Raw genomic sequence first — 144179 nt, forward strand, 5'->3', positions numbered from 1 at the left:
TATTTTTACCCATTTGCTTTAAAAAAGTTTATAAATAACGATTATGACAATTATCACTTTTCTATGGTACATCTTCACTGAAATTTTAATTTAACATGTTTACAATTTATATTTTTACTAATTTATATCAAAAAAATTTAAAAAAATAACGATGACCCATTAATAAGATTATATAGTGTGTCAGAACATAATAATTAAAAGAAGCATTAAGTAACTTTCCCGCCCATAATATTAATATCTACTATATGTTATTATTATATTTTGAGTCAACCTTAGTCAGCTTGTGGTCGAAAAAAATGATCTAGATATTGGATCAGGTGAAAAAAAGCAACCCAAACCTTAGGTCTTCTTTTTAAAAAAGACCCATATTTTGGGTCGGGTCAAATAAAACGACCACAACTTTGGGTTGAAGTTGTAAAAAACGACCCAAACTTTGAGTCGGAGTCGAAATAAACGACCCAAAATGTAGCTCTGTTCGAACTAGGCTAAGCTACATTAACCGCAACATAAATCCGGATTTTCTTCTTATTTATTTTGGGGGACTGTACGACGCCGCACCATAGTAAAAGTGCGGATAATAAATATATTTTATTTCTTTACCATTTTTTTTAGCTTTCACATTTTCTGCTGGTAATCTCCTTCAATATCTCTCTCTACTTTATAACTCATGCTATTTAAAAATATCTTGATCTCGCACCGAAGTATTAATATCGACAGATATCCCACCGGAATATTCCTCACACCGAAGTATCAAATCGACAGATATCCAACGGAGTATTCTTATCGATCTTGATCTCACACTGGAGTATCAATCCCGATGGATCTCCCAGCGGAGTATCGTTATCAAGTCCATTGTAGCTTGATAGACATTGAGCTTGAACGACCCCCGAGGTCACCATTATCCTAGCGCTGTTCACTAAATCGTTATCATCCTCTAATGACCCACGAGTTCAGCTGGCCGTCCCAGGCGCGTACGCAGCGGGGGGGGAGACAGGGGGACAAATCCCCCCCCCCCCCCCCCCAAGCCAAAAAATGCAGATGCCGGATTATATTTTTCAAAAATATTATTGTTAATATTAATTTATATTTGTTAATATTTATTCTTATCTCATATATACATATATATATATTTTATTTATCACATTCATCTACTAAGTTATTTTATCAATCAATTTCGATTTCAAGTTTTCCTTGGCGTAATTTACCTATTATTTTCAAATTTTAGTGGCGTAATATTTATCTAAATTTCTAATAAAATAATAATTATCTCTGAAACTCCTTGTCCAACATGGAGAAAAAAATTGCAAGCTTGTCCAACGAGATCGAGTCTCCGCCACAGTAACAGCTATTTTGGAGTTAGAAGAGCTGATTATTAATGCTATTACTGAAATATCACAATGGCTTGAAAGAAATATTTCCTCAGAAGCAAGAAAATTATTGGATTCAATACTTATTCCAAATTTTTTTTCTCATTAGAATGTATTATTTAATTATACAACTATTTTATGTAATACTTTTAAAAACATAACATTGACTTGATTAAGAAGATGAGAATAGCGGAGAGCATTTTATTAGAACTCAAGGAAATAGAGCTAGTGTTGTTGAAGAATTTCATATTTTATATGTCATTGTTGAGTCAAAAGCAGAGCTATACGTGTTAAATATTTGTCCCCCTCGACTTGCAGTAAGCAAGCTCATCATCAAAACATTAATATAGGATCAGTAGAAGAGTATTATAAAACAAATGTCCCCTCTCCCAACCTTTTTCATATGGTGATAGAAAAAAAATATAAATATTTGTTATATTTTTATCATGAAGATGTTAAAATATCTTATGATGCCTTATTAGATGAATAACTATGATTAAAAGATTAACTATGGTTGATACAATCCCAAAAAATGCTATGGATGCTTTTTATTTCAAACACATTTTAGATTATACTCCCAATTATTAAAATGGTTATATATATATTAGCAGCTCTTTAGTAAACTAATGAGAGAACATTCACTTTTTTAAGAAGAATAACAGAGCCTTGCAGAGGTACCATTTGCAGGACCAGGCCCAGATTTTATTTTAAAATTTTTTCCGGCCCGGGTTTTTTTTAAAAAAATTTTTAGGCCCGGCCCGGCTGGCTTAGCCCGAATTTTTTAAATTAAATTATATATATTTTTGATATTTATAGCTAATAATGGCGATTTCAAATATTTGGTTTTAAAATATACAACTCGGCTCGGATATTTTTTCTTAAAAAATTTTCAGGCCCAGCCCGGGTGTTTTTAAAAAAAAAATTACGAGCCCGGCCCGGGTATATTTAAAAAAATTAAAATACGGTCCGGCTCAGGGGCCGGGCCTGCAAGTCTGTGAAAAACATACCTATGAAATACAACATCTGAAAGTAGATTGAATGATTTGGATCTTTTGAATATTCATAGACATTTAACGCCAAGCAAGGATTGATAATTGAAAAATTAGCTCAAAACATACAAAATACAATTATTCCTAAGAAACTTTTTGTGTATTAATTTATATTTACAACATTTAAATTTTTTATACTTTATATATTTTAAAAGCTCAAAAAATTCAAATTTCAATTTTGGGTCATTTAGGTGATTCATATCGTGGGTTATATTCACTTTATATTTTATGATTCACATTTAAATGCCGGTTTATATATATAATTTTTTTAATTCACATTAGTTAAAAATTGTGTATTAGAAAAGTTATTAATCCTAATAAATTTATGCTTAGTATTTTTAATTAAAAATATTATTTCTTAAAAAAATTTATTATCCCCCCCCAGACCAAATTCCTGCGTACGCGCCTGGGCCGTCCTATTTGGTTTATTGGACAAGTATCCTAGCACTCGGCTGTCCAAGCCTGTCAGTGAACTGGGTGGCATTTCTCAACTCAAAAATTTATCATATCATATGTCTATACACATCCGCCATCGAAGAAAAAACCGAATATTATTAGTTCCTTGCCAGGATTGAACCTCGGACATTCGCCAAGCTTAGATCATACACCACTGGGACACCCCGGCGATATTATTTTTTCTACATTATTGCTATACCTAAAACGAATTATTTGTTATTCGATATTTGACTCGATTCGATTCAATTCGTATTTTACGAATACGAATAATACAATTATTCGATTCGAAAATTCGAATCGAATTCGAATAAGGAAAATGTATTATTCCTTGAATAATTTTTTATCTATTATTCGATCGAATTATTCGAGAGTATTCGATTAAAATAATAATATTGAAAAATAATCATATATTATTAGTAGGAATTATTTGATATTATTCCTATTTAATAAAATTTCCTAGTGGAATAATGAAGAAACATTTTATATTTCAAAAATTGTTGTTAAAGGCTGTTTTTATTCGAATAACTTCATAATATAAAATTAACTTCCGAAAATTGTTATGGACGAAGAAAGTAATTATTTTTATATGCAATTTATATTTTAATTTAATGGAAGGCAACGGGAGATCTCTTCTTTGATTTTAAAATCTAATTTTATTATATATATCTATATACAAAAATCTTGTCATTATATACATTTTTTTTATAATAGCGAATTTACATGTTAACAAAGTACATATGTCCTTTACAATTTCATTTTGCGTTACCGATTTTTTTTTATCTTTTATTACACTGACCTTTTAAACTAAAAAAAAATAATATTCAATTTTAATCTTAATTTGGTCATATTTAACATTTCCCCTGCTTTTTAAATTTCTCCCTTCGAAAGCTCGAGTGTTCTTTCCTATCATCGAGAGTACATCGTTTAGATCGATCCATTTCCTAGATAACCAATTTTGTGCTTTTGTTGTCAAATCCTTTATATTGGCTTGTTATTTCCTTCGATCTATCGTGTTTTTATTTCGTCTAATGGTTTACCTTTAAAAAAAACTTTATTTATAATTATAAATCTTTTTAGGTCTCAAAAAATATTTTAGCTCTTGATCTTGACTTAGGGCTTGAACTTGACCTTGACCTTTGATCTGATTTTGAACTTGAAACTCATTTTGTATTTTATCTTGAACTTGATTTTCATTTTGTTCTCTATCTCCAACTCTTACCCCTCTAAAATTTGGTGTTTTATATGGCGAGTCGTCTTTTTCGAGTATATATGTTGATCTTTTCTTTATTTGATCTAAATGTCTTCTGATGATTTTATTTCCGTTGTCTATTTTGTATGATAAATTTCCTTCTTTATGTGTTATTATTCCTTTGTCCCAAATGTTTTTCTTAAACGTTTTGTACCAAATTTTATCTCCTTTTTCTATAGTTCTATTTGTTGATAGTTGTTTATGTCTATGTTTGGTTTAACTAAGTATATTTTGTTCTAATATCTCTTGAAAACATTAATTTGTTCGGAGTTATATTGGTTGTAGCGTTAGGTGTGTTTCTATAATTAAACAAAAATTTTTCCAAAGCTATGTCTAAATCTATTTTTTTGTTGGTTTTCATGTTCCTTATCATGTTCATTTTCATTGATCTTATCATTCTTTCACATTGTCCATTTGACTGTTGATGATGTGGAGCTGTAAATATGTGTTTGATACCATGATCTTCACAGAATTTTTTAAACAAATAGCTTGTGAAGTTCGTTCCATTATCGGTTACGATTATGTGTGGTATTTTAAATATGCTAATTATTTTCATTAATTCTATTACTGTCAATTCTGTTGTTATATTTTTTCTATTCTCTTGATTATGAGAAATTTGCTGTAAGCATCGACGATTACCATGTAATTATTGTCTTCAAATTGAGCTATATCTATGTGTATTCTTTCGAAATTTTTCGTAGCTGTTTGCAATGGATTTTGTATGTTGTGTGGATTATCTGCCCATTTGTTGCATGTTTCACAATTTTTTATTTCTTGATCAATTTCGGTATTGATTCCAGGCCACCATACATAATCTCTTGCTAACAATTTGGGTTTGCCAGCTCCTAAATGTCCTTTATGAAGTTCCTCTAATATCTCTTTTCTCATTCTGTGTGGTATGATGATTCGGTTCTCTTTAAAAAGACAATCTTTTATTAAACTTATTTCTACTTCCTTATTTTTATATGTTTTATTCTTTATGTATTCTCCATTCCTGATGTTATTTTTATTACCATTAATTCCTTATCATTATTTGTTTCTTTCGATATACTTTTGAAGTTTATTGGTATATCCCATAAATCATTATTTACATCCTCATTTTCTATATTTTGTACAGTGTCTTCGGAGTTAATTTGTGGTAATCTAGATAAGCAATCTGGTATTATATTGTATTTTCCCGGTCTGTGAATTATTGTAAAATCATGAGCTCCCATTGCTAAGTTCCATTTTTGAAGTCTCATTGATATCGTGTTGTTATCTTTTAGTCCCTTAGTAAATTATATGAGTGGTTTGTGATCGGTGTAGATTTTAAAGTTGGTGCCTATTAAGTATTCCTGAAATTTTTTTATTGCATATATTATTGCTAATGTTTCTCTTTCGATGTTCGTATAATTTATTTCCGCTTTTAATAGAGTTCGTGACGCGAAAGCTATGGGTTTTTCTTTACCATCTTTCTCTATATGAAATAACACGGCTCCTAAGCCTTTTTTCGAAGAATCTGTTGCTATGCCTATTGGTAATTCTGGATTTTAGAAATTTAATGTTGGCAGAGAGCTTATTAATTCTTTTATATCATCGAAACTTTTTTGATGTGTTTCTTCCCATATCCATTTATCTTTGTTGATTATTTTGTACAAGGAATCTGCTTTGTCTGCGAAGTCATGTAAAAATTTTCGGTAATAACTGGCCATGCCCAGAAATGTTGCTAATTCCTCTTTGTTTGTTGGTGTAGGCATGTTTGTAATTGCTTTGATTTTATCTCCGTTTGCATGAATACCTTTATCATCTATATCATGTCCTAAAAAACGTATTTCTTTTTTGAAAAATATACTTTTGTCGAAATTTAGTATTAGCCCATATTAGGAAATTCGGTCAAAAACTTTTTATATGTTTAAATGATCTTGATCGTTATCACCCGTGATTAATAAATCATCAATGTAGAAAATACATTTTTCATATCACCAAATATTTTGTACATTGATTGTTAAAAAATTGCCGATGAAGTTTTTAATCCGAATGGTAGTTCTGTAAATCTGTAATATTCTTTGTGTGTCGATATTGTAAGTAAATCACGCGATGTTTTGTGTATAGGGATCTGAAGGAACGCTTGCTTGAAGTCTATTTTTGAAAACTTCTTCCCTTTAGATAATTTTGCAATCAAGTCGTTGATACGTGGTATAGGATATTTAAAATCTTCCAATGCTGGATTTATCGTATTTTTGAAATCTGCACAGAGTTTCAGCGAACCATCTTTTTTGAAAACTGGTGTGAGTGGACTTGCCCATCGCACATCATCCACCGGTTCTATTATTTTATCGTCGATCCATTTTTGTAATTCCTTTGTAATTAAATCATAACGTTTGTACGGGACACGTCTTGGTGTTATAATTTTTGGTATTGCATTTTGTTTCAAATGTAATTTGACGTAGCTGCGATTTATTGGTTTCATATTTATTTTTGATTTACATTCGTCTATCAGTTTTTGAATGTCGTTGTTATCTTCTTCTACTAAATTCACAAATTGATTAAGTATGTTTTTAAAAACTTTTATCCACGTCCTTCCCAAGAGTGCAATCTTGTCACTCTGTACTACATATGAATTCAAAATTTTGGTTTTATCATCGTATTTGGCTTTTACATTGGCATTGCCCATCACTTTTATTGTTCTTCCGTCATATTCAGTTAATTTATTATCCGATTTATTTAAGATCTTTATCCCAATCTTTCTTGCAATATTTATCGGTAATATTGTAAATCGCGATCCTGTATCTATTTGCATCACAGTTGGTATGTCATTTAAATATAACGTGACTTTATATGCATCATTTTCTTTGTTATTATCATAATTTAAATTGTTGATATCCAAGCTGAATAGATTGTATTCCTTGTTTTTTATTTTCTCAACTTCTTTGTTTTCTGATTTGACGTTATTTTCCTTGTTTATTTCTTCTATGTTCACTGTATTAACTTTATTCATGTATCTTTGTTTATCGTTTTCATAGTTTTGATATCGATTGTTACGTGAATGATCGAAATTCTGATGACGATAATGTTGATATTCATTCTATCTAGGTCTAAACCTGAGCTCATCATAATATTTATTAAAATTGTAATTATTATTATTATAATTATTTTTAAATCTCGAAAATCTATTATACGATCTTGGTGTGTAATATCCTCTGTCGTTGTAAAATCTATTATTAAAATTATCAGAGACCTGCAGGCCCGGCCCTAAACCCGGCCCGGGTAGGGCCGGGCCGTATTTTAAATTTTTTAAATATACCCGGGCCGGGCCTAAAAAATTTTTTTTAAACATATCCGGGCCGGGCCTAAAAAATTTTTTTTAAAATATATCCGGAAGGTCGAAGTAATTGTATTCAGATTTGTATGGGCCTTAATATTTTTTATAAAAATTTTAAATTATGAGTTAATGGTTATAAGATTATATTATATTATAGTTATGATTAATATAATATTGGGTGATGGTTAACACTACCTAACAACCCACAGATCGATCTAATTATTAATTTCCTGCAAATTTATTCAAAGTATTAATATATTTTTTTATAATTCATATCTAAATTTTTACAACCTATTTTACCAAAACAATCAAATAAAGGAATATCTTAAATAAGCCCCAATATTCAAGTATTATTAATATATTTTTTTATAATTCATATCTAAATTTTTAGAATATATTTTACCAAAACAATCAAATAAAGGATTATCACTTCTTAAAGTTTGTAATTGATTTTACTTAATATAAAGCATTTTTTAATTGAAAAATTTGTTTTACACAAGTATCATTTTATTTCTCTTTTTCTCTGTCCCAAATTCAAGCAATTACGTATGTAGTCAAGGACAGATCGCAAAATGACGGAAAACTATATAAAAGATTATATCAAATTACAAGAGGCTCAGGAAGTAAATGAAATACCATCGACCAGTCAAATTACGACTGTTGTTAAACAAACTGAATCGTTTTATGACAAATGGGGCGATGGTAATTCTGGTAATATGTCAATACCCGATGATGAATATTATAATTACATAAATAATAGATAAAACATTTAAGGTGGATAATTTGTTAGAGTGGTGGGCGGCTCATCAAAGCGAATTTCCAATTTTAGCAAAATTGGCAATTCTTGTTTTAAGTGCAAGCTGTGAGCGGAATTTTTCCACTACTGGGAGAATTCTTGAAGAAAGAAGAAGTAATCTTCAACCTGAAAAGGTAAATATGCTTCTCTTTTTTCATGATAATTTGTGAATTTTTAATATCTTTCTTGAGTATAGGGTTTCGTCAATCATGCTGGTTTTTTACTTTGCAAACTGTCAAATATTTATTGCATTTATTATATTTACCTTGAGTCATGAAAGTTTTTAATCCAACATTTTTCATTATTTTTTTTTTACAATATTATATAATACAATTACCTTCTTTTGTTAAAAATTTTTATTATAAAATAAATTATATTAATATTGTGCAATTAGATTATATTTTCAAAATACTATTTATTATACATGCATTTTTTTAAATAGCGATTTATTTTTATTTTATAAATTAAATAGTAAATTAAATACAATATATTATATTCTCAAAATATTTTCCATTATTATAAATTAAATATTAGTTTTATTTTTTTTAAATGTAATATAAAATATAGTATATGACAAATATTATTACCATTTTTATGAATATTAGTTTTATTTTTATAAATGCAATATAAAATATAGTATATGCTCAAAATATCCATTTTTATAAATAACAGTTTTATAATTTTTATAAATTCAATATAATATTCTCAAAATATTAGCTTTTTACATGCATTTTTTAAATAATAAGCGATAATACTCGCTGAAAAATATGGTAAAATACCTCATAGGTAAATTTTTGTATATACCAGGTCGAATATAATTTTAAAAAATTCCGAGCCGGGCCTGAAATTTTTAAATCCGGGCCGGGCCTAAAAAATTTAAAACCGGGCCGGGCCGTGCAAATGGTACCTCTGCAGGTCTCTGAAAATTATCTTGACAATGATACCTTGGTTCATAATTATTCTGATGTCTTGGATAGTAATTACCTTGATATCTGTAATTGTAATTATTTTGCCATTGTTGATGATTGTTGTATCTAGGTGTCCAGGATTGTCCATAACTCCTATTCGTTGGTGTTCGAATTGTATTTTATTATTTGTTTATTTGATTCTCTCTTTTCATCTTTTTCTCCTTGTACTAACTTTATCGACGAAGTTGATGCTGCTTCACCTTCTATTTTTATATTATCCATTTTAATATTTATATTTTCATAATCATCCCCATCATTTATCTCTCTCCCAATTCTTAATATGTCTGTAATAGTTATATTTTCTAATTTCAATATCTGCTCCCGAATTTTTTTATTACTTGACGATATTTTTATCTTCTCAATTATTCTCTCTTGATCCTTAAAATTGCATTTATTATTCAACTTACATAGTCTAGTTACCCATTTACCGAATGTTTCCCCTTTATTTTGAACGGCTGCGTTAAATTCCGTTTTGTACGTGTCTATTGGTTTATCGGGATGTATTAGTCTGTATTTTTCCAGTAAAGTTTTCAAATCGTTGTAATCAGATGGAACGCAAATGGATTCTAGGCCAATTAGTCTTCTTCTGGTAATCTTTGAATGAACGCATTAGCCTTTTCTGCCTCGGGAATCTGCGTGTCCTTTAATAAATTTTCAAACTTTTTAATGTATGTATCTATATTGTTGTTGAATGTAGGATATTCTACATTACTTTTTACATTTGATAACGATTTTGTCATAATAAATTTATAAAATATTTTATTGTTACCTATATTTAATTTATATAATTTACAATAATTGTTCTATAATGATTAAAATTTTTCATATCTTTTAGCATTTATAATAAATTTGTTTCATTCATCATCTACGGCTTGTTGACCATTTATTGAGTCGTAAACCTCTTACATGTCTTCAATATCGTCATAATAAGCAACGTGAACGTAATTTGTATATCTGGCTCTTTGGAACGACGCTGCCACCATTTTTATTTAATGGAAGGCAACGGGAGATATCTTCTTTGATTTTAAAATCTAATTTTATTATATATTCTATATACAAAAATCTTGTCATTATATACATTTTTTTTATAATAGCGAATTTACATGTTAACAAAGTACATATGTCCTTTACAATTTCATTTTGCGTTACCGATTTTTTTTTATCTTTTATTACACTGATCTTTTAAACTAAAAAAAATAATATTCAATTTTAATCTTAATTTGGTCATATTTAACAACACATATACAATTATAATAAACTAGTAGCCATCCCGTCAAGAATGACAGGCGAACCAGATATTTCTCCGTCGTTTGATGATGGAGAAATCATAAATTTTACTTTTTGAAAAAACTTATTGTTTAATTGGTATATTTGTCTTCTACATGATATGAATATTATATTGATTTTACTACATTATATATAAAAATACTATATATATATATATGCTTCTATATTATCTTACTAATAAAATTTGTTTGTCTTTTATCCATAGTTAAGTTTTACAAAATAAATTTAATATTCTATCTTTTTTAATTTATGGTTAAATAAAATTTTCGAATTGAATCGAATATTTGTCGAATCGAATCGAATACTCATTTTACTATTCGTACGAATAATGAATAATGAATTAATCGATTTAAACGAATACGAATAATTCCATTATTCGATTCGTATTTTTGTAGGTCTAATTTATTGCTAAAATAATTTAGCTTCGAAATAATAAAATAAAATAATCGTCCTTAATTTCGTTTTTTGCCTATTTATCTAAAAGAAATCTTATAATCCATCATAAAAAATATAATATTAATTCATTTCAGGCAATAATATCACGAGGTAACCTAAATGAGACTGGCCATATTGATAAAAAAAACATCAAAATAAACTATCTGTGTAGAGGAGACCGGGGAAACAATTGTATTTTACATTTTTGCCATAAAATTTTTAAATATAAACAAAACCGACCAAATTATAGATTTGTAAATAGCCAAATCCTATATCTACAAAATAAAAAAGTGTAGTTTAATTTTGTGAATTGGGCCATTTTACCCCATACTTATGTTAAAGTGGCTAAGCTTCAGGGTAAAGTGGATAAAATAAAATTGAGTAAACTATATTGTTTTTAAATGAACAAAATATTGCAATTTTGATATCTATTCATCAATTTTAAATATAAACTAATCAATGCAATACAGGAATATTTAAAATTATATCAAAAATAGCACATTTTGAGTGTGCCCATTTTAGGCACACGTACATTTTATTCTTCCTCTTTGCGACTATTCATTAAATATTATTCCAAATAACAGAAACTTATTAAAGTCCCTTTTTGTAAAAAATATCTTTTATATGCTTTTTAAATTATTTTTACAATTTTTGGGCAAAAAACGTTTTTTATAAAATATGTCAAGCCAGGAAATCTTTTATTAAAAGATGAACATAGATAAGAAATTAGATATAAAAATACATCCTCTCCAAAAATGTATTTACAGTTAAAAGGGTTAAAATGTTATTCGCGTTAACATTGTTACCTCGATAAAAGGACTAACAGAACACTTAATTATATTTTTACAATTACAAACACAGAGGGGGAAAAGACATTTTGTATTGACAAAAAAACTATATAATTATATAAAAAATATGTGTGGACAGTAAATAGTTCGCCTTCCCCGGGGTCAAATTAGCTGGTGGATAACTATTCACTCAAGAGGGTACTTTTGTAACATAGTTTCAAATAGCTGAGAAAAAATTATCCATAATATGATATTATTTAAATAAGTCGTGGAAAAAAAATGGTGAAATGATTAAAAACATCGGGTGTTCTGTTGAGGTAGCAAGTATTGTATTCCACGGTGTACAATCTATTCATTCTTTCCCCCGCTTAGAATTAGGTACCACGAGATTAAAGGGCTTAATAATCGATGTGTTTGAGTCGGTATGTACTTTGTCCGGGCTTGATGGGGTGTATCTTCGACTGTTAGGTGCCATTTCAGATTGTGGCAAGGCAACGATCTTTAGTTGAGGCGTATTCCTTAACAATTGGGGAGGGGGGCTCCGGAACTGGAATGCTGATATTCGAATCTACGGTTACTATTGGGTGGTCTTTTATCGTGGTGACAAGGGCAACGGCCATTGATCTAAGCTTTTTATTGATTTGAGAGACGGATAGTTGGGATCCTAGTTCACGGCTTTAAGTCGTTGGGGTAGCCGAGCAAAGTTCTTCCGTTTATGCCTCACCTTTAACAATTTGGGAGCTTTGAGATCAGGAAATCTATGTTTTAGGCTTACGTTCATTAGTGATTCATCCATAGGTGTGATCTTTTAGGAATGGCAACAGGCGGTGGAATAATTCATTTTCAAAGCTCTTTTTAGGATATGTTGGATTCATTTTACTGTTATGATTGTTTCAACTTCTATAAGGAAATATCCAAGTGTTTTGGAATATTTCTTGAATGATTTTAGGTAAATTTGCTAGTATATCATTACTTAAAATAGAGGAGTGGTTATCGGTGGTTACTATTAAGTTTCGTATATGATATTCCCCCTCATTTATCCATGTTTTGAAGAATCCCCAAGGTAGAATGGTGTGTTAGGAGAAGGATTTTAGGATGATATTCGTTTCTTGGAGAGGTATTTGTTTGCAGTAAAACTCGTATGTTTTTTTTACTAATTAGTATATTATAAACTTTTAGGGTTACCATAAAGAGCTGATCTTCCTCATTTTTTATGTTGCTACTTAAATTATTTATGGGTTCATATTTCTTTGGGGTATGAATTTGATCTGGTTAATGATATTGCCGGGAAGATAGGTTTTGGTAATATTGGTGGATTTTGATAATATGGGAAGGCATTTTTGTTGCTGTAGATTAAATTTTTCTGAGCAGTTATTCTGATAATGTACAAAGATCCCAGTAATAGCATGTTCGATCATTATTTCTTCATAGTTGTGGTGAGGGAAAGTATGTACTCGTGACGATCTATCTCGGGGGTTATGGATAACTATATGGACACATTTGACTGGTGATTTAGTTAGATACTCATGTATTTTATAAATTTTGTGGTTATTATTTAATGTTTCAGCTAACTCCCAGGTTTGGCTAACCAAATCTTTTATCTAAATGTCACATTATCGGACGTAATTAATTTACTTCATACCTACGATAATTGAATTCCAGCCCCAAATTGTGAAGAAAGTAAGAGGTCCTAGCTCGGGCTTAAATCGCATTGGGTGGCCAAAATTATTAAAGATCCAGCCTTTATGTTTTCGCTTTCTTTGGAAACGATCACGGAGTTTATTTTCACTATGCCTTTATTATTATTGTTGACTGTTGGAATTGTTTTTATGTAACACATGGATAGTTTTGCCATAGGTCTTGGAGCAACCCATATATAGAATATGTCCTCCGCACTATGATAGAAATAAGGATAACAAATTTGTGTCTTCTAATTCCAGTGGATTAGAAGAAAACACTTAGGTAATGATCTGTGTCCTCTTATTGATCATAAGCTATTATTTGCACGTTGAATGCTAGTGATGTGTTCGGGGTCGAGTAAGCAAGCTGTTCGAACGGTAGGGAGAAATCGAATACTGTATATAATCCAGGAATTTTGATATCGGTACGGTGACCTGGTTTTGTCTAAATCTTAGTCATTAATCACGTCTTTAAATTCGGTTACCTTTATTATACAAGTATATCCAATATTATAACCGAGACGGCAGTTTTCCATTTATAATATGAGATAAAGAACGGAGTTCTCCGCACCGCAGTACAAGGCGACTTTCTTTTAATTTATTTTAGGGGATGGTAGAGACCGCACCACAGTAAAGTGCGGATTTATAAGATAGTGTTAAGATAGTGGATTTTGTTTTTATTTAATTCCAATACTAAATTTATCATTCAATTTACAATTTTCGGTAAGTAAAATAATTCATCGTTGAAATAATAAATAAAATAATTTTCCTTAATTTCGTTTTTTGGCTATATATCTGAAGGAAATCGTAAATCAAACATAAAACAAAATAATCCATTTCAAGTGATCGTATTATTACATCACGAGATAACTTATATTGAGATGCCATATTGGTAATAAAAAAAATATTCTATTTGTATATTCCATATTTATACACACTGGACGATAAAAAGACAACACAAAATTTTATTTTTACAAATTTAAGAACACAACAGGAAAAAAAACATATTTTGTATAGGCAAAAAAAACTAAGATACTCTACGAATTATATTAAAAAAAATTGTGGAAAGTAAATATAACAGTTTAGATATACAGTAATAATATGATTTTTTGTAGCATATTTTCATAAAACATTTTTATGTAATTATTCTACCTTTCGTAATTATTGTAAAAAGTTATCTTTTGTTAATCTGATATTCACCTATCCCATCGAATTCTCTTAGATGCTTAGCTGACATTACAAACCTATGTGATAATTATTCAAATTTTGACGAGTGACCTTTATTAGACCCATCAAATTTTGATCTTATTATTCGTTTGTGAAAAAAATGGTAATTGGAACGAAAAAAAAATTGAAATCTAAAATATGGCTGATCAGACTATTTTATGGTCAGTCCAACGTAAAGATAATTTCCCATGATTTACATTTATCTATTGGTTCAGTTAATCATTTCAAATGTAAAACTTCATTAATATTACGATGACCCTTTATCTAATTATATAATTAAAACTTTAATCTAATAATAATGAATTGTTTGGTAATAATAACGACTATACCATAAAAAATATACTTAAACACTTATCGCATCTAAAAGTGAGCGATTCTGCTATATTGAAATATATCAAATCAATAGGATATAGTCGGAAAAAGGTTGGTAAAGAACCCGCTTGAGGAAAGCTGCAGATGTAATTCACATTCGAAGGGAATAAAGAAGTCTATTCTTTCTGGACGGGAAAGGGTTTAATACCCATATTATTTCGCATTATAAAAGGGCGCCCTTAAACTACCTTCTTCCAAGGGAAAAAATATATTAGTACTATGCACAACAGGAATAAGTGGACTGAAAAAATTTACAATTAGATGGGGCTTTCACGGCCATATATCCACAGTTTTACTACTTAATTCATATTGGATAATGCTCCTATTCACCAAGCGTGAATATTAAGTGAAAATATCATATTTCTACCACCCTATTCGCCACAATTGAATCCGATCATAAAAAATTGGGATTCTCAAAACTCAATACCGATCAAATTATCCTTAACCAATTAATAGAATCGAAGTTAATGCTACTATTACGCGTATTTTGAACAGTTATTTATATTTTACATATAATTTTTCAAATTTTTTCTCACAATACAAAATTCATTAAAGATGGAATTCGATATCCTTAAAATGATTTAATTTATAATTGATTTACATTATTTATTATTTTATATAAATAGAATATATAAATGATAAATAGTTTTTTTTTTCCATTTTGGGGTCTCGAATTGATCAAAAATCTAAATAAATGAGAATGAAGGTAAAACCCTAAATTCGAATGTATATTTTTAAAGAAATTATTCTAATTTCAAGGTCCGTGAAGTTGGCCCCTCACTTTTGGATTTTCCATGGTTTATCAGTTGGACTGATTTGTACCGCTTTCAGTTCGATTTGTACCATCACCGTTTTTGAGATATTTAAAGAAGGAACCAACTTCACGATAGCCCTCCAACTTTTGAATTTAAAATAAAAAGTGAATAGGTCGATAGAGAATGATTTATACCGTTTTCAGTTTAATTTGTACCATTACAGTTTTCCAGATTGAAAGACAGAGATTTGTGTTGGGTAAAGGTTTTAGCGCCAAAATTAAAAAACACTCAAATTTTTTTGTTTTTTAAATTTCTTAACTTACACGATAGTGAATCATTTTCTCTTCCTAATGATAGTTCAAATTAATTTTTATCTCGATTATTTATTTCGGAAATCAAATTTTAAACTTATATTATAGCGTTAAGTTAGCCCCCCGTTATAGCAATTCTTTTGGATTTCCAATGGTTTATCAGTTAGACTGATTTGCACCCTTTCAAACTCGATTTGTACCATTACCGTTTACTAGCTATTGACCGTTAAAAATATGGTGCCAAAATACTCAAAATTAATATTTTTAAAAATTTCTTATACATCTTGGTATATATACATTTTTCCCCTATATTTTTATGAGTGAGAAGCCTCAACATCATAAACTCCCAAGGTTGTTACGGCTATTAGGATTAAAAGGATATTTTATAAGCCAGGTATTTGTTCCTTTAAGAGATTTCAACCAAGGAAATGGCCTGGTTATTATCATAGTAATTATTATAATACTTTATTTTTTGCAATTTTTGTTACAATATTTTTTCTTATCACTATATTTTTTGCTTACTTTCTTTATTTTTTTAGTCGTGTCATTTATTTCTTTCTGGACTCTGACTATCAATATTGGTAATTTTGTAATATTAAATTCATTATTCGTATTTGTACAAATAATAATGTTATTATTCGATCATTCCAACGAATTAATAAATTTTGTAAAAATTATTTTTTCCAGAAAAAAAGATGAAGAAATTATATTGACTATAGAAACAAACGTCATCGGTCTAGAATTGGAGTGCTCCACTCGACATTTTAAAAATTTTTGAGTTAGAAGTGGATACTAACTTATTTATACCCAATATACGGTTTGACTAAACTGCAAATACTAAGGTAAACTACAAATGCCAAGGTAAAGGTAAAATTTTTTATATTATCTATTATTTGTTGTGAGATTCATTTTCCTATGATATAAATAACTTATAAAAAATTAAATTATTAGATATATTCAATAATAATAATAATACATTAATAGTTGAATTTTCTTTTATCTCATAATAAATCGTTTAAATCTTTTAATATAATTATATTTAAAATATTTATAATTAAATTTTAAATATATCAGAATTTACTCTTAAAACATTAAAGATTCATTTTAATAAGCTGAATTATCATAATACGCATGGTGGAGGGCTATGTATAATATTTAAAACAAAGTCATGCTGGTAAAGTATATTGTTAATATTACGATATAAAATAATATTTTGTGTCAAATGATATTCAATAATACCAAGTTACTATTTAAATAAAAAAAATTTAAATATTATTTATCTTGATTTATCTAAGTATTATAATTTATATTTTTATAATTAGAATCATATTTATATAAATATTTCACATGATGGCATTCATTCATTTACCTTTTTTTTACCTCATTTTATTAGATACAATTACAACAAGTAAGCTATATCCTTTTCAACAAAATTATATTAATTTTTATAGATTTTTTTCTAATCGTCATATCTAATACACTTAATATATTCAATCAGAAATGGATAATCACGTAAGAAAATATTTATATTACATGGGTAGGTCCTCAGGAATAAGAATCTAGATACAGATGTGAAAAAATTAATCTTAGTGTTGAATATTATGAATTGTATTTTTTAACGTGTATATTCAAAATGTATTTTTATTTTAGTTTTACTTTTATTTAAAAGTTGACTTTTTTTTGTATATATATTCTAATTTTAATTTGTAAAAATGTTATATAAATGATATGAAAAAGAGAAATAAAGTAGATTAAAAAAATAATATTTTTACTTTTCTTCATGGTATCCCGGTTGAGGATGGCAAAAAAAACTCGCCATTATGCGTTATATTTTTTTTTGAAATTTTTCTCTTCCATTTTTTTTAAATGGTGAGTTTTAACACTTTAACATGCAAAAACATTAAATAAATAATAAAAAAAAAATTTTTTTCCCACACAATTCTATATAAAGGTGGATAATTTTCGAAAGGTAAATAATTTTCAATGTTTTATTTTAAATTAATAAACATACCACACGAGGTCTAGGTCTATGATATACTTTGGGAATTCACTTATAATTGTGATGTCCAATATAATTGAGGACCTGTCAGTGGAGATGTCTCCTTTGAATTCTTTAGTTTAAAAGAGATGTTACGTTGCTTTGAGGTATTGGAAGGAAAATTTTTTGCTTACAATGAATCAGAGTTTATACAACTCCAATGCATATTTACAAAAATATAAACGTCGTCATTTTTATTTTTATGTGATATTTTTTAAAAATTATTAATAAATGGACATAAAATTACCTGATTTTACACCTTATAAGTACCCAAAACTTATTGGACCACTCACTGAGATTTACTTAGATAGGGTGTTAAGTTACTTTTCGACTAGCACATTACCGGACTCCGTTAAAATAAATACTTTACTTAATAACTTATCTGATGATGTGTTTGATAATATTAAATCAATTTGTTCAGATACTGAGATTTTAGATCTTAAGATAGTGATTAAGAAATTGGGATACCTTTTACCAATACAGGATAAAAATATTTTAATCAACAAATTCAACTTATCATATCAGAATTCTAGTGAGAACTTTATGCAATGGTACATTAGAGTATCAAAATTATATAAAAAAATGTGATTTTGTAGATGATAACAGAATAAAAGAAAAACTAAGAACGTCTACCTTAAATGATAAAATAAAATATAAATTTAGTAAAAATACTAATTTAACCTTAAACAAAATGATGGAGATAGGAAGTAGATTAGATAGTATTAATGATAAACCAGATATTGATAATATAAGTTATATGAATCACGATAAAAAGTCTGATAAAGATAAAAACTTTAATAATAGAAATGACAATAATAATTATTTTAGACCTGATAATAATTTTAGAAATAATTATGATAATAGAGATAATAATTATAATAGGAATAGAAATAGGAATAGGAATTACGACAATAATAATAATTTTAGATATTATGATAGGAATCACGGTAATAATAATTCGAGATACCACGATAATTATAATAACTATAACTACAACAACTATCGCTACAACAATAATAATCAATCTAATTATGGTAATAACCAAAGAAAACAGATCCAATATAGTAAAAAAAATCGTAATAATTACCAATCCTATAACAACAATTCAAATAATTATAGAGGTAGCGACAACAGTTAGAGAAAGCAAATACAATATAACAACAATGATCATAATATGAATATTGAAGAGAAAGTCGACTCTACAAAGAACAAATATGATAACGATTTTAATATAAACAACTTATCTGGGGACATGCTTAATAATAAAGATAAGGCATTTATGACTACTTTAAAAGTGAACGATATTATTACAACTATGCAAGTTGACACAGGATCCAAACATACAATCATACCTCATGGTTTAGCTGAAAAACTTGGTATTAGAGATGTTAAAAAATCCGAGTTACAACTTACCGCATATGGCGGAAATTTAAATAAGATCATCGGTATTACACAAGTTAAAGTGACTTATGAAGGTATCTCAAAATATCTACAAGCGGTAGACATTGAGTCTAGGAAAAATGCCTTGTTGGGACGTACATGGATCAATATTTTCAAAAATATTTTAAATAAATTTATAGCAAATATTGACACAAATTATAAAGATTAAATAAAAAAATTATTAAAGGGTGCGAATCCAAATTGGCTAACGGGCCAATCAACAAAGCAAGTGTCAAGTTACATTTAAAAAGAGATGCCCAACCTAAAATTATACCACCTAGACGTATTCCTTATTCAAAAATTGATCTTGTGAGCAATGAACTTAAAAAATGGATACATGATAAAATTATTGAGCCGGTGAATGATGTTCGATGGGCAAGTCCTATTACCGCCTTCTACAAAGATAATGGGAGCATTAGGCTTTGTGCTGATTTTAAGGACACCTTAAACCCAGCTCTAGAAGATTTCAGATACCCACTACCACGAATCAATGATCTAATAGCTAAACTTCACTTTATATTTTTAATTCACATTTATTTTTTTTATGTGCCGGTTTATATATATAATTTTTTTATAATTCATATAATTTAAAATTGTGTATTAGAAAGAGTTATTAGTCCTAATAAATTTATGCTTGATATTTTTAAATAACAATAATACTTCTTAAAAAAATTTATTATCCCCCCCCCCCCCCCCCCCCCCCCAGACCAAATTCCTGCGTACGCGCCTGAACTTAAAATATAAAAAATTAAATATTAAAACGCATAAAATAAATTAAATTAAAAGGCATAAAGTAAATTAAATATTAAAACGCTTACACTAAAACGCAAAAAATGAAAACGCTAAAAATATTATATAACAATCTTATTATCATTCTTCACTTATTCTTATATCCAACTTGATGAATTATATTCGTAACTTACTGATAATAATAACAACTGAGCATTACAAGCAAGCTACATGACAAATTTACCATTTATAAGGATAACTTACGATAAGGATATCAAGCTTACGATTTAAACAAACCAACGTGCAAAATCGATTTAAACAAACCAGTGATTGGGACAAGCCAACGATTACGATGACTTATGAAACAACTTGATGACTAAAACGATATACCATTTGTACAACAAACTCCCTATGACAGCAAGAAGAAATATGAGAAGGCTTCTTTTAGATAAAGGAGAATATTGAATAATATGAATTGTATTTTTTAACGTGTATTATCCAAATTGATTTTTATTTGAGTTTTAGTTTTATTTTAAAGTTAACTTTTTTTAAAATATATATATTCTAATTTTAGTTTGTATAAATGTTATATAAATGATATGAAAAAGAGGAATAAAGTAGATTAAAAAATAATATTTTTACTTTTCTTCACTTAGATACAGATACTAGTATCTTTTTCAAAATATCAAAAAGATACTTGTATCTTTTGCTTGATTAGAGTTTCTTATATACAATATACTTTTAAATTATCATTACCAATTAAATTAGAATAGTTTATAAAATACAGTTTTTATTATTTATTTGTGAAGAACATAACATATTCATTTAATAAGAATGAATATTTACAATAATTAAAAAATATTTAATGATGAGTTAATATATCAGGCATTTTAGTAATAGCCCATTCTTAGCATAGATAGGGAAAGGAGACTAGTATTTTAATGGGAGTTGAAATATTAATTTGCAAAAGAGTATTTAAAATAGATTTATTATAAGATAATCAAAATTTTCAAATAATTTAGTATTAGACCTTTGCCATTTTGACATACATAGCATTGTACCAAAACTAAATAACCTTTCAATTGAAGCTGATGAACTTATTGCAGTATTATATTTATAAAAAATCTTCCTTACTGGATAGATAACAATTAAGCATTTATAATGTATTTCAACTATCTCATAATATAATTTAAACCCTCCAATTCAATGTTATTTGTACAATTGAACTCAGCAACACTTGTTTTACCAAAAAAAAAATCATTATTTTCTTTATTAGATATTAAATCTATTGGTGTTATTGTTTGAGCTTGATTATATACTATGATACTACATTTAGGGCTTCTTTTATTAATATATTTTGAAAGTATTCTTTTTTATAATCTGACTCAATTCATATCTTAAAATATTGATGTGATATTGATGTCAAAAAAAGCCTCATTATATTCAAATCATTGGAAAATATTTTCTTAAATTTTGTCCATACCATCTTAAGCTTGAATTTTTAAGAAAACCTATGCTCCTTATAGCCACACATAAATAATATATTTCTAATATGTTTAACAAAATTTGTGTTTAGCCCTTTATCATTTTTATGTTTATACAGATTTTATATCCAGCCTTTTTAACTTTTATTTTAAAAAAATTTCCATTTAAAATTTTAAGATTAGGGTTTGATTCATGGGAACTTATTTATATAACTTAAATTTCACAACCTTCTTCTTCACTACCATCCTGCAAATTAAAATATATTACATAAAATTGGTAATGATATTCTGTCGAGTTACATTTATACAGGGATCCAAACCGAAAAGAATATAGGTTCGGATAAAAATAAAGGTTCAGGTTCAATTAAAAATAACGGTTCAGGCTCAGTTTTGATCCCTGCATTTATATATAAAATATAATCTTTACTAATTTCGTTTGGGTTATTTTATATCCATTTATCTTAATATAAGTTGTAAATTTTTTTCAGTTAATTTTGGTTGTCAATATATTTAAAATATGGTGGAAAAGAATAAGGAAATTAATACAATATTCTTGAAGAAAATAAGATATATGCTGTGATATGTAAAATTTTAAATATGAATATTAAAAAGTATCTGTATCTTTTGTCAAGAAAATTAAAATGAAAAAGATGCAAGATTTTTTTCAGAATAAAGGATCTTAGATACAGATACTACTATCTTCTTAAAAATGTCAAAAGGTACTAAGTACAAGATACAAAAGGATCTTATATCTTGCATTTTAGATACAAGTATTTGTGGTACTGCACAACTCTGATTACAAATCAATATTGAGCAGTATAAAACAAATAATTATAAAGTGTTAACAGTCTAATTTTGTTGACCTTTATCTTTGAATGACCAGAAAGAATAAATATATTTAATTTTAATTATTAATCTTATTTAAAAAAGTCACTGATGGAGAAGATAGATGTGAAGCCATGCTCTTCATTGCTTAGATTACAGATTAATTTTTCAGTTAATTCAGCAGTAAATGAATTGAGTCTTATCAGATTACATTACAATTTATCAACTAAATGTAATGATAATTTTTTAGTTGGGGAGGAAGACCTTATTTCTCAAAGGTTGTTAAAATCATTTCAGGGGCATCTTTTAGAAGACGCCTAGAAAAGTTATTGGGGATGGCAATTGTTTTTATCGTTGCTTGTCTCTAGCAATTTTTGGTCATGAGGAGGAACATCTCTACATGAGACTAATGACAGCAATTGAAATAATAATTAATAGAAAGTATTATGATATAGATGATATATTTTACAGTAGTAATAAAACAATAAGTGATGAAAGAATTTCCACTACTGATTACAATCATATTTTAAATGATGCATTGATGGTAGGAGGCTGGGCACAAATAATGCATCTTTATGCACCAAGTGCAGCTTTGCGAAAAGCATTTCAATCTTATTGTCCACTTTCTAATCGTGGGATGTATAGCGCCTATACCACACCAGTATATGGGTGGGCCGTAAGAAGAACAAGTTCAATTAACTTAGTTTATATGTGGTCGAGTTTAAATTACCCTGATAAATTGGCGAATTTTAAACCAAATCATTTCTGTTACTTACAATCATTACCATCGAGTCCTCCACCAATTATTAGTCATTCATCACCTATAATTGATGTAGCACCTTTTATATTTCCATTAGTTAAGAATAATTCCCAACATATTTTTCCACCTACAATCGAATATCCGCCTATTATTAGCTATTTACTAACTATTTTATCTGATGATGATTTACTATTCGATTCTCCAATTTCTGTTGACAATAATCCTCCACATATCTTTCAACCTCTAATCAATTCCCCATCTAGTATCGCTTGTTTATCACCCGTTTTGATGCCAGCTATCCTTAATGATTCACCATTCATATTTCCATCTTCAGTTAACAATAATTCTCCAACTATTACTAATTTATCGTCAATTGTTAGTAACAGCTTACCTATTTTTTCATTGGCCAAGTTTCTAGACACTAATCAATACCAACGGGTATCAAAAACAATGTTATATTTACAATAAGTAATAAAGACAATATGATTCAGAAAGAAAAGGGTAAAAAATTAGTGAATAGCGATGACTGTGGAGCGTGGACTGGTACATCCATAGTTACAATAAAAAATTACTATAGTATAAATATCAATGATAATACAACTAGCAGTGGTCCTATGGTTAATAAGGATGGCTTATTTGGCAAGTCCACGACAAAATGATATAATCATATATTTAGCAAAATCACAACCAAATCTTGAGGATTTGGTAATTTTAAATCGTTATTATACAAAATTGAAAAATTGTGAAACGTATAAAAGAAGAATATGCCATTTAGATAAATATTTAAACAGCTCAGTTCATCTTATTGAATCTATATTTATAGTTGAATACATAGGAACATATCCAGGGTTGTTTCCACGGGTTTATAGTCGTACCCCAGTATGTATAATGCGACAAATTAAGGAAAAGTTAGTGCATCAGCCTTCAAAAGACGTGTACCAAGATTTAATAGCCAATAAAGAAAATTATTTTACTCCCAGAGATATCAAACAAATTCGTAATATACAATTTAACGAATTGCATAAAAATGATTCTTGTTATTTAAAAAAAATTTCTGACCAGATAAATGAATTACTAAAAAATATTCACAAATATCCAATATTAAAAAAAATGGACATAAGCCCAGACAGAGTTAGTTCACTAATATTATATACTGGTTTAATGTTAGATAATATCAAATATATTTGTTCTCAAGATTTTCCTAGTATTATAGGTGTTGATAAAACTTATAATTTAGGTCCCTTGTTTGTGACGACAACAGTTTTCAAGAATCAAGTGCTCATGTCTAAATATTCACAGGATCATCCTATATTCTTTGGTCCTATATTTTTGCATGGCAGCTCTGATTATGAAACTTTTAACATTTTCTTTTCGCACTTGGAATCTTCAAAAAAAATTAAAATAAATGTTGAAAATCTTATATTCGGCAGCGATGAGGAGCTAGTCTTAATAACTTCGTTAAGAAAGAATTTTAGTAATTCTACACATATATTATGTACCTATCATATGAAAAAGATTCTAAACTTATTTTTACAGGATAAAGAGGGAATGGATTCAAGGACAAGGGAAAATATTGTAACTAAAATTTTTGGCAAAGAAGGACTTGTATTTTCATTAAGTGATAAAATCTTTGGAGAAAAGGTTGAAAAACTGCGAGATTATTGTAGAGATAAACAGTTTATTAAATTATTGAAACATATAGATGCCAGTTTAAAAAATAATTTATTTTTATATGTATATTTACCTTTAAAAAATAAGGTATCTTATTTTTATACAAACAATAACTGCGAATCTTTAAATAATGTGTTAAAAATAAAATTTAACCGAGATTCTACAACACCTGTGCATATGATGGTCAATAAAATTTATGAATTAAGTTTAGCACAAGAAAAAGATTTTGAAAGAGCCCTTCTTGGTATGGGAAATTATTATTTAACTATGACGTGACAAAGATTCGTCATGAATGGGACCAGATAAGTGATGATCAACGTAAAAAAGTAATTTTAAATGTGCTTAAATCACATAGTACAAATAAACGAAAAATAATTACCTCGACATGTGGTGGATTGACATTAATTCAACCAATAGGATCTAAAAAACCGTGTCAATCTAAAAGATCTAGATCAGATAGAACTAGAGCCTAGTTATTATAGTTCCTACATAAAAATTAACCAGTAGGCACTAATTTATTTCAGAATTATTTATCCAAAGGCCCTTTTTAGGGCCATAACACCCAAAGGCCCTTTTTAGGGCCACTCAACCAAAAGTACACTACAAAATCCAAATACCCTTTTCATGGTCAGTTAAACAATAAAATTATATTACTTTAACGATTAATTTAACAAAACAAAATTTTTACAAACATTATATTTTCGATAAAATTTTTCTGTGATATCTTATTTATTAGAATGATATTATTGTGTATGGTAATATTGTAAGGTATCGCGTCATTACAGAGAAACCATTACAGAGAAAACATTTACAGAGAAACTTTTACAGAGAAAACAATTAAAGAGAATGTCGTTTAAAGAGAATTTTTTTATAGAGAATTATTTAATAGAGAATGTATTTTACAGAGAAACTTTTACAGAGAAAACATTTAAAGAGAATGTCGTCTAAAGAGAATTTTTTTATAGAGAATTATTTAATAGAGAATGTATTTTACAGAGAAACTTTTACAGAGAAAACAATTAAAGAGAATGTCGTTTAAAGAGAATTATTTTATAGAGAATTATTTTATAGAGAATGTATTTTACAGAGAAACTTTTACAGAGAAAACAATTAAAGAGAATGTCGTTTAAAGAGAATTTTTTTATAGAGAATTATTTTATAGAGAATGTATTTTACAGAGAAACTTTTACAGAGAAAACAATTAAAGAGAATGTCGTTTAAAGAGAATTATTTTGTAGAGAATTATTTTATAGAGAATTATTTTATAGAGAATTATTTTATAGAGAATTATTTTATAGAGAATTATTTTATAGAGAATGTATTTTACAGAGAAACTTTTACAGAAAAAACAATTAAAGAGAATGTCGTTTAAAGAGAATTTTTTTATAGAGAATTATTTAATAGAGAATGTATTTTACAGAGAAACTTTTACAGAGAAAACAATTAAAGAGAATGTCGTTTAAAGAGAATTATTTTATAGAGAATGTATTTTACAGAGAAACTTTTACAGAGAAAACAATTAAAGAGAATGTCGTTTAAAGAGAATTTTTTTATAGAGAATTATTTTATAGAGAATGTATTTTACAGAGAAAACAATTAAAGAGAATGTCGTTTAAAGAGAATTATTTTATAGAGAAAACTATTATAGAGAAAACTATTATAGAGAATTTTTTATGTTTAAAGAGAATTATTTTATAGAGAAAACTATTATAGAGAATTTTTTATAAAGAATATGATTATTTTATAAAAAATTTATAACGCTCTCAAAAATAATTATTGAGCTTTTGGTGTAATTTATCCGTGATTTAATATCATAAACCTTAGATAATCTTAAAATGATGATAAATAAGAAATAAATGTTATATAGAGCGCTTTCTTATATTTTGTGAATGCCAAATTAGAGAATAGAATACCATTTGTATATGAAGTTATTATAAGATAAACCTAGATAAAATACCAAATAAGAGGTTAGCAATGTTCATTTCGAAATATCAAATAAATTTTTATTCATAATAAATCCAAATAAACATAGTATAAATAATATACTAATATAAAAAAATACAATTATATTATTAAATTAAACATTTAAATTTAAATTGTGGGATAAAGCCCTTAAATAATCCATCATGGTTCTTGAATGGAAATCTTCAACAATTAGAAGAATCCTTTTGGATCTTTCTCGATATTCTTTCTTTGACACTGGAGCTAATAGTCCTAAAGAATATTGTTCCAATTTGTAACTATTAAGGCTATCTTCGTCTTTGAGAGCTATAAATGAAAAAATTTTTAAAATTTAAAATACAATATAATTACTAACTCTTTATAAATTTCCAGATCGTTGGATGATGGGAACTTATATGAGAAGAAAAACTCCGATGCCAGCCCTCTACAGAATTATTTGTATTCGGTTCACTAGCTAGTGTCGATTCATAACAATTCCATAGGGAAATACCAAATATTGGAGACCTACTCTCCATCGCTATCATTTTCCCAATCCATGTCTCTTCAAAATATTCTATCAAGGGGGCGAGAATAGCCCTATTTTCTTGATAGAATATGGAGGCACATAATTCCTCAAATCCGTGAATTACGTCCTCAACTGGGACATATGCCAGTGACATTAGCATCTTTATATACATAGCAAAATTAGTTTCGCTTTTGTATGCATTGCAAATGCGGGGATTTTTCTGGACCGTGCGCCATATGCATTGCGACATATGGAACAGACACCCGCGCATTGCAGTCATTGGAAATGACTGTTTAAAAGCAGATAAGGCTGCTAATTCAAAATCAATTATAATAACTTTTGGATTTAAAAAAATTTGGAAATTTTTAATTTGATTGAAAATATTAAGGTAATCTTGTTGGCGACGTGATGCCATCAGAACATAAATAGCGGGAATAATGGTTTTATGTTTCATCCCGTGGATGGTGTATATTTGCTGGAAGAGAGGGGGGCATGTTTTGAATGTGCCATCTGCATACCATTTATCGCATGTTGATAAAAATTGTAAATTTTTAATGGTAGAAAATATTATGCATCGGTGATCATGATGACCACTATCATAAAGTAAAAATTGTTCATTATTATTGGATAATTGATATTCGATTGGTATGACCAAGTCAATCAGGCTTACAGGAACGGCAGGCGCTCTTCCTACTTGGCGTCTTTTCCTTTGAATTGTCCTTTTAATTAAGGAACAACTGGACATTTTCCCAGTGGCGGCTATGGATATATTGCTAGATATATCGGCTATTATATTATTGGGCAGAGATTGGGAACTAGAAGCCACTTGTTTAATTCTATTTAGCTCTCTTCTTGCTTCAATATCTGCAATGTCTGGTTGTTTATGATTGTGGAATATAGGGATTCCGTTCTTAGTTCTTGCACGTCCACTGCATTCGTCCACATTGAATTGAATACATCTCCAATAGGTTATTTGGTTAGATGTTTTTTCCTTTTGAAATAAGTAAAAATCAAGAAGTAGTAACTGATGATTGTTTCGACTACTTAAAATAAATTCAGCCATAATTTAAAAAAAATTTATCAAAATTTAAAAAGAAAATAATTAAATTATTACTTAATAATTAAATTATTACTTAAAAAAATAATTAAATTATTACTTAAAATATTCTAAAATGGTCTTTAGTGACAAACATTTACAAAATAAACAATTATAGAGAAACTTTTATAGAGAAAACAATTATGGAGAAACTTTTATAGAGAAAACAATGATAGAGAATGTCGTTTATATAGAATAACATAACATAGATTGTTTTCAATTGATAAACACTTTTACTGCCATAAAAATATTTTGATAACCACATAGAGGTGTACGATTAAGGTTTGTCGCTTCTTGACAAATATCTTTTAACTAAAGAATAGATTATCCGTGTGTCACATCTATAATTTAAAATTTGTAACCTTCGAAAATTTTATTTAAACATGATATAAGATTATAAAACTTTCTGAAATTCAAAAATAGAGTTTTGCATTGTGTCAATTTTACTCTATTTTAATGCTACCAAATATAATGATATAAAAAAATTAAATTTTATCTATTGGACCGATTTCTTTCAAAATTAGTATCTCTTTCTAAAAAACTCACTTTATTTCAAATGATGAACAAATTTAAGAAAGTTTAGCAAAAAGATAATTAAGATATTAATGTATTAAATAAATGATGGTAAATTGAGATGTAAGATTGGTCTTTTGTAAGTATTTCATACATATCGAAATATTTAATATTTATAATAAAAGTTAACACATGCCAGTCAATACATACTATGTTTTGACTGGCCAGAAAAACAATATGCACACCCTAAGTAATAATTACACAAATTTATACAAAAATGTTATATATTATATAGATTAACATTTTTTATAATATAATCATATTCTTTAAATAAAATTTTATAAAAAATTCTCTATAAAATCATTCTCTATAAAATCATTCTCTGTAAAAACATTCTCTATAAAATCATTCTCTATAAAATCATTCTCTGTAAAAACATTCTCTATAAAATAATTCTCTATAAAAAAATTCTCTTTAAACGACATTCTCTTTAATTGTTTTCTCTGTAAAAGTTTCTCTGTAAAATATATTCTCTATAAAATAATTCTCTATAAAAAAATTCTCTTTAAACGACATTCTCTTTAATTGTTTTCTCTTTAAACGACATTCTCTTTAAACGACATTCTCTTTAATTGTTTTCTCTGTAAAAGTTTCTCTGTAATTGTTTTCTCTGTAAAAGTTTCTCTGTAATTGTTTTCTCTGTAATGACGTGGAACCATATTGTAATAATGGCAATAAAAACAAATTGGCTATTTAGGAAAAATATTAATAGCAAGTATGCAAAAATTATTTTAAAAAATTAATTTATCTTACTTTAACCATTAAAATGTGATCATATTAATTTATAAAAACCTATATTTGTTCTTGCAATTTTTCGAATCAATTTTTGATAGATAATATATGGAATTTAGCTTACTTTTTAAGTAATATTACAATATGATTTTAGAATATAATAAAACAAAAAATAATTTTAAATTTTTTTTATAAAATAATAATACGACATCCTGCGGATTTAATATTATTGAAATTTAAAATTTAATTATATTTTTGAATACATCTAATAATTTAATTTTTTATAAGTTATTTATATCATAGGAAAATGAATCTCACTACAAATAATAGATAATATAAAAATTTTTACCTAAGCATTTTCAGTTTAGTCAAACCCCCCAATATATATGTTAGCGGCAATGTGAGGTAGTGGTAGGCAAGGTAATTTTGTTATTGTGTGCCGGGTTAAGGCAATGTATTTTTATTTTACAAATTAATAAATTTATTATTTATTTGAGATTAATTTATTATTATTTAATATTAATTTATTATTATAAATTTATTTTATATTTTTTTTAAAATATATTTTAATTTGTTACAATATATTTTTTAATCACTAATTTTTTTTATTTTTGTGTTATATGATTTATTTAATAAATTTTTTTAAATATATTTTTTTGATTGTTTTTTTTTGTATTTTTTTTTTGTATTTTTTTTTATATTTTTTGTGTTATATGATTTTTTCAAATATATTTATTTTTATATTTTATATTTTTTGTGTTTATATGATTTTTTTTAATAAATTTTTAAATAATTTTTTTGATTGATATTTTTTTTTAATTATATATTTTTTTAAAATTTATATTTGATTATATCTTTTGATCGTTAATTTTTTTTTAATTTGTGTTATATGATTTTTTAATAAATTTTTTTGATTTATATTTTTTAATATATTTTTTTAATAAATTTTTTTAATATATTTTTAAAATATTTTTATATATTTATATTTTACGTAATTTTATCTATTATATATCTTTGATAGATAATTTTTTAGGTAATAGTGACAAATGTCATAATCGTTATTTTTGAACTTTTTTGAGTTTTTTTAAAGCAAATAGATATAAAAATATGTTTTGTAAATATGTTATATTAATATTTCAGTGAAAGTGTATAGAAAAGTGACAATTGTCATAATCGTTATTTTTGTTTTTTGAGTTTTTTTAAAGTAAATAGGTAAAAATATGTTTTGTAAACATGTTAAATTAATATTTCAGTGAAAGTGTAGTATTGAAAAGTGACAATTGTCATAATCGTTATTTTTGAACTTTTTTGAGTTAAAGTAAATAGGTAAAAATATGTTTTGTACACATGTAAATTTAATATTTCAGTGAAAGATTTCTATAGAAAAGTGACAATTGTCATAATATTTTTGAACTTTTTTGAGTTTTTTTAAAGTATATAGGTAAAAATATGTTTTGTAAACATGTTAAATTAATATTTCAGTGAAAGTGCAGTATAGAAAAGTGACAATTGTCATAATCGTTATTTTTGAACTTTTTTGAGTTTTTTTAAAGTAAATAGGTAAAAATATGTTTTGTACACATGTTAAATTAATATTTCAGTGTAAGACTTCTATAGAAAAGTGACAATTGTCATAATCGTTATTTTTGAACTATATTGATTTTTTTAAAGTATATAGGTAAAAATATGTTTTGTAAACATGTTAAATTAATATTTCAGTGATGGTGTAGTATAAAAAAGTGACAATTGTCATAATCGTTATTTTTGAACTTTTTTGAGTTTTTTTAAAGTATATAGGTAAAAATATGTTTTGTAAACATGTTAATTTAATATTTCAGTGAAAGTGTACATAAAAAAGTGACAATTGTCATAATCGTAATTTTTGAACTTTTTTGAGTTTTTTTTAGTAAATGGGTAAAAATATGTTTTGTAAACATGTTAAATTAATATTTCAGTGAAAGTGTACTGTAGAAAAGTGACAATTGTCATAATCGTTATTTTTAAACTTTTTTGAGTTTTTTAAATAAATGGGTAAAAATATGTTTTGTGAACATGTTAAATTAATATTTCAGTGAAAGTGTACTATAGAAAAGTGACAATTGTCATAATCGTTATTTTTGAACTTTTTTGAGTTTTTTTAAAGTAAATGGGTAAAAATATGTTTTGTAAACATGTTAAATTAATATTTCAGTGAAAGTGTACTGTAGAAAAGTGACAATTGTCATAATTGTTATTTTTAAACTTTTTCGAGTTATTTTAAAGTATATAGGTAAAAATATGTTTAGTAAACATGTTAAATTAATATTTCAGGGAAAGTGTAGTATAGAAAAGTGACAATTGTCTTTTTATTGTGAAGATACAAAATCTTACAAGATCAGGCTTGCTACGAGATTTCCGTTAATAATATAGCGTAAAAATATTTTTTAATAATATTAAGAAGTATATAAATATGATAGGGGTGGGGGAGAAGAAAAAATTCCCACCCATTTTACCAAATGTGTCTGATTTGGTAAATTTTATTTAAAATAATAAAGAATTTGCCCCTATCAAATAACTAAAAGTGCGTATATGATGTCACAAAAATATAAAAAAATGAATAAAAATAATGACCTTATAAAATTTGTGAGAAATATTAAAAAAAAAGATTATAAACCCGAAGAAAATTTAAAACATAAATTGACCAAAGGCCTTCAAAGAGAGAGCCTAGCATTATTCAATAAAATATAGTAAAAAAAAATTATCCAAAAGCCTTCATTTCTCGCAAAAAACATAGATAAACTTATAATGTTTGATGTATAATCTTAGTAATTATTTAAAATAAATATAAATACCAGGGCTAACTTTGAAAATGCTAAAATTTATTTCGTAAATATATTTATTTTCGAAAAGCTATTTAATACTTTGATAGATTTAAATTTCAATATTAGCTCTAACTTGTAATTTCAGATCGTTCACTAAAGTGAATAAATATTTAAAATGTATATACTCACAGAATTGAAATAAATGAGTCAAAGATATAATAGTGAGTTGATTTACAAATAACTGATGCAGGATTCTATATTTAAATATATTTCGTAGTTAACATTTTAGAAAAAAATAAATTAATCTTACAATTATTTTAATCTTATATCGGCCTACTATTATAAATTATGTTAAAAAACAATTCAGGATGCTATGAAGATTAAAGTTTAATCATAATAGTGGAATTTTTTATCATTTGAAGTGATTAATTTATTCATAATAAAATCTCGAATTTAATTAAATCACATTGACGATTTGCAGGAAAATAACTCATCATTAATTTTAAATATATAAATAAAAGCGAATTTAGGAATTTTATTGTTGATATTACTGTTAGTGACTTTAAAATATAAAACATATCTAAACTGAAATTTTAAGTTTACAAAACATTTTTTTACCTATTTACTTTAAAAAAACTCAAAAAAGTTTAAAAATAACGATTATAACAATTGTCACTTTTCTACAGTATACTTTCACTGAAATATTAATTTAACATGTTAACAAAACATATTTTTACTTATTTACTTCAAAAAAAAACTCAAAAAAGTTTAAAAATAACGATCATGACAATTGTCACTTTTCTACAGTACACTTTGACTGAAATATTAATTTAACATGTTTACAACACCTATTTTTACCTATTTACTTTAAAAAAACTCAAAAAAGTTTAAAATAACGATTATGACTTTTCTACAGTACACTTTCACTGAAATATTAATTTAACATGTTTACAAAACATATTTTTACACATTTACTTTAAAAAAACTCAAAAAAGTTTAAAAATAACGATTATGACAATTGTCACTTTTCTACAGTACACTTTCACTTAAATATTAATTTACATGCTTACAAAACCTATTTTTACCTATTTACTTTAAAAAAACTTAAAAAAGTTCAAAAAAAACGATTATGACAATTCTCATTTTTCTATACTCACTTTCACTAAAATATTAATTTAGCATGTTTACCAAACATATTTTTACCTATTTGCTTGAAAAAAACTCAAAAATGTTTAAAAATAACGATTATGACAATTGTCACTTTTCCATAGTACATCCTAACTGAAATTTTAGTTTAACATGTTTTCAAAACTTACTTTAAAAAAACTCAAAAAAGTTAAAAAATAACGATTATGACATTTGTCACTTTACCTAAAAAATTAACTATCAAAAGATATATAATAGATAAAATTACATAAAATATAAATATATAAAAATCATTTTAAAAATATATATTAAAAAAAAATATCTATCAAAAAAATATATTTAAAAAAATTTATTAAAAAAATCATATAACACAAAAAATAAAAAAAATTCAAAATATATATCAAGAAAAAAAATATATATTTTAAAAAAAATATTAATCAAAAAAATATATCTAAAAAAATTTATTGAAAAAATCATATAACACAAAAAATAAAAAAATTAGCGATCAAAATATATATCAAGAAAAAAAATATCTATCAAAAAAATATTTAAAAGAATCATATAACACAAAAAAAATATATATATTAAAAAAATATATCAATCAAAAAAATATATTTAAAAAAAAATTTATATTAAAAAAAAATATATATTAAAAAAAATATATATTAAAATAAAATATATATTAAAAAGAAATATATATTTAAAAAAAATATCAATCAAAATAATATATTGAAAAAATTTCAAATTAAAATATATTTAAAAAAATATATAAAATAAATGTATAATAATAAATTAATATTAAATAATAATAAATTAATCTCAAATAAATAATAGATTTATTAATTTGTAAAATAGAATACATTGCCTGATTTAACCCGGCAATGTGCACATTGTATGTAACAAAATTACCCTGCCTACCACTATCTCACATTTCCGAATATTTCACATTGCCGTTAACATATATATAAATAAAAACTAGATTAAAATATATTAATTTTTGCCAAAGTTATTGTTAAAATTGATCAATAACTTTTTCCTATATTTTATTTTATTAAACATTCAAAATTTTTGAGGTAGAAGTGGATAATAACTTATTTATACCCAATAAATATCAAACCTTCCTATCATCATTATCATGAAATGAATCTGTCAAACTTGTCACAAACTTATAAATATAAAAAAAGATGACCATCTTTACAAACATGGCCCTACAACCCTCCCTTGCACAGGCTCTAACACACTTTGCACAAAACTTATAGAACCCCCAATCAATACCAAAAACATACAAGTAAATAACAAATCACTAGAAGAATTTATCTTTATTAATAAAACACCAACAATTAAGCACATCCCAACTAGTGTTAACTACCATATCACAGACCATCTCACCAAATTATTTGATAATATTAACTTAGATTTGTCAAACACAAATCATTGGAATAATCTCTTCACCTTACCTTTTAAATGTCTCTTAATCGCAAAAGAAAAAAAAATCTATTTCACTACCTAACCTTATAAAAGACAGACTTAAAAATATGGGTAACTTAACATTTCTAGAACACATCAAATATCCCAATAATCCTAATGAAAGTTTCAATAAAACCTATAACAAAATCTCCAAAAAAATAAATGAAGGCGACGTATGTGGTGCCCAAAAATTAATCTCCTCACAAACAAAACTAGCCCCATCTAATGATGCGACCCTTGAAAACCTAAAATCTTTTCATCCACGAGCTTCTTATACTAACTTACCAACAATATCCCTCCTCTCACAATATCAAACCAAGATATACGCGACACTATAAGCGAATTTAATAAATTTTCAGCAGCAGGTCCTGATGGCTATAGACCTTCCTACTTCCAAACATTCCTAAAATCTCCCAATTCAAATAGCTTTTTTTAACTCACTTACAACCTTCCTCAATAATATAATCACTAGAGATATCCCCACATTAGCTCATCAAATAATATTTGGAGCTAACTTGATTGCATTTGAAAAACCTATTGGAGGTATCCGCCCAATTGCTATCGGTTCTTTCTTCAGACGCCTGATTACTAAAATTATCGCAAAAAAATAAAAACCCATACTCATTCCCTGCTTGGCTATTACCAATTAGGCTGCGGAACAAAAGGAGGCGTAGATATTGCCTCTCACTGTCTTCGAATCTACCTACACATCCACCTATAAACTTCGTTCTCTGCAAAATTGATTTTAAGAACGCCTTCAATACTGTATTCGTTCCTCGGCACTCCATTCCTTTTACGACATTTTCCCCCACATCGTTGACATTTGCTATACCAATAGCACTCCCCTCATTTTCAATGGTTGCGTTATATACCCCGAAGAGGGTGTTCACTAGGGCGGTACCCTTGGCCCTATACTTTTCTGCTTAGCCATCCATAATATGATGAAAGATCTCAAATCTGATTTTGATCTTGACCTTAATCTATGGTACCTAGACAATGGCACACTCTGCGGTAACCAACATCAAATAAGCAAAGCCCTCTACCACCTCGAAAGAGAATGCCCCAAAATAAGCTTAGAATTAAACAAAACCAAAATAGCAATCTGCATACTCAACCCCAAGATTCCCCTAGACTCATTTAAAGATTACAATATTATCGAAATTGAAGATATCCAAATCTTGGGCTCCCCATTACTTAATAATAAAATTTCGGAAAAAACTATCAATAAAACCTGCTCCGAGTTGCAAAACTTGGAAAAGTTCATCAATCATATCCCATCGCACCAAATTTTTAATCTATTAAAAAAGTGCCTATATTTACCTAAAATCTCGCACCTCTTCCACTCATCCTCCTCATTCACCTCCTCAGGATTTTTCACCCAACATAATATTCGCTTAAAGACCTTTATGGAAAGGATCCTTAATCTTCCATTATTAGACTTTAATTGGCACCTTGCTCAATTACCCTCTAAACTTGGTGGTATCGAGATCCCCTTAGAATTACTCTCCCTATCTCTTTTTATCTCTAATCGTCTTTCGCTCAATTCTGCGATCTCATCTTTCATAACCCCCAATGACGATCTCTTAACAGTAGCAATCGAAAGATGGAATCTACTAATCCCAGACGGTCAAACATTTCCAACCGAAATTTCTAATAAATCAATCTTGGAACCCCTTATAAAGAAATTACAAAATAGTCTTAACCCTTCCGATATCAGCAATATACAACTTCTTCAACTAAACTATAAATACGGCTGGGCTCGAAGCACTTCCAAGCCTAACCCTTGATAATCACTTAACCAATGACCAACTGAGAGTTACCATAGGATTTAGACTTGGATGCTCGCTTACACATTCACACACTTGCCACCTTTGCAACCTACCCGTTAAACCAAACGCAAGACACGGCCTAAACTGCTCCCGCAGCCAAGGTCGCCACCTCCGGCATAAAGCTATAAATAAAATCATCCATAACGCTCTTAATAAGGCTAAAATACCTAACATCCTAAAACTAACAAACCTCTCTTTACAAGATGGTCTCAGACCTGACGGTTTAACCTACCCCATGGTCCAATGAGAAATCCCTAATTTGGGACGTAACCTGCGTCTCTTCCTTTCCCTCATCAATTAATTCAAACCCTCTTACTAGCGGGGAAAATAAAAAAATTAATAAATACTCAATACTAAATAACTTTAATTTTCAAGCCATAGTCATTTCAACTAATGGCAATTTCTCACAATCAACATATTTTTTTTTTAATTTTAGCATGTAAAATTTTTAACACGCGAATCAATTTTTCTTAAACAAAAACTCCAATTAGAAATTTTCAAACATAATTATACCTGTTTTTTAGGAACATTTTTACTATAAGCGCTTTTTAGAGCCATCGATATTTTTAAAATATACATTCACTTTTAATATATATATATATTCTTTTTTTTTTATATTTTGTTTACATGATTTTCTTTTTAAAAGATCAAACTTTTTTCTTATATGAGTTATTAATAAAATATATATAAAAATAAAAATAGATTAAAAAATATTAATTTTTGCCAAAGTTATTGTCTGAATTAATCAATAACTTTTTCCTATATTTTATTTTAAACTTTAATGTTGATTTTCTCATTTTAAACATTTGCACAAGTGGAGCACTCCAATTCTAGACCGACGACGTGTATTCATAAATTTATGTAAAAAGATAATCAATATGCTGTTGTAAGATAAAATCAACTTTAAAATATTAATTATACATATAATAAAATAAATTCAAGTTAAACATTAGAATTTTGTTCGCCCATATATCAAAATCCATAAAAAAACAGTTGTTGAAGTATTATTAGTATTACAGGTATTTAGGTTTATCAGGTTTTGCATCAAAATAGTTGAAATAGGAAATATAAGTCAAAGGTTCCTGGCTCCTTCACCAAGAATATATTTAAATTGGGATTGTTTTGAATATTTATTTAATTTTCTAATATACTCTTTATTTACCTATATTTACGAAAAAGGGATACCGGGGCGATTAACAGGATAATGCTGTTAACGCGAATAACTTTTCAAACCATGAGCATAAAGACCTCAAAATTTGATGTGAAGCTGCATTTTCATATAAAATTTATTACTCATGTTCATCTCTTTATTTGCCTCATTTTCCCAAAAAACCGTTTTTCCCAAAAAATTATAAAAAATCACCATTTGGTATATTTTGCTTTAGGGAAAATATATTTATCCTCATGATATAAAGATTCGTACATGTTCCTTAAAGTCTTAGCTAAGGTGAATTTTGAAAAATTAAAGTGTAAACTCTATAAAAGATATTTTTGAGCAAAAAGGAACATTAAAAATAGTTTGCGTGTAATATGAAATAAAATTTTAAAAATAGTCGGCTATTTTTGATAATTTCATTACATTCCTCTATTGTACTGATTAATTTAGATTATACTTAAAAGTAATAAAATAGATATTAAAATTGCAAATATTTGGTTCAATAAAACAATAAAGTTTTTTTAATTTTATTTTAAGAACTTTACACTGGTGCTTAGTAATTTAACCCTGGGAGTGGCATAAATGATACACTTTACATAATTAGTCATAGCTTTTATTATAGGTAGAAAGCTATACATTTTTTCATTTTGTAGATGAAGGATTGGGTTAATCTACAATTTTTTCTGATTTTTTGTTTTAAATTATAAAATGCAATATACTCCAGTCTCCCATATATAAGAAATAATTTTATACCAATAATTTCGAATCATTGGGTTAAATAATTGGGATAAAATGATTCAACGACTCATATATTGTCCATATTCGGAAACAATGTTGTTATTCGTATTAGTAAAATACGAATCGAATAATCCGTTTTAAGTATGACACTCTTTAAAAGATTATGCTAAGTCTAGAGATTAAATATTATGCCTTTTTTGTAACGTTACGACACCTGCCTAGTTTCCTTGTAAACAATTTTTTATCGAGTTAGCTTTAAAGTGTCCTTTACAGATGAATCTGAAGATTTATATAAATAAAAAATCAATGTGTCTATCGTTTATATGTTCGTTACTTCTTACTTTCTAAATAAATGAAAAGTACACCAAATAATAGTTTATAGAGTCATTACTTCTTACTTTTTAAATAAATGAAAAGTACACAAAAATAATTGCATATAAAATTATTTCATATTATTATCTTGAGATGTGTTACTTATAATATTTTATTGGTATTCTGTTTAATGTTATCGGAATTAAATGATTGAGTTACTTAAAATTAATGTTACTCGCTTAAAAATAACTTACAATTATGATTTTTACCCAATCAAATTTTGTCAATATATTATGTTTTTTAACAACAATTATTTCATGTGTTGTTCATTTAAATTAAAATAATTTACGCTATTAAAATGATAAGAAATGATAAAATATTATCGTTATTTTATAAAATAATGAATTCTATAAAATTATTGTGCTCTTGGTTATAATTACAAAGTAATAAATATTGTACAATTTATAAAATTTTAAATGATGATTATCCACAACGGTCAATGCCATTTTTCTTTTTTGGAAGCAAAAACAGTATAACATGAAATACGCCATCTTTAATTAATATCGCCAAAAATCCGCTAAACTCTACCAATGATCAAATCAGATCGCAAGAAAATCTCACCATTGCTGCCTCTAGTATCAATATTTTTAACACAGATGAATGGCATATGAAATTATGGGGAAAATCTGACATACGCTAGAAATTGATAAGAGAAAGCTTTAGAAATTTTGAATTACTAATACTTTTTATGATTTTTTTAAACATGATTGTAAATGGTGCTGAGACCTCGAAATTTGGTTCTAGACGTCTACATGAGCGACAGTGGTTTTTGAAGTAGGTATCTAGTCGTGGGTAAAATAAAAGGACAAAATATTTGTAGATTTTAAGGGTAAAAGGATTCTAAATTATTGTTCGATTGCTGAATTAAGTTTTAAATTATTCATTCATAGGTATTTTTTTTACAAGTTTGACTTATACATGCTCGGAAATGCTTTTTAGTAACAACCAATGTTTTTATTATTCCTATCCTAAATTATGATGCCTGAAATAACTATGATTTTGTATAATGAGTGTTACAAATAGTGGTTCAAATAATTGGGATAATATTAAATCTTAAGGAATTTTGTTTACATCATCAATTTACTAAAGTAAAATGGCGAATCTATTTTAAAGAGGTAGAGTATGTTTGGAAGAGGGTTTGTTTCTAACAAATTTATCATGTAGACGCTTTTTAAAGCGAGGTAAGATTTCAATTTTTGGCTGAGGTTTAATCTTAGCTGGCAGTAAAAAGGGCATTTAATACTTCATGCTCAACTTATATATATATATATAGTTAAATTAATTCGAAATGTATGTATAAAGAAACACACGTTGCCAGAGAATACTATATAAGCCTAATAATAAAAATAGATTTACATCTACGAGCTTATTGTGTTAAATTAATTAGCAGTTAATGTCATTAATATTGTCGAAACTGCAATTCTAGCTATTTAAAAAAAACCAAAAATATTACCTAAACCTGTAGATCTCGCATATAGATTGTAGAAAGATTTGGGCCTCTTGTCCAAATCTTGAAGTTTTTTTGGCTAAAATGTTGATTTTGCCTTTTTTTAAAGCGTCTAAAGGTTTTTGACAACACTAATAGAAGATATTTATTTGTATTATACATAAATTTAATTCAGACGAAATTTTTTGGAAATTAGAAAATTAATTTATAGCAAGCAAGATACCTCCAATTAAGCCAGGAGAAAGTATAATATTATATAAAAAATTATTAATATATTTGTTCTCGAACCTTTTCCACTTTCCTCTTTTTGTGGATAAAATTTTGTTCACGTTCTAGTTTAAATTTTTTGAGGATTTTCTAATTAGGACATGTTTTAAGTTTTTTTTGTTTTTAATTTAAACTTTAAGAAATTTGCATATTATACATATATAATTAATTAGTCTTATGCTAGGATTTATTAACTGCAGAGTATTAGCGTTAAATGTTAATTTCCAAATAATCTATAGAAATGAATCTTGAAATGCTCATAAGCTACAATTAGATCCTAAGTCCTAACATGGCAGGACATAGGTTTGTTATGCCTAAATCTCTTTCATTATAATCCTATCATGAAAATCGAGAAAAGTAAAAAATTGCTATTTTTGATTGAGAGTAGAAAACGAATCCAACTACGAATTGATGTTTTAGTATTTAATAAATAAGTCTCTAAGGTTGTGTTATAATCGAGCGTGTGGGCCTTTCATTTCCAAATCGTTTATAGAAATTTACAGAAACTTTTGTTAAGACGCAGCCTAAAGTTAAACAATTTATAAGATTAAATGTTTTAAAACAATTTTCACTCATGTGCCGACTGTGATATCCTGTCTACTTGAACCAACTCTTTTTCGATAGGAATTAAAATTAGCAATTAAAATAATTAATTTATTATCTTTTTTCATTTTTAATGGAGGAATAAATGAATATTTATTATCTTTTTTCATTTTTAATGAATTAAAAATGAGGAATAAATGAATAATCTGTATCGATTACTAGGGATATGCGCATACTAGGCCGGCTGGATATTTTTTGAACTGGACACATTGTTTATAATATTTTAGCAGTCCGGACCGAAATTTCGAAAAAGTTTTTAAGGCATTAGGGAAATTTAAGTTGTTTTCCTTCATTAAATAAAAATATGATTCCAGGCCAAGCCTAATAACTTCTACAAGTTAGTTCTCTACCGATTACACTCACTGACATATATATTGCCCGTTTAACAATCAGCTAATAAAATTTTCCAGATTATTTATTTTATTTATCCAATTTTTTTTTTTAAATTTAACTAGAAAATTATGAATTTAGAAAACATTTTAAATATTTTCTCCTTAAAAATTTTTACACCAAAATATAAGATTAAAACTTAAAATAAATTACAAAAATTTACAATAGAAAAAATTATTTACTAACTAACTAAAAATAATTATATTTTATAATACGAGATGAATGTAATCCTAATTTTTCGCGAGTGGATTTCTGTGGTTTTAATGGAGAATGTGAAGATTTAACTACAAAGCTTTCCCCCAATTTAACAAAAGGAAATCCCGAAATCTCGTTGTTTAGATGTCAATGTTATTCCGAGTGGGAAAAATTTTGTGAAAAAGGTTTACTAATTAATAAATTTATTAGATGTTAATGAATGTAAAAGTTTAACTTGTGAAAATGGGTATGTTATAACTTGCTTCCTTACGGAAAAATATCGATATACTTGTAAACCATACAATTACGGGAAAAATTGAAAAAGGTTTGATAGAGTTCATATTTAAAATATTACAATAGATTATCCAAGAGGTGACGCTGGGTTTATATGTGATAGTTCAGAAAATAGCAGTTTGATTAGTTGGATTCCTGAAATAAAGTTTAAAATACGGATTATTATACAAAATTTCCATTACTAAAGGGATATCAGATTGCAAGAATTAAAGAAAATTGTTGAGTTAAATCAACTTATTAAACAAGGTCAGACATTGAGATCCGTGACAAATAAGTGGCTCATGAATCGAGCCACCAAATTGTATTTAAATCACGATAAAGAACAGCTATGGAGAATAAATATTAAGACCAGGGCTATAATTTCAATGCAGATAAATTACGAAAATTGCGCATAAAAAGGGAGTTTCCTATTAATAAAGGCGTTTGTTAGCAGGGGTTGATATGAAGAATTGAGCCGTAAGTATATATATTTTTTTAAATGCCCGACATAATTTATATTATATTTACAGAGTGCGTTTCTTAAAAACGATTGTTTTTCATGTTAGAGAGATATGCGGTTGTTTTAGAAATTAAAGGCATGGATCGAAATCTACAATTCAATGAATACTGGTTCACAAATGGTTTAAATTTACGGACAGAAATGGCGATGAATTAGTAAAATTTTAATTATCTAACTTTATTTTAATGTCAAATATTTCAGATCTATAATGATATAGATCCAGGCGAAAGGAAAGGTTAGAAAATTTAGAGGATCTCAAAAATTTGGACGTTCAAAGACCCAGGCTCAGATGTCTACCTGCTCCTTTTACGGCAGATGCTTTGCGTATACATTTTATAGATTAGTGGCAAGAGAAACACGATTACATCTAAGGCCACGAGATAATTTAAATGTTAACCATTTTTACGATGAGAATTACAACAGCAGCGATTATTTCGAAGATGCGTAAAAGGGTGGTGACAAAAATATCAAAATATTGAGGAATAAAAGAGTAAAATCCCAGAATTCAGTACTAAGGTTTGATGTGCGGGGGTGCCATATCTGAATTTATATAATGAGTTTTTATATCAAGTACTCTATACAAAAGGTTCTCATGATTGTAATATATTTTGAATTAGAAATTTAACACTAAAATAAAATTTTAATTTTATATCGAAAATAGTTATAACAATTGAATATAAAGGTGCAATATGCAATAACAAATCATTGTTTTTCAATACATAAAAACTATAAATATATGAAAATGAAATGAGCTACTTTGGGCCATTAAAATAATTTACTAGTAAAAAATTCATTAATTTACTATGTAATAATATTAATCGGAATATAAAAAACTCACCTAATCAATAAAGATAAAAAAAATAATAAAATTCTTAACACTGACAAATTTACAAATCTTAAAAAATGATAATTATTAAATTAAAATCATATATATGCTATGATATGATGCACAAAGATAACAGGAATAAATCCATATCATAGAAGAGTTTAAAAAAATAGTTTAGTATACAGTATAGCGAAGTATAAATCGATGTATTACATGCAATATGGTATTAATAAAAATGATATTATTTGATAAAATCGTAAAAATAATATATATCCTTTTAAGGCTTGCATCTTCCTACGAATCTAGGAAATAATGTAACATCCCTAATATGGTATCGATTAAGTAGCCAGGTCAAAAATCGTTCGAACCCTAAGCCATAGCCACCGTGGGGACAAGTTCCATATTTGCGCTGTAATATAAATTTTGGCCATTTTAAAAAGTGTAAAAATTTGCTTAATATAATAGAATTTTAACCAGCATCGTGCAAGAAAAAACGACATTGATCTAATTCATCAAAATTCTAATATTAAAATATTATAACTCATATATAACAAGCTTTTCATGATTAAATTTAAAAGGAAAGCCATTAGGACATAAATATTCTATCAAAATATAATATTTCTTTTGGAGTAAACTTTGATTATCATAATGTACAAGTGTGGCTCGATTAAAGCTGATTTTTAAAGGCTAACTCAATATTTTATCCAGAAAAATACTAAGCAAGTCTGAAGATTTTACTTATAGATAACACAAAGATGGGCATCTATTAGCGAAATAGCGAGACATAAGCAATATTTTTTTGGCTAAAATATTGAATTAGTCGTTTTTAAAAATCGGTTCAAATCGAGTCATCTAACAACACTATAATTTATTATTAATTTCAAAAATAACTAAGAAATACTAGAAAAGAAAACTATTTTTGTCCAATTAAAAGTCACGATTACTATTAAATTTATAAGTGCAGTATAGTTAACTGTTTTATAAAACCTGATCCGTATACCAATAGTATGGAGTAGGATCTATCCCTTCTCGTTTATAGCCTTCGATCAATTCATCGTAATCCCATATCCTCATGGAGCCACCGACTATTTCTCCTACTCCTGGTATCAAAACATCTACCTAAAAATAATTATTTGAATATTTATTTGAAAGTTGAGATGTTAGTGCTATAAGTTGAAATTTGCTATAATGTAATAATTAAAAAATAATTTGTATAAATTACTTATTATCCATTTAATTTTTTAAAAATGATTTTCATCGTTCAAAATTTTAAACATAACATCATCATAAATCGGTCTATAAGAGAAAAGCATTTAAAATAATTTTTCTCATTTAAAAAAACGTAGAAGTATTTATCATCTATAAGATAAAAAGGTAAATTTTATATCTTATATAAAATAATTAAATTATTCGGAAAAAAAACTGAAAGTATTATCCCAATATAATCTACCCATTATAATTCTCTAGGGAACATAAATTTAAAATATGTTAAAAGAGGGAAATATTTAAAACCGATAAACATAGAAAATTAAAAGATTCGTATTTCGAAACGTCTTTTTACCAGTTAAATATTTCTAAATTTTAATTATTATATATAAATCAAAATAGTAATCGGAAAAAAATATATACCGAATCAGTGAGCTCTGCATTTTCCGGACATTTTTGCATATAAAATGCTTTGATGTTTCTCGGGAAACGACATAATAATATGGGCTTTATGTTTGTATAATTATAAAAAAGATAAATATAACCTTTTTCTTATTACTCAAATATAAGTTATTCATTAAATTATATAAAACCAAAGTTAGGAAAACCAGATTAAAATTTTTGATTTAGATTATATTTTTAATAAAAAATGTTTTAGAACCTGATTAATTTTATCCGTCATTTTTCGTTCCGGCATTTCTGGAATATCCTGAAATCATGTTTTAATGATGATTATAAAATAATAATCAAATAGTTCATAATGAAATCGTGATATTGAAAAGATATTATGTTTATAAAATAACTAGAAATTTAAAGACTAAAGTATATAATAATTTCAATCAATAAAAAAATTACTAACGTCGCCAAATTCATAGAATGAACCATCATCTTTGGTGATGTCATTGGCCTTCAGATATTCTAGGGCATCTGTGTAATCCATCCTCATAAATGGTCTCTTAGGGGCTATAAAGTCCTAAATAAATATTTTAATTTTTTTAAAGTTTTGAAATTTATGATATTAAAATATCCACCTGTAAACCTACACCAAAAATAATAAATAACTCATAAATTTTTAAAAAAAATTAGTCCACATTGTGCGAAAATTGAAACTACAAACTGACAAGAAAATGCTGCTATTTTTTTCCTTTCCTCTTAAAATTTTATTATTAAAAATAAACAAGCATAAAGTAAAGTTATATTATAATTGAAAGACATTTTTATAGCTTAAATTCAAGGATGGACCGATATTGATAATCCAGCTACTAAAAATATATCAGAAAAATTAATGAAGCAAGTAACATTGATAGTTAAGCCTATAACGTTAAAATAATCGTATTGCTGAGATATTAAAGAATGGGTTACTTATTAAGGGGTAATTATGCTGGGCAGTAAAATCATAAATAAAATATTGAACCAGCCAATATTAATTTTAAATATCTCATTCTCCCTTTTATTCTTAAGTTAATATCAAAATTTTAAAAAAGATATGTTAAAAAACTAGGAGTGGAGCCAAATAATTCCTAATTCATGTGGGGCCATGTACCACATGTAAAAATCGATTCGCAGGAATCTAATAAGGTATAGTTCTTAAAAAATGATATGCTCTTATAATTATAAATTTTTCTAGAAGAACTAGAAAATGGATAATAAATTTATAGATTCTAATGTATTTTTTAAGAATCGATTCAGCACCCGAGCACATAGCTAACAACCATGGGCCCAATTTTTTTAATAGGACAAGCAAATCTAATTTTTTTTGCCCCTATAAAAAGAATATATCGTTTCTTCAATCGATAAATTATTATAGCTCCTGGCCATGTGTTATAGTCATCTTAAATAAGGTTCAAATTAATTAATTGAAAAACTTCTTTTTCTCACAACTGAAATATTAGCTATTAAAATTTTCTGCAATGCATACATTAAGATAACCCGAATATACAAAATAAATTCTGAAGGCTTCGCTACTATTATGATTCATTTATTTTTATTTTCCAAATTCAAAAATAAATATATCAGGGCCTATTCGAGACAGGCTAGAGCATTTGTCCGTGTTGGAAAAAAAATTGTCATTACTTACTGGATTTAATTCGTAAAACAATTCAGCAATGGGGGATTTGAGGACTCTATCGACTACATCACATACCAAATCCTCCAGTCTGTTCAAAAGATCGTCGAATGTGATGAAAGCACATTCGGCCTCTATATGAGTGTATCTAATTTTAAGTAGGATTATTTTTTTTAAATATACAAAACAAAATTTTAAAAATTAACATAATAATCATAGGAAGAATACATTATTTTGCAATCCTAAGCATTAATTTTTATATACGTATATTTTAAACAAAAAAGTTATATGAGAAATATTCACTCTATGATAATAATAAACCAAGTTTAAAATGTAGATAATTTATAATATAGTTGAGTAAAAAATATTGTTTTATAAACAAATGATTTTATTAAATAACATGTCACGGAGAATTATATAAAATCATAAAAATGTATATAGTGCATACTTATTCTAAGATAAATAAGAAAAAAAAATTGCAATAGGTATAATGGGATAAAGAATTGTGATTCCCTCTTAGAATCTCGGTTTTTTGATTTAGGAAAAGGGACACATTTTTTACCAGTCCTTATCGATTTTCTTGCCCACTCGATTTTAAAATTAGGGATTTGGGAGCGCGATTCCTCAAAAACTAAAGATAAAATTAAAAGAATTTAATTTAAACCTGTTTGATTTTTTGGATTCCAAGAGGTCAAAGTTCCAATTAGAAGTGGATGAAGGGACGCATGACCAACTCAGCCAAGATACGCCCGTGCTAAGATATGCCATCAGGGCGTTTGGCATCTTATAAAAGGTTCCAAACCATTAAGAAAACGATGGAAATTAAATATATGCCGATCAACACTAAGATTGTGGTGCCATAAAATGCGGCAGTTGACTTTTAAACAAGAAAAAACAATGCCTATCAATAAGGTCTACCTGTTTGCTAGAGGCAGCACATGTGTCAAAAAAAGGAAAAAAATAACCTAGCCTATGGTTAATGGCGATTGGGACATGTCATACGTGAGTAATAACTCCTTTTCCGCTTCGTATTTTTTGGGTTCTAAGTAGTCGAAGTATAATAAATCAGGAAGAACAAAGTTTTCTGAAAAATGGGAACTAGGAGGCTCTTTAAACGACTGAGAATGGGGTTGTTGGAACCTTGGAAACTAGAGGAGCCAAAATTGATTCGCCGAATCGAAAAGTAGATCATTTATTCGATAAGCAAGGAAATAGAATCAGGGTAGAGAAGTAACGCGAATACTTGTATTTATAATGACCTTTTTAATTTTATAAGAATACAAATACTAGTTTTGTTAAATTGATTTGTTGGTTCGAATTAACATAATTCATGGGTAGGTTTTTGGGCGAAAAAATGAGCCAGACCCAACCAAACCAAATCTATCTGAGCACCAACCCAAAATCAGCTTAATATAATATTTTCTTGTGTATTCTTTGCTCAATCATATTTTTATGCATTGAGGACGAGTAGTTCAATATTAACATAGAAATAATTATCTTGTATAATTACAATTCTTTTCTTAATCTGGAAATATAATTTTTATTTTATTCTAGCAACTCGAGTTCGTGAACCCAAATTATAAATTCAAGGACGAGTAGGTCAATATTACATAGAAATAATTATCTTGTATTATACTTTGTAACTCTCCCAAAATCCTACCTTCAGCCTCATCTTGGCGGAAAGTGGCAACATCTTTTGGCGGCAAATGGAGGTCTAAAAGTTTCCCTGTGATCTGGGTCTAGAACAGGGTTGCCATGTCTCCACCCATCAGTGGGAGTCTCCCACAATTTTTTAGTTTACCCACATACATCTCACTCCCACAAAACTCCCACAATTAGAAATCTCCCACAATTTTTTAATTTCTCCCACAATTTTTTTTTTAGCATTTTAATGTTTTTAATATATAAATAATAATTTTGAGAGACAGTATTTGATTATTTTTATATTTTTAAAATAAATTTTAAATATTTATTCGAAAAATATGTCTAGTTCTTTTATTTTATTTTTCCGCTCTAAAATATATTTTTTATAAAATTCTCCAATTCTCCACTCGACATTTTCAAAATTTTTGTGTTAGAAAGAATAGAAGTTAGAACAGTATGTATAATTATTATAAATATATTTTAAATTACTTAATATATTTTATATCGTTACCTAGAATTGCAGTGCTCCACTCGACATTTTCAAAATTTTTGTGTTAGAAGAATATAACTTTTAGATGTGGATATTATTCTAATCAAATCAAAGTGTATTTACCGAATTGAGGCAGCACAATAATCAATTAATACCAATTGGCTGTATATACCATATACTGCATAATTCTTGCAAGAAGGCAATGAATGTACTATCTGTAGATGTCGAAGTAATTGTGATGAAATGTTTTAACGAATTTGTTCAACTAAAAGAGTCACTGAATTAAAAGAATTGGTGGAGTGGTCTGATTTGGAATGGTGTGAGTTGTTGCGATATGTACCTATCAGGTGGTTATCATTAATACCTGCCATCGAGAGAATTTTAAAATTTTACGAACCCTTAAAGAAATACTTCTTAAATAAAGATTTTAAAAGCTGTCCTAAAATTTTGAAAAATTCTTTCGAGGTTGAAATGTCAGAAGCATATTTGGGATTAGTTTCGCATGTAGGAAATCTACTTCATGTAGTTAATATTCAGTTGCAATCAGAAGATTCTTTATTGATAAAGATTCACAAAATCATGCTACAGCTCTGTTCATCTCTACAGTTAAAAATAGATAATAAATTTTATGGCGCTATTGCTAAAAATATCATATTAAAATGTTCAAATATTATTATAATTAACGTATTTTTAAATGAAGCAAATATTTTTATTAAGACAATTTTGGAATATTTACAATCCAGATTTGATTTTAATAACTCTATTTACAAGTGTATAAATATTATGACCTTGGAACAGAAACCATCATTTGATGGTTTTTGTAATTTAATAAATATATTTAAATTACCGATAGACATTGAAGCCTTGTTTGAAGAGATTGTAATTTTTTCCATTTTTTATGATTCGCCAGAATACTTAAAGTTAGATGGTCTAAAAGCAGAGGATAAATGAGTGGAATTTTTTCGTAATAACGATAAATCCCCATGCTTGGAAAAAATTTGAGAGTATGTTTTCTCCTTACCTCATTCTAATGCTCCATCGGAGCGCATTTTTAGCCTGATGAGGACTGCCTGGAGATAGGAGAGAAATCGAATTGCTTTAACAACATTAGAGGCCGAGGGAATTTTATAAATATCTTAATAACGACGGTAAACGTTTAGTTCCATTTTTAAATCTCAAATAAAATATAATTAACTATAACTATTTGACTTTCTATATTTTATAAAATCTTATTTATACATTTGCATAAAATCAAATAAATTTATTTTTTACATTGTAAAATTAATATTTTGAATATTTTGGCAAATCATAAAAATAAAGAAGCATTACAATCTCCTCAAACATGACATCATATTAAATCTTATTAATAATTATCCGATAATAGTAATAATATTCTTACTTTGGTATTTCTGCAGCATAATTTAGTGAACCTTTATTAAATTATATTCTTCTGATTGCAACTGCATATTAACAGCATATAGTAGATTTCCTATATGTAAAATTCCTAAATATACTTCTGCCATTTATTTTTGAAAATTTTTTCAAAATATTAAGACAGCTTTTATAATCTATTTATTTTTTAAAGGTTTGTAAAATTTTAAAATTCTACGATGGCGCGTATTAGGAGGAACCTGTCAACCAATATTATGCTGACTCAATTCTGTAAATACACTCTGGTTTTTGCCAAATTCACTGAGGAATTATCAGATCAGAAAGCTGCCATGCAATTCATTGGTAATGCCAAATCTGCCATATTTACCATTATATATGGTTAGCTATGTCTTTGGATATTTCATATCTGGAGAAATTTTTTTAAATAGTTTTATTGAAATGACATTAATTTTGTTGAAATAAGGGAGGATCAAGGGAAATGTTTTGATATCTCCTTATTAGATGCATATGTTAGAATTGCATATGTTTGCACATCTTTCAAATCGTCAAGGACCTTCTGGATATATATCCTAAAACATTGATGATAGCCTTGCTCATTTGTGTTCTACAAAGTATACTTTTCATTTATATTAGTCGTTAAATATTATGGGGAAAGATTCTATCAACATTGTGATGTTAAGTAGCTCTCTGAATGTTGTACTGCATGATAGGTATTTACCATTTCCGCAACTGTAGTTGCATCTGTATTATTTCTTATTTTTGAAGAATATTTTTGTTTTGCAATAGATGTTGATAGACTGCCCTGTACTGATTTATTCTTTGAGGATTTTTAATGCCTCAAAATATCATATTCCCTTCCCCCATTGTATTAACTAAATACTGTAGAACAACTTCCCCGCACTGATTATAATTATTTTTTACATTGTAAAATTGTTTGTTTTTTTATAAAATCTTATTTATACATTAGCATAAAATATATTTTTTTACATTGTAAAATTACTATTTTTTAATAAAATTTTATCTTGTTTACATTCTTTTGTATTTAAAAAAGATCGTTGGTTATTATTTTTAAACAAAATTAATATATTATAATAAATAAATATGTTATTTTAATAATAAAGATAGTATTTAAGAAATTTTGTGTCGTACTATAATTACCTATTTTTAAAATAGTTGCGTATTTTATTTTGGAAAATAGTTACCTATTTTATTTTGAAAAAGAGTTGGATATTTTATTTTGAAAAATAGTTGGCTATTTTATTTTGAAAAATAGTTGGCTATTTTATTTTGAAAAATAATTACCTATTTTATTTTGGAATAGATTCGATTTTATATTTATAAAAAATAATAAGCGGATAACTAAAGGCCCGCAAAATTTTTTTTTTTAGCAATTTTCATATTTCTCCCACAAAATACCGAATTTCTCCCACAATTTTGACCTGGCAACCCTGGTCTAGAATAGGATCACCGTCTCCTCAACGAGATGTAAAAACCATTTAAAGGGGTTGATGTCGAAGGGGATCCGATTGTAAAAACCTTGCTATAAAATTTCCCTATGGTTATAACAGAGCATTGGCAGAGTACAGCCCAAAGTACCACGTGGGGCTCCTCATCCGCCTAAGACAAAAAGAAGGATGGGAAACCTGGTGAAACCATGATTCATGAAAATGAAACTTATGAGGGCCATAAACGACCCGATAAGTGGAGAAATCAGTTTACGGGGGATAGAGTAAGGGTCGCCACATGGAAGACGGGAAGAGCGGGAGAAGTGGTCGATGTATTGCATAGAAGGCATATAGATGTGTGATGCATACAGGAGACCAGATGAAAAGGTAATGGCGCAAGAATGATTGGCAAGACTAATAAAAAGTTTAAATTCTTCTGGCAAGGAAGTAATGATGGTAATGGTAAGGCTGGAGTTGGGGTATTAGTTGCGGAGAAATTGGTGGACAAAGTAGAAGCTATATAATATTATCTCGGCATATGTTCCTCAGGTTGGAAGAAGTGAAGATATATTTTGGGACAGTGTATAGGGGGCGACATCGAGACTGGCAAATGAAGATGGGATTATCCTCGCTGGTGATCTGAATGGACATGTGGGAGCGAGTGGTGAGGGTTATGAAGGAGTACATGAAGGATTCAGTTACGGCATGAGAAATCTGGAAGGGGAGAGGATTTTAGATTTTAGTGATGAATCAGAGAAGCTGGTGGCTTATAAGTCGGGTAGTACCAAAAGTACAGTGGATTATTTGTTAAATGTTATAGATGTATAGTAAAAAAATGTGAAAGTGATACCGGGAGAGGAATGTATTAATCAGCACAAACTAGTTATAGGAGATCTCACTTTTAAACAGAGACCTGCAGGCCCGGCCCTAATTTTAAATTTTTTAAATATACCCGGGCCGGGCCTAAAAAATTTTTTTTTCAACATATCCGGGCCGGGCCTAAAAAATTTAAAACCGGGCCGGGCCGTGCAAATGGTACCTCTGCAGGCCTCTGCTTTTAAAGGCGCCAGGATCACTAATAGAAAGTTTGTGCCAAGGCTGAAGGATGGAAATTGAAGGAGAGTGCTAAATGTCAATTCAATATGACATAGGCGACAAGGAAGGCAGAGGTGGCACAAGCATCTAGGGTAAATGACAAGTGGGAAGCCATGAAGAAAGCCTGGGTGATGACAACTGAGGAGGTATGTGGATGGACAAAAGGACCGCCTTGACATAAGGAGACTTGGTGGTGGAACCCGGAAGTAGCGAAAGCTGTGGATGAGAAACGGAGGTGCTTCAAAGAATGGTATAGAAAATAGTGATAATGATATTTACAAGATGGCGAAAAGAAATGCTACTAAGAAATTAATAGTGAAAGTGCAAGAAGAAAAAGGCAAGAGTTTGTTAAAGAAATGGAATGCGCTTAAGGAATGAGAAATGTGGTTCGAATGGCAAAGCAGATGGCAAAAAAGAGGTAGGATGTGGTAGGTGTTAAATGTTTGAATAATATGGAAGGAAAGGTGATTGGTAGTGGTATTAAGAACACCTGAAAGATCTACATGGAAGGACTTTTGAACGAAGAAAATGAATGGGATAGTAATTTTAATTGTGAAAAGGTAGAAGGACCAATGTGTAAATTTGGCAAGGACGAAACAGTGAAAAAGATGAAAAGAGGGAAGGCATCAGGTTTAAGGGTGGTATCAGAGATGTTTAAAGGTTCAGATGACTTAGGGATTGAATGGTCAATGAATTTAGCCAATTGTCACAGAAGCAGAGTTGTTAAAGTAGCGAGCTACTTGTAGCGCACTATCTTTATTGGTAGCTATAGCTAATAACGGCTACGTTTTTTGAAAGTATAAACATGAAAATTTAAATATAATATCATAATTAATTATTTTTATTATTTAATAATTTTGAAATTGAAATATATTTTCAATTTGTAATTTATATTTTCCTTTGTATTATAAACCTATAAAATATCCAAATCGTTGAAAGTGATTCAGACAATGATATTAATGAAATGGAAGATTCCAGGGAAGAAAATGTTCTTAATAGCTATAATACAAATTTCCCATTCACTAGATTTGAAATTTTTTCTAAAATAAATATAAAAACCAAAATTGGCTTAAAATTTATTTGTTTAAAATGTAAAAAAAATATTTCCTCAAATCAATCCAGTTATAACCTCAAGAAACACCAAAAGGTAAATTGTCATTTTTACATTCTAATAATATTGATTTTATAAGACTGTTCATGCCAATAGTTATAAGGAAATGGAGAAACATCTAAATAATTTTGGTATAGGAGACTCTACATCCAAAAAAGACTAATTCAATTCAAACCAAATTAATTAATAATACAAATGCCAATATTTCTCAGAAATTGGCTGATAAAGTTATTGTTGATTTTATAATTGATACAGTTCAGCCAATGTCCTTGGTTGATAATCCATCATTTACCATGATGATTAAAACTCTATCCCCTGGTACAACAATCTTATGTCGCCAGACACTAATGAAAAAAATAGCAGATAATTTTAAAGTGATGAAAGATGCTCTAATAGTAGAGTTATCAGAGATATCATATATATGTACCACGGCAGATAGTTGGACACTTAACACTAGGTAAAAACTTATAAAATGCAACAAATTATCATAAATATTTATTTTTATTACATAAATTTTTTTATAATCAAAACTAACTATATTTTAATATATTTACTATACAACATTATAAGCTAAAGATAAAACAAATTTGTTTCTAAAAGCGCGATACTTTTAAAAGTAGCGAATAACAACTCTGCACAGAAGGAACTATTCCCATGGACTGGGGAAGAAGTATAATTATCCCACTATACAAGGGGAAAGGTGATCCTTTAGATTGCGAGTCTTACAGAGCTATTATACTCTTAGAACATGCAATGAAGGTTTTTGAGAGGGTGTTAGAGAAGAGGATAAGAGAACAAACTAAAATTGATGAAATGCAGTTTGGTTTTACATTGGGGAAAGACACGACAGATGCAATTTTTGTGGTGAGACATATACAGAAGTATCTTGCGAAGGAAAAGAAACTGTATTATGCCTTTGTTGATTTGGAGAAAGCATTTGACAAGGTGCCGTGTGAGGTTACTAGATGGGCCTTGAGAAAATCAGGTGTGGAGGATTGGTTGGTTAGGCAGTGATGGCAATGTATGTGGTAGCACAAACTGCGTACGGATGGATGATGGAGATAGTGAAAGCTTTGAAGTAAAGGTAGGACTTCATCAAGGATCCGTGTTGAATCAATATTATATATCTTAGTAATGGATGTGGTGGCTAGAGAAATGCGTGAAGGACTTCCCTGGGAGCTATTATATGCAGAAAACCTTGTATTAATGGCAAACAGTTAGGAAAAATTGAGGGATAAAATTAGCAAACGGAAGATGGCTGTGGAAGCAAAGTGGCTGAAAATGAATGTAGCAAAGACAAAGGTGATGATTGGTGGGGAAAATCTAAAGATGGAGGAATCCAGTAAGTGGCCTTGTGGTATATGTGGGAAAGGAGTCGCTAGAAATTCAATCCAATGCACCAGATGCCAGAAATGGGTACATAATAAATGTAGTGGGAAAAAAGGAAGATTGATGTTAGCAAGAATGACCGTTATTTGTAGAACATGCATAAAAGGGGTCCATAATAATGATAACGTAGAAAATGGTGGTCAGGATGTTGGCAATAGATTAACCCTAGAAAAAGTTGATAAGTTTTATTATTTGGGTGATATGCTAAACGCAGATGGTGGTGTAGATTCTACCGTTGTTGCAAGGGTCAGACAAGCATGGAAGAAGTTCAGAGAGATGTCGTCTATTCTAACCAATAAAAAAGTATCTCTGAAGTTAAAGGGGAAAGGTAACGTAAGCTGTGTGAGATTTTTAGTTTATGGCGGCGAAACATGGGCAATGAAAGCGACTCATGATGACAATTTAGAAAGAACAGAGATAAGGATGATTAGATGAATGTGTGGAGTATCTTTTAGAGAAAACTAGCAAGGAATTGCGAGCAAGATTGGGTATAGAAATGATTGGAGTGGTAATGCGACGAAAAAGACTAATATGGTTTGGGCATGTGGAACGTATGACAAAAGACGACTGGGTAAAGAGATGCACCTTGATGGAAGTAGAAGGATCAAGACCTAGAGTAAGGCCCAAAATGACGTGGAGAAATGTGAGACCGGCGGATATGAGAAGCAAATCTTCAAATATTGATACTCAGGACCGTCAAAAATTGAAAAGAAAAATAAGAGGGAAAACTGGTCAAACTGGGTAAACCTGGAAAACGGAGAAAAATATATTACTTTGTGAAAATTAAATTTTTTCAAAAAGATAAAAATTAAAGTCAATACTATCGATCAATCAATAAAAATGTTAAGAATTGATAAGTAGTTTTCCTAGAATTTTAGTGATTAGATAGTACTAAGTGTTTTTTATCGATTATAATATTGTATTCTTCTAATAAAATATAAAAATTAATCATGTGATAATAATTTAACCAATTAGACTGTTATAACAGTTTAGGCAGGCGCATACGCAGGAATTTGGTCTGGGGGGGGGGGGATAATTAAATTTTTTTAAGAAATATTATCGTTATTTAAAAATATCAAGCATAAATTTATTAGGACTAATAACTATTTCTAATACACAATTTTAAATTATATGAATTATAAAAAAATTATATATATAAACCGGCGAATAAAAAACTATAAAATAAATGTGAATTAAAAAATATAAAGTGAATATAACCACCATATATATCACTTAAATAACCCAAAATAGAAATGTGAATTTTTTGAGCCTTTAAAATTTATATATAAAGTATAACAAATTTAATAAAATTTATGTATAAAAGTATAAAAAATTTAAATGTTGGAAATATAAATATTAATACACAAAATGTTTCTTAGGAATAATTTTATTTTCTATGTTATATATTTACAATGTAAAATCCAATCTTCGTTGGGATTGAGCTAAATTTTCAATTACTCATCGTTGCTTGGCGTCAAATGCCTGTGAATATTTAAAATATCTAAACCATTCAATCCACTTTCAGGAGTTGTACTTCTTAGGTATGTTTTTCAGAGAACTGTAGGCCCGGTTTCCGGGCCGGACCATATTTAATTTTTTAATACCCGGGCCTCACAGTATTTTAATATTTTTAATATACCCGAGCCCAAAATTTTTTTCAAAATACACCAGGGCCGGGCCTGAATTTTTTTAGAAAAAACACCCAGGCCTGGCCTGAATTTTTTTAGAAAATACACCCAGGCCTGGCCTAAATTTTTTTAGGAAAAACACCCAGGCCTGGCCTGAATTTTTTTTAAAAATTATCCAGGCCTGGCCTAAATTTTTTTAGGAAAAACACCCAGGCCTGGCCTAAATTTTTTTTAAAAAATTATCCAGGCCTGGCTGTATATTTAAAACCAAATATGAAATTAGCTATAAAAATCAAAAATAAATACAATTTATTTAAAAAAATCCTAACCGGGCCTGAAAATTTTATTTTTAGTTAATCTTTTAAACATAGTTATTCAGCTAATAAGGCATCAAATATTATTTTTTTCTATCACCATTTGAAAAAAATTGGGAAGGCTTTTAAGGAAGTAATATCTGCAGATTGGTAAGTGCTGCATGATGAATTAAAAACCATTCATTTATTTGGATTATAGTTTTATAATACTTTTCTACTGATTTGATTGACGAAGAGTTTGTCTTGCTGCAAGTCACAGGAGATAAATATTAAACACGTATAGCTCTGCTTTTGACTCAACAATAACATATATGAAATTCTTTATCAACATTAGCCCTAATTTCCTTGAGCTCTAATAAAATGCTCTCCGCTATTCTCATCTTCTTAATCAAGTCAGTGTCATGTTAGAAAAGTATTACATAAAATAGTTGTATTGTATAATTAAATAATACATTCTAATGAGAAAAAAATTTGGATTAAGTATTGAATCCAATAAATCTTATGCTTCTGAGGAAATATTTCTTTCAGGCCATTGTGATATTTCAGTTAGGCATTAATAATATACTCTTCTAACTCCATAAAAGCTGTCACTGCTTGATGGAGGAGACTCCATCTTTTGGACAAGCTAGCAATTTCTTTCTCCCTGTTGGACAAGGAGTTTCAGAAAATTATTTGACTAGAAATATGAAAATGGTAGATAAATATTACGCCACTAGAAATTTGAAAATATGAGATAAATATTACGCCAATGAAAACTTGAAATCGAAATTAATTTATAAAATAACTTAGTAGATGAATGTGATAAATAAATTTAATTAAATATATATTTAATATGAGATAGGAAAAAATATTATCAAATATAAATTAATATAAACAAAAATATTTTTGTAAAAAAATATATCCGGCATCTGCATTTTTTGGCTTTGGATGGGAAGGGGGTGGATTTGTCCCCTGCACCCCCCCCCCCCGCTGCGTACGCGCCTGAGTTTAGGAATACATTAATTTATATCTAAGAAATATGAAAAATTGTAAAAATATTATATCTCCCATGTTTTATTCTTTATGCGTATCAAAATAACATTATAATTATTTTTTTAAATTTAGTGGAAAATGAAGAGATATCCGATATTAAATATCGGATCGTACCGATATTTAACGTTTTCCAAAAATATTGGATCGGACCGATACCTGTAAAAACCCGATCCGATCTTTTTACTTTTCTTTTTTTTGTTACTTTATGTGTATTTATTTTACATTAATAATATTTTCTAAATAATTTTTTTTTAAAAAAATGCAAATGCACAACACCCCTTAAATTTTATTTATTTTTTAAAATAGATTTATAGTATTTTAAAAGTTTTTTTTATAAAAATAGTAAGATACACCTTAAGTTTTATTTATTTAAATAATAACACCAATTTTATTATTTATACTTTAAATAAAAAAAATTTTTTAAATATGGTATCTGAATTATGGAAATATTTTACAAAAAACTAAGATAATTTTGCAAAATGCGTTATCTGCGGAATTCTAATTTCACGAGGAGGAATAATGAAAAATTCATTTAATACTACCAATATCTGTAAACTTTTTTTAAATTATTGTAGAAATAAAAATTTAATTAAATGCATAATTCGATTTTTGCATAAAAAATATTGATTTCTTAATTACATTTGGTTCAAATGGGGGTGGTGAAAAATCAATAAAAATATAGGATCGGTGAAAAATGTGTAGATAGGCATAGCCCTAATTAATATAGTTTTATTATTCATGAGTATATTAAATATAATATACTATATATGGTCGCCTGAGAATTATACTAATCTACCTCCATATTTTGCAACTTTACAGGAGTGTTTTTGAAAAATTCCTATTTTCAAAATGGTAAAGGCTAGAAATTTGGTTTTTTTTAATTATAAAAATCATACTCAAAATAATATAAAGTAGCCTGAGGATTATACTATTCTATGTCTACTATTTTTTCGCTATGTAACCTTTAAAAAGGTCAGAACCAGTGTTGTTAAATGGCTCGGTTTTAAAAATGGCTAATCCAATATTTTGGCCAAAAAATATTAGGCAAGTCTGGAGATTTTGCTCATAGATAGCAGAAAGGTTTGGGCATCTATTAACAAAATCTTGAGGTGTGCGTAATATTTTTTTATAAAAAATCGAGCCGTTTTAACAATATTAGTCAGAACTATCGATTCCAACAATAAAAATGCTAAAAATGAAATCTAGATTTTCAGGATTAAATTGTACTATGTTTTTAGTGTTTTATTAGGGTTTGTATTTGCACCACCTCCAAAAAAACATATATTAAAAAAAAATTAAAGTCTTGAATAACCAACATGGTACAAAAAATGGGGAAGGAAAGAAATCGTTTGGCATGCGGGAGGTAACTCTTATAATGTTAAATGAGTGATAGGGTTAATATTTAATGTTACAATAATGGTTTAATTATTAAAATAATACCCAATACTTACATTAAGATTAACAAGGAATTATATAAAAAATAATATATATGGGAATAGTAGGAACTACATTGGGGAGGGGAATTACTGTCATTATTTCCTTATTTTGGAATATAATAAACAATTTCATTTGGGAGGGAATTATTGTCATTATTTCCTAATATTGGAATATAATAAACAATTACAATTGGAAAGGGGAATTATTGTCATTGGAATATAATAAACAATTACATTTGGGAGGGGAATTATTGTTATTATTTCCTTATTTTGGAATATAATAAACAATTACAATTGGAAAGGGGGAATTATTATCATTATTAACAATGTAACTTATTAATCATAATAATCATAACTAGGAAAGATAGAATATGTATGATGCTTTAATATTTGTAACCAACAATATAAAAGTAAAAAAATATAATGCAATATATTCCTATTAATAATTTCTAATGTGATCAATATGAACAAAGAGAAACTTATCATCTACCTGAATTTCCCAAATGACGTTACTAATTCTCCCAACGACAATCCCCACACGCCATTCTTGATTGGAGCTCACTTTAATAAAGACAGGGTTGCCTAATGTTAATTCTCTGAAATTTATTCTTTTTACAATGGGTCTACTATCACAGTCATCGTCTTTTAAAAAACTCCATTTTCATCTTAACTCCCTTCAGAATAATCTAAAAGCAGTTGATGACTTAGTAACCGCATGCTTCGTGTTGCGATAATTTAACAACACATCTTCCAAAATGTCATCCCAGCCTCCTAATTTATATATCATATTTTTTGCTGATCGTACAGTTCTTTCAGCCATACCATTTGACGCAGGATGGGCAGGAGTATATATATGTAGAATTCCCTTATCTTTTAAAAAGTTATTAAAATCAACAGACCTAAAATCTGGTCCATTATCTGATACCAATTCTACTGGATACCCAAATCTGGAAAAAAGATTAATTAATACCATAATGGTGGTAGTCGCATTAATGTTTTTCACCTTAATAATCTAACCAGCGAGAGTACCCATCAATAATTACTAATACATAAAAATTTTTAATAGGTCCAAAAAAATCAATATAGATTCGGTACCAGGGTTTGTTAGGTTGTACCCAATAATTTTGTTTAACTTTTGGGAGTTTAGGCGCATTGATCATGCACATATTACATCTAAAAATCATTTCTTTAATATCTTTATTGACTCCTGGCCACCAAAAATACCTTTCCATAGTATCTAACATCCTATACAACCCAATATGTCCCTCATGTAACACACTAAGATACTTTTTTCTTAGCCTTTGAGGAATAATAACTTGTTCGCCCTTAAAAATACAATCTTTCTTAATATTCAACAAATTACCGAATGCCTTGTAACCTTTAATCAGCGTATCATTTTCACCTTTTCCAACTCAATTTTTTTAACTTGGATTAATTTTGAATCTAAAAAGGTTTCTCCTTTAATCAATTCTAAATTGTTAATTATTCTTACATCCTTCATATCATTATTAACATTAACAAAATAAATGATATCTTCCTTAATTAACCTTGATAATCCATCAGGAATGATTTGATCCTTACCCCTCCTATAATTAATGTCAAAATCAAAACCGGCTAAACAAAAAGCCCATTTTTGTAATCTTGGAGACATATTGTAAAGCTTAAGGATCTACTCCAAACAAATTCACCAGTGGTTTATGGTCCGAAAAAATTTATATCTCCTACCTACTACATATTCTTTCCATTTTTTTACTGCCAAAACAACAGACAATCCTTCTTTTTCAATAATTGAATATCTTTTTTCAGCTCCAGCCCATGCCTTAGACATAAACTCAATTGGCCTTTCTAAACCATCTTCTTCTACTTGAAATAAGACTGCACCCATGCCTTTATTGGACGCATCCGTTGAAATAAACAATTCCTTATTTCTATCATAATGTGCAAGAATTGGTGCACTACACAATTTTTCTCTAATTTCGTAAAAACTAGTTCTTTCATTGATTCCCCAATAAAATTTATTGCCCCTTTTAAGTAAATCATATAAATTAGCTGCTAATTTAGAAAAATCTCTTATAAATCTAGAATAATAATTCATAAGACCCAACCAAGAATGTAATTCATCCTTATTCTTAGGTTCGGTCATTGTACTTATAGGATCAATTTTTTCTTTGATTGGTAGTTTGCCTTTGTCACTTATTAAATAACCTAATATTTTATACTCTCTTTGTAAAACTCACTTTTTTTTTATATTTCTAATCAGCCCAAATTCCAACATTCTTTCAAACACTCTTTTCAATTTATAAAAATGGTCTAACTTATCCTTACCAAAAATTAACAAATCAACTAAATAATAAATGACCCCCTTAATATCAGCAAATATTTCGTCCATAGTCTTCTGGAAATACGCAGTTGATACTGTAAGCCCAAAAGGTAGTCTATTAAATTGAAAAAGACCCTTGTGTGTGGAGACGGTCAAAAATTTGGAAGTTTCTTTAGATACAGGAATCTGCAGATACGCCGATGAGAAATCTATTTTTGAAAAAAACTTTCCATTACCTACTTTAGCAATTATGTCATTAATCCTTGGAAGCGGATATTCGAACCTTTCTAATTGGGGGTTTACAGTAACTCTAAAGTCAGCACCAACTCTCAACGTATTATCTTTTTTTTAACTAACACTAATGGAGTGGCCCATTGTGAAAATCTGACAGGCTTAATTACGCCCTGCTGGCGCCATTGCTCTATAGTGTTTTCTAATTCTTCTTCTAACTCGAAGGGCACTCTCCTGGCCTTCACAAATTTTGGCTTAAAGTCATTTTTTAATAAAATGTCTATTTCCAAATTTTTGACTTTTCCAATTCTATCATTAAAAACACAATCAAATTTCTTAATTAGTTTGTTGATGTCACAACTCTCTTCAAAATACCCTTTTTTAGTAAATAACGATTGAATGACATAATTTTTTTTATAAAATTTATCAGTATCTTTGAAGGGATTGTTAAAAGTTAAAAAATTTACCCTATCCTCCACCATAATGAATAGGTATAAATATATAGAATAACTTGAATGTGATTTCTGCCCAGTGCTCTAAATGTCAAAGTGAGCGGGTAAACGGCGGGAGTATAAGAATAAATATATAGAATAACTTGAATGTGATTTCTGCCCAGTGCTCTAAATGTCAAAGTGAGCGGGTAAACGGCGGGAGTATAAGAATAAATATATAGAATAACTTGAATGTGATGTGGTCTTTTTATTTAATAATAATATGGTTAAACAAGTGATCTTTTTATTGAATAATATGGTTATACAAAAGAAAATAAAATGAATGGTTTTTTTATCTGTGTGTATATCAAAAATAATCATTCTTTATATATCTCGAAAATCAATTGTTTCCAATCACATTATATAATTAACAACCTTTAATATATTATTACAATCTAAATATATCTTCTTTTCGCCTTAAGTGAAACATTTGTCAAAAAGTAATAGTAATTGAAAACACTACTTTAAATACATAATATAAGTTGTATCATACAACAGTATTATTCTATATCCATCCAACTAATAGGATTGATAAATGATCATTTTATCACAAATTAAATTGGCTTAATATATAGGAATTCTTATCATTTACATGCTTGTTATATTTAGATAAAAATTCAATTACAAAGTGTTTAATTTTAAATTCCCCACATATATCAATAATTAAATATTGATCTATAAGCATCTATAAGCATGTTCTAAAACCGGTTGGATATTTTTTACTCTATATTTGCCTTGATATAAATTAAACATCATAATTGATCTTTATTTGTATCATTTCTTCTATAGTGTGATTTGATTATAGGAAATGATTTATATGGGCACTTCCTTTTTTCCTACATTTCTTCTTTCATAATTTTTTTCTAGTGCTTGCTTTTTCTATAAGACAAAGGTATTTGAAAGGTTATTTCTTTTTTTATCAAAAAATATGAGATCACTTACTGTATGATATTTATAGTTGAGAGAAAACATTGTTTACATACTCTTACCTTTGATTTATTAATTTTTATTTTTGGTCCTTTCTAGTCTGTAAATATTTCGATTATAGAAATCAATTTTTGTCAGGAGTTAATGCCTGAAAATCATTGTGAATTAATTGAACATTTATACCGACAGATATTGCATTTCTTAACATTTATCTCCTTGAACATTGCTATATGGCCAGATTTTCATTTGTACATTTATTTTCCAGTTTGGTGGATTTCTTTTACTTTTACTGCACAATCTTTTGTCATTTATATTGTCTTTATCTTCTGGACAAAAATATTTGGTATATTAGTAGCTTGTGCAAATTGATCAATTCATATTTCGAAAAATGAAGATTAAGTAATTTTATAACCTTGAGTATAATATTTAAAATTTAAAAAAAAATTATGAATAGTTATATATTTTTAAAAATTCTAAAACAAATCTCATATTAATAACTTTAAAATAACAAAATTTTGTTCATGACAAGTTTTTAATCTTAGTCAAAAATATAATAAATATAAAATTAAGTTTATTTTTCGAAATTCTTTGAAATATTCATATCAATATAATATGGAAATTATTATAAATTTCATAATTGTTTAAGAGGAATGTATCTGCTAGTGTGTCCAAAACTATAATGAAAGCTATAATAAAATAAAACTCTCACATAAATTTTAATATAATATAATACCTTTCATCGTTATTTAATACTGGTGATATTGGTTGTTGATCGAAATTCCTAAAAACATCCATAACACTAAACAAAATTTTAATAAAACCTTCACATTATCATTATACCTTTCTTCGTTGTTTAATACTAGAGATATATAATTATAGAGCATATCTATCTTTTCTTCAATTATTTGGACCATTTTTTTCCGGTTATAGGTTACTTTATTTATTTACTGATATGATTTTAAATGAAAAATTATTATAAAAATTATTTAAAATGGATATAATACAATATAATCCTCAAAAAAAATAAATCAAAAAACATACTTTTATTAGATATAGCACAATATAAACCTCAAAAAGAATAAAAAATACCATAAAACATTATTTTTAAAGGATACAGCACAATATAATCCTCAAAAAAATAAAACGTTGGTGATAAAATAATTTGACAATTTCTCCTTTTTTAGATATAAAATAATAAATCCTAAACATATTAAGCCAATTTAATTAGTGATAAAATGATAATATGGTTATGCTCTATCAATCCTATTAGTTAAATGGATATAGATTAATATAACCCTAAACATATTAAACCAATTACTTTGGTGATAAATGATCATAAGTTATGTTTTATCAATCCTATTAGTTAAATGGATATAGAATAATATAATCCTTAATAAAACAATAAAAAAAGCACATAATACAATCTAATCTTGGGGATCCTTGAAATTCATTTTTACCATTTTTATTGTTGGGATCGATAGTGCTGACCTTAAAATATACATTTTGCGAAATAAATTAATTTTTCAAAAAGTGGATATAGAATAGTATAATTCTCAGGCGACGATATATATCCATTTATTTTTAAAAAATAAATAAATAAGGAAAAATGTGTAAATATTGGTTTCTTGCTGAAATTCTTATTAAATTCTTAATTTAATAAATATTTTTTTAATAAAACTTTTATATATTCGATATGTTCAAGTTTTGCACTGTATTATTGGAGAAAATACCGTTGAAATCAATTTTTTTTGCACAATTTATATGGACATAAGAATATAAAATAATGAACTTCCGATTAGTAACCAGTTTTTTTATATAGCACGTATATAGAATGCAATTTCAATTTTTATGCAATTTAAAACTCGGATTTTTGTTCTATTTTCACAACTAGAAAATTTGAATAAGTTATTTGGGAAATCATAATTCGGTTTTGTATGAAAATTTTTCTGCTTATTTTCGTTGAGGTTAGAATCAATTTTAAAAATCAAGAAAATAAAATCACCATTTTTTAAAAATCGCTCTTTTAATTGAAAAATGAGGAGATAAAATATTGTAATCCCATACCAACGAAAAATAAAATGAAATCATTTATATTTAAAAAGCTAAAAAAGTTTTATTACTACGGAAAAAAATAAGAAATATTAATTATATTGTATCAATTGCGTAATATTTACTCAGCCAAATGACGCCTAGTTTTTGAATTTTCTGCCCGGTAAGATGATATAATGCAAAAAACGTCCCCCATACCAGGAAGGCAAGTCTCAAGGTATAATTGGGAAGATTGAGTCAGATATGCCTTAAGGGTGTAGACATGATATTAATAATAGTTTACACAAATTTATTGAGAGACAAAAAAATTTAAGTGTTTCTAATCTTGTCTGAAAACAATTTTGACAAACAGTCTAAAGTGTTTACCCTTAAGGGCTTCTAGTTATATCTAAAAAAACATAGGAACTTTGAAGGTAAAGTCCATTGGTTTTTCTAAAATAATAGTGGATTGGAATTGTTTCTAATCCGAATTCGGAGCGATGAGCCTAGTCTAGGGCTGAAAAATTAATTTTGCAAAACCCTAATAGAAAGTATTAGATAATATATATCGTCACTTGAGTGTTGAATTGTATTATCAGCCTCACTCTTTATACTGAGATTAAAGTTTAAACAATTTAAGAAAAACTAATCATTAAAATTTAATTTTTATGAAAATGTATTTAACATTTTATTCCCGTTCAATTATTTCTTAAAGTTATTTATTGCATAAAAATGAATGTTGGTGTGAACTATCTACTTTATTTAAAAAAATTTTTTTAAACTTTATTATCTTTTCCGTTTAATGACGATTTCCAGGTAGTTTCCCCTCTGATTTTCCTTATCCATTTTTGACAGCCCTGAGCATCAATATTTGTAAGATTCATTTTCACATATCCCACCACAATCATCTTAAGCTTTCCTCGAGGTCCTAATCCTCCTACTTCCATTAAGGTACCTCTCTTTACCTAGTCATCTTTTGTCTTGTTCTACATACCCAACCCATCTTAGTCTATTTATTCTCATTACCACTCCAATCACTTATATTCCCCTCCTTGCTTGCAATTCCTTGATACTTTTTCTTTCTCAGAGATACCCCACACATCCATCTATCATCCTCATCTTCGTTCTTTCCAATTTAACTTCGTGAGTCATTTTCATTGCTCTAGTTTCAACGCATAAACTAAACAACTACTCGCACAGCTTACTTAAACTTTTCCATTTAACTTCAGAGAAGTTATTTGTTAGAAAATAGACGACATTTCTCTGAACTTCTTCCATGCTTGTCTAAGACTTGACAATACCCACCTGTGTTTAGTATGCAACCCGAATAACAAAACTTTTCAATTTTCCACAGGGTTGATCCATTCTAATATCCAAGCCACCATTTTCTATGTTATCATTATTATGTACACCTTTTACACATGTTCTACAATATCATTAGGCTTCCTTTTTTCCACTACATCTCTTATGCACCCATTTCTGGCATTAGGTGCAGGGGTCGAATTTCTAGCAACTCCTTTTACACTTATAGCACAAGGCAAGTTGTCAGACTCCTCCATCGCATATTATTCGCAACAATCATCACCTTTGTCTTTATTGCATTCATTTTCAGACCATCTGCTTATGTGCAATAATTTCATCTCTCAATTCTTCCTCGCACCACTCAATTTTTTTTAATACTTTATGGAATGGTAATAGTAACTTTTATCTAAAGTTTTATAAAAATAGGTCCTACCAAATTTTCGTTATTAGGATTTTAAATTTTATTCTGGGAATAAGAGGTTTATAAATTTTTAAAAATAGTTTTTTAATTTTATTTTATAAAGATAAAGTGTATATTATTTACTGAGACTAGATTCATTATATATAATTGCGTGTTTTTTAATCAAATTATTAAATTAATGAATATAGGCACTTGCAAAAGAGGCAATTTTTCATGCTTTTACCTTAGATATCTCCAAAAGTAAATAGCTAGTAGGCTAAAACTTTGCCAAAATATAATAGAAAAATCTTAGTTTACATATTTTCATCAAAATTGAAAGGGGTCAATGATTGATTTGGCATAGAAAGCCCCAGAGGTAATTGATGCTGGAGACAAATATAAAATTTTATTGACATAAAAATATAAATATTAACCAATTTTTTTCAAAAATGTCAGATAGTATAATCATCACTCAAGTGACGATATTATGAGTTTACAACATTATTCTTATTAAAATAACATTACCCATACACTCCATTGTTTATTTTATAATATATGTCTAAAACATTATGAAACTAAAAATTATAGTGTAAATTAAATTTTATAAAGACTTATTTTAAAAATCAAGTCAAGTTGGTTTTATGATATTAACCAATCTAATTTTTTCTTCAAAATGTCAATGATAATGGCATTAATCCGATCCCGATTATTGCTATCTGTGTGGACCTATTTATTAGTTAGTCAAAGTTATTACGATACTGTATCCGATGTTTTAATATCGTTTTTTTAAGTCGATTTATTTTGGAAACTTTTCATACTTTTTAATATAAACTTAGCAATTAAGAAAATATTTAATTTAATATCAGGTTTCGCAAATTGAAACTATTGAAAAAAAGAAACATTGCCCATTTTATAATTAGATTTTAATTTAAGTGTAAAACAAAACCTTAATAATTATTTTGCACATAGATTAGAGATTTTACTATTTTTTGTAATTTTCCAAATATTAAATAATTATTTATAAAATATAACATAATTATTTAATTTGACGTTCGAAAAAAAGCTTTTATTAGTAGGGTGGGATATCTCCTTGATAAAAAATTAAAATGTTACATTGTTAAAAGGAAAAAATATCTAGTATTAATGTTATTATGATACCCTAAATAAGATGTCTTTTACAAAAAGAGAAAATGTGCCAATCACATAGGTAATTTGTTAGATTGCATTATTGCATATATTATTAATGGTGTTTTTTATAATAATTGAATATGCCTCATCTATTTAGTTATATAGATTAAACAATTTGTAATGTAAAAATTATGGTAATAAATAATTAAACAAACTTCTTCGTCAAAATAATTAAATCTAAAAAGCGTTGAGCCTCCTTCAACTTGAGTCTGTACCAAAGTGGGAGGTGTTATCTAATTGGATTTTGTGATATATTGTACTTAATTTAAATAAATTTTTTTTAAAAATCAAATAAAATGGTGAAGCTGATTTTATAAATCAAGATTTCAGTCCAGGTCAGATTATGATTATACTATTAAAAAGAATTATTTCTAAGAATATGGTAAACTGGAAAAATAAATAAATTATAAAAATAATCAAACTTCAAAATATCCACGTGAGAAGTAATGATCCCTAAAACATTGCATAACAACAGATCTGATTTTCATGATTTTGGAAAACTTAAAAATTATATAAAAATTAAAACTACCAGAGTACAATTATATATTTTGTAAAAGGTGGAATCCTATTTTTACCCATTGGCGTCAAAATGAAGAGACAAAGGAGTGATAGACACCCCCTCCTTAAATAAAAAATTGTGCCCATATTCCCTTCCTTCCCATGTTTATTTTAAAAAAATTCATCGAAAGATGCTCAAACATTGCACTTATTAAACATAACAAAAAATATCAATTTAACATTTCTATATCCCTTCTATAAGCACCATTTAATTTATAAAAACTTAGCCTTTATGCACACCAATAAAAAAGTGACACCTTAGGGAAAAATATTAATTACAATTTACAAACTAAAGCAAAAATAATAATGCAATTGTACTATTAATCTATATAAACTTATTACAATTTAAAAATTTAAAAAATCATTACATTTTCACCCCTTAACATCATATGCCGATTGTCTAATTGGACATCTACATGGGATTCCTGATTTTAAAGGGAATATTAATAATTAATATTAGATAATTATTAGGAAAAAAATAAGATAAGTATAAAATTATTCCCAGAATAAAATAATAAATTATTTTAAAACCTGTTTAATTTGGGGACCAAAATTTTTGCCCAATTTATCAAACTTTTAACTTTAAAAAACATTTTATCATCTGTTAGATTCATAGTTTAGCAGAAATTGAGATTATATTCAACCATTATCAAATAATTTTTTTATTTTTATTAATTCATCAAAATCATGAGTAAAATTATGTTTGTACAAATAAACTTATACAAAATAAGAATGTACTATATATCTACAGAGGTACCATTTGCATGGCCCAGCCCAGATTTTTTTTTAAAAAAATTTAAGGCGCTGCCCAATTTTTTTTTTAAATATATGGTCCAGTCCAGCCTGAATATTTTTTTTAAAAATTTTTTAGACCTGGCTTGGCCCAGGTATTAAAAAAAAATTTAGGATGGGCTTAAATATATTTTAAAAAATTAAAATACTACCAGGCCCGTGTACCCAGGAGGGGGTTAAGGCCGAGCCTGAGGTCTCTGATATATATTAAATTATAATAAAATGGTTGTATACAAAATATAAATTAATTTATGAAGTAAAATAAGATGTTATCTTTATTAGTTATTTTGGTATAATATGTTTTATTTGAATGTTAATTTCTTCTTTATATATATAAATATTGTGAACAATACCTTTAGAAATACTAAATCTTTCAGCACATCTCGAGTATGACAATTTATAAATTTAATAACCTAAACATTTCTAATTAATGATGACTCGTTACTTGTTTACTTTAAAAATTTTGTTTTTGAAATGAATAGTTTTAAAAAGATGATAAAATTTTATAATGTAAATGAATGACACAATAAATGCCCCATTTATAGAGGTCTAATCAAATGAAAAAATTAAAAATCTGCCCACTTTTCAACGTAGACAGTTTTCCAAATCAATACATTTCCTAATAATACTTAATAAGAATTTTATTTGGATCCCAAATTTTGGTCAAATTAGGGAGTTGCCCGAATTAAACAGGTTTGGCTAATAGTGTTGTTATGACCCGATTAAAATGTCAAAATAATATTACATAAGAGTGGAGATTTCCCTCATAGGTGGCAGAAAGGTTTTGACCTCTATGCTTACAAAATATTTTTGCCTAAAATTTTAATCATGACATTTTTAAAAATCGACTTAAATCAGGCTTTTTAACAACACTACAGGTAGACATCTTATATTAAATGTCATTTTTAAAAATATTACTTCATTAATAAGACTTTCAGCTCCTCCAGGAGGAGAATGACCTATAACCTCCCAATAATCCACTATTAACTCATGGCCATTTGGAGCCTTGTGTTATCAAACAAAGTATTAAAATGTATCCTTGTAAATTATATTTATGTTGACTAAAAATGTATATATGTCATATATAAAAGGTATAGATTTAAGGGCTGCACTGATTTTTTGCAAATATTAAAGTGGCTTGGTTATATATAGTGCTGTTAAAAAGTAAAGTTTTTACGACTCTGAACTTAAGATGGAGTCGCGAAACTAATTTCAAATTGAGCAATTCAATGAGCCGCATGAGTTGGCTCGATTAGTGAATCAATTTTGGCTAGATGAGTCGGCTTATTTTGAATCGGTTTACTATTATTATTTACTCTATGATAAAAATATTAAAAAAATTTACCCACTTTGGTTTGGGTAAAACATTTTCAAATTCGAAATTTTAGGACTATGTGTTTTATTGTAATATGACCATGCTATTATTAATATTATCTAATCCTCATTTCGCTTGATAGGTGTCAAAATTTTTGTGCCATCTATGACCACAATCTTAATATTAAGTTAGCTGTTTTTAAAAATCGGCTCAAATCGAGCCGTTTAACAATACGACCTATCCAATTATTTGGAATATTATATATAAAAAAAATAGTCGTCTTTATAATCTTAAGTTTACAGAATTCTACATTATGATTATTATAGCTACTTAACCCCATCGATATCTGGACAGGGTTAAATTTATTATCTTACTATGCAATAACTCTTCACTGTAGAGATAATAAATTGGCCATGATAAGTTTTCTATTGGACCTGATCGAATTCCCTCACACACATACTGGTGAGAATCTTAGTGATATTTTAAAAACCTCTATTAAAGAAATCGAAACTAAAAAAACAAGCCATAGCTCATGATAACGTCACTAACATAAAACATAATAATAGCCACCGAATTTATGAAAGAACATTTTATTACAAAATATAATAAAAAATTTTATTGCTTAGCATATATAATTAATTTGATTGTGAGGGAAGCTTTATAGAAAAGATATACTTATAGAAAAAGCTACATAGAAGCCATAAACTTATGCAAGAATACATGCATATAAGTGGTGGAACTAGAATTTCAATGGACATCGCAACGAGATGGAATAGTAAATATTTAATATCTATTATTAACAAAGTAATATTAAAACATATTCTTTTGTTAATTTCATAATTTATTTTATTATTTCTAATATATAAAGGCTATAAACATATTGTGTAGAAAATGTTTAGTTGAATTTGTTATAAACAACGAAGATTCTAAAATCTTAAAGGAACTAGGGGTGTTCTTTTCCTTTTACACTGTGAGATTAGCTCGGAATCTCTTAAAGTTTTAGGATTAGCTGTATTATGTTATATTTGAATGTTTATATATATATTTTAAAAGGTTACGCTATTTGAATTATATGTTATAACTTTCTTACATTTAATATTATCTTATGGAGGTCAATGTAATTGCATATTAGTAGAAGTTAAATGACATAATTATAAAAGACTATATATAGGAAACAATTTTATAATAAAGAATCGATTGTTTTGACTATAAAAAATGGCGACGAGGTTAAAAAAAATCTATGTTGCGCTGTCGGTCTTCGGTCAAGTTTAATAATATATAGAATTATAAAAAAAAATTCTGTTTATAAAATTTTTTTTATATATATTTAGAAATTATGGATAAAATTATTCTCCAGGACTTTAAAAAGGAAGATTGTTCTATCGAGGACTACGTTGATCATATCAAATATATACTAAATGTGAAAAATATTTTTCAAACTGACGCCACTTTAAAAAAATTATTTATAGCTTAAGGAGGAATAAACATTATAACTGATATCAAAAAATTACTCTATCCTAAGAATATAGAGGAGGTAGGATGGATTGACATATATAAAATAGCAAAACAACTATATAAAGATGCAATTAGTGTTGTTAAACGGCTCGTTTTGAGCCGATTTCTAAAAACGGCCAACTCAATATTTTAGCCAGAAAAATATAGCCTAAGCCTTGAGATTTCGACAATATATGTATGTGCCTTTGTTCCTTCTAAGAGCAAAATCTTCAGGCTTGTATAATATTTTTCTAGGTGAATTATTGAGTTAGCCGTTTTTAAAAATCGGCTCAAAACGAGTCGTTTAACAACACTAGACGCAATTGATTTCATTAGATTAAGTCGCGGGGCTACTGAATCCGTAATGAGCTATTTAAAAAATATAAAGGAGCTAGCCCGAAGATGCGAATTTGAAGACAATGTAGAATTGAGAATTCGAGATCAATTAATCGCCGGACTAAAGATGTCACAACTGGATAAAGAACTACGATTAAGATATCCAGATACTAAAGACGAAGACCAACCGTTAAGCTTAAACAAAGTGGTAGAATTGGCTTTAGCGATGAAACGAGCTGACTAAAATAAATACTGCTAAAATGGTATATAAAATCAAAGAGCCGAATAAACATGATAATAATAATCGGATAAATCAACATGATAAAAATAATCGGCAGTATAATAATAATGATAAACGGCACTATCAAAAGGATAATAAAGCATATATAAAAAGAGAACTAGTGCCCGAGTATAATAACTACCATACAAATAATAATGGTAATTGGAGAAAACCATGCTATTTCTGTAATATGCTATTAGAAATTGTCCCGCCTACGGAAAATTGTGCAGCAAATGTAGGAAACCAAACCACTTCGCCGTATGTTGTAAAGCTAAAGAAAGGATTTACGGAACAAATTACAATAATAAAGAAGACGATTCGGATGTCTCAATAAGAAAAATATACAAATATGGGCAACATCCAACAATTTAGGTATTAATAAACAACCAAAAAATTAAAATGGAATATGATACTGGCTCGGCAGTAACCATTATTAATGAAATAATATGGAATAAAATCGGAAGGCCAAAATTTAGAAGAGCTAAAGCACCAACAACATATGGAAATAATAGAATAAGAATTATGGGTGAAGCTGATGTAGTACAATTAAATAATAACATAAAATGGCTTCCATTATTAGTCACACAAACAAATGATGCAGCTCTATTTGGATTTCCATGGATTATCGAATTTGACTTATCGTTACCAAAAAATGTAAAAATCAATATGATCAACAATAGATATAAATACAATGATAATGGTAACGTAAATATTGACAAACTATATAAAGAATTTGCTAAGGTGTTTGATAATAAATTAGGATTAATAAAAAATGTCGAACCAGTAAGCAAAATAAATTTTATGAAAGAAAAAGTATATTACTTAAGTTAATACTAGAAACAGATGCATCAAACCAAGGATTTGGAGCTATATCTTGCAAAAATATGATAATGGTAACGAATACCCTATAGCTTACACCTCGAGAACTTTACAAGATGCTGAAAAGAATTATTCAACAATCGACAAAGAAGCCAAAGCCGTAGTAAACGGCGTAGAAAAATTTCATAACTATTAGTATGGACGAAAATTTAAAATACGAACGGACCATAAACCTTTAATAAAAATATATGGGGATAACAGAGATTTAAACGCCTTAACAAACCAAATATTGTTACGTTGGGCTTATAAATTATCTGCATATGATTATGAAATAATGAATAAGAATAGCGCAAGTAAGATGCTTTATCGCGAAACCCAATAGAGAAAAATGATAATAAAATAACAAGTGAAAATAAAACAGTAAAATATATATGAAATCTTACTTATGACACATGAACTCTATCAAGAAAAGAACTTAGAGATGAAACTGCTAAAGATCCAATTTTAAGAAGAGTAAAAATATTATTAAATGGTACAAATATACAAAATCAAGCACCAGAATTACAAGCTTTTAGAACAAGAATAGATGAAATAGAAAATGAAGACGGTATCCTATTTTGGAATGGTCGTTTAATAATTCCATATTCACTACAAAAACGAGTTTTACAGATATTACATACAGGTCATCCCGGTATTACATCGATGAAATCCATTACGAGACATTATATATGGTGGGAAAAATTAGATAAAGATGTCGAAAAATTAGTCAACCGCTGTATTGGGTGTCAAAAACATCGCAGAGATATATCAGAAGTTGCCGTATACCCATGGAATCCGCCAGCACAACCCTGGGAAAGGGTACATTTAGATTTTGCCGGACCACACGGATTTTATTGGCTGGTAGGAATCGATGCAATAGTTAATGTGTATGTACATGAACATATAAAATATGATTATTTAATGCCTAACACTTTTTAATATCTAATTTATCGTTTACTTTTTATATTCTTCCGTTTCATTCAATTAAATTCAATCGCCTTCAAGTATTTTAATTTAGTAGGGTAGGTAGTATTATATTTTATTTTTAGAAATGGATATTGAAATCATAGAAGTTGATACTACTAGTACTATTGAAATGCCACACTCTTCAAGGGGTGAAAGAATGACTATTGATGAAAATCAAAAAAATCCATCAAATTCTTTAAAAGATGTTTATACAATTATTTTAAAAAAGAGACTGGTCATAAGATTTGTAAAATCTGTTTACAATCATTTTCAAATACATCAAGCACAAGTAAATTAAGCATATATACTATTAGCTGGGAACCAATATTAAAAACCCAATATAAACAAAATAATGTATTGGTATTGGGTCTAAAATATTGATATTGGTTTAAACAATATTTTCTATTTGTATTGCTATTGGTTTATATTGTATTGGTTTAAATTCAAAAAACTAATTAAAAGAATAGAAATAAATAGTCATTATAAAACACTTAATTTCTAGTTTTAAATAAACATGGAAAAAAAATCATGAACCATTACCATATACAAAAAAAATCAATTTCAAATTTTACTTTTAATACAGAATTATAAATATTAATAGTGCTGATTTAAAAGGAATAAAATCTAATAAATGATTATTTAATTTAAATTCATTATCAATATAATGAATTGTTATTATGCCCATAAAGGGTATTTTATTTGGAGAGGACCAAATGTCCATTGTTAAGAAAAATTTAGATGTAATGTTAGAACGTACAGATTTTAAATTGATAAAAGAACAATGTTAATGTTTCATAATTTCTATTTTTAATCTTTTTCTAAAAAGTAATTTTAGTGAGGGGTTAGAATATGCTATTAAATTTTTAAAAGTGATATTCTCAACCATTGAAAAGCTGTTATTTTGAATAAAAAAGAATTAAATGTTTTAAATTAGCTTTATTATTTATATTATTAACTAAAAATGATTTTATTGTGTTAATTTTTTTACTGCCTATTTATTTGTTCACTTTTCCTATATAATGTTGGGCTTGAGTAAATGGATTTAAGATGCGTCCATAACCCCGAGGTTCTAAAATTGGGAAGAGATATTTTTTTTACATTTATTGCAAATAGCCCTTTTTTGTTATCACAAACTAGTATAAAATTCCCAGATTTTTGCTGTATTTCATCTTTTATTAGATATTGATGATTCTTCTTGTTCATTATCGCTATTATTATTAGTATCAACAGCATTATCTATATTTATTAACTCTACTTGGTCTTCATTCATTATAATATCCTAAATGAAATGGATTAATAAGTTTATGTTTATGTAATGAAATTAAAAAAAATATACCACGATAAAAAACCAAATAATTATATGTATTCATATATTTTTAATATTGGTATTGGTTAAAATTGTATTTAAACAATATATCAAAACCAATATATTTATGTAATTGGTATTGGTTGTAAAAACAATACCAATATTTAATTATATATTTGTTTATATTGGTATTGGTCCCACCCCTATATACTATGATTCACATATGTTATGAATAATTTTATCTTATTTTAGCTACTTTGAGACAACATATGTTTCTTAAACATAAAAATGTATCACAGGGAGAAGAAAAATTATTAGTTCAGAAAGAAATAAATTTTTCTTCAGATCATATATATAATAGCAGAATTACAACTGCTCAAAACAAAAAAATTAATAAATACATTGCAGAAATTATTATAACATCTACTATCCCCCTACATGCCCTTATAAATAATATTAAATTTTTGGAAATGATTGGATATATAAATCCTAATATTAAAATACTTTTAAAAAGAATATTCTAAACAATTATCTAAATAAAAAAATTCATGTTATATTCATGATAGCAAAATTGCCAGGAAAACTGGCTATCACTACAGATTTATGGACATCTGTTCAAAAACTTCCATATATATCTGTAAGTGCACTATATAGATAAATCATGTAAAATGAAAGAAATCATATTGGATATTAATTATGTGCCTTATCCGCACAAAGCTGAAAATATATATAAATGTCTTTCAGATTTAATTATTGAATATAATTCAAAGGAAAAAATTATCAGTTTAACAACTGATAATGCTGCAAATATGGTGAAAACTCAGAGACTCATGAAGACTTACATGAGTCCAAACCCATTTGCAGCATATGGCTGTATGGCACACGTATTAAACATAATTTGCCAAAATATTCTAAAAAACATTGATGAAGTTATCATTAAAGTGAAATTGATTACTACGAATATATCTGAAAGTCCATCATTGCTTCAAAAATATAGGTCATTACTTAGAGGTAATGACATAGGACAGAAAATTCCCACTGATGTTGAAACTTGCTGGAATTTAACATATTTGATGTTGGTGAAGGTCCTTACAGTAAATTATCTATCTTTTTCTTTTTTTAATAGGATTATATATTTAGAATTTTGACACAATAAGAACTTTGTGTTATTCAGAGTATGAAACCCTTGGCAGCATTGCCCTCACAAATAATGATAAAAATAAAATAGAGGAAGTAATTCCTTTATTAAAACCATTTTATTAAACCACCTTGGATTTATCTGGATCCTCCTATCCTACCATTGGTTGAATATCTTTTATCTAATATTTTTAAATGGTTTTTCTCTTATTTAGGCATATGTCTTATGCTAATGGAAAATATACAAATACATATTGCAAATATTTTTAATTCTAATTCCTCGCCCTCATTTATTGATGCAACTTTTGCAACGAAAGTCACTCAGAAAGCTAATCACTACATTCACAAATTTTTAAACATGGAGTCGTATATTGGTAGTCTATTAGACCCTAGAATCAAAAAAGTTATTCATAATTCTTTATAATATTACAAAATTTTTTTTTATTTAGGTTCACATGTATAATCTATTAAATACTCCTGAAAATTTTATCCAATTTAAGGAAGTATATGAAAAATATGCGACCACTTTATCAAGTGGCATAAGGACAAACAAAGTATATAAAAATATTTATTTATTTATTGATAATTATTATTTAAGGAAATATCCCTGAGGGAGAGAATAGCCAGGGATAGGCTCATGGAAACTGGGTCATCAGAAGAGATAGCTCAGATAGAGGATATAACTGAAATTCAATGTTATTTATCTGATATTTTATGTCCTGTTAATTCCAATATACTAGATTGGTGGGAAGGGAATCAATATCGATTTCCAGTTCTATCAAAAATAGCAATGGACTATCTCCCCCAGCAGACTACATCAATAGCATGTGAAAGGATATTTTCTAAAGCTAATGATAAAATAACTAAAAAACGCAATAGAATGAATCCAAAGATGGTTCAATCTATGATGGCACTTGATTCATTGATAAAAAATGGAATCATTTTTGATTTTTTAGAAGATAATTAAATTATTTATATACAATTTATTTTATAACCAAATATATATATCAAAAAAATTAATTAAATATGTAAATCATATATTGATATAATTTATATTAAATAAATTTATATTTTAATATTCTTTTGATTAGGCATTTGTGTATAATATAAATGAATTGATGATATAATTGAAATATTAATAGGGTAGTTTAACTATTCATTTTTAATAAATTTAAATGCAGAATAAAACTTTTGTAGATTTATAAAAAAAATTTTTTTAGGTGGGACCGGACCGGACAGCCTGGACCGGTCTCATTTGACTTAACGGTCCATCGGTCCGGTCCCATTTTAGAAAAAAAGACCGGACCGTTGCAAACACTATATACAACACATAAAAACTACACCATACCATCCGAGAAGTAACGGATTAGTTGAAAGATGCATACAAACTATAAAAAATCGGTATTATGCTAATAGAGAACAAACAAATGATGGAGTAAAATGCCTTAATGAAGTATTAGTTACATATAGAAATTCCGAACATTCCTCAACGGGCCGAATACCTGCCAAACTATTTATGGGGAGAAGACTAAATACTTTATTAGACTGGGTGAAACCATCAATTACTGAAAAATTAGAAACCTCTGTAGTAAATCACGACCAGTTAAACAAAGGCATACATATAGATTTTGGAAAAACGAATTAGTTTGGATAAAAAATCCACTTGAAAAAGGATGGCATGAAGGAAAAATAATAAATCAACAAGCGAAATTCTCGTATAACGAAGAAGAAAATGATAAAATAGTACGAAAACACGCAGATCAACTACGAATAAGGGAAGAACCAGACGAAACCAAATCAATAATACCAATTGAACCAAGTCAAAAAGGAAGGCAACCGCGTTATCCAACAAGGGAACGAAAGCCAACAAAAAGATTAATAAATGTAGTGTTTGCAACGGTCCGGTCTTTTTTTCTAAAATGGGACCGGACCGATGGACCGTTAAGTCAAATGAGACCGGTCCAGGCTGTCCGGTCCGGTCGCACCTAAAAAAATTTTTTTTATAAATCTACAAAAGTTTTATTCTGCATTTAAATTTATTAAAAATGAATAGTTAAACTACCCTATTAATATTTCAATTATATCATCAATTCATTTATATTATACACAAATGCCTAATCAAAAGAATATTAAAATATAAATTTATTTAATATAAATTATATCAATATATGATTTACATATTTAATTAATTTTTTTGGTATATATATTTGGTTATAAAATAAATTGTATATAAATAATTTAATTATCTTCTAAAAAATCAAAAATGATTCCATTTTTTATCAATGAATCAAGTGCCATCATAGATTGAACCATCTTTGGATTCATTTTATTTTATCATTAGCTTTAGAAAATATCCTTTCACATGCTATTGATGTAGCCTGCTGGGGGAGATAGTCCATTGTTATTTTTGATAGAACTGGAAATCGATATTGATTCCCTTCCCACCAATCTAGTATATTGGAATTAACAGGACATAAAATATCAGATAAATAACATTGAATTTCAGTTATATCCTCTATCTAAGCTATCTCTTCTGATGACCCAGTTTCCATGAGCCTATCCCTGGCTATTCTCTCCCTCAGGGATATTTCCTTAAATAATAATTATCAATAAATAAATAAATATTTTTATATACTTTGTTTGTCCTTATGTCACTTGATAAAGTGGTCGCATATTTTTCATATACTTCCTTAAATTGGATAAAATTTTCAGGAGTATTTAATAGATTATACATGTGAACCTAAATAAAAAAAAATTTTGTAATATTATAAAGAATTATGAATAACTTTTTTGATTCTAGGGTCTAATAGACTACCAATATACGACTCCATGTTTAAAAATTTGTGAATGTAGTGATTAGCTTTCTGAGTGACTTTCGTTGCAAAAGTTGCATCAATAAATGAGGGCGAGGAATTAGAATTAAAAATATTTGCAATATGTATTTGTATATTTTCCATTAGCATAAGACATATGCCTAAATAAGAGAAAAACCATTTAAAAATATTAGATAAAAGATATTCAACCAATGGTAGGATAGGAGGATCCAGATAAATCCAAGGTGGTTTAATAAAATGGTTTTAATAAAGGAATTACTTCCTCTATTTTATTTTTATCATTATTTGTGAGGGCAATGCTGCCAAGGGTTTCATACTCTGAATAACACAAAGTTCTTATTGTCTCAAAATTCTAAATATATAATCCTATTAAAAAAAGAAAAAGATAGATAATTTACTGTAAGGACCTTCACCAACATCAAATATGTTAAATTCCAGCAAGTTTCAACATCAGTGGGAATTTTCTGTCCTATGTCATTACCTCTAAGTAATGACCTATATTTTTGAAGCAATGATGGACTTTGAGATATATTCGTAGTAATCAATTTCACTTTAATGATAACTTCATCAATGTTTTTTAGAATATTTTGGCAAATTATGTTTAATACGTGTGCCATACAGCCATATGCTGCAAATGGGTTTGGACTCATGTAAGTCTTCATGAGTCTCTGAGTTTTCACCATATTTGCAGCATTATCAGTTGTTAAACTGATAATTTTTTCCTTTGAATTATATTCAATAATTAAATCTGAAAGACATTTATATATATTTTCAGCTTTGTGCGGATAAGGCACATAATTAATATCCAATATGATTTCTTTCATTTTACATGATTTATCTATATAGTGCACTTACAGATATATATGGAAGTTTTTGAACAGATGTCCATAAATCTGTAGTGATAGCCAGTTTTCCTGGCAATTTTGCTATCATGAATATAACATGAATTTTTTTATTTAGATAATTGTTTAGAATATTCTTTTTAAAAGTATTTTAATATTAGGATTTATATATCCAATCATTTCCAAAAATTTAATATTATTTATAAGGGCATGTAGGGGGATAGTAGATGTTATAATAATTTCTGCAATGTATTTATTAATTTTTTTGTTTTGAGCAGTTGTAATTCTGCTATTATATATATGATCTGAAGAAAAATTTATTTCTTTCTGAACTAATAATTTTTCTTCTCCCTGTGATACATTTTTATGTTTAAGAAACATATGTTGTCTCAAAGTAGCTAAAATAAGATAAAATTATTCATAACATATGTGAATCATAGTATATAGGGGTGGGACCAATACCAATATAATATTGGTTTACAATACCAATATAAACAAATATATAATTAAATATTGGTATTGTTTTTACAACCAATACCAATTACATAAATATATTGGTTTTGATATATTGTTTAAATACAATTTTTACCTATACCAATATTAAAAATAGATGAATACATATAATTATTTGGTTTTATCGTGGTATATTTTTTTTAATTTCATTACATAAACATAAACTTATTAATCCATTTCATTTAGGATATTATAATGAATGAAGACCAAGTAGAGTTAATAAATATAGATAATGCTGTTGATACTAATAATAATAGCGATAATGAACAAGAAGAATCATCAATATCTAATAAAAGATGAAATACAGCAAAAATCTGGGAATTTTATACTAGTTGTGATAACAAAAAAGGGCTATTTGCAATAAATGTAAAAAAAATATCTCTTCCCAATTTTAGAACCTCGGGGTTATGGACGCATCTTAAATCCATTTACTCAAGCCCAACATTATATAGGAAAAGTGAACAAATAAATAGGCAGTAAAAAAATTAACACAATAAAATCATTTTTAGTTAATAATATAAATAATAAAGCTAATTTAAAACATTTAATTCTTTTTTATTCAAAATAACAGCCTTTTCAATGGTTGAGAATATCACTTTTAAAAATTTAATAGCATATTCTAACCCCTCACTAAAATTACTTTTTAGAAAAAGATTAAAAATAGAAATTATGAAACATTAACATAGTTCTTTTATCAATTTAAAATCTGTACGTTCTAACATTACATCTAAATTTTTCTTAACAATGGACATTTGGTCCTCTCCAAATAAAATACCCTTTATGGGCATAATAACAATTCATTATATTGATAATGAATTTAAATTAAATAATCATTTATTAGATTTTATTCCTTTTAAATCAGCACTATTAATATTTATAATTCTGTATTAAAAGTAAAATTTGAAATTGATATTTTTTGTATTATATTAGACAATGCAAGTAATAATTTAGCATTTCTAAAAATCCTGTTTTTATGGTAATGCTTCATGATTTTTTTTTTCCATGTTTATTTAAAACTAGAAATTAAGGGTTTTATAATGACCATTTATTTCTATTCTTTTAATTAGTTATTTGAATTTAAACCAATACAATATAAACCAATAGCAATACAAGAAATAGAAAATATTGTTTAAACCAATATCAATATTTTAGACCCAATACCAATACAATATTTTGTTTATATTGGGTTTTTAATATTGGTTCCCAGCTAATAGTATATATGCTTAATTTACTTGTGCTTGATGTATTTGAAAATGATTGTAAACAGATTTTACAAATCTTATGACCAGTCTCTTTTTTAAAATAATTGTATAAACATCTTTTAAAGAATTTGATGGATTTTTTTGATTTTCATCAATAGTCATTCTTTCACCCCTTGAAGAGTGTGGCATTTCAATAGTACTAGTAGTATCAACTTCTATGATTTCAATATCCATTTCTAAAAATAAAATATAATACTACCTACCCTACTAAATTAAAATATTTGAAGGCGATTGAATTTAAATGAATGAAACGGAAGAATATAAAAAGTAAACAATGAATATTGAATTTAATGAAACGGAAGAATATAAAAAGTAAACGATGAATTAGATATTATAAAGTGTTAGGCATTAAATAATCATATTTTATATGTTCATGTATAAGTAAACTTTTATATTCTTTAATCGGTCTTCGGTCGGACCGGACCGTGTTGTTGGACGGGACCGTCCCATAGGACCGAAAAGTCTGATAAGACCGGACCGTTGCAAGCACTAAAAAATGAACTTGAACTTGGTAATAAAAAGATTGAAAGACGATTTTAACTTGGTGGGAACTTACATTTAATATTATCTTATGGAGGTCAATGTAATTGCATATTGACTATAAAATATTATACATTTAAAGTATTTCCAAAACTTTAGAGTATACTTTGATATCCACTGTAAGTGATAACATTAAACTAGCATTGAGTGACATGTTCAACAAATGTAAAATATATGCAATTTTAAATTTTTATTCTGCTTTTTGAATTTTTAGAGGCAAACAATTTCATTAATTTTTTATTTGTATATTATATTACATAGATCATATGAATACATTCTCAAACTATATATGTAGTTTTTTAGACCCACGTATCAAAAATTGTTAATCTATGGACATATTATGATAGTACTATTGATAAAACATGAATATTTGGTTTGGAGGAAAATCAATCTCAACCTATATCCGACTCTATTTTAAATGAACTAAGGCAGAAACGATAACTTTATTATATATTTAATATAATAATTTAAATCTATTTTCAGGGACGCATCCGATACTCCTAAACTCGCGACTGGTTGCTATATCCACAGCAAAAGTCTTAGTTTGGTGGAGTGGCAATGCAAATCGTTTCCCGATTTTGGCAACGATAGCATTTCTTGTCCCAACAACGTCAGTGGCAAATGAAAGAGTTTTTTTTTACATACTGTCGATACCATGGCAAAAAAAAAGAAATCACACATCTTAAAAGGGATTAAGGGAATGTCTTCCCTTAATTCTTGGGACATCAATTGTTGTTTGGCCAATTTTCTTTTATATGTACATTTAAGTTATCCCCAAAACATGTTGTTTTGTCTTTTCCATCATTTTTATAAATTTGTAAAACATGTTTTTTATCTTTCCCATCAATTTTTATATAAGTGTTCTTTTTTTTATTGTACTAATTTTATCGAATGTTTTAAATTATGTTATTTAACAAAAGGGACATTCCCGTCTAGATTACCTAACAATTAATAATACAATAGGTTGTTATGTTAACATAATATTATTACTATGTATAAACAACTAGGGAAAAAACGAAATTGGAAGGTTTTAATTTTTATCTAATTTTACGTCGTTTAATTCATTTAATTGTGTTGCGAATTCAAATTGTGAATTCAAATCTAACCTTTTATTTTTAATTTAACTTATATTACATTTTATGAATTCAAATTTTTCTTTTCAATTTAATTTTTTATTTTTGTAATTTTGCGTAACCTTAATTTTATGTACGGCGTAACCTTTTTATATTTTATAATATTTTTACTTTTTTTGTTTTTCGTTTGTATTCTAATTTAGATTTATAAAAATGTATATAAACGATGTATGAAATGGAATAGATAGTAATAATAAAGTTAAATATAAATAAACACGTTTTTTACTTTTATGCACATTTTCATGTTATTTTGCAAATTGAAAAAAATAAATAATTGTGAAATAACTATTTTGTTTTGATTTTACTTTAAAATTAATTGATAACGAATTTTTTAGATTATGACCGGAGATAGGTCTATACCGTCCTCCTAAAATAAATATAAATGAAAGCAGCACTAAGATTGTGGCGCAGAGAAATCCGTTCATTCGTTTTCAAATTAATTTTGGATTAAAATCCGCACTAATACTGTAGCGCGGTGAATGCTGTTCCTTCGTTTACCCATTTAATTTAGAGTTAAAATCTGTACTAATACAACGGTGGGGAGAAATCCGATCTTACATTTTCAACTTTATTTAGTCAAAATCCGCACTAATACTGTGAGGCAGAGAAATCGATTCCTTCTTTATCAATTTAAATTATGATTAAAATCAGCATTAATAAAGTGGTGTGGAAAAATCCGTTCAGCTGTTTTCAATTTAAATTAGAATGAAATCCACACTGAAACTGCGGAGCGGCGTTGCCGTCTCTGTTATAAAATATTGAACTTAGTTGCCGTTTAAATAAAAGCGGTTTAATTAGGAATTTGATTGGTTACGAACGCAATCCTTTGTTTTATTTATTTATTTATACACGCTGATACCGGTGTGCGACTATTGTCGTCTTTATTTACACGTTCCTTATAGATTATGGGGAAAGCACTGCCACTCAAGTCGAGTCCCCAAGTCCTCGCCCTGGAAAATCCCGATATAGATCGTGATCGAACCCTCTACCACTTCCATCGTTCGGAGAGCCAGCTAGATCGACCCCGAACCATTAACGGATAATTTTTGAATATAATTTTATTAGCTTTTATAGAATATTCTTTATTGTTATTAATTCATATACTTTTATATTACGCTTATAATGTTGAAATAAATAAAAATTTATAATCTTGTCTATGTTACAAATATATATTACATGTATACCCCATTAAACAGTAACTAATTTCTAATATAATATAAAATAACTCTAAATTTAGTTTAAAAATTCTATATTATAAAGCTACATCTATTTACTGTTGTGAATTTTTATTTAAAATAAAATATAATTAATTTTGTCTAATTTCTTTTAAAATACTTTTTTATAGTACAATTAATGACCTTTTCCTTTATGTTTATACAAAAGAATTAACTACAGATTTTCCAAGATTTTTAAAGGCATTATAATTGTATTCTCCAAATAAAACCAATCTTGGCAAATAGATGCTTTGGAATGGCTTCCTTAAATTATGACTTAAAAATATAAATAATTTCCTATATAACAATTTTAAAATAAAAAAATCTAAAAATGAGTCCTTCATTTTGTGATACCAACAACAAATAAGAGCTTGCCATAAAGAATATTTAAATTATTATTTACATTTTTTAAATAAACTTTATCTCTCCTAACTAAGCATGAGCCAATGTCAAAAATATTACCACAACCTAAACAAGGAAAGGGGGAGACTTAAATCATTTTAAAACAATGTTTATAGTAGACTGTTGAATATTCATTCGACATTTTTCTGTTAGCGAAAAAATTACCTAATTGCAGAGTTGTTAACGCTCCTTTTTAAAAGTAGCTAGCTCCTGCTCCAAGTAATGGAGTGCCACTCCATAACCGCTCCTTTGATTTTCATTTTTTTAGAAGTTAAATGATCTATTAAAATATTTATAATCTTTTATTAGCCTTTAAAAGTAATATTTTCTAAATTAGAATCTAACAAACATCCAGGCCTCTCTCCTAAGACCTGTTTGCAATACTATATAAGCGCTACACAGGAGCACTAGAAGGAAGCGGGGTATTTTATTTTATAAAGATATTTTTTAATTCAGCCTGTATCTAGATATAAAAATGTGGTATCTGTATCTAGATAGATTTTTGATTAAATAATCTGTATCTAGATATTATTTTAGACGTTGTATCTGTATCTAGATCCCTTTAATAAGTATCTTTTAACAACTCTGTGAACAAGTAATGAGAAAATTAAAATAAATATTAAAATAACCATCATTATCAACCCAGGCTCAACTATAATGATTTGCCCAAAAATAATTATAACCATTTAAAAAAAAATTATTCCAAAATAAAAAAAACATAGTTATCATTTTGTATTTAAAAGAAAGGTTTTTTACTTTTAGATGTTTTTTTTGATTGAAGCTGCTCATTTTGGAAATGAAATACTTTTACTTAAACGCAAAAGGCATTTTGCCCTTAAATTTGTTTGATCATTTGGATCAACATCTTTTAGAAGTTTAAAATATTTTTTGTATGATGGTAATAGAAATTAGATTTCTTCTTTTAGATCTCTAAATCCATAATATCTATAACTATTTTTTATTATATATCTATAAAATGAATATTAATATGACAGATTATCCAAAAAAATTTCAATATAAAAATAAACTTGATGTTTAATATTTAAAATTATTAGATGAAAAACCAATATAAAACTTGGCTCAACATTTATTAATGGATAAATTTAAATAAATTCATTTTTATTGAATTTTAATTAACAAATATTATTAATATTTAAAAAATAATTTAATTTATACCTTAAATTTAAAGAAGCAGCGCTCCTCCATTCCAGCCCTAAAAGAGCTCCCGCTCCTCATTTTTAAAAAGGAGAGGCGTTCCAGGTGTTTTTGAAAAAATGAAGTGGCGTCCTGGAGCTCCGTTTCTTAACAACTCTGCCTAATTGAATATATAATATTTTTTGTATATGTTAGCGGCAGTGTTATTTTTTCAACTTTTAATCATTTTTTGGGCGCCTTTTTTTAAATTTAAAAATCTGTTACTGGAAATTATGTTTGGAATACCTATCCTATGAATTTCAAACAATTTTGCTATGAACTTATGAACTCATAAATTATAAATGACTAGAAGGTTAACGGTAAAATTATCTACAATTCCTATAGATATTCTATACATCCTGGAATACATTTTCGGTAAAATTATATTTTTAAATTTTAATAAACGCGCTTAAAATGATTTAAAGTTGAAAAAATAACACATTGCCAGAAAAAACACATTGCCGCTAACATATATATATCCTTAAACTTTACGCCATATTTATAAAAATAAATTGGAACTTAATGGTACCATTATCATTTATAATAATAAATATGATTATGAAGGGAATGAATGATTAGTGGTTAAGTAGTCATAATAATTATAATGTAAAATCTAGTATTGCTAAAGGTTACTTTTGAAAGGTAACTAGTTATTTAACTAAATATATTTTAGATCTAACAAGTTAATAGTTACAGTTATAAGTAACTTTATAGTTTAACAATTAAAAATAATTAAGATTCACAAATTTTAATGAAAGGTAAAATACAATTTATTATATAAAAATATAACTTCACTGAAAAAAAAATACTGGAAAATAGAATATTTTTACATCAAATTAAAATATGAATATATATATATTTATATTGATTATTTTTTATTCAAAATTCGTGCTTAATAAATTTTTTACCTATAATAATAAACAATTTTCAAAATTTTGGCTGGATATGCTCCATTCTGTCGAAAAATAAGATTCTCTAAACTGAACAAACATTCTACATAAGCACTTGGTGTGAGGACATTATATTTAATAAAAAAGAATAATTTAATCTCTTTTTAGTTAGTTTCTGATGCTGGCCTAAGAATTATTTTGTAAATTGTACAAATGTTAGCTCTATGATATGGCAATGTTAGATGCTTTCTTATAATGGTAATCTGTTAAAAGATATTGTTGGCATCTTGCATTGGTGCTAAGTTTTATCTATGATTAAAACATATCAGTGACTGGGAAGACAGTCAATTTTAATTATTAAGCTGGATTAATTAAACTAATAAATTTATATAATATTTAGCTAAATAAGAGTTACATGTACATAAACTAAAATTTAGTGCAATTATTTAGACAAATTATATGAAAATAATCTTGCAGATATATGTTTCCATAAATTTGCTGTGGATTAGATGCTGAATATAACTTTTTGGAAGGCATAGGAAACACTTAACACTAATATTGTCTCTACTGCCCACCTTCTCTATGCAAAATCTAAAAAATTTTTAAGCTTGGCTGAGATATTTTAACATTTAAGTCTGTTGTTATATGCCATCTTAAATGACAAGTCAGAGTTAAATCCTGTAAGGTGGCATAGCTGGAGGAGAGGGGCAATTCTCCCTTCAAAATATGGCAGTTCTTGTAAATATCATTTTAAGCTAATAAGAATTTCCCTCCTACATACCCCCACTACCCTCTTCTCCCAAAATATATTCAATATTTTACAAGAATTTGGAAAATATAAGTAAAAATTAATCATTTTTCTAAATAATGACTATAATTCAAAATTTTAGAAAAAAAGTAAATTTAATCTTTGGATATGGGTTAGGGCTGGTTGTGTTTTTGAAGCATTATGGGCTTGGGATTTTTTAAAAATTAGATAAGGGCTAGGGAAAGTCTGGGCCTAAAATTTTATTCTGCAGGTCTGGGCCAGGTTAGATAAAAATATCAGATCCGTGAAGGTAACTCTTAAGTTGACTCATGCGGCTCACTGAGCCTCTCAATTTGAAACGAGTTTTGTGATTCAAGACTTGACTTGAATTTAAGTTAAGTTGACTGGGATTAGTCGTTTAACAACACTAGTTATATATGTGTATATTTCAAAACTTGCACAAGATTGATATTTTTTTTAATACTCTACATTTTGGAATGTTAAAAACACTTAAAAATATGTTATCAAACAAAAATATTTTAAGAAGGGGTTGTTAGCAGCAAATAAAATCAGTCTTGGTTTTGAATTAGCAAAACTGATTCAATTTTGAACAAATTTTAAATCATTTGATTCTAAATGATTTCTTAAATAATTTTATTTTATAACAAGTTTTATATCAATATCCCAAGATGTTTATGCATAAAAAATTAACTACCAATCTTGTACCAATTCTGAGATATATGCATTTATAATAAGGTCATTTTAATATCGTAAAAATACAGACTTAAAAAATTTTATAGTATTATAAATAAAGCTTATTCACATTTTTCCCTTCTGGAACCTTTTCTATTTTACCATTAACAACTATAGAGGCTTCTGAGTTGAGTAACAATGCATCGTATGTTTGACACTAAAAATGTTTGTGATTGTATAATATCCTTATTTATTTTTTTACCAATTTATCAGAAAATATACATTGCAAGTATCCAGTACCATCTCTCAGTGTTATAAACATAAGTGATTTCCCTTTTAAATATTTAATTTGTGTTATTATTAATAAATGATAAATTTAAATAAAACATATCAAAAAAGCCTTATGAAAATAAATTTAAATTTTTAAGTTTTATAAAAAAATGAATCTAAAACCTTGTCTTCTTAATCGATGAATCCAACCATATATTTTAACCCTAGCATTGCAATATTTAATTGCTTCTTTTATCTTAATCTATATTATTTTATTTATAATATAAGTAAATCATAAATACAATTGATGGTTTGAGCAAAGATGGATTTTGATAAATAACAATTTTCTTTGCCTCTTCTAAATTCTTTTCCCTCTTTTCAACATCTTCTGACTGTAAATATATGTGAATTAAGGATAAAATTAAATAATAGACCTCTTTTTCTTTTTTCTTAGCTAATTTTTTAACTTCATTTTGCCAAATTTTTTTCATTTTTTTGAGTTGTGAGATAGATACAAGTTCATATGACTAATAAATATGTATATTATTATTTAATAAAAAATATACAGATGAGTTATTTTCTTTTGCATCAACATATATTGAAGGAAATGGTTCTTCGCCAACAACTAACATTGCCTAAAGATTATTTTAAAGTTAGTTTCTATTAATTACACACTTGTAATATAGTTCTAAACGGATTGATATGACTCCCATCACCTCTTTCGTCGTCACCATTTTTTTCAGAAGTATATAGTTCTTCTATCATTATATTGATTGTAATATTATTTATATAATTATACTTAATGAAATATTTGTTATTAACTCATTAAATTCAGTCATCGTGTGCGTGAATTTTAAGTTAACGTACCTACAATAAAATATAAGATGATCTGTGACAGCTTGAATCATTTGACGTATACGATTGATAAATCTAAAACATCTAGTTTTGTTAGGTTCTATTTACATATTTCAAAATTCAAAGGAAATTACTAATGTTAATCATTTATCACAATTTTTTATGCTAGTGTCTTAAATTCTATATATAAATCAGGGATGGACAGTATCGCGGATATTTGTAACTTTCAGTAGCGTCCTAGGGGGTCTCGTAGGAGCTATAGCCCCCTGAAAGATTTTGAAAGCCCCCTGAAGCGAAAAAAATATTTTTAATGGCTCCCTAATATCCCCCTGAACTAAAAATAAATTTTTTAATAGCCCTCTGAACGATTTTTTTTAACCATACCCCCTAACTTGCGATTATTCTTTTTTAAAATTTTCTCACTCTGAACCATTATTCTGAATTTCATATTTTGTCATTTATTATATTTTGCATACAAAATAAACTAGCATATAAATAATTAAAACAATACAAGACATTTCTAAAAATAATATTTTTTAATACAAAATCTATTTATTACAGTATAAAGCAAATATAGAATAATTGCGCTAAAAAGAATCGGTAGTAGAATAAAAATATGTAAGTCTGGTTGCGCTAAAACGAATAGTAATAGGATAAGAATATGTAAGTCTGGTTTCGTTTGCTTTAGAATAAATAATAACGATATCTCCAAATAATAATAAAAATGCGATTAAATTTATTCTTTTATTAATGTTTAAATAAAACGCAAATATATATATATCAAGTCGTTAAAAAGGTAATTTTTATTAACAAGTAAAATTATCGCGTGCTTACAAAGTCAAAAACTTATATATATATCTAGTAAATCAATTTAAGGTAAATCAATTGATGGTTTGAGGCTTCGTATGTATAAATAAAATAATATATTATTTAGTGAATGTTTTTGTATATGTAAATAGTCATAGTTTAAAGCTTCAATTAACTTTGTATATGTTGTATTAGGAAAATTATCTAAATTTAAATTAACTTTGAAATTGTAACTTTTAAAATTGTATAAATTATCACTGTGGGATATTAAAGATAAAAGGTTATAATTTGAACATTAACTTTAAAGTATATTGTGATTATGACTTTAGGTTGTTAAAGTTTAATTTGTTTTTATAGATATATATAGTCGTGTTTTTTTGTTAATTTTAGAGTTAGTTGTAATATTATGTAATAAAATAAATATTGAATAAAATACGTTACTAGTTTTCAAATTGTAAATTTATCGAAACAAATGTCTTAAAATATATAAAAATTTACTTAAATAATAATTGCCTTCCGTATAATTTATTAGTATATTATGATATTAAACTATATTATGCAACATGCACCTCCTCGAAAAAAACAAAAAAAAAATATAAACTAAAATTTATAATATAGGGAATAGGAGCTCGCTTGGCATGCGGGAGGTAATTTAGATTTACTTATAAGAAGAAAATAATAACAATAATGTAAAAGGGGCTATAACAAACTTTGACCTTAAAATACAAATTGGTTAATCAAGTGGGAAAACATAGGGTAATAATGAGGGGACGGATTATGTATTATATTGATTTGAAAATATATGTATAATGGGGAAATGGCACCATAATTGTACATGATAGTTTTTTATGTAATTACCCTTAACAAAAGGTATAGATTACACTATCTATAGGTACAATTAACACTATAGGTGTCCAATAATCAATCAATATATGTGGAATAAAATTCATATAATGAAGAAAATTACTAATGGGGAAATGGCACTATAGTTGTACATGATAGTTTTTTATGTAATTACCCTTAACAAAGGTATAGATTACACTATCCATAGATACAATTAACACTATCGGTGACAAATCATCACTAAATATATTTGGAATAAAAATTAATATAAAGAATTGGTTAATTAAATGGGACAACATAGAATAATAATGAGGGGACGGGTTAGGTATTATGTTGATTTGAAAATATATGTATAATGGGGAAATGATACTGTTATTGTGTAATAAAGAGCTGAGAATAGGGAAAGACTGGAAAGGGGTTAACATATCATATATGTATAATGGAGAAATGGTACTGTTATTGTATATAACAGCGGATAATAGGGGAAAGACTGGGAAGGGGTTAACATATCATATATGTATTTACAATTTATTGTAATGTTTTTATATTAAAACTATAAGTGACAGTCACAAATTTCTGATTTTATCAATGTGCGCTAGCACCACCTTATTATCTATTTTTATTTCCCAAATAACATTACTGATTCTCCCAATAACAATCCCTACACGCCATTCTTGACTGACGCCTACTTTGACAAAAACAGAGTGGCCAAATGTTAATTCTCTGAACTTTATTCTTTTAATTTTAGGTCGTATATCACAGTCACTGTCCTTCAAAACACTCCATTTCCATCTTAGTTCCCTGACGAATAATCTAAAAGCAGGTGAAGCTTTGGTTTCAGAATGTATGGTATTGAGAATTTAATAACATCTCTTCCAATAACCTATCATCCCAACCACCTAATTTATAAATCATATCCTTAGCTGAGCGTACCGCTCTTTCAGCCATACCATTTGAAGACGGATGGTATGCAGGAGTAAATATATGTGTTATACCTTTTTTTAATAGAAAATTCTTAAAATCATACGACCTAAAAGCTGGTCCATTATCAAAAACCAACTCTACCGGGTAACCAAATCTATAAAATATATTATTTAATACCAATGGTATGCAGGAGTAAATATATGTGTTATACCTTTTTTTAATAGAAAATTCTTAAAATCATACGACCTAAAACCTGGTCCATTATCAGAAACCAACTCAACCGGGTAACCAAATCTAGAAAATATATTATTTAATACCATAATCGTGGTATTCGTAGTAATATTTTTAACCTTGATAATCTCAAGCCATCGAGAGTACCCATCAATTATTACTAATCCATAATAATTCTTAATGGGTCCAAAAAAATCAATAAAAATACGATACCAGGGTCTGCTCGGATCTACCCAATGATTATTTCTAACCCTTGGTAATTTTGGAAACAAGCAGTCGACACTGTAAGTCCAAAAGGTAATCTATTAAATTGAAAAAGACCTTTATGGGTTGAAACGGTTAAAAATTTGGAAGTTTCTTTAGAAATAGGTATTTGCAAATAAGCCGAGGAAAAGTCTATTTTTGAAAATAATCTGCCTTTTCCGACCTTAGCAATAATGTCACTTATCCTTGGCAGCGGATATTCAAACCTTTCTAACTGTGGATTAACAGTGACCCTAAAGTCAGCACAAACTCTCAAAGCATTTTCCTTCTTTTTAACCAAAACTAATGGTGTCGCCCATTGGGAAAATATAACAGGGGTTATTATGCCCTGTTGACACCATTGTTCTAGAATGTTACCTAACTCTTCTTCTAATTCAAACGGTACTCTCCTGGCCTTCAAAAATCTTGGTTTAAAATCATCTTTTAACAAAATATTTATTTTTAAATGTTTTACTTTGCCTATTTTATTATTAAAAACACAATCAAACCTTTTAACTAAATTATTAATATCATAATTAAAATCATAACAATTTTTTTTAATAAACATTGACTGAATAACCAAATTCCCTCTATCAAATCTGCCATTATTTTTACAAGGATTGTTAAAAGTTACAAAATTTGCCCTATCTCCCAGGGACGAAGCGTCCATAGAAGCAAGGGACTTCCCTTGAAATTTTTTTTACAAAATTCTTAGATAAACTTAATATAATCTTTATACTATGCTAAAAAAAAATAAAATTACTTCATTAAAATAATTAATATATTTTTTATAACGTTAAAAAGATTTATAATATTTTACTACTATAAAAAATTTACGTTAAAAAATTTACTATTATATTTACTATGTTAAAAAATGATGGAAGCAAATTTAATATTGCTTATTTTCCTATAATAAATATACTAATAAATCATGATTCATACGATATTTTTTTGATGTAATTTTTTTATTACGTTAAAAAAAATATACAAGAGGGAAGCAAATCTAATATTGTTTATTTTTTCAATAAATAAATAGAAAATCATGTTATGATATTGTTTAATTTTACGATTAAAAAATAAGCATTGGGGAAGCAAATAAAAATTGCTTATTTTTTTTTTATAAAAGAAAAAAAAATTTCTATATTAAATTTTTTTTCTTACTTTTTTAAAAAAAAAATTTTTTTCTTTAAATTAATGTTTAATAATTGTAATTGTATTATTGAAAATTTATTAATATTATCATTTAGCTCAAGAAATTTTGATACCAAAAAATTAATTATTGAAAAAGGAAAACCAAAGCCAATTTTAAGAAATTTAAAAAAAGAAATAAAATCTTGCATTCGTAATTTTTCTATCGATAAATATGAATGGCTCACTGGATGTGAATTTTCTAATTCTCTATATTGTTGGTCATAAGGAAAAATATGTTTGGAATGATAGAAGATTTTCGGATATGAATAATTTTTCAAAGGCAGTTAAACGACATTAAGAATCAACAGCTCATTTGCAGTCGATGATTCAATTAAAAACATTTGGCGAAATTCGTATTGAAAATATGATGGACTCGATGCGCAAAATATCAATCGAACAGCATAATTCGAAAGTTAAATCAAATAGAGAAATATTGAAAATTTTAATCAATTCTATATGTTTTCTTGGAGTTCAGCAGCTCGCATTCCGTGGTGATGATGAATCACCTAATTCAGTAAATAAAGGAAATTATATTGAATTAATTTATTTGCTCGCGGAAGAAAATTTTACTATTAAAACATCATTTAGAAAATAGTACAACTTTTATTGGACTATCAAGTGATATCCAAAATGATTTAATTAATTCCATTTCATTTGTCTTACACCAAAAAATATTAGATGAATTGGAAGAAACGGAATTTATAACAATAATATTAGATGAAACAATTGATATAAATAATAAATCCCAACTGGCTGTAGTTCTTCGATATGTTTTAAATGACGGGACATTATATGAAAGATTTATTGAATTCTTTGATGTTACAATGCATCGTGATGCTAATTCTTTATCAAAATTTGTCATCAAATTTTTGAATGATAAGAAAATTATGAAAAAATTGATAGGTCAAAGTTACGATGGCGCAGCTGTTATGTCAGGTGATTCACATGGACTGCAAGCAAAAATTAGAGATGTCAATCCTTCTGCACTTTATATTCATTGTTTTGCCCACAAGTTAAATCTTATATTATCAAAATCTTGCAGAAAAATTAAAGAATGTAAGGGTTTTTTTGCAACTTTTTAGCCAGTTTTTTTAGTACATCATCTAAGCGTAAAGCAGAATTTAATAAATATATTAAAAAAAGATTACCACGAGTAGCCCCAACAAGATGGGAATACAATGGTCGGCTGGTTCAAACAGTTTTCAATTATTTGAAGGATCTAGTCGTTTTTTTTGAAAGTATAATTGATGAAGAATCTGATATTGTTTGGGATAATGATGTTCTAATAACATCTCGTGGCTATTTAAATATATTAAATGATGCACATTTTCTAATTTTGTTATATTTTTTTCAAGAAGTTTTTCATATTAAATTTGCTTCCATCATTTTTTAACATAGTAAATATAATAGTAAATTTTTTTACGTAGTAAAAATAATAGTAAATTTTTGAACGTAGTAAAAATAATAGTAAATTTTTTAACATAAATTTTTTATGGTAGTAAAATATTATAAATCTTTTTAACGTTATAAAAAATATATTAATTATTTTAAGGAAGTAATTTTATTTTTTTTAGCATAGTATCAAGATTTTATTAAGTTTATCTAAGAATTTTGTAAAAAAAATTAAAAGGGAAGCAATGCTTCCCTTGCTTCTATGGACGCTTCGTCCCTGCTTCAAACTAAAATTAACGATGTATCATATTGTCTTAAAAGTATTAACGATTTAGAAATTCAGTTAAATCTAACATAGAAAACTTTGATGTTTTTTGGATAAATTTAAATGTAATGGAAAATATTGAAGACAATTTAGATATAAAACGTAATAGATCCGGATTGCCTAATACAAGAGAATTTTATAAAAATTTGATAATTAAAATAATAGATACTATAATCAATGAAATTGATTTTCGGTTTGATACATAAAATATCAAATTCAACGAATTGTTAGATACTAGTAAATTTCAAATATTTAATCAAAATTTCCCAAAATATTTATTAGACAATTTAAATGACACTTTTTCTCAATTTTTCGACTTACACAAGCTGGAAACCGAATTAAAGGTAGTGTTTCGTGACGATGAATTTAGAAAGAAAAAAAATGTTTATGAAATACTTGAATTTTTAATTAATACCGATTTGATGAAAAGTTTTAAAGAGTTTTTTAAATTATGCAAATTCATTTTAACTTTGGCTGCAACAAACAGCAAGTGCAGAACGTGGGTTTTCATCTTTAAAAATAATCAAATCTTATTGTAGAAACAGAATGAGTCAAAATCGATTATCGAATCTAGCTTTGATTTCTATTGAAAAATTTAAAATCTAGTAATAACTTTTATAATTCAGTACTTGATCATTTTACTCAAAAACAAAGACGAATTCCGCTTATTTATAAATCTTAATTTTTTATGGTTTGACTAATAAATAAAATAAAAATTTTTTTTGATTGCTTCCCTAGTAGTAAACTTGACGCCTCGTCACTGCTATCTCCTAACCCTTTAGTATTAAAATCAAAATTGAATCTAATCAAATCAAATTCTTTGATCCAATCTAGACCACATAAAGGTGGTACCTCCCCTTCCAAAACATAAAAATCTAAATATTTAATCGTATTTAGAAATTTGATCTTACAATTAATAACTATACCAATGACTGTGATAGGCGACTTTTCATACGAGAATAATTTCTTCGAACAACTTTCAACTCCACATCTTCATCCTTCGCAAGCTTTTCAAACTCTTTCATGGGCAAGGATGACACCGGAGAACCAGTATCTATAATCAAAGAAAAATCATAATTATTAATTTGAAGGTCAATCATAATATCATTAATAAAATTAATTTTATTTCTTGGCCTTAAATTATAAGGTGTTTGTATCATATCCGTCTTTTTAAAATTGTTGTAATTGCTGTTGTTGTTGTTGTTGCTGCTGTTGTTGTTGTAGATCCTACCATTATGCTTGTTTTCATTCCATGTCGTATAGCATTGTGCACCATATCTGTCATCTTTTCTCCATGTATCTTTTTCAATGAAGGACTTTTTATTATTAATCTCCAATGATTGACATTTGACAACAATCTCCTCAATGATAATCAAGTCTGTCGTGTTTTCTTCTATTCTTGTTTTTAATCTCTCATTGTGACAATTAATAATGAATTGAACCGCTATCAATTCTGAATTAAGACCAGATCCGCACACCTTCAGCCTATCCAGATATACTCTGGAAGACTCTAATCTATCTGGTTTAGCACTAAAAACTTCCATTATACGCTTCAACTTTTTTTTGTATTAAATCCTTCATTTGCTCATAAGATAAATTATCAATCGAATCCATTATACTCACCGCCAAATCTTTATTTATTGTCTCAAAAAGTTTATATTTCTTAGTGAGTTCATTAGTTATGTTTTCGGCAATAAATGATCAAGGGTTTTGAGTAAGACTTTTATGTTATTATGCCCCTATCCTCCACCATGACGCAAATAAAGAATAATTGCGCTAAAAAGAATCGGTAGTAGAATAAGAATATGTAAGTCTGGTTGCGCTAAAACTGATAAGTAATAGGATAAGAATATGTAAGTCTGGTTTCGTTTGCTTTAGAATAAATAATAACGATATCTCCAAATAATAATAAAAATGCGATTAAATTTATTCTTTTATTAGTGTTTAAATAAAACGCAAATATATATATATATCAAGTCGTTAAAAAAGTAATTTTTATTAACAAGTAAAATTATCGCGTGCTTACAAAGTCAAAAACTTCAAATATATATATATCTAGTGAATCAATTTAAGGTAAATCAATTGATGGTTTGAGGCTTCGTATATATAAATAAAATAATATATTATTTAGTGAATGTTTTTGTATATGTAAATAGTCATAGTTTAAAGCTTCGATTAACTTTGTATATTTAGATATTTTCTCTTAAAGAGTACGAATGTTTATATAATAAGCATAATCATTTGTATAAAAGTATTATATACAAGAATAAAATCTGGGAATTATTAGCCAAGCAGTATAATATGCCTGGTAATAATTTTGCATACATATTATATTTATAAATTTTTTTTAGGTTCATCTCTCTGGAAAAATCTGAGAGATTGTTTTATAAAAGAGAGGCAAACGCTAAAAAGATTGAAAAGTGGGTCAGAGGTCACATCTCATGGCCATATGCTATTCCTGGTAGAAACCTTAACACCTAAATCACAGAAATCCTCTTTAGATATAGAGGAATGTACTACTAAAGATACAAATGATATATTTAATGAAATAACATGGGGTATGCATGAGTGTAAAATATCGCATTTTAATTGATAAAATATATTTATTATTTAGATGATCTCATTGATAGTGAGAATATATGAGATGATATATTTATTCCCAAAGATTCTGCAGCATTAAATCTTAGTAATGATTCTGGTAATTAATAATATCTAAAAATTTATATTATCTTTTATATAGATATGTCCTGTGTTGGGTCACCTAGTTTTTATTATAAATGTCCTAAGAAAAAGAACAATGATATGGGCAATTTATATTTTTTGATTGATTGATAAATTTTAAATAGATGACTAAATTAATGAAAATAGAAGCAGATAAAGCATTAATAACCTTGGAAATGCTTAAAAATAAATCAACAGAACATGCAATATGTTTAATGTTATAAGAAAAATTAGATGATTCTACCAAAGAGGAAAAATAAGAAATAACAAATAAAATACTTAATATTATAAAAGATTATTGATTAAAATTATTTTGTATATATTTTTGTTATTTGAAATATATATTTTGTATGCATTTATATTATTTGAAAAAAACATTTTGTGAAATACATTGAATGATATAATTATTCCCAAAAGTCCTGCATTAATTAAGCTTTGTACTGAGTTTGGTTATTAATAATGTCTAAATATATATTATTTATAATGAATAATCTTTTTCTTAGAGAAAGTTTAATGATATTGGTAATTTATGTTAACTTGCTTTATAAAAATATTTTCAATAGATGAATTTAGAACAACTATATAGCTTTTTTAGTGACATTCCTACATATATATTTTATGAGTTTAGACTATATTAATTATAACTTTATTTTTATTATAATATATATAAAATACAAAACAAGATATTTATAAAAATTAGATGATTGTACCAATCAGGAAAAAAAGAAATAACAACTAGAATACTTGATATTATAAAAGATTATTGATTAAAATTATTTTGAATATATTTTTGTTATTTGAAACTATATTAATAATAACTTTATTTTTATTATAATATATATAAAATATAAAACAAGATATTTATATAACATACAAAATAAGATATGATTAAATTTATAAAAATCTATAATATAGGATTTTTATATAAATATAAGCATAATCATGGAATGAATCAGAATAGCAGTGTTGATTTAATACTATATGAACCTTATGTTCAGTGGCGTAGCTAGCAGGGGCGTCGCTAGCCTTTACAATCTCAGGGGGCTCAACTAAAAAAATTTTATACGTACAAAATAAACTAGAATATAAATAATTAAGACTAGAATATTGATCATTGACTAGAATATAAATATCATTAAGACTAGAATATAAATAATTAAGACTAGAATATAAATAATTAAAACTAGAATATAAATAATTAAAAAAATACATTTCTACAAATTTTTCAATACAAAATCGATTTACTACAGTATAAAGTATTTTAAATTGCTGATATAAAAAATTTCGCGTCTAAAGAATTACAAGTGATAAAACCGATTATTCATACATATGTCTCAATTGTTAATCTTTTCAAAAACCCCATAAGGCAATATAATTCTAAGCAACTAACATTAACAAAAGGTCATGAAACTAATATAACTCTAAGCAACTAACATTAACAAAAGGTCATGAAACTAATATAACTCTCTCTTACCATTTTAGACAAAGTTTTATAGAATGGACTAATAAGGAAAAATTTAGAGGCCTAACCAAATCAACAATTCTTGAAGAAGAGAATATAAACGACCAATCCAAATCATAAAACTATATGGTGGTTAGAGCTTCCTCTAAGATGACATGATGGAAGCTAGATAAGTAATCGAGAAAATTATTGTGAGATATTAAATTTCTAAAAGATTATCTTCCATTTTTAATCTCATATAAACTACTGGACAGTTGATCATTGTTGCTCATCTTAATTATGCAATCATATGCTCTCAGCAGCTGTAGTAATAATCTTAAATTACATAGCCACACAAATAATAGATGCTGGTTAATTTGCAGTCATAGCCATGACATACACGATGTTAACTCATATCAAAATCTAGTATGTTAGATATATTGATAAAGCAAAAACACCTAAAATCTTGGAAGAAATTATGTTTGGAAGAAATTATGCAAATATATTGAAGCCTTGAGTTATTTACAATTTAAGTGTGCCAAATTAGAAATAAATAATTTGGGAGCTAGAAAATAAGTACCATAGTGATATGATGAAAGCAATTAAGATCTTATATATAATTGTATTGTCAATGTAATGTATTCAAATATTTTTAATTAAATTTTTCAGAAACTTTGGTCATATCAAAAGAAAGCATTTACTGTTTTTTTCTGATTTTTCCTATCTCAAAAAGAATTTTTTTATAAGCACCATGTCTTTTAGCTAATTTTGGATATGAAAAAAAAATTTATAAAATAAATATTAAACGATATATTTACTCGCAGATACTAACGCCTAAAATTGCGTTTCAAAAATTATAAGGTTAAATTATTTATAAAATAAATTCTCTACGCCGGCTAGTCATTATTGCATATTCATCTATAATGTGATCTATAGGAATGGTATTAATAATATTTTTTTCTATGCTCAATAGAGCCAACGAATTTAATCGTTCCTGACCATTGTCGATCGAAGATATGTTTTCACCCGTTTTAATGCTGAAAACGATCTTTCACATGAGCAGGAAATAAAAGGTATAGTTAACGCAATTTTAAGGCAATTAAATACACGAGGGAATATATCTATGGGCAAGATTTTTATCAAATCTATTATTGATTTACATGTAGATTCGTGTTTTTTATTATAGGTTAAAATATAAGCCTTTAATATTATGTATTCTTCCATTGGATCAGGAAGATTATAATGTAAGATAAATGGTTTAATGATATCTTTATTTAAAAAAAGAGGGGAGGAGGGATGTAAAGCATTTATAGCTATTAAAATATCTGTGTTTTCTTGGCAAAATCTCTTTTTTAATTCATTTATCATAATATCCAAAATTGGATAAAAGACATGACACTTATAAAAAGTTTCTGTTTGATCGAATGATTAGAAGAAACAATATCATCTATTTGAATATAATTATTCAAAATGGTAGAAGGTATATTTGCTCTTTTATTTGTTATTTTTTAATTATATAAATTGCAAAATTTATTTACTTCGGTAAATAATGAAGAAAAATACGAATTATTTCTTAAATTTGACAAAGAACTGATAAGAGACTCAATAAGAGCCAATGCTGTTGATATGCCCGAATCTGATTTTTGCAAAAAATAGAAATATTGGAACACATAGATAATCATTTTTGGAATATAAACATACACATAATTGTATCATATTGTAAAAGAATATATAAAATTCCCTTCGCTTTCACCACATCACCATGGTCTATATTTTCTAGATAAGAAATAATTGCAGGGAAAGTCATTTTTACTGCCTCTATAGTTCTAATATGGGATCCCCAACGTGTAGAACTCAAGGCATCAATATTTATGGATTTTAACCCTAATCTTAATTGCAAATCAAGAAATTTATTGTGATGGATAACAGTTATTGAGAAAAAAACATGAATACCTTCTAATATATTAAAAAACTTTCTAGATTGAGGTACTGATTTGCAGGCAGAGATCAGTACAAGGTTGAGTTTATGCGCATAGCAGTGCACATATATAGCCATTTTGTGATTTTGGCGATATCTTTCCTGGACTCCTGAAAGATGCCCTTTCATAACACTTGCACCATCATATGCTTGAGCAACGCAAATTGCATTTATGGAATTGTTGTTTAAGGTTGTTATTAATGTCTTCGTTAATGACTCTGCATCTAAGTCTTCAACTTTTTAAAGATATAAAAGATTCCTTTGGTGTTTTTGTTTTATCAACATATCTAACACATATACTAAATTGCTCATATGAGCTAACATCACGAGTGTCATCAGCCATGACAAAAAAATAGCCTGCCTTATTTCTGATGCTATGTACTTTACGATTAAGTTTCCAGCTGCAGATAGCATTTGATTTTGTGATTGAGGTGAGCAATAATGAGCATTGCCTGGTGGTTTATATGCTATTAAAAATGGATCATACTCTTTCAAACAGTTTAATATTTCACAATAATTTCCTTGATTATTGCTTGTCTTACTTTCATAATGACCTCTAAGGGGAAGTTCCAACTTAGCACATAGTATTATAATTTTGAATAATCGTTTCAAATATTCTCTTCTTTCAAGTATTGTTGATTTAGTTAGAGTTATAAATTTTTCTTTAATGGTGCCTTCTATCAAAGATTGTTTAAAATGGTTCCAGAGAATTACATTCGTTGCATGACCATTTGTTGCTACGTGAGTAAGTATTCTTTTACCTTACGAAATTTTTGATCCTTGATTTATCCTTTTTGAGGTTGAGTGGGAAAATTACGACAAGGAAAACAAAAAATAGAGTTTCTGGTTATGCTATATTCAATCCAGGGAAACGATTTGTACCACTGAGTTTGAAAGCATCGTTTATCTTTACCCATTCCAATATATGGATAGGCACCTAATATAGGTTGCATAGGACCAGTTGTTTTAGTACCCAGATCTAATTCTTCTGAAAAAAAGTGATAAAAATTAATAAATGAATTAAAATATTATTGGTTTTAGAAAATTATGACAAATATAATATATTTGAAGAAAAACATTGTTAAAATAAAAATAATTGTATAAGCTCTTCTAAAAAATGACAAATATTAATATAAAAATTAAAATATTATTGCTTTTATGAAAATTATGACAAATATTATATATTTGAAGAAAAATATTGTTAAGATGAAAAAAATACTTGAATAGTTGTTATTTTTAGATTGGGCCAAACGTATAGCTTCTATTATTTTATAAATAAATATAAAATATCTTATAAACAAATTAATTTACTTATTTTCTTTCCTTCTGTATCTACATTATTTATAATCATGTCATTCACAATATTTTCTTCATTATTTAATAAATCTAAATAAGGTTAATTTTAAAATGTATTTCATCAAATGTAATTTGTTGTAATAAAACTTCTTTATCCAATATACCTTTATATTTACTGCTATCAAGAATCTGGCTTGTTGTAATATCCTCTTCAGAATCCATGCCTAAAATTTTATATTTAAAAAATTAATACCTTCAGAGATATCTATACATCGGATCTCACATATATCTTCAGATTGAGCCACACATATTGCTTCAATTATTTTATAAATAAAATATCTTATATATAAATTAATATACCCATTTTCTTTCCTTCTGTACCTACATTATTTACAATCATGTCATTCACAATACTTTCTTCATTATTTAATAAATCTAAATAAGATTAATTTAAAAATGTATTTCATAAATGTAATTTGTTGCAATAAAACTTCTTTATCCAATATATCTTTATAATTTAATTATATTTAAAAAATTAATACATTCAGAGATATCTGTACATTGGATCTCACATATATCTTCAGATTGAGCCACACATAGTGCTTCCTTTATTTTATAAATAAAATATCTTATATATAAATTAATTTTTTACCTATTTTCTTTCCTTCTGTACTTACATTATTTACAATCATGTCATTCACAATACTTTCTTCATTATTTAATGAATCTAAATAAGATTAATTTTAAAATGTATTTCTTTTCAGTGTATTTATTTTTGTAAATATAATATATAAAAAGTAATATTCCATATTATAGTGTCCATTTTTCAAAAATATATATAAATAAGCAAACTATTCTAAATTTATTTAGCATTTTTATTAAAATATAGTTTATTATTAAGTTAGGATAAACAAATAAATATATAATTATCAAATTATGAATGAATGATTGATTAAACAATTTAGCCAATATTATCTTTATTAATGTAAAAAGAATAATAGTGTATGATTTTTTAAGATATTGACTATTTATATAGAAAATATTTACTATGTTTTATTTAGCTAATATTTTGACATCACCTTATGTGATTATAATAGAAAAATTTAAAAAAAATTTTCCATTTCTAGTGTCCTGCTTCTGAAAGGTGAAAATATATTGCAAAGCAATTTTTGCTTAACTTGAAAACTAAAGAAATCAATATTGTTTAATACTCTGGTTAAAAATGACTTAAATATAGGCAAATTTGGGAGGAAATAGGAAAAACATATAACTTCAATTATGATCAAGTGAAAAAGAAACCTTCCATTAAAATAGATAATTAACTAATAAATTTTTATTTTTTAAAACTTAAATGTCCAAAGTGTTTTGTTATTAATTTGTGAAAATTTTAAGGATTTTTTCAAAACATTTTGGACACAGACTTATATATAAATTTATTTACCTATTTTCTTTCTTTTAAAATTTTTGTTTTCAATATTTATACCTTTTAAAACTACAATTAATCGTCTTTTAACTAAATCAAAGTTTGAATTTTAAAAACTGTATAAAATATACTTTGTTCATCACCAGCTTTATTATTGAATCCTCTTCTTTGATCTTCAAGATTATTGCTACTTTTATCTTTAGTTTTTTTCATAAAGTCTTTAATGCTTAAATTTTTAAATCGCAAAGTCATTTTATTTAAATAGTGATTTTAAACTCGGCTTACAATATTAAATTTGTTAATTTTCAATTAATAAATCTTTATTTTTATTTAAATAGTGATTTTAAACTCGGCTTACAATATTAAATTTGTTAATTTTCAATTAATAAATCTTTATATTTATTTAATTAGGGTTATATAATAATTTAATTAATAAAAATCAATTAAACTTCAACTGTTAATGCTAAATTGATATTTAAACATTATGCATGGTATTGATATTTTATTTTTAACAAAGAATTTGATTGCAAGCTGACATAGTGAAAATATAATTTATATGTATTAATCTAATCTAATAATTTAGATAGTCTTATTAATTTTTAAATAATAAAATTAAATCTATATATTACTTAATAGAATTATAATAAACAGGGGACAATTAAAAATAGTTCTTTTTAGTTTAAGGGGATATTAAGGAACCATTAAAAAAAAAATTTTTTTTGCTTCAGGGGGATATTCAAATTTTTCTGGGGGCTTGAGCCCCTGCGCCCCCTTCTAGTGACGCCACTGTTAGCTAGGAATTTTACTTAGAGGGGGTCCATACATATAAAAGCCTGGGGGGCTTCGCCCCCAAACCCCCTTTAACGGGCCTTCGGCCCTTTTGCTCGGCCTTTTGCCCGGCCTTCGGCAGTGTTTATCTTACAAATCATAACCATATCTTCGATACAGTGGCGTAGCTACGGGGGTGGTTTTCGGGTTTGGACCCCTCCCAGAGCAAATTTTTTTTTTAGATTATACGTTCAAAAGACTTATAAGTGACTTTACCATTAATATTTTTATTTTTCTTGTTTTGATGTTTATGGGAGGATATTATATTACTATTGAAACTATTCTGGGTAGTATTATTAAAGTCATTGAGAAAAATCTACTAAATTATAATAACATATTATTCATGCATTTATTTATTATATATTGTTGAAGATGTGATTATGATTTTTAAAATAAACCCGGCCGAAGGCCGGGCAAAAGAGCCGAAGACCCGTTAAAGGGGGTCTGGGGGAGAAGTCCCCAGGATTTATATGTATGGACCCCCTCTAAGAAAAATTCCTAGCTACGCCACTGCTTCGATAATATATAATAAATATATTTTTTAAATGCATAAATAATTTGTTTTATAATTTAGTAGATTATTCTCAATGACTTTATAATAATACTATCCAGATAATTTCAATAGTAATAAAATATCCTTCCACAACATCAAAACCAGAAAAATATAAATATTATTGGTATTTATTTGATATAAAGTCACCTCTTATAAGTCTTTTGAACGTATAATCTAAAAATAAATTTTTGTTCTGGGATGGGTCCAAACCCGAAAACCACCTCCGTAGCTACGCCACTGCTTATGTTGCTAAATACCTAAATAAAAAATATATTTAAATAATAAATTTCTTTATTTTTACCTTAAATAAACCATAAGCTTTTCTTCAACACTTATAGGATGTTTTATAAAATTGGTACATTTGGTATGTAATTTTTACATGTTTGAGTATATAATAAAAGGTTTCCTAAATTAAAATGAATTATAGATAAAATAGAATAAAATTACTTTAGTCATTCTCATATAGTTGAAAAATTTAGGCTCATTTTTAAATAGTTTAGGAAAGATGACATAAAATTCGCCCTCTTTTGTTTTATTAATATTAAAATGGTTTAATCTTCTCCTCTTCAAGATCATTCTGTAAAAAATAATAATTTGAGGATGGATACCATTTTGAATTAATAACGCTTTGCACTGCCCTATAATGAAAATCGCTGAGAAATCGCAATCGCTCTTCACTATGAATATGCGATTTGCATTTAGATATATAATCTGTCATAAAATTATATATCTCATGACATAATGTTAGTTTTTGATTTATGCAAAAACTAGTATATAATTTTAATCAAAACATAAACCATGACTAAAATTATTCCTAAATCTTATAAAAAACAGTCCCTTAAGGACGATGATATAACTCCCGAGGAATTAATAGAAAGAGTTTTGTCTAATAAATCCTCAACATATATGCCACCTTTTAAACTAAAACTGTTACAAAGTCAAATTACTAATAAATCTTCGTACACTATTTGATTTTAATTTTTAAACTCTTTTTTTTTAAATATTAGCTTGGCTTATCAGAGAATGTATTGGATGAATTTAAAGAAAAAAAATTAATGGAATGATTAACAAAGTAAATGTCTTAAATGTTGAAGATATTGCCTTGAATCTTGAATATAATCTAATCCGTGGACGTGGTATTATGGTACAATCTCTAATGAGATCACAGGTACTCTCAACAGTGTTTACAAACGTGTATGCATGCCTTTTAGCCATAATTAATTAGAATGTATAAATTTTATTTTTATGCCAATAATATCCATTTATCAATTATTATCTAGCTTCCCATTTTATATTTAAGTAACTATTTTGAATGTAGTAATTAAAATTAATTGGATTTTTCTATCTTTGAATTTGAGGTTATTATTTAGTGTTATATTAATTTAATAATGCCTCTTTTCTGCCCATATATAAATATCCTTATTTATAATGATAAATTTATAATTTTTTAAATATATAATCTAGTATGAGATAGATAATGTTAATTTAATGTTTTTTTAAACAAATTAAAAAAATATATTAAATAATTATCCCATATAAAGTTTCCAGATTTGTGAATTACTTGTCAAAAGATTAGTTATTCTCTTTCAAAAAGCTTTCAAACGAAATGATAAAGATGTATCTCTTTCCTCAATTAAGTTTATAGCCCATTTGATTAATCAGAGAGGGGTAATTTTTAGACTATTTTATAATTTTAATAAATAAGAAAAAAATATAGTCTTTTTATGATAAATCACCCCAAAACAAGATTTTTGAAACATTCTTATTTGGAAATATATTTAAAATGATATCTCAAATAGATTTAAAAATATTGCCTTTTTAAGTCCAAAAATATACTATCTTAATTATTAAATCACAAATTATTTTATAAATATTTATGCTAATCATAATATCAATTTGTAGTAAAAATTCTTTAAATGTAATTTCCTTTAAAACAAAACAAAATTTTCTTAAAAGGTTATATTTGTTGACAATTTAAAAATTTATTCAGTGTATTGAACCTATTATATATGGGTAATTCCATGACAAATCGACCAATGATTCGGCCGACCATCTCAAAAATGAATGAAACTTTGCATGTTAGGTATTTATGTTGTAAATGTTAAGAAAATTAAAATTTTAGAGTGCTAGTTCAACCAGATACAAAGATATAGGCCTTCAAAGTCGAAAATCGCAAAGTGCATGATTTTGGGTGATTTCTTTAAATCGTGTTTTTTTTTAAAATGCTTAAGATAGAGTTACAAATTATATATCATTTTATAGCCCTTTACGTTGGAAAATATAAAAAAAAATTAAAAAATTTCAAGTGTTTTCTTATTTCCGGTATAAATAAAAAATTAACATTGTTTGGAAGGGATTTTTTTTGGGTGTTAATATTCATTAAAAATGTTTATTACCTTTATATTAAACGATTTAATAAAAAATCTCGATAGCCATTTTTGTTTTTTTAATTTTATTTGAATTTTTATTATTTTTATAAATAAAAGAATGCAATATAGATGGCGTTATATTAAATTTTTATATAATATATAATTTTTAATAAAAATATGAATAGTATTGTGATTAAAATTAAAAAATTAATTGAGTATAACCAAGAATGATGTCCTGGGGCGATATGTAAGCAGGCAGCCCATACAGATATTATTTTATTGACGCTATATTGTAAAATAAACATATTTTAAAATTTTATATTCAAACTATTATAATTTCGCGCTTATTAATAGAAATTCCTAAGGCCATAATTTGTAGATATATCCTTACATTGTTGTGGATCTACTATCGTTATTATTTGAAAATTTATCAGATTATTTAATTTTTTATTCCTATCATCGCTACCAATCAATCATCATATATTTCAAAACTTAAACAATTTATACAACCAAATTAATTTATGATAATTTTTTATTTCTCTGAAAATTATTCATTTATAATCCAAGACACTGTTCAATAATGTTATTGCAGTACATTTATACCAGACAAAAATGATAAAATTTTTGACTAATCAATTCAGCAAAAAGCCAAACAAAATATATTACTGCTCTGATGCATCAGCTGCGCAATATAAAAAAGAAAATTTTTTATAAATCTGTGTTATCATGAATCAGATTTTGGTGTAGCAGCTGAATGGCATTTTTCGGCTACATCCCATGGAAAAGGTTCATGTGACGGTGTTGTGATGTACAAATTGATCTATTGATTTATTGCGATCTATTAAATAAATTATAGATTTTTTTTATTCTTTATATTATATTAACTTTAACCTCGCGGACTCGTTTTATAAAATTAACTCAATAATTCGACATAAATTACTTGATAGATTTTGTAAACTATATAAACTTAGAAAATTATTATACTTATCAGTTTTAAATATATTTTAAAATAAAATTATTAAATAAAATTAAGTATTTGTTTTTCTCATTTTTTGCCAACCTTAATATGGTGGCAGTAGCTATCTTTGTAAATTTCTTTGTAAATTAAAATTTTATTAAAATATAATTTCATATTTCTAAAAATAAAATAATTAAATTATATAAAAAAAAACAAGCATAAAATTTTTTTTCAATTAATTAAATATGATGGAAGATAAAAAAATTAATGTTTCTAATGATACTATATCATATAAATATGAATTTCCTAAATATATAGGAAACATCGATATATATTTAACAATAATTGAACTTATTTTTTAAAAAAATAACAGCACAGATGAGGATAACGCCACGACCTAACTTCATAATTTACCTGATGATGTATTTTCAAAATTACAATCGATATGCACTGAGTCAGATCTCAAGAAATCGTCGGTACTCATCAACAAACTTAGATTATTACAGCCTTCCAAAATTCGAAACAAAAAAATTAGCGAATTCAATGCAGCGGTTCAAAAAGAGAGAGTAAGTTTTTTTAGATTGGGTTACCCGTATTTGTCAACTCAATATGGACTGCAACTTTATCGGCTACGACAGGGTTTTAGAAAAAATAAAGGAATCAAGCTCTTCTAAAGAAATTAAATACAGAATTAAAGATTTACTCATTTTAGAAGACAATATAAAGGTAGGCAAAGAATTAGACGAAACAGACATCGTAACATCTATACATAAGATTGACATAAAAGAAAATACACACTCCGATCTAAAACATTTGGAGAGAACAAGACAAGGTAAGAAAGTTTATGAACTAAAACCAACTAATATTAGATATGATAACACCCAAATGATGCCATATGTTGAGAGCAACAGATATCGTGATAATAATTACAGCCATCAATTTAGACAACCATGGCAGACTCGACCATATTATGGCAACATAAAATTCAACAACCAAAATAACTATCATTTTCCAAGACGAAATTATGATAGATTTTGTGATCAAAATAAATGGGAAACTTCTTATATTCCTTTCAATAATCACGACACAAGATATAACAAAAATAATAGATTTAATATTAACAACAAAGGATATAATAATAATTACAAGCCTTTTAATGATTTCAAAAACTACAACTGATTTGACAACACCAGACAACCATTTCAAAATTTTAGAGATTATAATAGATCTAATGTGCATTAACAATTTTGAGAATAAAAATTACTATCATAATCCTAGACACCAAGTACCTTATTCAAATAAAATTAATACAGTTGATATAGAAAAGATCGAAGACGACAAAATCATATCAATCGATAAGAAAGATTATAATTTGTTAAATATTGATATAAATAACGTAGAAAACGAAGTACTAATGTTAAAGATGACACATACATGGTGAACATCAAAATTAATAACATCTTGACTTCACTACAATTACGGGCATGAAATTCACAATTCTACCAAAATATATGATTGAGAAAGAGGGCATAAAAATTACGAAGTCCAACATTCAGTTATCTGGTTACGACGACAAGACCATACAAGTGATAGGCTCAACACGACTGAATGTAGAATACGAAGGAAGTTCTCAAATTTTAGATGCATTGATAGTAAACAGTAACAAGATGCCTTTATTAGGAAGATCTTGGTTGAAACATTTTAAAAACATACTTGAAAGATTTATTGGCTTAATTGACACGGATTAGAAAAACGATTTGGCGGAATAAATATCCAATTGTAAGTCTAAATTAAATAATAAACCTGTTATAAAAACGCAAGTCAGGTTACGACTAAAGTTAAATGCTAAGCCAAAAATTATACCACCGAGAAGGGTACCTTATTCTAGAGTAGATATTATAACTAAAGAATTAAATACCTGGCTGGAAGACAAAATCATCGAGCCGGTAAAAGACGTTAGATGGGCGAGTCCACTCACACCAGTTTTTAAAAACAATGGGAGTCTCAGATTGTGCGCCGACTTTAAAGACACAGTTTTCCCAGCGCTTGAAGATTTCAAATATCCCACCTAAAATTAACGATATGATTGCCATCTTAGCTGGAGGAAATTTTTTTAGTAAAATTGATTTCAAATAAGCCTTCCTGCAATATCCTATTCACAAAGACTCTAGAGATCTGCCAACTATATCCACGCATAAAGGATACTTCAGATTTACGAGACTTCCGTTCGGCTGAAAACATCTTCAGCCATATTCCAACAGACTATGGAACAGGTTTTCGGAGATTTAAAAGATGTTATATTCTACATTGACGACTTGTTAATTACAGGTGATAACGATGAGATACATTTGGAGAACATTAAAAAAGTATTCGAAAAGATCATCAAGTATGGATTAACCCCAATTTTGACAAGAGTCTATTCATGCAAGATAAAATACGCTTTTTGGGACATGATATAGACAAACATGATATACATCCCAACGATGATAAAATAAAAGCAATTATTGATATGCCGGAACCAAAAAATTCAGAAGAATTATCTACTTTCTTAGGCATGGCGAGCTATTACCGTAAATTTTTAAACAGTTTTGCGGATCTGGCAGATCCACTATACAAAATAATCAACAAAGATAAATGGTCTTGGGATACCGAACATCAAGAATGTTATAAAAATTAAAAACTTTAATCAGTCAACCTCCCACATTGAACTTTTTCAATCCTAATTTACCCATAGGTATAGCCGCGGATGCATCTAAACGCGGTATGGGAGCCATTTTATTTCACTTAGAAGGGGACGGCAAAGAAAAGCCGATAGCTTTTGCCTCAAGATCCTTACTTAAATCCGAAAGAAATTTCACTAACATTAAACGCGAAGCGTTGGCGATTATTTTTGCGATGAAAGGATTTCAAGAATATCTTATCGGAACTAAATTTACAATCATCACCGATCACAAGCCGTTGATTTATATATTTTCCAAAGGTTTAAAAGAAAATTCATCCATCTCGATGAGGTTGCAGAAGTGGAATATTGCAATGGGAGCTTACGATTTCGAAATACGACATAGAGCGGGTAAACACAACACGGTGTCAGATTGTTTGTCCAGATTGCCATTAATACCTTCAGAATAAGAAATACACATTATGGATGATATAAAAGAAAATAATGATTTATGGGACGTACCAATTAACTTTAAAATGATCGAAAAAGAAACTTCTAACGACAGAAAATTAATGGAAATAATGAACGACATTAGAAACGGTGACACGATAAAAAATAAAACATATAACAATATGGTGACGGAATTATGTATTATGGGAAATTGTCTATTTAAAGAAAATAAAATCATCGTATGGGTGCTGGCAAAACCAAACATTTAGCTATAGAATACCTTTGGTGGCCTGGAATTAACAATGATATTGATAACTAAGTAAAAGAATGCAAATCATGTAACATTTGGGCCGATAATCCCATTAATACACAGCGTCCTTGTATGTTAACGACGAAGCCAATCGAAATAATACACATTGATTACGCTGGGTCATTTTTTAACAAGTACTGGTTGCTTATAGTAGATGCGTACAGCAAGTTTCCTACAATCACCCCGGTGAAATCAATAACCTCGGAATTTACAATAAAAGAATTGATGAAAACAATTAGCTTATTTGGTATTCCAGAACAAATAGTTTCTGATAATGGCTCAAATTTTACAAGTCAACTGTTCAAAAAATTCTGTAGAGACCATGATATACATCACTTTTAGACTTCAGCTCACCATCAACAGTCAAACGGGCAAGTTGAAAGGATGGTAAACTTTTAAATCACATATGAAGAAGTGCATGGAACAAAATAACATGGACATAGATATCGCTTTGGATAAATTTTTGTTCAACTACAGAAACACGCCAAACAGTTCGACTGTCATCCCACCAAGAAAACTCATGTTCAATCATGATATGAGAACAAATTGGGATTTATTAAAATATAAGAAAGACGACGACAACACTTCGTTCATAGCTTTACCAAAAAATAGAACGATAAATATTGGAGAAAAAATTTGGTATAGAAATTTTGGAGTAAACAAGTGGGATGAAGGCGTTATAATAAAAAAAGAAAGTAACATGTTATTTCAAATTCAAACGAAAAATGGTATATTAAGGAGGCACTTAGACCAACTTAAGAAAAGATTTACCACTGACGAAGTATTAATTCATGGCCCAAATACTTTACCAACGATTACATTTTACAAGGAGAGAAATGTTACTCAACAAGATAAAGATTATACAGCTGACATTACGAGGCCTAGTCGGAATAGAACATTACCTGCACGATATCAAGATTTTATTTTGAACATAAAATATTCACATACAAGAAGAATTTGAGCGGAGTTTGTTTCTTAAGGGGTGAAATGTTGTGATGTACAAATTGATCTATTAATTTACCGCGATCTATTAAATATATTATTGATTTTTTTTATTCTTTATATTATATTAACTTTAACCTCGCGGACTCGTTTTATAAAATTAACTCAATAATTGGACTTAAATTACTTGATAGATTTTGTAAACTATATAAACTTAGAAAATTATTATACTTATCAGTTTTTAAATATATTTTAAAATAAAATTATTAAATAAAATTAAATATCTGTTTTTCTCATTTTCCAACCTTAATAGACGGCCTTGGCGGAACATTAAAAAGATGAGCAGCACGTTCAAGCCTTCGGCGCATCAGTTCTGGATACATTTTAACGTTGATTTATATCAATTTGCAAAAACAAAACATGCCATCGGTAAATTGTACATATATAACCAACGAACAATACAATTTATAAGAGATTAAACTACGAGAAAGATTCAATTTAGTTCGTCCCATTCCAGGAACTCGGGAAATACATGCTGAATTTCCTTTGAGTTTAAGTAAACTTAAATCAAAAATATATTCATATGCATAGGACTTTCAAATTAACAAAATCTCAAATGCCGATAATTTGTCTTTTGCAATTTTTTTTTTGCCGATATTAAAGGACTTGTAACATTGTTTATGACGATTTTAGGTGGTTAGCCACAGTACTAAAAAGGAATGAAATTACTGAGGAGATATATATTTCCCTTTTTCCCCATCCTTCTTTTTCTCCACAATTGCGGAAAAGATATAGTTACCCATTAATCAAATAATAACAGTAGTAGATCTTATTACAGTGTCAGGCAGCGTCTACATGACAGGATTTTCACTGGATGCAAACCCCCTTCAAAAACCTTTGTCTACCCCCCTAAAAAATTCTCGTCCCCTTTGGCGGCGGTGTCTCTTTATCATTATTTTCACCTATTTATTTATTGATACTCTTTTCAAAGAATTTATAAAGGATTACTTAAATTAATCTATCTCTACTACCAACTATCGATATTTTGTGAATATAAAGAATTTATTTTTTAGATAATTAATTCAATTAAAACCTCCATTATTTACAATGAATTAATTACTATGCCATTATGAGCTTGCTGAAATATCGAAACCTTTTAAATTACATTTAAAAGGATAGTTTATTTGGAAAACAATGTGTATGATTGTTTGCAATATTTAGATTTGGTCGACGAATTGTATTATAATAATACTATAATAAAAGTATTAGTTTTTACAGCAATAAATTTTGTCCTATTTCATCTCAAAATTTAATAGATAACCCCAAAAAATTTATCCTACCCCCATTAAAGCAGCTTACCCCCTACCCCCTCAAAAAATAGGATACAAACTGTTCCAAACCCTCCCCCTCATGTAGACGCTGGTGACAGGACGTACCTACAAATTATCGTCTCAAGAAATTCTATTAATAAGCACAAAATGGGATAAGATTAAAACAAGAGGTATTTATTTTTATATTGCTTGTGTATAAAATTTTAAAATATGTTTATTTTACAATATAGCGTCCTAATAAAATCATATCTGTATAGGCTGCCTGCTTACATATCGCCCCAGGACATCATTCTTGGTTATACTCAATTGATTTTTTAAATTTAATCACAATGCTATTCATATTCATATTTTTATTAAAAATTATATATTATAAAAAATTTCTAATATAACGCCATCTATATTACATTTTTTATTTATAAAAATAATAAAAATTCAAATAAAATTAAAAAAACAAAGATGGCTATCGAGATTTTTTATTAAATCGTTTAATATAAAGGTAATAAACATTTTTAGTGAATATTAACACCCAAAAAAATTCCTTCCTAACAATGTTAATTTTTTATTTTTACCGGAAATAAGATAACACTTAAAATTTTTTAATTTTTTTAAATATTTTCCAACGTAAAATTTTAAGGGCTATAAAATGATATATAATTTGTAACTCTATCTTAAGTATTTTTTTAAAAAACACGATTTAAAGAAATCACGCAAAATTACGCACTTCGCGATTTTCGACTTTGAAGGTGTATATCTTTGGATCTGGTTGAGCTAGCAGTTTAAATTTTGATTTTTAACATTTACAACATAAATAACTAACATGCCAAGTTTCATTCATTTTTGAGATGGTCGGCCGAAAATCTCGTTTTTTGGCGATTTGACGTGGAATCACCCATATAGGATTAGATCAGTAAAGCTTCTAAGAGGAAAAATTATAAATCTTAAGTTCGGTTCAGGTTAGGAACCAAAATTTTATAAAAGTTCAGGTTTAAAAACCTCTAATGAAAGTTTATTAATTATTTGAAAAATAGTTTTATAAATAATTTGTCTTCTATAATAATAGGATATTTATCTTTATCTTGATAATTCTCTTTCTATTGAAATCTGTATAGATGTGATAGACATTGCTATTGCTGTTAATAGGTATAAGTGAAGTTATTCTTTTTTTTTATCTCAAAATGTAAAAAAAATATCTTTATTAATTCATTTGATGCCTTTAGAATTTTTTTTATTGTTCTATCTCTTATAAATAGTATGTAATATAGTATATATTTTTCCTTAATCCAAATTTTACATTAGTAAAAAATAGAGTGAATACAAAGGCATCTGGTTTAAATTTGCTTGAGATGAAGGAGTGACCAGGTCAAATTATATATGCAGCATATGCATGCTATCCATGCCTTTATTCTGTGTTAATAATTTTCATTTTTAACATTTTCGTCATTTGTGATGAAAAGCCCCCCACATCATAATTATTTTAACTTGAACATAAGGAAGTAATTGTCTCAATTACATCCTAAATTTATAGAAGATGATTTAAGTTGTTAATTTTTTCATCTGATGAAAGTACAAATAAATAACTAGTTTTTCTAAGTATGCTTTTTTATTATTTGCTATATATTTTATAATTAAGTTAAATAATTAGTAAAATTCAGGTTGAGTTTAATATGCTAAATAGGAGATGACAACAAAATAAATGAAACAAATGTATTTTTTAAATTTATATTATTTAATAAATAGTTAAAATTTATAGAACATTTAAAAGACATTTATAAAACCTATCTTTAAAGGTGCTTTTAATTTTTTGAATAAAAGTAGTTCAGGTTCAAAAATTAATAATTGTTTTTTTCAAGATTTGGCTTGGTTTGACTCACTGTGATCAGAGTTGGGCAGGTCCTCCGGAAAAAGAATCTAGATACAGATACAGATTCTTTATAAAAAAATGAATCTTAGATACAGATACTAGTATCTTGTTCAAAATATCAAAAAGATACAAGATAAAAGATACTTGTATCTTTTACTAAATTAGAGTATCTTAAATACAAGATACTTTTAAATTATCATTACCAATTAAATTAGAATAGTTTATAAAATACAATTTTATTATTTATATGTGAAGAAAATAGTATTACACATATAATAATGATTATTTGCAATAATTAATAAAATATTTATTGATGAATTAATTATAATAACTAGGGATTTTAATATTAATTTTTGTCCATTAATAGCTTAAACAGGTAAGGGAGAGTAGTATATTTAATGGGAGTTGAAAATGTGCAAATAAGAAAAAAAATTAAATCAAATGATTTATTAGAATTTGCAGGTTATTTTTTGTGTTGTTTTAAGTATAGCTTATATTCGGAGTATATGGCTAAATGAAATCTCTAAAAAAAATTATAATAGTTTTATTTTATTCATTATATTTAATAAGTATTTATCATTACTTGTTTGTGATATTTATGTATTTTTTAAATTAGTTTTATTTTCTAGTATGACTTATTAAATCTTGCATTTGTAATATCATATATATATAAATATCATTTAAATCTCTTTTCAAATTTTTTTAATATATTTCTTGCAAAATCATTAATTATATATAAAAAATATAAAAATAATGTACAACATTATATTATTTAATTATTAAATATATAACAATTTTCTTTAATGCATTTTAAATTGATTAAATTTTGTAGATAAATACTGTAATATAATTTTACTTATATCATAAATAAATAAAAGTAACTAATAAAGTTAAATTCTACCTTATTATAATTATTTTATTAAGAGTCTTTTAAAATTATCTAATATTATATATCAATTGTAGCTTAAATATTTACTCTAATAAGATGCTAAAATAATTAAATATATAATATATTAGGGATGTGCCGATATTTTTTATCAAACCAATATTTCACCCATTTTAAAATATCAATTATAGGTCAATATTATAAAATTTGATCCAATATAAAAATGGCTTCTTTAACAAAATTAAAATGTTATAAAATTTAAAAAAATAGTTATATCTAAAATCATTTATTTTTATAAATAAAATCGAAATCCATTTTTATGTATATTTTTTTAATAATAATATTTAATTAATAAACATTCTACCATATTGTTATTTATTTGCGCATTCTGTAAGTGTGCGATAATCTCTTCAGAATCTGTTTTTAGTGAAGCTGGTGATATTGACAGTTATTATAGCCGCAAGCTGACCTCTGATAAATTGGAAATATTGGTATTACTAAAAAGAAATCTTCGCTATATTAATGTTAAATATTATTTTAAATATTTATTTCAAATTTCATATTATAATTGTTTATTAATTAATATGTATATAGATTAATGTTATTACTTGTTATATAAAAGTGTTTTAACAATAAAAATATTTTATATACTTTTAGAATTGCAATTGAATTGAATATAAACTATAACTGATCATTATAATATATTTAAATGACATTATGGTATAGTTAAATTATAGATGTTATACTAATAAAAAGTATATTAAAAATTAAAACCATTGGTATCTTTACAGAATACAAAATTAGATATGATATCGGATCGGTACGGCCGATATCAATTGAATATCGGATCTTGATCTCCAAAAAGTGGTATCGGTACACCTCTAAAATTATATATACAAAATGATTTTAATTTGATAACCAACCATCTTCTATAAAAATTTTAATAACAATTATCTAAGAGGGAGTATAGGTATTATTATGTTAATAATTATAAAATAAAAATGTATAATATACTTTAATATGTTTAACAAAGTTTGTAGAGGAGTTTGTTCAACCTTTAATAACTTTATTTGTGCAATTTTGACATTCGGCTTGTACCTTGTCCTTTTTCACATGAATTAATTTATAAAATTTTCCATCTAGAATTCTAAGATTCGGATTTGATTCAGGAGAACCTATCTCCATAATTTCATCTTCACTACTATAAATGTTAAACATTCTACAGATTAAAAAATATTTCATATAAAATATAACCTTTACTTATTTAGTTTTGGTGTTGTTATTTTTAATCTTTCTATCTTTGTGATCTGTAAAATTTCCAACTAATTTTGGTTATCAATATATTGAAAATATAGCAGGAAAAAATAAAGAAAATAATACAAGATTTCACGAAGAAAATAAAGTTACATTGTGTGATATGTAAATGTTTTAAATATGAATATTAAAAAGAATCTGTATCTGTATCTTTTTAAAGAAAATGAAAAAGATACAAGATTCTTTTCAAAATAAAGGATCTTAGATACAGATATTAGCATCTTATTAAAAATGTCAATAAGATACTGAGTACAAGATACAAAAGGATCTTGTATCTTGTATCTTAGATACAAGTATTCGCGGTACTGCCAAACTCTGACTGTGATAAATCAAAATTTAATTTTATGGGGTTGTTTCTACTTATTCTCCTTTAGGCGCTTAAGTAAGGGGCTCCAACCTTTGCACACAGAGGTAACTGCAGTCTGCCCAAAATTTGTGCGACTTTGAAGGCGTATATCTTTGGATCTGGTTGAGTTAGCAATCTAAAATTTTGATTTTTAACATTTAAAACATAAATAACTAACATGCCAAGTTTCATTCATTTTTGAGATGGTCGGCCGAAAATCTCGTTTTTTTGGTCGATTTGACTTGGAATCACCCATATAGGATTAGATCAGTAAAGCTTCTAAGAGGAAAAATCTAGGTTACCACCAATTTCTTATCCCTATTAGATAGGATATGAGAGAATCCAAGCGTAGCTTTGCTATTTCATTTAGCGAAAAGGGTTAAAAGCTAATTTAAATATCTTTAGATTGAAAGTATTCACTTTTTGACATGATGGGTATGACTTGGTCTGGAGGGTGGAAGGAGGAGAGTGGGGGAGTGGGTGTAAAAAATAATTTTTTTTGATATGGGTATCAAATAAAAGGTAATTAAAATATTATTTTATTGTAATAATAAAATCACTCATAGAGGGCGAAGGGGGGGTGTAAAAATAATTTTTTATGGGTATCAAATAAAAGACAATTAAAAAATATTTTTATTGTAATAATAATAATCACTCATAGAGAGCGGGTCTAGGTCAGGAATATTTTTATCAACACAAAATATCGATGCTTACAATTGTGTTACCTTTATATTTAAAGTTAAAAAAAAGAATGGAGACTACATGTTTTTTAATTTTTTTAAAATTAATTTTTTTAATAAAAATATGAATTTTATAAATAATTACTAATATTTATATAAAATATGCTATCTATTTATTTGTGAGTAAATTTAAAACAAATAAAATTAAAACTTATATAATAATGAACACTTGTAAGTTTCATTGACTATTTCCTTCTCTAAAATTTGATTGTTTTATTTTATTGGAAATCATTTTTGAGAAAAATCAAGATATTTTCCTTTTGTACTTTAAAAGCCTGTATCTGGTTAAACTATTGTTTTATTATTTTATAAAACACTGGTGATTTTTTCATTTGCATTATAATATTGAACAGTAAAGGTGAAAGTACGTATCCTTGTTTTACGCCTTTCTTTATCTTAAAAGGGGGGGGGGGTATCTTATTGTTAATTTTTATACAGCCGGTGAGATTCGTATAATGGTTTTTTATTATGTGGATTATGTTTGATTCAATCTCGCATTCCGACAATGTCTTACAAAGAGCATCATGATTTACATTGTCAAACGATCTGCTGAAGTCAACAAAGGTGAAGTAGGCAGGAATTTTGTATTTCCAACATTTTTTATTATTATTTTTAGTGCTAAAATTGGTTCTAGCATATTTTTCTTTGGCCTGTAGGAACAAATATATTTCGGAAGTAAGGTTGGCCGAGATGACATAATTATGTTCTTCATCAGAACCATGAATATTTTAGATACAGTAGATGTTAGGGCAATAGCCCGAAATCTTTGAAGCTTTTTGGGTCTTTAATCTTGGGGAAATTACATAATAGAGAGAGATTCCATTCTATAGGAGTTTCGCCACTATCCCAGATTTTGTTTAAGAGGGGTAATAGATAAGAGGATATAGTGTTTGATGCACTTTTTAGATGTTCGGCAGTTATTCCGTCAAGCCCAGGAGCTATTATTACGTAGTTTAGTGATAGCTTTCTTTATTTCATCGGTGGAAAAACCAGACGGAGGCGGGATTGAGCGTACGCTTGTGCTTGTTTGGCAGAAGGCAATTCTTGAGTCAAAGACCCTCATATAGTAATCTACCCATAAAGCTAATTGTTCATCTTGATCTACAATTTGTTTTCCGTTTTTAGAACTAGAGATGGGAGTTTTTTAAAACTGTAGGGTTTACAAAAATAGTACAGTTTGTTATATGCATCATATATTCTATTGTCCTTAATATCTTTATCTATTTCAAAAGCTTTCTTGGCAATGTATGTCCTTCTATCACTCCTCAAACGTTTTTGTATGTCCTTCCATAAGTCTTTGTTTAAAATATTTCCTTCTCTAAGTTGATTTATTTTGATTACTGTCTCGTTTGTTAGCCATTCCTTCCTTGAAAGATATTCACATTTGGTAGTGTATTGTATGACTCTATGATGTTTCTTTTAAAAAGATTCCAAACAGCATTTACATTTCTATTTTCGGTCGTATTTAAAAAAATGTCTCTTTTCTTGGTTAACGCTTGGTCTAGTATTTGTAGATTTTCGTGTGATTGTGCCTTTATTTGTTTTCTTGGAAGTATGGGTTTAGAGAGTTTACTCTGTAGCCTGGTGTATTTGGGCTATTTTTGTGATGATATTTCCATATATGTTTTACAAACATCTTTGCGACTACCAATCTATGATCTGATAATTTGATGTTCGTGGAACATCCTCAAACCATTCATGGATATTTGATATGAAAAAATCTATTTGAGATTTTTGATTTGCTCTCACGAAAGTAAACGTGTTCATCTCGTTATGGTTGAAAAAGGTGTTATCTATTTTCAGATTTTTGGTTCTGCGAAAATCAAGAAATCTGATGCTATCCTCCTTATTGATTTGCTGCATGCTGGCACTTTCAATAATATTATTATCATATTCCTCGTTTTTGCCAATTCTCAAGTTGAGGTCTCCTAAGATTATAATATTAATAATTTAATTTAATTTGTTCATTTAGCATATGAATTAATGAGAATGTTGATAAATATATTTTAATATTCAAAGGCAGAGAATTTATTAGAGTAATTATTTCGTTAATGTAGTCGAGTCTCTCTTTCCTCTTTGGTGGGGCATACAAATTTACTAAAATCGTGGGTCTGAATTTTGTATTCAGATACAGGAGACCACATCTTTCTGATGTAGGTACAAATTTAATTATTGATTTTTGTATTCGTCTGCTTGCTAGGAAAGCTATTCCTGACCAGCTATTAAGGGTGATACCAGAACAAAACAACTTATATTCGTTAAAGTCAGCCGTAGTATTTCCTGGACTATGAGTTAGAGGTCTGCATTGGGCGGTTTTTTGGATATATGCCCGCCCAATCAATTTAAAAAAATTTTAACCCGCCCGCCCAGCCCGCCCATAGTTTTCAAAAAAAATATACCCGCCCGCCCGCCCATTAGTCTAAAATTTCTTGCCCGCCCGCCCATTAGTCAGAAATTTTTTACCCGCCCGCCCATTATTTATAAAAATTTTTTACCCAAGTCCGCTATTTTAAGCATCTAATGAAAATAGTTTCAACATTAGATCTCTATAAGTTTTATAATTTAGGAAATTACTATATTAAGCTTACAAAATATTCAATTTAAATTATGGATAATTTATTTTATCAAATAAAATATTTATAAAATATAAATATAAAATAAAATATTTATAAAATATAAATATAAAATAAATATTATAAGTAATTATAATGCAAAAATAATGCAAAAATAATAATGAATCCACATTTTCGGGATTCAAACACGTTCTTCTTTGTTCTAAAAACCTTCCGGCAATGCTAAATCCTCTTTCAGAAGTAGCATTAGTTGCAGGAATTGCTAATATTTTTTTTGCTAATCTTGATAGCTTTGGCAAATTTCTTTCTTGTCGTTTCCACCAAAGTAGGACATCCTTTTGAAGTATATCCTCTTCCTCAATTGAAATCTTTAAATAAAAGTGAAACAATAATAATAAATTTATAAAAGTAATTTTAATTTATATTAATTGTAATATATGCATCTTAAAATTATGCTAAATTATACTTATTAAAAATGGTTACTTTAAGATTTAAATATTTTGTTATGTCATTATGTACGGTACTATCCTCAGTAACAACCTCATCCTCCCATCTGTTGGGGTTTAATTTTGATGTGGATGCTATTTATTTCAAATATTACATTTGATAAGTAGCTAAACGAATTTATAATTTATTTACCTTTTAATTGGATTCTCTTTGCTTTTGGGGAAATGGGTAAAATCAAATCTTCATCTACGTCGATGTTACATTATTCTATGCAAATCAAATCTAACAAGTTTTCAATATGTTTTTTTACTTCATTAATTTCTTCCGACGACAACATCCTCATTTGTCGGAACTTTGGTATTAAAAATGTTGAAACTTTATGGAGCATATGAATTTTAAATTTTTAGCTCTTTTCTTTATTATATCTATTTCTTTTTCGCATTTTGTTTTTCTCTCCATTATATTCATATTTATTTCATTATGCTCATGTAGAAGATTATACCTAATTTTTTTATAAATAAAGAAAAAATGGGCATAAATCCCAAAATATTAATTTTCATACCATATAAGAACTTTCTGTAGTGTAGGCCTGCAATCACCCTTAAGAGCATTAGTTGCATCTTTATATGGTTCCAAATACTCTATCAGTGTTTTTAAATCTTCCTTTCCCATAGATCCCATTTTTTCAGTCATATCACGAGATTGTAAGAATAAAAAAGTCTCATCATACATTATATAAATGCTTTGTAGCATATTATGCTTTGTAGCATATTATGCTTTGTATTCCATCTTATATCAATATTTTGTAGTAACGTCTTGCTTAGATATTTTACGTTGCCACTTTGTTTGAAATAAGTCGTCAATGATTTTGCAGTTACCAAAATATTATTAATCTCGGGAGCATTTTCTAAAATAAAAGTTGACTGGAAGGTATTACGAAGTATTGTGTTCAGCATATGTGCTGAACAGTTTAGTCTATTAAAGCTAATATTTGAAAAAATAAAAGGAAAATATAGTTCTTTAAATATGAATGTTTTTTCTTTAGGTGTATACAAAATCTCTCAGAAATTATTATAATATCTACCTAATAATTAAATTTTATTTAATAAAAAATTTACTCTTCCAAAGCTTTTTTAATATTTGCTCCTTGATCCGTAACAAAGATGAGCTTGGAAAAATATTCTCGGGGAACACCAATTTTTAAATTTTTTTTAATAATTCTTTAAGAATATTTTCTCCCGTCTTTTTTTCATCTTGAAATTTTAAAAAGAAATTTTTTTTCTAATTTCCAATTTTGTATATAATGGATTGATAGAGATATGTAATCGGTTTTGGTAAATTCTTCACACCACATATCAGTAGTACATGAGCAAATGGAATTTTTTATCATTTCTACAATTTTAGGAAATAATATTTCCTTAAGATCCTCAGTAACTTTGAATACGTTGCGGCTAACTGTTGTAGCACAAGGGATGATCTTATTAACATCCAATTTACCATATGTTGCCCCTAAGTCGGCAAATCTTTTTAAAATATTTATAAATCCAGGTCTTTGAACTGCTTGGAATGGCCTAAAAAAGATAAAAGAATAATTTATTAAATTAAAATACCTAATGTCTCTAGCGCAATATTCTACAAAATTCGCTATTAGACCAGATTTTATCGTTTTGTTTAATTGAGAATTGTCTTTTTCAAAATATCCAGTTATTTTTTTATTATCTATCAAATCTTCATAATTTGTAGATGAACATTGATGCCGAAGGAAGAAGGAGGTGCCACTTTTGCTATTATATTTAAAGATGGACTCGCAATCATTGCAGCGAATCCAATCTAGCTTTTTGTCATTTTCATCAAAAATAATTTTAAATTGTTTCCATATAGACGATTTAAGTTTATTATTATTATCTTCTTTGTTTTTTAATTTATAAAAATTATTTTTTATTTTCTTAGCAATCAATTCTTTATTCATATTTTAAAATTAAATTAAAAAATATTATTTTGTTAAAATTATGTTATAAAAAATAAAATTTATATATTATATAAGAAAATAAGAAAATAAAAATGAAAATAAAAAGGGCAATATAAAGATAAACAATCATTACTAAAATAAAATAACACAATGGAGTAATTTCATTATTCCCAAAAAATTAAATTTTAATTTTCAATATCTAAAAAATTATATATTTTAAGAAAAAAGTTTTATTTCATTACCATAAAAGGAGATTTTAATTTGTTTATAGAAAAAAGTTTGTTTTTATTTGTAGAAAAAGTTTTTTTAATTGAAGAAAAAAGTTGATTTGTTTTATAAAAAGTACCAGAAAAAGGCTTTTTATTTTTTAAGTTCGTAAGAACAATTTTTTATTAATTAAAATTAAAATTTTTAATTTTTTTAACCCGCCAGCCCATTGTTTGCCCGCCTGCCCATTCTTAAAAAAATTTTACGGGCAGGAAACCCGACCAATGCAGACCTCTACTATGAGTCTCCGGAATGCCAATGATGTCTAATTTCATTGACGCAAAATCTCTTAGTAGCACTACTAATTTATTATTCAAACCATTAATATTAAGGGACCCAATAAGTAATTTACCGTACACTGTGTTCTCCATATCAGTTAACGCTTAAAACTAAAAGAGATTTAAAATTTGACGAACAAAATTTAAAAAAAAAAAAATTTTTAAAGCAGAAATATGCGTATGTTATAAATCAAAAGTATACACTCTAATATATTAGCTATTTGACAATGAAAATCACATTCCAACTATACAAAAGGTATGATTATCCCCTTAAAATTATTCTTACGATAAATGACTTTATTACGTTTTCCTATTTTTTTTGACTCTTAAAGTCTATAAATTAAGAAAAATAAAAATTTGTTACCTCAGTTTCAGTATATTTCGGTTTACACTAAGGTGAGAGTTGGTAAAACAAAGAACTTGTTTAACGTGATTGTAGTTAAATTAAATATTGAAAATAATTGTAAAATTGAAAAATAATTGGAAAAATAATAGAGTGTTATATTGGGTTTGTGTTTTATAAAGTAGGACTAAAATAATAATATGGGAGAAAAAGTGGGTGGGATTTCTTTATTTCTATATATTTTTGTAATATAGTTAATAATAAATCATGTTTAAAAGAAAAGATTTTTCCTTTCAATCCAATACGCTAAAATTTAAATAAATGAAATAAAGACATGTAAAAATAAATAATATAAGCTATCAACAAAGTATTTGAGAGAAATTGAAATAATAGTAGTGAAAATTTTATCAGGGACAAGTAGTGTTGTTAATTAGTCGAGTTCTTTCGAGTACGACTAATAGTCGTAGTCATGGAAATCGACTAAAAACTTTAGCTACTAAATTAGTTTATTAGTCGACTAAAACGACTAATTAGTCGACTAAAACGACTAATTAGTCGACTAAAACGACTAATTAGTCGACTAAAACGACTAATTTAGTCGACTAAAACGACTAATTTAGTCGACTAAAACGACTAATATAGTCGACTAAAACGACTAATATAGTCGACTAACATAGTCGACTAAAACGACTAATATAGTCGACTAAAACAACTGATTTAGTCGACTAAAACTACTAATTTAGTCGACTAAGTTGATTTTTTTAGTTAGCAGCATATATAAGTAAAGGTAAAATCGTAAACATATTAAGTTAAAATTTCAGTGAAGATGTACCATACAAATAATTGTCATAATCGTTATTTTTGAACTTTTTTGAAATTTTTCAAAGCATAGGTAAAAATATATATTGTAAAGATGTTAAAATAAAATTTCAGTGAAGATGTACCATAGAACAGTGACAATTGTTATAATCGTTATTTTTGAACTTTTTTGAATTTTTCAAACAGGTAAAAATATATATTGTAAACATGTTAAGTTAAAATTTTAGTGAAGATACCACAGAAAAGTGACAATTGTCATAATCGTTATTTTTGAACTATAATTTTTTTAAAGTAAATAGGTAAGAATATATATTGTAAAGATGTTAAAATAAAATTTCAGTGAAGATGTACCATAGAAAAGTGACAATTGTCATAATCGTTATTTGTGAATTTCAGTGAAGATGTACCATAGAAAGGTGACAATTGTCATAATCGTTATTTTTGAACTTTTTTGAATTTTTTTAAAGTAAATAGGTAAAAATATATATTGTAAAGATGTTAAAATAAAATTTCAGTGAAGATGTACCATAGATAGGTGATAATTATCATAATCGTTATTTGTGAACTTTTTTGAATTTTTTTAAAACAAATAGGTAAAAATATATATTGTAAAGATGTTAAAATAAAATTTCAATGAAGATGTACCATAGAAAGGTGACAATTGTCATAATCGGTATTTTTGCAATTTTTTCAAAGCAAATAGGTAAGAATATATATTGTAATGATGTTAAAATAAAACTTAAATGAATATGTACCATAGAAGAATGATAATTGTCATAATCGTTATTTAAAATATTTTCGAATTTTTAAAAGTGCTAACGGATCTTTGAAAAATTTTAACAATAGGAAGGCTAACAAACTTTTAACTTTTATTTTTCATTTAAAATTTATTAGATAAACATTAAAAAATATATGCTTAAAAAAAATTTTTAAATACCAGATTATCGATAACTGTTACGGATGTTATCGTCGGAAAAATTAATGAGTTAATAAAAATACTTGTAGGATTTGATGCAATTATCGGGTCGAAGCATTTCGTCCTATAATTGATAAAATTATAAACATCAGAACTGTTTTTTTCGGCGAATTAAGCAAAAAAAAAGTATTATAAAAATTGGGGAAACTATAGGGGGAATTTCCCATATTTCCCGGGAAATTTCCCCCATTCGCTATAATATCTTATATAGAAACCTTCAATTGACGGTTTTGGTTTTTTAGGTGGGACAAAATTATGGTGCTTCTATTAAATCAAAAATATTGGTTTCTCTATAAAAAGACTTGGAACCCCAAATAGAGGTCAGCACTTTTCGTCACTAAAATTTATATTAAAGCCATCGCATACATCTAAATGTGTATCATTAGAGATTAATGAATTCTTAGTTATCTATATTAAAAAGATTTATGAATAAAATTTGTATAATAAAATTGAAAATTATATAATTTTTAGAAACGTGTTCCGAAACGTAGAACGAACGGGAATGTAGCATATTTTTTACCCAAACAACTGGTTAAAACCTTTTCTTAATTAAAATTAGAATAAAGATTCTCGTCCGTCATATTATATCCATAAGGGTAAAGTTACAAACCCTTCTATAAATTTAGGTAGCTGACATATATATGCAATATATAAAAATTTAAAAATGGTTGGTTCAGTTTCTATAAAATCATTCTTTATAAATTAATTCTCTATAAAAATTATTCTCTATATAAAACATTCTGTATAAACTACATTCTCTATAAAACAATTCTCTATAATTGTTTTCTCTATAAATGTTTCTCTATAAAATATATTCTCTATAATGGTTTCTCTTAGTGTTGTTAATCGACTGAGTCGAGTCGACGGAGTCGAAAACTGAGTCAAGTTTTGGGTCAAAAAAATCGACCCAAACTGACTTGAGTTATAAACTCAGGTCACTAGAGGACGAATATTTTATGAACTTGAGTCGTCGACTAGAGGACGAATATTTATAAACTTGAGTCGTCGACTAGAGGACAAATATTTTATGAACTTGAGTCGTCGACTAGAGGACGAATATTTCTGATCTATTATTATTTATTATTAATTAAGATAGTTTTTGTATTTTACTATTTTCGACTTCCAACTTGAGTCGTGACTCGTGAATATAATTATATAGTTGAGTCGACTAGAGGACGAATATTTCTATGAACTTGAGTCGTCGACTAGAGGACGAATATTTCAAATTTGGTATTATTAATTAAGATATTTTTTGTATTTTACATTTCCTACTTTAGACCTTCATGACTCGTTAAGTTATTATAAATTTTATAGTTGTGTCGACTAGAGGACCAATAGTTCTATGAACTTGAGTCGACTAGAGGACGAATATTTCAAATTAGTTATTATTATTTAAGATATTTTTTGTTTTTTACATTTTTTACTTTAGACTTTCATGAGTCGTTAATATAAATTATATAGTTGTGTCGAGAGGATCAATAGTTCTATGAACTTGAGTCGACTAGAGGACGAATATTTGAAATTTGGTATTATTAATGAAGATATTTTTTGTTTTTTACATTTTTTACTTTAGACTTTCATGAGTCGTTAATACAAACTATATAGTTGTGTCGATTAATCAATAGTTCTATGAACTTGAGTTGACTAGAGGACGAATATTTTAAAATAGATATTATTATTTAATCTATTTGTTCTGTTATTTACATTTTACTTAAGACTTCCAACCTGTGTCGTGAATACAAAATATATAGTTGTCGACTAGAGGACGAATAGTTCTTTGAAATTTTGAGTCGTCAATTTGAGTCGACTAGAGGATGAACTTCTAATTAATTATTATTTAAGATATTTGTTCTGTTATTTACATTTTTTTACTTTAGACATCCAACTTGATTTAGGAATACAAATTATATAGTTGAGTCGACTTGAGGACGAATTTTTCAATGAACTAGAATCGTCAATTTAAGTTGACTAGAGGACGAATATTTCAAATTAATTATTATTATTTAAGATATTTGTTCTGTTATTTATATTTTATTACTTAAGACTTCCAACTTGAATCGTGAATACCAGTTATTTACATAATTATCTTATTCCTCATTTTATTTTATCAAATAAATTCTTATTAACATTTTTTGATTGAATACTCAAAAAAATTCTTATTTACCTTTTTTTGATTGAATAATAATCTGAAATAATAAAATATTTTGCAGGTATCTGAATATTTTGAAATTATATCTCAACCGTATTTTGAATTTTATATAAGACAGACGTGTGATAATAATCAAACTATGAGATGACGGGTGAATCTTCTTTAGCACTCCTCCTCATCTGTATTTAATTTATTTTTAGTATTTCTAGTTCTTCTTTTAGGTAATTATTATTTTTTATTTCAAATTTATTATTATTTAAGATTCATATACTTCATTATCTTATTCCTCTATTTATTTGATCAAATAAATTCTTATAAACATTTTTTGATTGAATACTCAATTAAATCCTTATTTACATTTTTTGAATGAATTATATTCTTAAAAATTATTTTGCAGGTATCTGAATATTTTGATTATATCTCACCATTATTTAAATTTTATATAAGAAAACCATACGTGTAATAATAATCAAAATTACGAGATGATGGGTGAATTTTCTTTAGAACTCTTCCTTAGCTGTATATAATATATATTTAGTATTTTTATAGTCCCTCTTTAGTCATTCTTTTAGATAATTATTTTATTTTATAATTAATGGTTAATAGCTTTTAAAATATTTAAAAAATCACCTCTTTAGTAAAAAATTATCTTATCTTAATCTAATCAAACAACAATTACATAATTTACTTTATTTTTCTGTTTCTAAATAAGATATAATAATATAAATATAACATAAGAAAAAAATATTATATGGTATAACATAAGAAAAAAATATAGATATTATTGCCATATATCGATATCCCAGTTATTTAAGGATAAACAATGCTTTAAGGTGGATGGTGACATCCTATTTCTTTTTTTCGTCAGGAAATCCACTGTCTTGCTAAAGGCTCTCTCACTCGGCACACTTGATGATTGCTGGGCAAGAAAATCTTTTGCAATCAGCGACAATGTAGGATAGATAAGGCTATTTTTTTCCCACCAATCTAGTATATTCGTTGTAGGGGACGCTACTTTATCATCGAGATAATCCTTGATCTCATCTTTTATAAGATCAGGGAATTCATATGCCTCCCTAAAAATTATAATATAATATAATATATTTTAATTACTTTCTCAATTCGTGATGCATGCAAACAGAATACGGCTGAGTATCCATGTCATCTCGTAAACAATAGATCTGTTAGATGGAAATTCAAAACCTTTATATAATATTTTAAATTTTTCCATATAGTCCGCCTTAACTAATATTTTAGGCATATATTTAATTTTATTTTAGGATCAAGTAATGTAGCCACATAATTACTAAATGTGCTCACATACGATGCGCCGAATTAACGCCGCGCCGAATTTCCGCGCCGAATTGACGTGGAACTTATAATTTTACCTCCGAATAAGGGTCTATATCATCAGGCATTATGTTAATGTCGTCCACGTCCTCATTTTTGTCATAGTTACTAACATTTTCTGAGTCATTCACAGAGTCGAATAAGAAAATAATATACGCCGCAGTCATATAAAAATAAATCTTCAAGCTATCAATACAAAATATGGAATTTTAAAATACTTTTAATTTTATTTTATAAGTTAGAATTTTAATAAAATAAATATTTAAAATTTAATTATTATTGTTTATTTTTTTTATATCAGTATTTATTCGAATAAGAAATTAAAATTAATATATGCCGCAGTCATATAAATAATAAATCTAAAACAAAATATTAATACAAAATATCGTATTTTAAAATACTTTTAATTTTATTTTATATCTTAGAATTTTATTAAATTAATTATTAGATTAAATATATTTAATTAAAAAGATTCAATACCATACTGTATGGTATTGTATAATTTATATACAACACATGTATGCATTTTTGTTTTTTTTATATTTAAAATTTTATTTAAAAAAATGTCATAAAATTGACTCAACTTCAACACATGAGGATCGATTGAATCAATAAAAACACACAATTCCATCCCAGATAAAAATATTTTGTTTAAAAATAAAATATATTTTCAATCTAATCTAGTAAATAATCATAATAGAATTTTTTTTCTTATTTTTTATATTTATAAATTTAAATATAATAAATCTTCTATTTTTTGAGTTTTAAAATAATTTCCGGTATTAGAAAAAGAGGATTCAAAACAACAGACCGGTCATGACACCTTCATTAAATGTGTCAATATGTCTAGATTTAATAGTATCGCTATCTTCTATCATAGTTCAGAATTAAGTACGAACTTTCTGGCCATATTTGTTTAATTTTATCGCTATTTTTTAAACACGTATATTTATTTTTTTCTTCTAATTTTATATATGTATCTTGGACAAGTACATTTGATATTATTAAAATATTTTAATAGTTATTAACCATTAATGACTAAATAAAATAATTACCTAAAAGAGGGACTATAAATATACTTAATATATATTAAATACAGATGAGGAGGAATGCTAAAGAAGATTCACCCGTCATCTCATAGTTTTGATTATTATCACATGTCTGTCTTATATAAAATTCAAAATATAGTTGAGATATAATTTCAAAATATTCAGATACCTGCAAAATATTTTATTATTTGAGAATATTATTCAATCGTAAATAAGAATTTTTTTGAGTATTCAATCAAAAAATGTTAATAAGAATTTATTTGATCAAGTAAAATGAGGAATAAGTTAATGAAGTAAATAATTGGTATTCATAATTCAAGTTGGAAGTCTTAAGTAATAAAATATAAATAACAGATCAAATATCTTAATAATTAATTTAAAATATTCGTCCTCTAGTAGACACAAATTGACGACTCAAGTTGAAATTTTTAAGTACAAAAATGTAAATAATAGAATCTTAAATAATAACAATTAATTTTAACTATTCGTCCTCTAATCTACTCAACTATAAATGTATTCACGACTCAACTGGAAGTCTAAAGTAAAAAATGTAAAAACAAAAAATATCTTAATTAATAATATTAAAAATATTCGTCCTCTAGTCGACTCATGTTCATAGAACTTTTCTTCCTCTAGTCGACTCAACTTTAAATATATAATTCTTATTCACGTCAAGACTCAAGTTGGAAGTCTAAAGTAAAAAAATATAAAAAACAAAAAATATTTTCATAATAACTAATTTGGAATATTCATCATATAGTCGACTCATTTATATAATTCTTTTCAGTTTTCACAATTCAAATTAGAAGTCTAAAGTAAAAAAATGTAAAAAGCAGAAAAAATATTTAATAAATAATAATTAATTTGAAATATTCGTCCTCTAATCGACTTAAATTGAGACTCAAGTTCAGAGAACTATTCGTCCTCTATTCGATAACTATATATTCACAACTCAAGTTGGAGGTCTAAAGTAAAAAGTAAATAACAACAAATATCTTAAATAATAACTAATTTGAAATATTCGTCCTCTAGTCGACTTAAGTTCATAAAACTATTGGTCCTCTAGTCGACTCAATTATTTAATTATATTCACGAGTCACGACTCAAGTTGGAAGTCGAAAGTAGTAAAATACAAAAACTATCTTAATTAATAATTATATCTGAAATATTCGTCCTCTAGTCGACTCAAGTTCATAAAATATTCGCCCTCTAGTCGACTAGAGGACGAATATTTTAAGAACTTAAGCTCACGACTTGAGTTCACAACTTGGGTCGACTTGAGTTCACGACTCGAGTCGACTTGAGTTTGAGTTAGTCGACATATTCGACTAACGACTCGAGACTCTGAGTCGGAGTCGGGTGAACTCGACTTTTTAACAACACTAGTTTCTCTATAAAGACGTGGAACCCCATTAATTATATAAAAAAAATAATATATATAATTCTTTTTATAATAAAAATAAAAACTTCACCCTTCGCCTTCTATTTTATTTGAAATGCACACACGATTTTGAAATTTATTTTATTTATATATTATTTCTTTTCTACCTCCCTCTCCCTGCTTTGTTGAAAGAAAAAAACAAAAAAATATTATTTACTTTTCGTTTTATTTAACTTTTTTTTCCTTTCAAAAAAATAAACACATTATAAATTTAGTACTTATTTATTTATATAGGCATTACATCATACATAAAAATTGCACAAAACAAAATACTTAATTTTTGGTATTTTTTTATTATTTTTAAAAATAGTACTCATTTTCGGGTAGGTCTATAAGTCGAAAGGCTTGGTAATACGAAAGGCTGAAAAATAATATTGAAAATAAAAATAACAAAGAAAATGTTTAATGAGATATTTGATTGATTTATTGCTTTTTTTAGAGAAAAAATATTATAATAACATTACATTATAATATATTAAAAATATGGAAATTTTAAGATCTTTTCAATTTTTTTATTAATTCTTTGAAATAATTTGCGGTTTTTAAAAATTAATTTTATTATATTAATTTTTAAATTAATATTTTTAATTAAATTAATAATTGGTTATGAATTTATATATTGAGTAAGTATAAATATATTGTAATTACTTGATAAAGAAGTAAATGAGAAACATAAATTTTTTAAGGTATTTTTAATTTGAGAAAGCATTTAAGAAGGGAAAGGCTAACATCTTAAACGTAATTTTGAATATAATAATATCATTAAACTCAGAATTTAACCTCTTAGATGTATTTTTTTACGTTTCCGGTTCACAAAATAAATTTTTTGTAGCGAAAAACATTTACAGGGGAAAGGCTAACATTTTAAAAGTAATTTTTATAGTATTTATATCATTGAACTCAGAATTTAATTCTCTATCCAAAATTGCTTAGATGTATTTTTTTACGTTTCCGGTTCACATAATAAATTATTTGTCGCGAAAGACATTTATAAGGGAAAGGCTAACATTTTAAAAGTAATTTTTATAATATTTATATCATTGAACTCAGAATTAAATTATCTATCCTAAACCGCTTAGATGTATTTTTTTACGTTTCCGGTTCACAAAATCAATTTTTTGTCGTGAAAGACATTTATAGAGGAAAGTCTAACATTTTAAAAGTAATTTTTATAATATTTATATCATTAAACTCAGAATTTAATTCTCTATCCAAAACCCCTTAGAAAATCCTCAGAATTTTTTTTTAGTATATATTTACAAATACTTTGAATTGAACCCAATAATAATTATATTTATAAATCAAAAAAATCCTGAATCATTTAGTACAGTATAACTGAATTAATGACATTTTCTAAATAAAATATTTGGAATATCATTTTTATCTCATTATTATTAAATTTTCACAAATGTATAATATTCAATTTTATATATTTTCATTAAAAAATATTGGAGAATTTCAAATGACGAATTTGACAATTGTCACCCATATAAATTTATATTATTAGGGGAGATCAGGGCTAGTCGGCGCAATTTTTGTCAAAATTATCATAGCTCCGAAAATAATTATCAAATAGAATCTTACAAAATACCTTAAACATCTATCTATAAATATATGCTGTTATATTTTTTAAATATCTAATATTTTTTTCTCTAAAAAAGTTTTAGTAAAAGTCATTTTTTGAACCTAGTAACCCCAAACCCGTGGTTAGTAGTTCATCGATGGGGCTAGTCGAATCAAGTGGTTTATTAGGCTTCCTATGAAAAAAAATTTTTTTTTTTCAGATTTTAATATATAACTATAATTCTTTATTTATATAATGTTCTATTTACAATTATAACAAATAAAATAACAATCTTTTTTGGCACAGGATCCATGCGCCAAACCTTTACATACTCTACATTGAACCCAATCTTCAAAATTATGGAAATTCCCTAAGGCATTAACAGCAAGCGCCATTGTCACTAGAGTGCCTTGCTCTGCAGAAGTGATGGCTACGACTTGTTTTTGACCCTTCTGCGCAACAATTTTTGATGGATTTTGCACTGTTGTTAAGCCTGTTTCATTCATATTATAAATTGACATAGGTCTTAATTCATGTTGATCTAGTATTCTCTTGTATAGATTAAAAAAATATAGAACAGCCTCTTGATTAAAACCAGCAGCTCGAGCTAAACTAGTAGCCTCAGGAGATCTTAGAGATAATCTTGGATTTCTTCTCATAAATGAAGAAAATTATTCTTCACCAGCCATTTTATTAATTCCATGATTTGGGTATTTTTTTGTTTAATTGAATTGCATGATAATAAGCTTGAATCTTTATCTAATGTATAAATATTTAAATAATAATATATTATTTTGGCCTATCTTGGGCATAGTTCCAGAAATTTTATATTTTTTATAGTATCTTAAAAAATTTGTTGTGGGTATACCTAATAAAATAAATAATAAATTTATTCAAAATTTATCTAATTTTATATTTAAATATATAATATCATATGACCTTATTATCAGGTCAAAATTATATCATGATAACAAAAATTTTCATATCCAATGTATTAATTTGAATCATATTATATATTGCCATTTATAATATATTTATATAAAAAATATTAGTTTACTATATATATATATATAAATTTTAAGCCTGATATCAGGCTAAAATTTATATATACTAAATTCATATTCAATAAAATGTATTAATTTAAATCATATTTATTGTCAATTATAATAGATATGTATAAAAATATGTGTTTGATAGATATAATTCATTTTAAATAATTGATCTTATTATCAGACTATAATTTATATACTAAAAATGTATGTTATATCTATGACAATATATAATAACAATATATATTATAATATCACAATATATTATATTATCACATAAGATATTTATTTAGGTCTGATATCATATTAAAATTGAAATGTATATTATGAAAAATTATATTAATGAATTTATATAATAATTATTATTATATATACACTACATATTATATTATATTTTAACCTGTAATAGATGATACTTTTCTTGATGAGTTATTATTTTCATATAGTTAAATAGCTTCTTCGTAATCAGATTTATTAAAAATCTTTCGATTTTGAATTTTGCGGATATATTTACGTACCATTATATTATAAATATTAATTGATTGATTGCGCCGACAAGCCACGATTCAACTAACCTCAATGGTGGTAATATTACTAATATGATCTTAACATATATTTAAGCATTAGATATCAATCTGAAACTTTCCCAAATATTAAAATAGATATATAACTTTCATATAATGTCCATTTTGTCATGTTTAAACTTTTAATTTTTAAATACAACCTAATAATATAAAGTGAAAATATTGTAATTTTCACTTCAAAAACATGTCATAACAGATAAAAATTTAAATAGCTAAATATTATAAATTATTTTTATCCCCAAATATGGATATTATACGTTTCTATTTTAGAACAAAATTTCAACTTTTAATCTTACTGGTTTTAAAATAAAATCCTTTGAACCGACAAGCCCCTTGCGCCGACTAGCCCTAGTCTCCCCTATTGAATTTATGCCCATTTTCATTAAAAAACATTGGAAAAGTTTTATAATGTTGAATATGACAATTATCACTCTTAATAATTACATTATTATTGAATTTACACGAAAGAGATATAAAATATTTATTTATACATATTTTATTAAAATACATTGGGAAAATTTTTAAATGACTAATATGACAATTGTCATCCTTCGGAATTACATTGTTATTGTATTTTAGATTTAAAATATTCAGTTAACTATTTCCATTGAAAAACGAAACTGTATTGAATTGAAATATTTATTTTTACCAAAGTTCACTAAAAAAATTCTTTAAAATAATGAATATGACAATGCCACCCTTCTGATTTAAATTATTATTAAATTTATAGTAAAGCAGAGCGTTCGCCAATGAAAATCAGCTAAGCTCAACTTTAGCTAATCAAAATCGGATTAAGCTTAGTATTAACCAATCAAACTCCGCTTAAGTTTAGTCTTAGCCAATCAAAATCGGCTTGAGCTTATTTTTTACAAAATAAATCCGCTAAGGCTTTAGCCTTTGCCAAAAAAATCAACTTAGGATTAGCGGATCACTAAACGGACGCCTTGATTCTTACTAACCTCATGTGTGTAAAAAACAGAATTGTGGCAAAGATTAGAGAATAGATTGAAATAGAAGATAATATAAGAACTGTTGGCAAGCAGTAATAAACTAGATTTTGAAAGACCCTGTTATCTATAAATATAAGGTTGCTAAAAATATGAATGAATAATTTTACTATCACTTTATTACATGATCCAACATAATTATAAAATATTAAGATTTAAAAATTAAAAATAAGTAATAAATTTCTTTCCTTTAAAATTTACATCTTAGAAATATCCTCATTTACATAGTTTATAATATATGAAATTAAGTAATATCGTAATAATTCTTCTAATTTTAATAAGACATTTTTTGTTATGCATTTATCCTAATATTGCAACAATGTGCTCATGATTACCCTTGTCATTTCTTCTCGTTTATTAAATAATGCTTTGTTATTCTCTTTCAACACCTTTGATAATTTTTTTACTGATTTCCTGACCCGACCAGTTAAAATTTTACAAAAAGTCAGGTCCGGCCCGGACCGTTTAATTACTTATTTTAGGTTGTGTACTATATAATATTTGTCATTTAAAATTTTTAAAAAAATTTAATATTGATTATTTACATCTTACTTTTATAATGTTTTATTTAATTTCTTTACTATGATATGAAATGCAAGAAAATAAATAATTACTTTAATAAAAGAAGAGAAAACAATATTTTCTATTATATTATTTTAGGTTTTTTAAATAATTTTTAAGCCTTCATATTTTTTAAAATTTTTAAGCAGGGCCTCTGACTTGCGAGGCTCTTGCTCAGGCCAAAAAAAGTGAATTTTCATAATACACTAGAAAAGAATTGATAAAATAAATTATTAAATATAATTTTGGATTTGTATTTGATATAAATAATATTAATCTTAAATAATAAAAATTGTCCCGATTATGGTTAGTATAGTATCAGTATCAGTAATAATTAAAAGTGGTTGCTTTAGTATCGATGCATCTATGATCTCATTCAAATTACTTATTATTTGAACTTCTTTTACGTTGTTTCAAATTGAGCCTAAAGTGTTGTATCTGGTATTTAAAAAGGCTAAAAGTTATAAAAAAACGAGCTACTTGATTATCATATTTTATTTTATTATAAATTTTGAAGTTATTAGTGATCAGCTTCGGACAATTTTGCACGAAAGTCTTATAGCAGATAGAACCCAAACATTGATCGACACCTATTTCCAGATTTATAAAGACAATTTTAAGGTACATTAAATGTTCAATTATTCGCCAGAATGAGAGATTACATTATTTTTGTTATTTTTATTATTAAAATAGTGCCTCTTATATAGAGTACATGGAAATATTTTTTTTTAAATTATTGATTTATTTTATTTATCTTCAGTTTTTTGGTTGGAGCGGAAATTAGAAAAATTAATAAATATATTAATATTCCTAATATCACTTTAACTCCCATTGTTTTGACATCATCAGTGCATTTGGACCCTGAGCCTGTGATTTCTTCAAAGCACTATGCCAAAAATTAGCTTAATTTCGGGTGATTCTTAGGAAGTTTTACCTACGCCAACGAATTTCAATGGAAATTTGTAGATCACATAGTATATCAATCCACAATGCCATAACCTAAAGGCATTTCCTCACGTTTTTTAAACACTTTTTTATTATAAAATTTTTATAATATTTTTTAAAAATATATTCTTTTTTATTATTAAAAATTTTTATAATATTTTTTAAAAATATATTCTTTTTTTTAAAAAAATATATTTTATTTTTATATAGCTTATATCTTTTATTATAAATTGTAATCTTTTTTAAATTAAAATATTCATTCATTAAATAAAGATTAACAGAATGTATCACTTAAATAAAATCGATAATACATATATCAATTGATTATTAATAATTCTGACGATATTTTTAAAAAGTAGCACGCTATAACTACGAGCACTTCAACAAAAGGTAGTGTTGCCACTTATAGCTACTTTCGCAAAAATATTTTTGAAGTGCTAATGAATAAAGTATTGCAGTCCTAATTATATATTTTTTATAATGAAATATTATATATTTAAATTAATCAATTTTTTATTAACTTTTTAATGAGAATTTTAAGGACATCAAAATGATATATTATTTTTGATTTTTCTAACAATCAATTTTTGATTAATTTGAGATTCGTTGAATCAAGATGGCCTTTATCCTAGACCTTGATACCCTATAACTCTGAATCTAAGTGATCCTAAAATAACAACTTATTTAACTATGTAAAGTTTCATTCGTTTTAAATGATTTCTGAAAATCGCCTTTATTTGGTCATACATGGTTATGAAGTATTTATAAGGAAGGTATTTCCAATTAGAGGTCGCTGAACAACTTATACAAAATTATTTTACGAACCGGGCCAGGCAAAAAATTTAAGGGTTGGGCTGACCCCCGCCGACCTCTACTTTCAATGGCCATTATAATAATAAAAACAACGAAAGTCATATGTTCTTTTACTTTTGTTCTCTTGCGTTAGTATATGTTTTAGAGTGTATAATATTTTAAAATTAATATATTACTTTAATCTTCAAATTTCTACGTATTTAGCTATTAAATTAACAAAAATGAATCCTAAATAAAGAGCATTATTACATGTGATTTAATTGATATATGTATCAAGGATTAGCCCTCTATGCTAGAAGAATTGAATTTGATTGAAGAGGAAGATCAATTTACCCACATGGTAACTCTGGACGAAGATATCGACACCCAAGAATTGTTATTAACTTGACGAATATGCTTTAAAATATTAGCATCATAATATTTATATAATATATAAATTAATAAAATTAACTTCCTATTATTTTCTTTACAAAAAGATATTTTCAAATTCGACAAAAATTTTGAAACAGCTGAAAATAAATATGAAGAAATTTTACCCGGTTCAAATGACGAAGATAGCGGGACCTCTGGAGATGAGGACGGTTCAGAAGCTGAAGAAAAAGAAAGTAAATTTAACTAGGATTTGGGATAAAAATATATGGGGGGGGGGGGAATATTAAATATCGTCAGCTAATTATTTTATATATTTTGACAAATTGCTTTTAATATTCGATGAAGTGGACGATTTTTGTTCTGCCTTTTAATTTTTATGAAATGTATTATGCAAGTTAAAATTCGTGTAACCTACACTAAAAATCTTCCTTGCCTTAGCTTATTTTTTTTTTTTGCAAATGATAAGGTTAAAATTAATAAAAACTAAGCAATTATAGATATTACATTCTTCCTAAATAGATTTTATTTGTAAGCTAGTTTACCAGGAGTATCTATCATACCAACAGCTATTATTGTCTTCTCTCCCTTACTCCTATAGATAGGTTAGTATCACTGGCATCCTTAGCCTTTTAAACTAGAGAGGGATCATTAAAATTTTCCAAAAATAAAAAAAGGCTAATTGTATATAAAATGACTAAGAAATCTTTAAAAAAAGGAAATTTTTGCCTAAAATTTGCAAAAAAATATCCACTTCTTAAATTTTTTTAGGATGCTCTCCAAAGTTGACAGGGGACTTGCTCAGTGCCCTTGCAATGCAGCAGACAGTTTACTTTTTAATTTTAGGAAAATAAATGAAAAAAATTATTTGATAAATTTTTTGGGCATTTTATGATTATTACATGATTTAAAATCCTCATAAAGAAAAATTAGCCACTGATGTTCATAAAATTTAGAAAAGACATTACTTTATAAAAACAAATTAAGACGGTTATGCTCTATCTTAGGCAAAATCGATAAAAACTAAAAAAATAGCTATAATTTGCTTTTTATAATTTTTTTTATTTATTCCTTAAGCTATAAAGCCGATAGGAGGTCAAAATAATCCTGTCGTTCACATAAAATCAATATTATCGCTTTCCTACCCAACTGCTAAAACTGATAAATAATTTATAGTAAATTCTATGGTTTATTCCTTTAGAGGAACTATTTCAAATTGTTTAGCATTTTTTTTAAATGATCTAAAACACTACATGGTATTTCGACGACTTTAAATATTCTTATATCATTTATATAAATATAAAAACCAAAAGAGACATCATTCGTATAAAGATAAGGAAAATATAAGTTTTGATTACTTATATTTTTTGAGATACGCAATAGAGGGTTGATGCTCGTAAATGCTAATAATTGATTTATATTTTTAGTGTTATAATCGAGAGGGTATTTGCTTTGTTTCCATGGCTAAATACGCTTAAATCTTTTCTTCTAGCCTAAAACAATCACCTCAGCATCGTGTTTTTTCTTAAAATACAGCTCAACTTTGAAGAGAGTTGGAATAGATTATTAGTGTCTCAATACTAAACTGGGTTTCTTCGGCATGCACCTGTAAATTGAACCTAATAAGCATATTTATAAAAACTAATAATAAATATGAATGAATAAAATTTATATATTAAATAAAAATTAGATATTTTGTCAGGATCTGAAACTTAGAACGGAATACTTTTTTTATTCCCTATTGTTTAACTCAGGGATGTGAACCCGGCAAAATTTTTGCCCGGGTTCGGTTTAAGGTAAAATATAAATAGGT

General features: G+C 26.9%; 4 protein-coding genes across 5 annotated transcripts; 1 reads left to right on the forward strand and 3 right to left on the reverse strand.

Moving 5' to 3' along the window:
• Positions 1–18769: 18769 nt before the first annotated feature.
• Positions 18770–22877, forward strand: LOC135929040 (GATA zinc finger domain-containing protein 4-like). Its single transcript, XM_065465534.1, has 4 exons — positions 18770–19211; positions 19266–19613; positions 19706–20070; positions 22662–22877. The coding sequence occupies exons 1-4, from the start codon at positions 18770–18772 to the stop codon at positions 22875–22877; spliced, it is 1371 nt and encodes a 456-aa protein (XP_065321606.1).
• A 4187-nt stretch (positions 22878–27064) lies between these two features.
• LOC135929050 (uncharacterized) lies at positions 27065–28517 on the reverse strand. The gene is made up of 2 exons (XM_065465544.1): positions 27305–28517; positions 27065–27255 (listed from the first exon to the last, which is right to left on the reverse strand). The coding sequence occupies exons 1-2, from the start codon at positions 28515–28517 to the stop codon at positions 27065–27067; spliced, it is 1404 nt and encodes a 467-aa protein (XP_065321616.1).
• A 15476-nt stretch (positions 28518–43993) lies between these two features.
• On the reverse strand, positions 43994–91488 carry LOC135922796 (asparagine--tRNA ligase, cytoplasmic-like). The gene is made up of 19 exons (XM_065457274.1): positions 91396–91488; positions 91272–91354; positions 91163–91231; positions 91031–91123; positions 90899–90988; positions 90780–90858; positions 90589–90659; positions 90457–90543; positions 71288–71374; positions 69946–70002; positions 69442–69519; positions 69175–69252; positions 66276–66397; positions 47169–47304; positions 45951–46064; positions 45753–45800; positions 45515–45598; positions 44873–45004; positions 43994–44294 (listed from the first exon to the last, which is right to left on the reverse strand). Exons 1-19 carry the CDS (start codon positions 91433–91435, stop codon positions 44163–44165), a joined length of 1680 nt encoding a protein of 559 aa, XP_065313346.1. The 5' UTR covers positions 91436–91488; the 3' UTR covers positions 43994–44162.
• A 40843-nt stretch (positions 91489–132331) lies between these two features.
• On the reverse strand, positions 132332–133295 carry LOC135931677 (uncharacterized). 2 transcript variants are annotated; one of them, XR_010573120.1, is made up of 3 exons: positions 133023–133295; positions 132748–132837; positions 132332–132710 (listed from the first exon to the last, which is right to left on the reverse strand). XR_010573120.1 is itself a non-coding variant. In XM_065468940.1 (3 exons), exons 1-3 carry the CDS (start codon positions 133149–133151, stop codon positions 132416–132418), a joined length of 492 nt encoding a protein of 163 aa, XP_065325012.1. In that variant the 5' UTR covers positions 133152–133277; the 3' UTR covers positions 132332–132415. The 2 variants fall into 2 exon arrangements, 1 of the variants encoding a protein (XP_065325012.1); XM_065468940.1 differs by having other exon boundaries at positions 132748–132815; positions 133023–133277.
• Positions 133296–144179: the final 10884 nt, after the last annotated feature.

Source organism: Gordionus sp. m RMFG-2023, chromosome 1 (assembly GCF_954871325.1).
Source record: "Gordionus sp. m RMFG-2023 chromosome 1, tfGorSpeb1-WG-v2, whole genome shotgun sequence".
NCBI classification, from domain to species: Eukaryota; Metazoa; Nematomorpha; class Gordioida; order Chordodea; family Parachordodidae; genus Gordionus; species Gordionus sp. m RMFG-2023.

What these genes read in the sequence shown, in the direction of transcription:
- LOC135929040 (XM_065465534.1), top strand. Translation starts at nt 18,770, where the DNA reads ATGATGGAGATAGGAAGTAGATTAGATAGTATTAATGATAAACCAGAT. An exon ending in TTATAGAGGTAGCGACAACA is followed by an intron (nt 19,212 to 19,265) that starts GTTAGAGAAAGC and finishes TGAATATTGAAG; the next exon opens with AGAAAGTCGACTCTACAAAG. An exon ending in GAAAAATGCCTTGTTGGGAC is followed by an intron (nt 19,614 to 19,705) that starts GTACATGGATCA and finishes AAATTATTAAAG; the next exon opens with GGTGCGAATCCAAATTGGCT.
- LOC135929050 (XM_065465544.1), bottom strand. Translation starts at nt 28,517, where the DNA reads ATGGCTGAATTTATTTTAAGTAGTCGAAACAATCATCAGTTACTACTT. An exon ending in GATCTGGAAATTTATAAAGA is followed by an intron (nt 27,256 to 27,304) that starts GTTAGTAATTAT and finishes TTTCATTTATAG; the next exon opens with CTCTCAAAGACGAAGATAGC.
- LOC135931677 (XM_065468940.1), bottom strand. Translation starts at nt 133,151, where the DNA reads ATGACTGCGGCGTATATTATTTTCTTATTCGACTCTGTGAATGACTCA. An exon ending in ATATAGACCCTTATTCGGAG is followed by an intron (nt 132,816 to 133,022) that starts GTAAAATTATAA and finishes TCCATCTAACAG; the next exon opens with ATCTATTGTTTACGAGATGA. An exon ending in ATGCATCACGAATTGAGAAA is followed by an intron (nt 132,711 to 132,747) that starts GTAATTAAAATA and finishes TATAATTTTTAG; the next exon opens with GGAGGCATATGAATTCCCTG.
- LOC135922796 (XM_065457274.1), bottom strand. Translation starts at nt 91,435, where the DNA reads ATGACTGAATTTAATGAGTTAATAACAAATATTTCATTAA. An exon ending in ATGCAGAGCTCACTGATTCG is followed by an intron (nt 45,005 to 45,514) that starts GTATATATTTTT and finishes AATTATTTTTAG; the next exon opens with GTAGATGTTTTGATACCAGG. An exon ending in ACTATTGGTATACGGATCAG is followed by an intron (nt 44,295 to 44,872) that starts GTTTTATAAAAC and finishes TTTATATTACAG; the next exon opens with CGCAAATATGGAACTTGTCC.